The 144179-nt window shown below is 40.8% G+C and overlaps 8 protein-coding genes and 3 long non-coding RNA genes across 14 annotated transcripts in view; 9 read left to right on the top strand and 2 right to left on the bottom strand.

The window, feature by feature from the left end:
- Positions 1-2833: 2833 nt before the first annotated feature.
- pitrm1 (pitrilysin metallopeptidase 1) lies at positions 2834-21197 on the top strand. Its single transcript, XM_077512611.1, has 26 exons — positions 2834-3073; positions 3667-3775; positions 3910-4016; positions 4600-4751; positions 4886-5000; positions 5077-5173; positions 5269-5429; positions 7266-7392; positions 7480-7568; positions 9137-9265; positions 9354-9467; positions 11707-11803; positions 11894-12028; positions 12946-13084; positions 13166-13282; positions 13992-14121; positions 15163-15283; positions 15368-15610; positions 16934-17034; positions 17108-17228; positions 17302-17352; positions 18753-18865; positions 18944-19069; positions 19851-19996; positions 20100-20202; positions 20601-21197. Exons 1-26 carry the CDS (start codon positions 3027-3029, stop codon positions 20692-20694), a joined length of 3084 nt encoding a protein of 1027 aa, XP_077368737.1. The 5' UTR covers positions 2834-3026; the 3' UTR covers positions 20695-21197.
- Positions 21198-22004: 807 nt separating this feature from the next.
- Positions 22005-32202, bottom strand: LOC144013693 (cyclin-Y-like). 2 transcript variants are annotated; one of them, XM_077512839.1, is made up of 10 exons: positions 32017-32202; positions 29966-30040; positions 28254-28288; positions 28058-28155; positions 27719-27754; positions 26468-26525; positions 26268-26390; positions 25105-25271; positions 23174-23336; positions 22005-22285 (listed from the first exon to the last, which is right to left on the bottom strand). In XM_077512839.1, exons 1-10 carry the CDS (start codon positions 32174-32176, stop codon positions 22169-22171), a joined length of 1032 nt encoding a protein of 343 aa, XP_077368965.1. In that variant the 5' UTR covers positions 32177-32202; the 3' UTR covers positions 22005-22168. The 2 variants fall into 2 exon arrangements, with proteins under 2 accessions (XP_077368965.1, XP_077368975.1); XM_077512849.1 differs by lacking the exon at positions 27719-27754.
- Positions 32203-33089: 887 nt separating this feature from the next.
- LOC144005967 (uncharacterized) lies at positions 33090-50521 on the top strand. The gene is made up of 2 exons (XM_077504508.1): positions 33090-33213; positions 39885-50521. The coding sequence occupies exons 1-2, from the start codon at positions 33090-33092 to the stop codon at positions 41366-41368; spliced, it is 1608 nt and encodes a 535-aa protein (XP_077360634.1). The 3' UTR covers positions 41369-50521.
- Positions 50522-58197: 7676 nt separating this feature from the next.
- On the top strand, positions 58198-70865 carry LOC144013637 (uncharacterized). Its single transcript, XM_077512743.1, has 2 exons — positions 58198-58616; positions 69196-70865. The coding sequence occupies exons 1-2, from the start codon at positions 58493-58495 to the stop codon at positions 70833-70835; spliced, it is 1764 nt and encodes a 587-aa protein (XP_077368869.1). The 5' UTR covers positions 58198-58492; the 3' UTR covers positions 70836-70865.
- Positions 59487-62814, top strand: LOC144013744 (uncharacterized). Of its 2 annotated transcripts, XR_013282313.1 has the most exons (4): positions 59487-59537; positions 60998-61053; positions 61202-61285; positions 62117-62814. It is a non-coding gene; the product is annotated as an uncharacterized LOC144013744 (long non-coding RNA). The 2 variants fall into 2 exon arrangements; XR_013282311.1 differs by lacking the exon at positions 59487-59537 and having other exon boundaries at positions 60455-61053.
- Positions 70866-79775: 8910 nt separating the features above from the next.
- LOC144013709 (uncharacterized) lies at positions 79776-108720 on the top strand. The gene is made up of 3 exons (XM_077512874.1): positions 79776-80263; positions 91394-93067; positions 105872-108720. Exons 1-3 carry the CDS (start codon positions 80140-80142, stop codon positions 107347-107349), a joined length of 3276 nt encoding a protein of 1091 aa, XP_077369000.1. The 5' UTR covers positions 79776-80139; the 3' UTR covers positions 107350-108720.
- LOC144013761 (uncharacterized) lies at positions 89457-90631 on the bottom strand. Its single transcript, XR_013282321.1, has 3 exons — positions 90451-90631; positions 89822-90038; positions 89457-89532 (listed from the first exon to the last, which is right to left on the bottom strand). It is a non-coding gene; the product is annotated as an uncharacterized LOC144013761 (long non-coding RNA).
- Positions 108721-112217: 3497 nt separating the features above from the next.
- Positions 112218-113803, top strand: LOC144013773 (uncharacterized). The gene is made up of 3 exons (XR_013282324.1): positions 112218-112628; positions 112998-113084; positions 113163-113803. It is a non-coding gene; the product is annotated as an uncharacterized LOC144013773 (long non-coding RNA).
- Positions 113804-120046: 6243 nt separating this feature from the next.
- Positions 120047-129772, top strand: LOC144013621 (uncharacterized). Of its 2 annotated transcripts, XM_077512717.1 has the most exons (3): positions 120047-120261; positions 120581-120693; positions 126631-129772. In XM_077512717.1, exons 2-3 carry the CDS (start codon positions 120663-120665, stop codon positions 128433-128435), a joined length of 1836 nt encoding a protein of 611 aa, XP_077368843.1. In that variant the 5' UTR covers positions 120047-120261; positions 120581-120662; the 3' UTR covers positions 128436-129772. The 2 variants fall into 2 exon arrangements, with proteins under 2 accessions (XP_077368843.1, XP_077368834.1); XM_077512708.1 differs by having other exon boundaries at positions 120047-120693.
- A 3141-nt stretch (positions 129773-132913) lies between these two features.
- Positions 132914-144179, top strand: part of LOC144013685 (uncharacterized) — a 12506-nt gene continuing 1240 nt past the window's right edge. The window contains exons 1-2 of the mRNA XM_077512826.1: positions 132914-133373; positions 142097-144179. The exon at positions 142097-144179 is cut by the window's right edge and continues 1240 nt beyond it. Of these exons, the coding sequence (XP_077368952.1) occupies positions 133250-133373; positions 142097-143175 (1203 nt within the window). The 5' untranslated portion in view covers positions 132914-133249 and the 3' untranslated portion in view covers positions 143176-144179. The remainder of the gene's footprint in view (positions 133374-142096) is intronic.
- On the top strand, positions 137777-140036 carry LOC144005992 (uncharacterized). The gene is made up of 6 exons (XM_077504596.1): positions 137777-138172; positions 138313-138359; positions 138445-138486; positions 138555-138588; positions 138680-138913; positions 140020-140036. Exons 1-6 carry the CDS (start codon positions 138046-138048, stop codon positions 140034-140036), a joined length of 501 nt encoding a protein of 166 aa, XP_077360722.1. The 5' UTR covers positions 137777-138045.

Consider the following 144179-nt stretch of genomic DNA (forward strand, 5'->3'; position numbering starts at 1 on the left):
AGCAGAAGCAAATCTTTGCAAGAAAATGTATGATAACTTACAAGGCACATATTACTATCCTAGAAAACGGCCCCCGGCATTTATTATAGCAGAATTTTTCAGAAAAAATGCGGTCCAAACCGTTGAACGTACCGGCAAAAGATGCGGTTCGATCTGACTCGGCGGGGAACCTTTTTTTTTTTTTTTTTTTTTCCGGAATTCCGAGTTACCATGGCGACGCAATTCCCAAAAAAATCCGCCAAAAAGTCCCAATGGAGAAGGGGGGAAAAGAGCCACAAATTAAGCACCTTTTTCCAAGCCACGCTGTGTGCACATACATTAACCGACCGATATGATTTTTAGCTCATTTTGTTGCAATTTTTCCCATTTAGCATGCTAATGCTAGCTTAACAAGCCAATGCTAAATTAGCACACTAACACTAAGTTAGCATATTAATGCTAATGCTAACTTGGCATGTTAATGCTTGTGCTAAGTTAGCCTGCTAATGCTAAGCTATCATGCTAATGCTAAGGTTACATTAGCTGCGCATGCTAATGCTAGCTTGCTGACTGATTGAGAGGTAAAGTGCACCTTGCAAGAGTCAGCAGTCACATCCGAAATTTTTCTAGTTTACAATTATTCCTACACCCAACTAAACCATTTTGTATAAAACAACACTGAAAGTTTGGTCAAATTTATCCATAAAGGCGATCAGTCCATTTTTAATCCATAATTGGGTTACTTTTGGACCAACTGTTTTTTTAGAGTGCAGCAGGAGTCAATTTCCGCATCCGATTTTAACTACCATGATATTAAAGAGAATGAGAGGAGCCTCTTCGATTAGCCGTGAGTTGGCTGCGTTCCATCTCACAACCGCGCAAAATGCCTTATTCTATCTGAGCTAGTCAAACAAAACAGCAAAAGAACAAAAACACCAGCCATTCACAGAGTTAGACTGCGATGTGTGTCTAGAGTTAGTGTCTACACCAAAGACATGATCATCTAGTCTGGACGGCGCATGATCACGTCAAAGCTGAAAGGTAAGGAGAGCTGCAATATTACTGGCGCAGCTTCGGCGAGAAGAAACAAGGAATGATATCCAGCCGGCTTGCTGTCATCCAAACGAAATCTAAACTTGCCATTGGCCCGGAAGTACGTGAGAGCATGCTCACTGCGCAAGATAGCTGCGCACCTAAAACGAGCCAATTTATCCTAATATGCTGCAAAACTGGTGTCTGTCATTCTTGCTCATTGGACCATTTTGTGCAAAAACGCCTGCCACAGACATGTTATTAAAACCACCTTTTGGGAAAAGAAAAAATCAGTATGTCTCCTTTAAAAGAAATAAAAATGCCATTTAGACAGACTTGAAAATAGCTTCAAGTAACGTTAAGTGTAATATAATGATGCCATCAGATTGGAGTCGAGAATCCCTGAAAATTGTGACATCTCCAGCCTGAATTCCACTTTTTTTTTCTCTCTCTCGCTCCTATTATTCGAGAGCGCCATGCAGACTTTTGGCTGATAATGACCCAACAGACTGCAGGCAGCAAAGAGGCAAAGTCTCCAGCTTCCTATTCACACCGCCGGGGAAGGAAAAAAAAAACAAAAAAACTCTCCCACTCGCTGTCAGAGAGAACACAAGGAAGACATCCAAAGAGAGAAAGAGCGAGCGAGCAAGCGTGCAGCTTCTTGTCAGCACTCTCACATGTTACTGGAGGATCCGAGAAGACGGGGAACTCGCTTGGAGTGAGTGTGCAGCCACAGCACGTCGGGCTCTAATATCATCTCCGAGGAGAGCAGGCTGGCAATTAGCTTGCTGCTAAATCATTAATAACTACAGTAGGCCTACACGTGTGCACCACGAGGGGGGAATGTAACCAGGGTCGTGGAAAACCAAATAAATAGAGAGGGTGAGGACAGGAATCTTCAGAGAGTGCAGGAGTGAATTGTATCAGTCAGTTCCTCACCTCTCTCCTCGCGAGCCCTGAACTGAGAGCTTTCTCTCCAAGGTGCCGTACATTTTAGAAGGAATACTCCTAATATGGCCTCGTCGTTGTTTTGTGTATATTCACTGATGATATGTAACTGAATTGAGTCCTATGAGTTGTCAAAGGTGTCCTCGTGGGCTCACTCAGTAGTTACTTTACATATACTTCAATGTAATTCTGACACCCTTCATTTCTCAAGCCATTAGTCGCGTATTCGAGTTCCTAGAATGCAATATGATGTAAAATATTTGTTTAAAGTCGTGCAGTATGCACAACCCTCTTTAATTTTAATTATTTAAACTTGTCTCCATACGGTAAACGTGAAGATGTCATGACAAGTCAAGAAATTATTCAGGAGAGAGGACTGCAGAAGGTGGAAAATAAAACGGTTATACAGGGACATCTGCTGGGGAAATGATAAAACTACATTTAAATTTTTTTTCCAGCTACTCTTGCTAAAAAATAATTGTATAATCAATAATAATTTATTAATACCACAATAATAAATTAGACCCCCTCCCCAAAAAAATAAATACATAAATAAAAGGTATTCGCAACATCGCACATTCCAAGATTTAGCACTTACATTTACTGTTTTTCCAAAATTTTCGATCAAAATCAATACGCTTGAAAGGTCTACTCACTCATTCAAACTTCAACACAAAGGAGAAAAAAAAAAAATCCTGCAGACAAATGAGTATTTTTAAACTTATCGATCCATCTAGCAAAAAATGGCGTTCAGTGCGGTTCAGCCAATCACGAGCTGCCGTCCTTTCAATTGACCAATTACAAGCGAGGATGCTGTTGTGTTGCACCGTAGATTTCTATTACTACTGGATGGGTACGATACACGTAAACATTTCAATGCCGGCGTTGTGAGGTCTGCGCTCAGATACCCAGCATGGCTGCTCCGTTTATGAAGTCGCATGACATGAGAGGACGCAGGATACAGTGATGCAACTTGGCGTTATCGTATTATGTCGTAATAAGTGTGTGTACTGGAGCCTAACTTATTGGACGTAGTAGTTTATGAGCTCAAGATAATTTAGTTCGCCATGTTTCGCCAGACGAAGGCGTTGTTCGAGAAACTTCGACATGTCCGGTAAGCTAGCTAGCATTGGTTAGCAACCTAGCTAGCATCATCGTGTAATAATAATGACTCCAATGAACTAATTGTGCAATGACGATGACACTGTTTTAGCTCAGCAGCGTCGTGACCAATGGTTTAAAATAAAGACTGTTGATTTGATACACAAATGAACTGAATATTTGAGCACATTTTGGTACTGCCAGTAATTTGTTATGGAAAGAAATTTTACTTTGTGGGATTTCAGACTGTCCCTGAAGGCAACATTAGACTACGCTATATTCAGTAGAAAAATAAATTTAAGTAAACATTTAAGGAAATTCTAAGTTTTGGGGAAAAGCTGTAATTTAAGATAGTCCCTAAAGCCAACACTAGATTGATTGATGCGTTGTTTGATGGATTTTGAGGACACGAGATGCAATCACTCATTGTGGGCGTAAAAATTCAATTTAAGTCAACACCAGGCTTGATAATAGAAAGGAATAAGTTTCCATTGTAGCCTGGTTTATAATATTTTAGGCGTATTTTAATCAGTGTGCAATAGTCTGCATACTGTTTGTTTGAGAATTAACTAAAATTCATTTTATGAACGTTTCCCCTTAACCTAGTTTAAAGGTCCCACATCTGTCATGGAGACAGAGGAGCACTGCAGCAGCAGTAGAGAAGGCTCTTCAATACACAGCAGGCCAACAAATCCATGGATTTACAGTTAAAGAGGTACAATGGGTCTTTTTTTTTTTTTTGTACAATCACTCAATCATGGAGGACAAAACTGTTATTCCAGACAACTTGATCGATAGACATGACAAATGGCTTAAGTATGAAATGTCATTGTCTTTTTTTCCATGCAGGTCGTGGCCGTCCCTGACTTGTTCCTCACTGCCATCAAGTTGACCCACGATAAAACGGGAGCTCAGTACCTGCACGCGGCCAGGGATGATCCTAACAATCTCTTCAGGTTGCTTAACTCATTCACTCCCTGCCATTTTCACATTTCGCAATCTCGTTCGCTCCCGGCTGTTTTACTGAATTTTGACTGATTTTGCAAGGCCCACAGAATATTATGTTCAATTGCTATAAAAACATGGAACCTACCAAAAGAAAGATTAAAGTCTCTTCTTTCGTCAGGAAAAAAAAAAGTATGTTTCTATCTGTTTCCGTTTTGCAGCAATTAGCATTAGAAGAGAGCTAAATTTCATCAGTTTTCACAAATCTATTTAAAATTCGAAGTAATTTAGCTTTTTTTCTAGATGGCCCTGGTTGATCTCCTTAGCTCTGCTGCCATCTGCTGGCCGTTTGTGTAATAACTACCATTTCTGCAACCGTTCTTTGCAGTTGAGAGGCTGCATCATCATGCTCTAGCATAAAAAACAATAAACAAAAAAAACATATAAATACGTCTTTGGGACACTTAAAACATAAAACAAAATGTATTTACACGTTATTGGGAGCAAATGAGTTAAAAAAAACAAACAAACAAATAAACGTGGATGTGCTGTATTAGCTGTTGCTACGCTCAAACTCCGCTCTGGCCCTTTCAGCGTGCAGTTCCGGACCACCCCCATGGACAGCACGGGGGTCCCTCACATCCTGGAGCACACGGTGCTGTGCGGGTCCCAAAAGTATCCGTGCAGAGATCCTTTCTTCAAAATGCTCAATCGGTCGCTGTCCACGTTCATGAACGCCTTCACAGGTACAAATGGGAACACCGATAATCAATTTTATTGAGGGCGGATTCGTCACTGATCGTTTTCATCATGTAAATTTGAACAAATATGAAAAAATCTCAACTTTAAAGTGACTCAATGTGGTGTTCCTTGCCAACAGCCAGCGACTACACCATGTATCCGTTCTCCACGCAGAACGCAAAAGACTTCCAGAATCTTCTGTCCGTCTACCTGGACGCCGTGTTCTTCCCGTGCTTGCGGGAGCAGGACTTCTGGTGAGTGTTTGGAACTTTCTGGTTGTTGTTTCGTTTTGTATCTTGTCCCGTGGCGTCACAATCGAAAACTTTTCAGGCAGGAGGGCTGGAGGCTGGAGAACGAAGACCCCACCGACGCCAGCTCGCCTCTGGTCTTCAAAGGCGTGGTCTTCAACGAGATGAAAGGAGCCTTTGTGAGTCCGAGTCGTCACCTGAAACCGAAACGACACCAAATCCCGACTCGTGACGACTGTTTTTGTTTTGTTTTTTGTTTTTTGCTTCCTGCCAGTCTGACAACGAGCGCCTGTACGCTCAGCACCTCCAGAACAAACTTTACCCCGACCACACGTATTCGGTGGTGTACGGTGGCGAGCCGCTGGCCATCCCCGACCTCACCTGGGAGCAGCTCAAGCACTTCCACGCCACACACTACCACCCCAGCAATGCCAGGTAACACCCCCCCCCCCCCCACCCACACACACACACACGTCGCTATCGGAGTGCCAAGTTAGTAGTAGGAAGCAGGATGTAAAATTTAACACTTACACTCACTCACTCTTCCACTATTTTCTTGAAAGCAAATGTTGAGGTTGTTGTGTGAACGCGCACGCAGTTTTGACCCTATGCCTGCTTTTTCGGGTTCTGTGGAAAAGGCGGGTAAAAGTCTCATTATGGGTTTAAATTGTATCATTTTTGTAGGCTCTCAGTGTCAAACAAGCACTTTTTTTGTGCATTACAAGGCACAGTCTATTATGGTCAAGACTTAACTCTTTTTACTGCCACGTTATCAAAACGTTATCATTCACGTCATCCTTGAAAACGTTCTATTTCGTCAGATTTCGTCATCTTTCATTGTAATCTGATACACGGGCAGCCCATTGAAGAGATACAATGCTGCCATCTGGTGGCCATAGTTAGTGAGTGTTTTTGATTCCACAGCTCATTGACCAGGCAGCGCTGCACTTAGATGTTGCACTGCCCATTGATTAAAACAAACAAAACAAAACAAAAAATGCTGCCATCTGGTGGCCATAGTTTATGAGTGTTTTTGATTCCACAACTCATTGACCAGGCAGGGCTGCACTTAGATGTTGCACTGCCCATTGATTAAAACAAGCAAACAAAACAAAAAAACGTAGTTGATGTCATTTAACGTTTATGGTGGCCTACATTGTGATTTTATTAATAGTTTTTGGCAGTCAAACAGTTAAAAACTTTTGCAGAAACTGTGTAAAAGAAGATAATGCTGTGTTTTCCGTGTGCAAAAGGCACAATGCCAAGTCACAAATTTTGTGGAAATCTGCCACTCTGACAGGGACTTGAATGGATTATTTTCTTGTCTCTGTTCCAGAGACTGTTTGTTTTTATTTTATTTTTTTTAACCTTTATTTAACCAGGATAGTCCCGTTAAGATAAAAAAAATATATATATTTTTCAAGGGAGTCCTGGGCAAGAGGCAGCAAAACAGTTTACGTTACCGTTATAAATAAAAGTTTCACTTACAATCACATACAAATGATATAAAACAGTTACAAATCAATGAGGCCGTCTCAAGTGCTCTTAATCTGGATCTAAAATTGTTCACTGAAACAAGTTCCGTTAGTTAGACTGTAACGGCTATGCAGCATTTTTCTGCCTTTTATTGTTATAATTGTTTAATTTTTCGTAAACTGCACTGGCGGATTGACTGACAGCATTTTCCACCTTTTTTTTTTTTTTTGTTCCCCCCCCTGGCTGTTATGTATTAACCCATTAAGACCTAAAGCACCTGAAAAAACATGCCTCTAAAACTTAAGGGTGACTTTAGAATCACCTCCCAAAACCTAGTGTTTTATTGGAAATTCAACAATATTAAAAATAATTGATATCTCAGCTCCTGAAGCAGATACATAATTCCAAAATCATTTCAGAGTTTACACCTCTGGTGTTCACATAAACCTCTATAACAGTGCCAGCCAACATTATCGAGAGGGAATTACAATAAATTAACTTAAGAATATATTGAGTTTGCTTATTTTGCTGCATAGAAAAATTTAATTCTTTCATGAGATAATAAAAATGTCATTTCCTTGGGTACATGTTAAATATCGCAACAACATCAATATGGCTATATTCAGCAACTTTATCGCATGATTTTCGAATATCGTGCAGCGCTAGGTGACATCCACCTTGGAAAGGCTTTAAATTGTTGTGTAAAAAAGGGTTCGAAAGGTTTGCAATTTGCCCGCAATCCGCAACGTGGCCCCTGTTGGTGTGTGTAAGCTGTTGTGCATGATTGTTCCTCAGGTTCTTCACCTATGGAGACCTTCCTCTGGAGCAACACCTGAAGCAGATTGACCAGGAGGCGCTGTCCAAGTTTCAACGCATCCATCCCGACACCCGAGTCCCGTCTCAGCCGCACTGGACCAGTCCCGTGAGCGCTCGAAAAAAAAAACAAAAGTCTCGAGGATGCTAAACGTAAATCGCGTGTGGTTTAAAACGTGTTCGTTGCCGTGTTCAGAGGGAAGAGCACGTGACCTGCGGTCCCGACGCGATGGCTCCCGACGCCGCGCGACAGAACACACTGTGTGTCAGTTTCCTGCTGGGAGAGTAAGACAACACGTTCATTTTGAGTCATTAGTGAGTAGGGAAAAAATGGCGAGTTGATTTGCAATCCTAATGTCTCTGGTGGAGTAAATTATATTGTTTTTGTGTAGTATGGGCATTTTATTTACTTTTTAACTCTTTGACTGCCAAAAACGTTTAATAACGGTTAGTAAAATCACGACGTATGCCGCCATAAGCGGTAAATGACGTCAACTTAAGTTAAGTTCACAAATTTGTCACACAAAATCCATTTGAATAGAAAAACATGCTATTTTAAATGCGTATTCTATATGCGATGAAATACGAAGCTTAAAGCTGCTGGACGCAGAAAATTCCATTTTGAATCACTACTGCCACCGAAAAAATGTGGCCGAAAAATGAAACTACACATCCAAATCCAGTACAAAGAGTACCCATTGTGAACAGCTAAGATGTTAATCTACTAATTAGAAGATGTTTCAGTCAGAAATGGTCAAATAAAAATGCTACTGTGAAGATATTTTTAGGGATGTAACGATATCCAAACATCACGATACAATATTGTCACAATATGAAGGTTACGATACGATAATTATCACACTATTGTGGGGAGGTTGGTGTTATAAAAAAACGTTATAATAGTGTAAAAAAACAAACAAAAAAAACAATATTGTGCTTTTGTCCATAACAGCAATGCATATAAACCACCTACAATCTCCGATAACACTTAATATTGAGGCACTTATTTGCTAATGCACGCACACATTGAGTTCCTCAACATATTGACTTGGTTCACAAGCAGATTACGTTCCCTTTCATCTGGATTTTAATAGGAATGGGCGAGTACCGATACCAGGTATGGGTATCGGGCCGATACCAGGTATGGGTATCGGGCCGATACCAGCCTTTTTCTCCAAGTACTCGAGTACTGGTGACGCAGACGAATACAAGCGACCGATGGCAGAGGGGGAAGACGTGAAGTGAGTCCTCCTTGCCTGTAAGTGGCGCTAACTTGCAGCAGTTTTTCACCAAAACTTCTGGAAATACTTCAAAATTGTGAATCTTAAACTAAAAGAGCATTTTTGTGTTTTATTTTGAGCGTTAAGACTATTGAAGAGTGACTGTGCTGTTTTGTTTTTGTCAAAATTAAAGGAAATATATTTGTTCAAAAATATCTTTTAGTGATTTTTTTTTATTTGTCAAAATGTACGACTGGTATCGGCAGTTGGTATCGGTGAGTACTGAGGGTCTGAGTATCGGTATCGGTCTGAAAAAAAGTGGTATCGAACATCCCTAGATTTTAAACATAGAAGGGCCAAAACATGCCTTGTGAAAATTAAACTGCAGTAAAAAAAAAAAATAGCCACCAGAGGGTGCTAGAACAGCACAAATGGAAGTCAAACAGACTTTTTAACAGATATCCTGCTTTTAATATTGTGACATGACGACGACGACGACAATATATTGTGGCAGTTTTAATATCGCGTTATCACCATATTGCCGTTATCGTTACATCCCTAGATATTTTTAGACAAATCGTTCCATAGAGCAACTTTACGATGCGAAACTCAGCCCGACGTTTCCCTCCGCAGTATCACCGACACCTTCGAAGCCTTCACCCTCAGCCTGCTGTCTTCTCTGATGACAGCCGGTCCCAACGCTCCCTTCTACAAAGCTCTCATCGAGCCCAAAATTGGAACGGACTTCTCCTCGGTGGTCGGGTGAGACGCGCAGCAGGAGGAGAAAGTTTGGAGTGGGCGTTTAAACGTCTCGGCGCGGCCAACGCGATGTCGTTTTTGTGTTGCGCAGATACGACGGCAGCACCAAGGAGGCGTCGTTCAGCATCGGCCTGCAGGGGATGGCCGAGGGGGACGCGGAGAAAGTCAAGAACGTCATACATCAAACTATCGACGACATCATCGAGTAAGTCGGAGCGGGGATGTGTCAGGTTTACCTGTTTGACATTTATTAACTCATTCACTTCCAGCCATTTTCACATTTCGCAATCCCGTTCACTCCCGGCTGCTTTACTGGATTTTGACTGATTTTGCAAGGCCCACAGAATATTGTTTTCAATTGCTATAAAAGCATGGAACCTATCAAAAGAAAGATTAAAGTCTCTTCTTTCATCAGGAAAAAAAGTATGTTTCTATCTTTTTCCGTTTTGCAGCAATTAGCATTAGAAGAGAGCTAAGTTTCATCAGTTTTCACAAATCTATTTAAAATAGGAAGTAATTGAGCTTTTTTTCTAGATGGCCCTGGTTGATCTCCTTTGCTCTGCTGCCACCTGCTGGCCGTTTGTGTAATAACTACCATTTCTGCAACCGCTCTTTGCAGTTGAGAGGCTGCATCAAAGCCTTCTGTATGCTCTAGCATAAAAAATGTATAAATACGTCTTTGGGACACTTAAAACATGAGAAAAAAACGTATTTACACGTTATTGGGAGCAAATGAGTTAAACACGACACAAAAAGGAGAGAAACCAAAACATTTGCCAGGAGAGAGGAGAGGAACTGACTGATACAATTCACTCCTGCACTCTCTGAGGATTCCTCCCCTCACCCTCTCTATTTAGTTGGTTTTCACGCCCCGAGTTACATGGGCGTTCCAACACTAAAAATGCAAATGCAAAACATAGTTGAAACACCGTGTACTTGTTTGTCTGTGTGTGCGCATGTGAGTGGAAAATTGCTGAGTACATTTGTGGTCAAGTTTGCAATCATTTCTTAACAGAAAACGGGCGCAACGTATAGGTTAGATGTTCTTGTGCTCATGATCATCTCCTGATAGGGTTAGGCTATGTGAATGTGAGTGTGGAGCAGAGCAAAGCATTCTTCATTGCAAGCAGAAGCAGTTTTTCATTGCAGCAAATGTATGATAACTATATTTACAATGATTCCTACAGTATGGATCTGGGATTATTTTCTCACATTTTTCACCTCAATTTTCAAATGTTCATTTTCTTTCTCTGACTGTGACAATTATACAAATGGATAACCCGCTCATCATATTGTGATGGTTTTCGGTCATATTATTCGGACAACAAGTCACACTTACTCGGGTGCATCAACACGATTGGGGAACGGGGTTTTTTTTGGTGCCAGCCAGAGCGCGACTGCTCTTGGTCTCAGTTTTTGTAAAATAAATGTACCCACAAAAAATATGACTTATAGTGTGATTTTTTTTTTTTTTTTTTTTTCTTGATGCATTTTTTTGACTAGTGCAACTTGTCCAAAAAATATTGTAAACAAATGGACAAATTAAATTTGAAATAAGAATTTCTGGAAACCAACCAAATACAAATTCCATTGTTCAATTGATGTCATGTAGGGAATTGATGGAGGGGAAGGGAAATTGCTTATAATTGGGTTCTGTGCATTGCTCAAGATCGCGGCCTGTGACCGCGACCTGTGACCTCAACACATGCTGCCGCCTCCATCCTTCTCCGTTAAAATTTGCTAATTTTAATGGCACAAATATACAACTTTATCTCTCGCAAATTTGCCGCTTTATAATGTCGCAAATATTTGAGTTTTTTTTTTTTTTTTTTCTTAATTTGTGGGGGTGGTTTTTTTTGGGGGGGGGGATTTGTTTTTTGCAAATTTGCCACTTTGTAATTAAGTATTTTTTTCTCGTAATTTTTTCTTGTTTTTTCTCGGAGTATTAACTACTCTCTTAAAAAAATATATATATATATATATATATATATATATATATATATATACCTCTCCCTAATACACCATCGTATTCACTTGATAGCCATCAGCTGAAAGTTACACGACCAACCCCAATTTCTGATCACGTGATCGGATTTGTACAAAAATTGAGGAATGCTGAAAATTCAGGTTAATATTTTCTACCTAAATAAAAAGGCCAAATTTCATAGGCACACGTGATTTTCTTTATTCGGCCACCAAAAAAATGAGGTGGGGAGGGGGGGTAAATTTAATCCCTGGTCTTGGAGATTGACACATACTGGTGCCAGTTAAGTCTTTTGTTGCAACTGTGATTTGCCAATTTGAGGGCTTTTTTTTTAAATTGAAAGGAGATAGTTTTTTTTTTTTTTTCAATGTTTTCCCTGACCTTTTTTTTCCCGTGCAAAAGACACATGCAGATGTGTTAGTTCTTGACTTTTTGTCAACATATTTCTCCCTCTCGTCAGAACGGGCTTCGAGGACGAGAGGATTGAGGCTCTCCTTCACAAGATCGAGATCCAGATGAAGCACCAGTCCACCAACTTTGGCCTCTCCTTGGCCTCGGTGAGCACATGCTGATCCGCACGTTTTTAGAACCTGGTGAGTTTTTTTTTTTTTGTTTTTTTTTTGTTGAGCCGGAGTCTGCTTGTGTAGTACATCGCGTCATCGTGGAACCACGACGGCGACCCGGTGGAGCTTCTGCAGATCAACGACAACGTCCGCAAGTTCAGAAGAGCCCTGGAGGAGAACCCGCATTTCCTCCAGGACAAAGTCCGGCACTACTTTAAGGTTTGTGTGAGGGGACCTGCAGATTACTGGTAGGGCTGGATCATATAGCATGAAATGAAAAATAATATTTACCAATAACCGGCGCTGATATTGGGCATTTTGACGAATATCAGTGTTGGCCTTTTTTTCAAAATCTGACAGTTGATAAAAGGTAAAGCTAAAAATTTTAATCTCAGGGAACTATTTTTTAAATTTTTCTTTAACCTTCTGAACCTTTAATTATTGTTCGACATTAAAACAAATGTGAAAGTTTAAGATTTCAGGATTTTATTTTTTTGTTTTAATTTTGGAAAAAACAGAGCTATGGTATTTACTTCTTTAAGTTTCTATTTAGCTTTTTAAGATGTACTGATAACCTTGGGAGCTCCCTGACCATTTTTAAAAAAAAAAATTTTTATTTTATTTATTTTAGAAATTTAAAGTGAAGTTGTCAGTTTTTTGTAACTTTTTTTTCCCTTTTTAACATTTAAAATTAAGTATATTATCTAAGATTTTTTTTTTAATCTGCATTTTGAAAAGTCTGGAAAAATTGTTCAATAAGCATTAATGCTTTAAAACATTACAACAAAGTCAAGATTGGCATTTGTATTTGAACGATTGCCCCCTTTTTTTCTTTTTTTTGAATGAAAAATATCTGCTTCAAATTTCGATTATCGGCCTCCTTGACTACTAATAATCGCCATCTGTCATTCAGCCCTGAGGGAAAAAAAAAAAAAAGGTTTATCTCTAATATTAAGTGTGATTTTTCTCCCATCAATTACAATTAAAAAAAAAAAAAACATTAAAAAAAAATGTTTACTGTTTCTGGTATTTATTTTTCGTACTGAGCAATAAATTAACATCAATTAATCATCCAACCCTAATTACATGATCAAATCCGACGCCTTCACCTGACTGGATTTCTTTGCGTCGTCCAGGACAACACGCACAGACTGACCCTCTCCATGAGTCCTGACGACTCCTACCTGGACAAGCAGGCCTCGGCCGAGCAGCGCAAGCTCCAGGAGAAGATCAGCGCGCTATCCGACAGCGACAAGGAGGACATTTATGAGAAAGGTGTGTGTCGTCAAACTTTAAGAGATGCCACAACTTTTCAAGGTTTCGGGTTATGAGCTTTGTTACTACCTTTGTGTTCAGGTCTGCTGCTGCTGGACGCTCAAAGTAAAACACAGGACGCGTCGTGTCTGCCTGCACTCAAAGTGTCCGACATCGCGCCCACCATAGCCGTCACGCCTGTGCACATGACCGACGCAGGTAACATACCACCACATTTGTTGTATTTATTTTTTTGTTCCCCCTCTGACCTTTGTCTCATTGTGTCACTCTGATTTCTAGCAATGAGGTTCTGTTGGCTGAAATGTTTTTCCTTAACTCATTCACTCGCCGCCATTTTCACATTTCGCAATCCCGTTCGCTCCCAGCTGTTTTACTGGATTTTGACGGATTTTGCAAGGCCCACAGAATATTGTGTTCGATTGCTATAAGGGCATGGAACCTATCAAAAGAAAGATTAAAGTCTCTTCTTTCATCAGGAAAAAAAAAAGTATGTTTCTATCTGTTTCCGTTTTGCAGCGATTAGCATTAGAAGAGAGCTAAGTTTCATCAGTTTTCGCAAATCTATTTAAAATTGTAAGTAATTGAGCTTTTTTTCTACATGGCCCTGGTTGATCTCCTTTGCTCTGCTGTCACCTGCTGGCCGTTTGTGTAATAACTACCATTTCTGCAACCATTCTTTGCAGTTGAGAGGCTGTATCAAAGCCTTCTGTATGCGCTAGCATAAAAAAAAAAAAAAAACAAACGTATAAATACGTCTTTGGGACACTTAGAACATTAAAAAAAACATTTATACGTTATTGTGAGTAAATGAGTTAATATGTCTCCTTTAATTAACCTTAAAAATGACACAACTGTGATTTTGGTGCTTTTTTTTCCCTTTTTTTTTCTCTCGTCTTCTGATGCACAGGCGGTGTTGCACTCCAGTTGTGCGAGCAGCCCACCAACGGCTTAGTGTACTTCCGGGCCATGTGCAGCCTCAACACGCTGCCTGAGGACCTGAAGCTTTATGTGCCGCTCTTCTGCAGCGTCATCACCAAGTGAGGCCGCCTCCTCCTCCTTTCTAGTATTTCTTTTGGAAAATAAAATCATTTGATTAAAACAATGTATATTTTTTTAAATTGCCCTGCAATTGGTTGGCAACCAGTCCAGGGTGTACGCCGCCTACTGCTCAAAGCCAGCTGAGATCGGCTCCAGCACCCCCCGTGACCCTTGTGAGGAATATGCGGTCAAGAAAATGGATGGATGGATATTTTTTAAAATTTATTAAGTCTTTATTTATAAGTTTTCTTTGTTTTTTTTGTTTTTTTTGTTTTTTTAATCTTTTTTGAGAAAAGTCTTATGAATAAATTTTTGGGAGCGAGAAGTGTATTTTGACATAATGTAAGGCAATATTAAACACATTTAAAAAAAAATAATAATTGAGCAAATATTGTTGTAAAATTTGTAAAAAATCGTTTCAAGAAAACTATAAAAAAAAAAAAAAGTCATTTTTGAAATCACTTTTTTAAAATTGCTTGTGTTATGCAACAAACTGATTTTTTAGAAAATGTGTTATACTGAAAAATAACACTTGAAAAAAGTTTATTTTAAAATTTAATTTGAAAACAGATATGGAAAGTCTTTATTTATTTGTTTATTTATTTATTTACTTTCAAAAACGCAATGTTCTATTTATGTGTACCTTTTGCTAATCACTAAAAAGAGAAGAAAAAAAATGCCCCTAAAAGTTTCAGAATTTTTAGAATATTTTTTACTTCGCCAATTTTTTATAAGAATTTTTTTTTTTTTACATGTATTTATTTATTTATTTATTTATAAAATTGATTTGGAACAGTTTTAGGAGGGAATGTATTTTACTGAGAAGAAAGCTTTTTTTTTCTTTTTAAGGTTTGCTTTAAAAAAATAAAATAAAATTATTCACATTTTGTCACAATATACTTATTTTTTTCCCTATTTTTTAATGAAAAAAAAATCAATTGTAATGGATTTCTGTGGGGGGAAAAAAATCTGAGATTATATTTTAAGGCCACACATTCAACAAAATTGTTGCTTGTTTGCGTTTACTTGTGTGTTTTCAGGATGGGTTGTGGCTCCCTGGACTACCGTCAGCAGGCCCAGCAGATGGATCTGAGGACTGGCGACATGTCCGTGTCCCCCCAAGTCATCCCCGACTGCACCCACATGGACACGTTGGAGCAGGTAAAGCTTCACTTGGCTACCCGGACCCGAAATCATGCAAAAAAAAAAAAAAAAGTGATGTTGTGCCCTCATTTCCTCTCTCAGGGTGTCCTCCTGTCCTCCTCCTGCTTGGAGAGGAACCTCCCTGACATGTTCCGGCTGTGGGGGGACATCTTCAACAGCCCCCGCTTTGACGACCGGGAGCACTTGCGGGTGCTGGTGATGATGGCGGCGCAGGAGCTGGCCAACGGGATCTCCTACTCCGGCCACGTGTACGCCATGACGCGGGCCGGACACCTGCTGACGCCGGCCGGAGAACTCCTGGAAACCTTCGATGGGATGGACCAGGTAGCGCAATTGGGAGACATTTTCAAGAAATGTCCTTCAATCGTGATTTTTTTTTGTTTTTTTTTGCTTTATATTTCACTGTCGTGATGTTTTGCTGGCGTGTGCTTACGAATGGAAGAAATGTTCTCCATTTGATTGATTGGGTTTTATTAAAGGGGCTGTCTGCCGGATTCACTCAGGAAAATGCACTTTTTAAATACACGATGTACACACTTTAACTTTCTCTCAGTTTACACATCTGTGTTTTTGTTCATCTTTTGCCATTTTGTGTTTGTTTTGTAAACAGCGGGACATTTCTGTGGAAAGACAGTATTTGCAAGTATTATTATTATTTTTTTTTCCACTCACTCACTCACAGAAGCTTACGTGTGTGAATGAGTGAGTGGAAAAAAAAATCTGTAAATTATTTGAGCTGTTTTAAATTTGACAAGGTCGTAGAATTTAATAGTATTTAATTTAATGAATAACGGATTTGTTGGTTCTATATAATGTGAGTGATGTAATTATTGGCTCTTTTTTTTTTTGTAATTTAAAGACAGATTGTGTGTTGATTTTGTGTTTTTTTCCACACAATAAATTAGGTATGACAAAAATAATGTACAATATGATGTATACGATGACTTCTTATTCAGAATATCTTTGGTTTTATATCGATACTAGTGTTGTTCCGATACCGTTTTTTGGACCCCGATACCGATACCCAACTTTGCAGTATCGGCCGATACCGATACCATACCGATACTTAAGGGTTTTTTTCTCCTCAACATGAAAAAGCTGTCATGCTATTGGTTCCGAGCATTCAAGGGCCAATCGGATATCTTAGATGGGCATGCAGTCAACATGTCACATATCAATGAATGTCGTGCACCAGCAAGACACAAGATGCTGCATCCAAAACCCTATATTAGCGTTGGAATTCATGGTATCGGCATGTTACTTGTGAGTAGTCACCGATACAGATACCACTGTTTTAATGCAGTATCGGCACCTTTGCCGATACCAGCATCGGTATCGGAACAACACGAATCGATACCTAAGGTTTTGGATATTTTTCTTTTAATATTTTCTACGTGTGATTTCCAGCACAATTTTGCATCAATTATAACGCCAAGACATTTGATTCCATTTACTCTTTTCAATTTCAATTGAGTCAACAATGATTTTGATTGGATGTCTAATTAGTCTATTCCCAAAGATTATAAACTTTGTCTTATCTAAATTCAATGATAATTTGTATCAAACAACTAAAAAAAATAAAATAAATACATTTAGCTGTTTTTCCACAGTAGTCAGATTTTCTCCATGTGCCGTTGCGATCCTCAGGTGAAGTTCATGAAGAGGATAGCGGAGATGTCGGACCTGACCCCGGTCATGCGCATGCTGCCCAGGATCAAGAAGCACCTCCTCAACCCCAACAACATGAGGTGAGGTGTCGCTCGTTTTCCCACCTTCCCGCTCACGGGGGTGAAACGACTCATTTTTTGGACGTTCCTCCAGGTGCGCCATCAATGCCACGCCTCAGCGGGCGTCCGAGTCGGTGGCCCACCTGGAGAGCTTCGTGAAGGACGTGGCTGGCAACCGGAAGCAGTTCAAAGCCGTGCGGCCAAATGTGGTGGAGGTACGAGAGTGACGTGACGGACGGAGCGCTTGACCTCGCCTCGTGTTGACGCGCTGTCATGTTTCTCCACTAGAGGCCGCTGGATGTCCGCAACGGATCCGGAGCCAGCAGGACTCTTGTGGCTGTAAGTCTTTTGTTTTCATCTTTGCTTAAAATGACTTCATTACATCCTCCCCTGACTTTTTTTTTTTTAGAATTCAGCCCCCAGAAGCCAGTGTTGCTCAGAAACATGAAATCTGGTAGACTTGTATTTTAGAGATCAACCGATATGGCATTTTCACGGCCGATATCGATTATTAGTAGGGACGCTGATAACCGATATTTGGGGCCGATATTCATTGTGTAAAAGGGAAAAAATTGGCATCAAAACCTCAACCTCCAACTCTTAAAATAAGAATATATTTATCGAACAACTTTTAGGGATAATTTACTATTGGAGTTAAAAATAAATAAATAAATAAAATGAGCATCTTTGTTTTAAAAACCTAATGTTTCATCAAAAAAAATTTTTTTTTAATAATTATATGCCTATAGTTACCTTTTGGAAGGGCTTAAAATACCGTGGTGTAATCCCTTTAAAAATGTAAGAAAAGGTTGTTTTCAAACAAGAAAATCTTAAATAGCTCTGTGTTGCTTTCTACAGTAAATAAAGTTTTTAAAAATTTTAAAATATCTGAAGTAAAATATTACAATTTTACTTATCTTTGTTTTAATTTCAAACAAAAACAGAAGGTGTCAGCAGCATCTCTGAAAATTTAAATAATTAGTTAACACTTTTTAAAATTGATCTATTATTGGGCTTAAGATTCTTCAAAATGGCTAATGCCAATATTTGTCAAAATGTTGAATATCAGTGCTGATAATCGGTCTAATGTCTATCATTAGTAGACCCACAAAAAAAAAAAAGTCTCAAGAAAAGCTATGCTTTGAAATGTACATGTCTGCCATTTTGGAAGTTAAGTTTGATGACACACCATAAAACACCAATTGGCAGGACTTTGGACATTCAGCCCGCAAAACCGGTTTCACTTGACTTTATGAATTTTGGTAGAGGAGACGATGAACAAAAAGAAAAAAGAAAAGTCTCAAGAAGCCATGTCTGAAATGACACAGGAAGTCAACCACCTTGGTTTGAAATGACCGTCGTTTTAGACCATTTCCAGAAGTCTGAGCCAGTTCTGCTTCGAAACACAAAATTTGCGAGGCATGTCTATCACGAGTTGCTCAAAACGGCCATTTTGATTTCATTTGGCCATTTTCCCGGAGGGACTTTTGATTCTTGTCAAAATCAAAGCAACTATCCTAAACAGATGGATGATGCAAAATTGCCCAGAATTAGTTTTCAGTTTGAGATCACACCCAGAAGAGAGTCACAAGTTCTCCTTCACGCAATAACTCAACTTCAAACTTCTTCCAAACACATCAAGGGTCCGTGTTTGTCTTTTGCTTGATGTTTTTTCTTAATCACTAAGATCCCGAAATGCAGCTTCTAAATGCTTGACTGGCCTCACTTTCTTTTTCCAGGATCCAAATTTCCAGCCCTGTCACATGAAGACTTTCTTCCAGCTGCCGTTTCCCGTCAACTTTGTCAGCGAGTCCGTCCGCACCGTCCCCTACAGCCACCAAGACTACGCCAGGTTTTCTTTTGCAATTGATTACGCTGCCGCAGTAACAGGAAGATGACTACTGAGCAACTTCGCTTTCTCTGTGGCCAGTCTTTGCGTGCTGGGAAGGATGATGACAGCCAAGTTTCTCCACGGAGAGATCCGAGAGAAGGGCGGGGCCTACGGTGGTGGAGCCAAGATGGGCGGGGGCGGCCTGTTCTCGTTTTACTCTTACAGGTGCCAAGATGTTTCATTGACGTGAATGTTTAGACACGCGATGATTTACATGAATGAGAATCGTTAAAAAAAATTAAATAAAATAAAATAAATAAATAATAAATTGAAAATACCAAAAACATTTGAAGAAAATACACTTGTAAATTGGGATTAAACTGCAATATTTCTTATTAAAAAAAATAAAATAAAAAAGTTAACAGAAATATCACACAAAATAATACAGAAATATTATTTGCAAATTTGTGAATGTTAGAAAAAAAATAATTCAGAAATTTTAGAACAATAGTGGACAAAAGAATAGACAATTAGTATAAAAAGTAGACAAATATTTGAGGACAGGAAAAGTAATACAAAAGTGAAATATTAGACCAAAACCACAACGGTTATATAAAATACGCAAATGTAGAAATATATTTTTTTTTAATGTATTTTTTTTTAAAGATTTTATTTTGGAGGGTGAGTTAAAAGGCCAGGCATAAAAACTTGCAAAATTAAAAAGAAACAAAGATGCATTTTTTTTTTTTTTTTTTTTTTTTAAAGATGCATTTTTTAAATACATTACAATGAAACAAAGTAACAATGCAAAAATATTTGTCCAAAAGAATACAAAAAATACAAATAAAAAAAAAATCTAACGTAAGATTTTAGACAAGAAAAATATTATTAAATAAAATATAAACATATTAGGCAAAATAGACACCAAAGTGTCATTCATTAAATCACAAAGTGTTGAAACGTTTGAATACATTTATTCTCCTCCTTTGCATGTGTGCCAAAAAAGGGATCCAAACTCGGTCCAGACGCTCTCCGCCTTCAGCAAAGGTGTCGACTGGGCCAAGTCGGCCAAGTTCAACCAGCAGGACATCGACGAAGCCAAGCTGTCCGTCTTCTCCGCCGTCGACTCGCCTGTGGCGCCCTCGGGCAAAGGTCACAATCGCACATCTGCCGTTGTGGAAAAACGCAGTAGCGGGGTACGCCCACGTCGAGTACTTGATGTTTTTTTTTTTTTTTTTTTTTTTTTTTGATGCAGGAATGACCTTATTCCTAAGCGGAATCACAGACGAGATGAAGCAGCAGCACCGCGAACGCCTCTTTGCCGTCACCCGGGAAAACCTGCTGGACGTGGCTGAGAGGTTTCAACTTAATACGTTGCACATTCCTTCTCCAACTTGATATTTATCTCTTCCAGCCTCCCAACATAAACAAAACATTTTGTCATGTTTTTTTTTAAACAAGAAAAATAGCACTTTGAGGACATAAATGTAAATAATTGAATCGTTTTTAACATACTATTCTATTTCAATAGACATTGTGCTGTCCCTTCTGTTGTGTGCACATTGGCCACCTGGGGGCAATAGAGTACAAATTGATATGCACCCACAACTCCTCAGTAAGCTGCAGTAAATTAGCAATTTTTCCACAAAGAATAAATAACATTTGCCTTTGAGTATTGCTATTTTGTAGAAGGATTTACCGACAAAAACAATTTCGAAAATAATCCAAAAATGTTTTGCGTTTGTGTTTGGCGCAGGTACCTGAGCGTCGGGAACAAGACGTGCGGCGTCGCCGTCCTGGGCCCGGAGAACGACGGCATCAAGAAAGATCCGTCGTGGGTGGTGAAATAAACCGTATGTGAAAAGATTCTGTACATATTTAGACGACAAGACGAATAAATTATCATGTTGGAATTAGAAGGCCACAGACCATTTTGGTGGCTAAGGTGACATGTTTTTGTCATTTGCATCTGAACTTGGTGTCTCTTCTTTCATGACGAAAAAAATATATATATATTTGTATCTTTCGTTTTGCAGCAAATTAGCATTAGAGTATAGCTAAGTTTAATCATTGTTCACAAATCTGTTTAAAACTGTGGGGAAAAGAGCTTTTTTCAACATGGCCCTGGTTGATCTCTTATACTCTGCTGCCACCTACTGGCCGTTTTTGTAATAACTACCATTGTTTCAACCGTTCTCTTCAGTTCAGGGGCTGCATCAAAGCCTTCTGTATGCTCTAGCACAGTAGTGTCAAACATACGGCCCACGGGCCGGATCAGGCCCGGAAAAGGGTTTAATCCGACCCGCAAGATGATTTTGTAAAGTAAAAAATAAATAAATAAATAATAATTGTAGTGTCAGACTAATTAATCAGCCGGCCACAATCAAAATACATGAAATTTGTAATTCCACAAGCAGTTCTCATGAGCAATAAAACTTGTACGGGGGAATCGTCCTGGATGTCATTATTTTACACACAATTTAAAGTTACGATTTGTTGGATTATTATTATTATTATTATTATTTATTTATTTATTTTAATCATAGATGGACATAAACGTGTTAAGTGTGGCACAAATTCAATTACTGGTAACACAAATAGATATGACAAGTATTAGCGTCCTTATAACGTCATTAACGGCGCCACGTATACCGGTAAAGTGTTTCCGCGTTCCATTTACATTTGTGTTATCTTTTGGAACAACATGACAACAACCGTTGAGCTCCGTAATTTAGGGCTGGTTCACAAATCTGGGTATAAATGACGGTAATTGTTTTTAAGTTATATACCGTTGTTTTACCGATGCGGCCTACCGATGTCTACTTGTCTAAAGATTTTTCTTTGATGCTGCGTGTAATACATTTTTTATTATTATTTTTAACCTTTCTTAAATGGCCAAAAATGGGCTTTTGACACTTAAAAAAAATTAAATATCCACAGTCAGAAACGTCCTAGATAACTCCTAACTCAATCAAGAAATTACAATCACGGTAAATGGTGGAAAAATTGTTGGTGCTTAGAGTGCAGCGAAAGCCGAAGAAAATGTAGTTTTGTACAAATGAATTTGAATAGTGGTTACAAGGTCACATAGGTGAACAGTAACACCTAATTTCTTGGTGGAGGTAATAGAGAAGAAACACTCAAACTGATGACTCTTTTGTGTTTTTATTCAAGTGACAGTGGAAAAGAAGCAAGTATAAAATTGAGCTTTCCTGAATTCCACAAACGGGGGAAATATTTTTTTATACAAAAGGGAATAAATATAAATAAACAAGAGTCGCATCTCACAGGTTACTGGACAGGATGTCCGCCAACATGGCGGTTTTACGAGAGGATGGCGGGAACCCACGCGTCCCCGTCCAGGTGGTCCACGCTAGCCGAGCGCTTCCTGGAGGCTCGCCTCGCGTCCTTGAACACGTCGTCGCTCAGTCTGGAAATAGCCTGAAGACAGAAACTTGCCCTTCCATATATAACCGGATAACAATCGATATACATCAAAATATAAGTGGGCGGTAGCATGCAATAGGAGAGGTTTGAATAGACCACATACACATTAATTTCCAACATCAGTTTTAATGGCAAAAGTTAGCTTCTAGCATTACCGCTAACTCCGATGCTAAAGCAAGCTAAGGAAGACCAATGTTAGATTCAGAATATTATCTCTAATTTTACCTTTAAGATGAATGTTAGCATTTGAAGTTATCTTCCAAATTACCTCTGATGTTAGCGCTAAAAAGGACCAATGTTAGATTTTGAAGATAAACATGTTAGCTACTGAAGTTAGCTTTTGGTTTTAGCATCTAAATTTAGCTTCCAATGTCATCACATGAAGTTATCTAAGCTAGTTTCCAACGTTTCTCAAACCAACGTTTGAGCTAATAAAGACCATTATTTTTTGGAGCTAGCTTTCAATGCTAGCTTCCAACATCAACTCTGGCATTAGCGCTAAGGAAGATGGTTACATTCCCAAATGTTATCTTCAATCTTTGCTTCAAAAATTAGCCTCCAAATTTGGCTTCCAGTTTCAGTTTCGGAAGTAAGCTAACTTTCAGTGTTAGCATTAAAGTCCAATGTTAGCTTAGTTCTAAAGTTAGCAACACCGTTGCATCTAATCTTAGAGCGAAGGAAATTAGCTTATGAATTTTAAACTTTAGCGTTGGTTCCATGTTAGCTTGTCGGCAAACACCATGACAGGCACATGACTAAGACGTTATTAGTATGTTGTTGACATTATTTTGTTACTAATGTGTAATTACTATGTTGTTCACGTTATGTGATTGACAGATTCTGGACATAGATGATAGCTTAAGACTAGTGCGAAGGATGTACCTCCAGCTTTTGGGCCTTGTGGTGGCTGAGGGCCTCCAGCGGGATGCTGAGGTCGTTGGCCTCAGACAGTGAGCGCAGGTCGAAGTAATACTTGACGTAAACGCTCGAGGGCACGTTGATGTTGAACTGCACAAGCTCCAGGAAGTGACGCTCCAGATCGTTCCTGTCAGAAAAGACGGGCATCACAATATAGGGATTTTGTTTTAAGTGAATGTCATGTCATTCACAGAGTGTGATTGGGGAATGAGTGACTTGACTTGACTTGACTTGAATCAGCATCCTCTGCTTTGAGACTCATTCATGTATTCCCTGCTCCCCTACTACCACAAGATGGCGGCAAAGAAATATTTTCTTTTTCTAATAGCATAGTGAGCCATTATTAACTCATTCACTCCCAGCCATTTTCACAGAAGCAATTCTGTTCGCTCCCGGCTGTTTTACTGAATTTTGACTGATTTTGCAAGGCCCACAGAATATTGTGTTCAATTGCTATAAAAGCATGGAACCTACCAAAAGAAAGATTAAAGTCTCTTCTTTCATCAGGAAAAAAAAAAAGTATGATTCTATCTGTTTCAATTTTGCAGCAATTAGCATTAGAAGAGAGCTAAGTTTCATCAGTTTTCACAAATCTATTTAAAATTGTAAGTTATTGATCTTTTTATCGAGATGGCCCTGGTTGATCTCCTTTGCTCTGCTGCCACCTGCTGGCCGTTTGTGTAATAACTATTTCTGCAACCATTCTTTGCAGTTGAGAGGCTGCATCAAAGCCTTCTGTATGCTCTAGCATAAAAAGCAAACCAAAAAAACGTATAAATACGTCTTTGGGACACGTAGAGCTTTAAAAAAACTTATTTATACGTTATTGGGAGAAAATGAGTTAAATATTACTGTTGTTTGAATGACGGAAAATAAGGAGGAAGATCATTTTTGTCATCAGATGGAGGTGAAGTAATATTTTGTTAGCCTGGTGGCATAGATGGCTAATAATTTTATTTATCAGTTCTTGTCATACTTGATTGTCAGAAAACAGTAAGAAATACTTTGCCACCAGATGGCGTTAGAGTAATATTTTGTTACACTATTAGCTAGGGCTGGGTATTGATTCTAATTTCCTCAATCGATTTGATTTCGATTCACAAAGGTTCAGTTCCATATTCGATTCGGTCCGCTTCAATTATGGCACATCAATTCTTCTTAAAGATCAATGGCATGATTAGAAACTCCACAGACAAATTCCAAACTAAATTTTTGCGGACGCAGTCACTGGTTATAATTCAATAATTGTAAATAAAGATTGTAATGGTCTTAAAGTGCAATATGTCAAGTCTTTCATTAATGTAAGAAAATACTTTTAAATTCATAAGTTACAGAAAATAGCCATTAAAATTCTATTTCCTTATGAATTTATGGGGAAATATGGGGAATATTAAAATATCAATTCATGCTTTTAAGAATCGATAACAGGCTCAAAAAGGAAAATGGATTCGATAGATTTTTTTTTCCCCAACCCAGCCCTACTATTAGCCTAGTTGGCTAACAATTTATTTATTCCATCCATCCATTTTCTTAACCGCTTGCTACTCACAAAGGTGGCGGGGGTGCTGGAGCCTATCCCGGCTGGCTTCGGGAGCTGGTTGCCAGCCAATCGCAGAATTTATTTTGTGTTGTATTTTAATGTTGGAAAACAAGCAAAAAAAAATTGAACTACTATTACTACACATAAATGGTGTTGCTGGACATAATTTTTCTGTATCGGCAAAAAGCATCATGTCGCTTTTCTACTAATCGTCATTATTCACTGCTTTTTGTCTAGCGAAGCATCGTGAGATATTGTCCACTCGGTATGCAAGGGACAATCGAGCGTCAAGGGGAGTGGATTCTGAACGCTGTCCCGATGTTTCAAGCCGCCTGACGTTGACGTACGAACGTACATGTCGGTCACGGTCACGTCTTTGAGGATGTGACAGTAGTCCACGTTCCACACGGCCTGGTCGTCCCACACTTTGGACGCCAGCAGGACGGCGCCCAGCACCATTCGTCTCCACGTCGCCGGACTCATGGAGACCTCGGCGTACGTCAGAAGCCTCTCCAGGTACACCTGACACGCAAAAACACGAAACATCATCTGTCGTCATTAGTACCTGTGTTGTGTATAGTGCTTCATGAAACACAAATTTGTTATGAAATGTTATGTTACGGCAAGCTTAGTTACATTGTGTTGCGTTGGCACACGTTAGTTGTGTCATATGTTACAGTACCTTAAATTATGGTGCAATTTCATGATAGTTTCGGGCTGCACGATATTGGAAAAAACAGACATTGCGATCTTTTTCTGGGTCTGCGATATATATTGCGATATTAAAAATGGAAGAATTTTCACCAGATGACTTGAATAGCGGTTTGGGAAGACTGGGCGCCGGTGACTCTTAACTCATTCACTCGCCGCCATTTTCACATTTCGCAATCCTGTTCGCTCCCGGCTGTTTTACTGGATTTGGACTGATTTTGCAAGGCCCACTGAATATTGTGTCCTATTGCTATAAAAGTATGGAACCTATCAAAAGAAAGATTAAAGTGTCTTCTTTCATCAGGAAAAAAAAAGTATGTTTCTATCTGTTTCCGTTTTGCAGCAATTAACATTAGAAGAGAGCTAAGTTTCACCACTTTTCGCAAATCTATTTAAAACTGTAATTGAGCTTTTTTTCTACATGGCCCTGGTTGATCTCCTTTGCTCTGCTGCCACCTGCTGGCCGTTTGTGTAATAACTACCATTTCTGCAACCGTTCTTTGCAGTTGAGGCCTTCTGGATGCTCTAGCATGAAAAAAAACAAAAAAAACGTATAAATACGTCTTTGGGACACTTAGAACATTTTAAAAAAAAAACGTATTTACATTTGTGATATGTTCCCAAATTATATGTGTTGTATGAAATGGAACATTCTGGTCTGTTGACATTTCGAGACATTTTTGTTTTTACATTAGGAAGACAATGAATGGAGAGCCTGAAACTTACTTATTAGTTGTACTTTTGTTATAGTACAACAAATTAAAATGTGGACAATGTCAAGGTGAAAGAGTCGCCTTGCCTCCTCACCAGCATGACAATGGCGCACTCGGACCTGAGCTGCGCAGCGCAGAAGAGCGTACGGACAAAGCGGTAAACCTGCCTCTGCTCCGGGTCCCGACGGTCGATGTCAGCGGGCGCCTGCTGCGATCGCTGCGGGACAAAAGACGAATTGAAGCCGAATGTAAGAAAAAAAAAAAAAAAAAAAAAACAAGAGGTGGAAGTCCCACCGAGAAAGGATGGAGCCTTTCGTCAAAAATGTCCAGAAGCGGCGTTTCGTTGTCGTCCCTGCAATCAATCAAGCAATCAAATCAATCAATCACAACCATCTAAGACAGGGGTGTCAAACTCGTGTTAGCTCAGGGGCCGCACGGAGGAAACTATATTACCAAGTGGGCCGTATCGGTAAAATAACGGTATATAACCTAAAAACAATTGCCGTCATTTTTATACGCAGTTTTTTGGACCAGCCCTAAATTTACGGAACTCAAAAGTAATCATGTTGTTGCGAAATATAACACAAATGCAAATGGAACGTGACATCACTTTGACGGTATACGTTCCGGACGTGTTAAATCGGCCTGTTTTGCATATATATTGTTCCCAGAATGCATTGTGTGACGCTGTTAATGACGTTGTAAGGACGCTAATCCTTGTCATACCTATTTGTGTTACCAGTAATTGAATTTGTGTCGGTCTATGAGTTAAAAAAAAATATATACAATAATAATAATAAAAATAATAATAATAATTAAACAAACCATAACTTTAAGTTGTGTGTAAAATAATGACATCCAGGACGATTTCCCCCGTAAAATTAAGTTAAGTCATCTGAGAACTGCTTGTGAAATTACAAATCTTATATATTTTGATTGTGGCCGGCTGATTAACTCATTTACTCCCAATAATGTATAAATACTTTTTTTTTTTTTTTATGTTCGTAGTGTCCCAAAAACGTATTTATACGTTGTTGTTTTTTATGCTAGAGCATACAGAAGGCTTTGACAGCCTCTCAACTGCAAAGAACTGTTGCAGAAATGGTAGTTATTACACAAACGGCCAGCAGGTGGCAGCAGAGCAAAGGAGATCAACCAGGGCCATGTTGAAAAAAAGCTCAATTACTTACAATTTTAAAGATTTGTGAAAACTGATGAAACTTAGCTCTCTTCTAATGCTAATTGCTGCAAAATGGAGACAGATAGAAACATACTTTTTTTTTTCCTGATGAAAGAAGAGACTTTAATCTTTCATTTGGTAGGTTCCATGCTTTTATAGCAATACAACACAATATTCTGTGGGCCTTGCAAAATCAGTCAAAATTCATTAAAACAGCCGGGAGCGAACAGGACTGCTTCTGTGAAAATGGCGGCGAGTGAATGAGTTAATTAGTTATTAATGAGTTAAACCCATTTGCGGGCCTGAGCCGGCCCCCGGGCCGTATGTTTGACACCCCTGATCTAAGACAACATTGGGCCTCTCACCTGTTTTTTATGTGGTAGTAAATCGCCAATGCTACACTGTGAATTAAGAAATAATAATTTGAACATATTCTCCATTCCAACTTTAAAATATTCAACTAGGGAACTCACATTCTTCATATTCTTACATTTTCACCATTCCATATTTTCCATGAGGAAATAAATTCATGCAAATATTTTATAAACGTACCGCCGCTATTTAAATTCTCATATCTTTTGAATGAATGAATTTGCAGCATTTCAGTGCTGTGGCAGCTCTTCGGCATTCGCTTACAATTTCGACAAAAAAAATTGCACCGAATACTTATTACGCTGGTTTTTATTTATTTGTGATGACTTTACCATTTGATGGTGTATTTGAGGTGAGGCCTGCTGACTGTGTTCTCATCAAGAAAGATGGTGGAGCAGGAGCTGTACTTCCACCTGCTGGTCGGACCGCGCTAACACACACACACACACACACGCAGGCAGGGGGGCTGTCATTAGAGGGCGTGAAGAAAATGATTGGCAGCTACCGGAGAGGATAGCGCTAACTCACGTAGCGGATAAAATGGATCTTCTGTCTTTTTCCCACTACAAAACACACACAAAAAAAAAAGAGTTGATAACGCTGCGCCATTTGAGCTTTGGGGGACTTGATGAGGGCAGCGCCTTGCTCAAGGGCACTTCAATGTGCCGTTTTGCTGAAAAGGATCATAGGACTACACAGAAAAAAAAACTGATGGCTAGGGTTCACCTTTTTAAAATGGGAGGTGAGTACATATTCTCACAGGGCTCCTTTCAGAATTTGCGCTCGATTGTGTTAGCTTATATCGCTTTCGTATCAAGCTAGCTTCCAGCATTATCTTTAATGTTGCAGCTCAGGAAGAACGTTACATTCCGTACGTTATCTTCAATGTTAGGCTCAAAATTACCTCTTAGCTTTGTTTCCAACGGTTCAACGTAGCTTCTGAACTTAGCTTCCATTGTTAGCACTCAAATTTAACTTGTGTTAGCTTCTGATGCTAGCGTCATACATTACATTGAATGTTAACGCTAAAGAGCGCCAACTCTACCGTTTGAACATTAGCTCGAGTCCAATGATAGCTTCAAGATGAACTCTTAGCTATTGTTAGCTTCGAACGTTAGCTTCAATGTTAGCGGGAGGGTTGCCAACTGTCCCGTATTAGCCCCGTATTTTGGGCTAAATTGTTATGTCCTGTACGGGACCTAAAAAGTCGCATAAAAATAGTTCTCAATTCTTACACGAAATGCAGCAAACGGCATCTTTGCCATTTTTGTACCACGACTGCTCCCGTAGGTTGACAAGTGACAAGGAAGTTGCTCGTAGCCAATAAAATGAGTCGCTGGGTGTGACGTTATGTGGAGATCTTGCAAGGTAAGAGAGGCAACTAGAGAGAGAGAGAGAGGCACTTCCTGGTTTCGTCACAGCTTCATGTCGCCTCCACTCTAAACGCCGATCTTAATACGTCGGCTGCGAACGTATCAGCGGGAGCAACACAAGATGTGTTCTCGTACTATTTATGAACAAATACTGCGAGAATTTAGCTTGCTGGCAAGTTTCGCAATCAGCGCTTAACACAGCAAACCGCACTCTACAGGTCCTAGATCAGCTAAAACGGCAATATTTTTTTTTAAGGAAAGAGACAAATTGTGGTTTCTTTGAGGTTAAGTATGAGCTTACATAATGGTGGCCTGCAGTAAGGATTAAAGGGAATGCACAAACTTTGTGTATTTCGAATCTAATCAGAATACGCACTGATTTCACGCATCATGTTCACACCACCGTGACACCGTGCCGTGAACCAGTCCCTCATTTCGGCATGAGATAGTTGGCAACCCGAGTCTTAACATTACATTGAACGTTAACGCTACGGAGCGCCAACTCTACCTTTCGAACATGAGCTCAACTCCAATGTTAGCTTCAAATGAACTCTTAACTGTTAGCTTTGAACGTTAGCTTCAATGTTAGCGGCCAAAACGTTACACGTTATGTTACATTACATTGCGGTTCCTTTGTCGTACGTTATGTGTTATATCTTTGTGTTACGTGATGTTATGTAATGGCCAGTAGTAAACAGTAAGTTTTTTTTTTTTTTTTTTTTAAACTCAACATCGTTGTGCTACATTGAGTTGTGTTGGGTTACATTTCACATGCTGCGGTGCGTTATGTTGACGTATTCTTTTGCGTTATTTGACATGTAAAGTATGCATGAATTTTTTTTTTTTTTTTAAAGTAAACGACCTCACCGTCATTCATGGATTTGCTGAGGAATATCGTGCAGCTTTGAGGATGATCTGCCGGACTCAACATCACGTCCGACTCTGGAGAGACACACGCGACACGATAGCGTTAGAAGATCAAGAATTCAATTAAAATTCAATTACATTGATATATATATATATATATATATATATATATATATATATATATATATATATATATATTCATATTCATATTCTGTTCAGAGTAAAGTCCTCAACGCGTCCGGTTTCATGTCATTCCGTGTGGGCGCTACGCTACGTGTATTTCTCGTAAGTTTCTGCGTATTTTCCTTGCAAATTTATGAGTTGGTTTTTTTTTCATCGAAATATTACCCCCTAAAAACAAATTTTCATGGCCCTAAAACGCAGTTGTATAAATATGTATTTGTATTTGCTTTTCAAGTTATATATTACACAAAATTTTGATATTTACTTTGAATGGTGGGGGGGCAATCGTTGCCCAAAAAATAAATAAAATAAAGGTACTCGTAAAGCTATGAGATTATCATTTCCAATAAATCTGGTGATTAAGAAGAGCTGGATGAGGATGAATCAATACATTTCAAAGAAGACATCACAAAATGAAAGCATGAATTATTGTGCGGTCAGCGAGCCGGATTCTCAAAGTTACGGATTTGCTCGGATGACTGCGTGCTTCCTCCTCCAGTAAGCTTGAAAGAGGAGACGCTGGTGAATAATCCATGAACAAATACAACACCCTGCCGGCCTCCTCGTTAGGTGATTGTGTTACCGCTCGGGCTTGTGTCTTTTTTTTTTTTTTCTTCTTTTTTTGGCTTTTGTTCAAACGCAAATCAAACTTTATTCATATAGCACCTTTCATACATTCAAATGCAACTCAAAGTGCTGAACAAATAAAACATCCATAATACAATAAAAAGAAAAAGCCAAAAGTTTTTCTGATACCGATACTGGTATCGGCAGAGGTACTGATACTGCATTAAAACAGTGGTATCAGTGAGTACTGACAAGTAACATGCCATGTTGATACCATTAATTCCAACGCTAATATAGGATTTTGGATGCAGCATCTTTTCACCGGGATGTGACATATTCACTGAATGACGATCTAAGATATCCTATTGGTCCTTGAATGCTCTGAACCAATGGCAGGACAGCTTTTTCATGTTGAGGGGAAAAAAAAAACTGTATTGGTACGGTATCGGCCGATACCGCAAATTGGGTATCGGTATCGGGAGCCAAAAAAAACGGTATTGGTACAACACTAGTTTTGTGTCTTCCCATCCCTATATTTGTGTATTTTTAAAATGTCACAGATGGTGTAAAGACCCGACATTTTGTCTTCACGGATCCAAAACACGGGAAACGTCCAAAGTAGTCCAAATGAGACAGGACTAAAGATTTAATGAACAATTTAATTATAGTTTCATTTAGCAAGTAGGTACTCCTAATATTTGAGATATTTCTACTCATTTCAGACACAATGTCATTGATTTGAGAAGACCAAGATAAAGTTTGATCAAGGGTAAAACTCCCAACAGTTTGATGGCAGCCCCATTCACAGACAGACATAAGATTCAGTCTTATGGCATGTTTGGTACCAAAAACAACATTTTGTCTGCAAAATATTAGCTTTGACCCAATTGCACCAGTTTGTCTTGAAGCAAGCCATTTACAGCGCCAATATTTTCTGCAGCGACATACCTGGTCGTAATCATCTGCATACATCATTACACCTGCATTTAAAAAAAAAAAAAAAAAAAAGTCATATCATTAACAAAGATGGAATAAATGAGAGGCCCAAGGCAACTACCTTGCGGAATACCAGTTTCAAGTGTAATGATGTTTGACAGTGCGCCATTCAAAAAAATACACATAATTGTTTCACGTTTGCCAAATAACTTTCTATAAGGTTTACTTCTGTATAATTAAACCTAAAAGCTTCGTCATTCGTAAATTGTCTTATTCTTATATTGTATTATAGGCCCCTACTGTTGCTTATTTAGTCTTCATATAGACGACACGAGCTAGATGAGAAGTGCTGCGTTCACTTTTACCGTCCATGTTCTCGATGTCACTGATGTGTTGCAGGTTGTTGTTCCTTTTTAGGAGCGTCTCCTCCTGCCGCAGATTCGCTTCCGGTTCGGCGCGGTCCTCTTCCAGCCTAGAGTGGAGTTTGGGGGTCCCGGGGACGCAGCAGGAGTTCGTGCTGCCCATCCTGGACTCCTCACAGCTGCCCCCCCCTCCCCCCCACCCTTACACATCCGCTGTTCAAGTAGCAGCAACAGCAAAAAAAAAAAAAAAAAGTGCCGACAGGGACTTGCTTTGGGAGGTACCGGAAATGCGATATAATTTTTTCTTGTCAATGTAAAATGATTTCAAACTATATGACCTCTTAATTGGTAGGTTTTAAAGACTAACGTTTTACTTTTGACCTCATTACATTACTAGTGAGTCTTCATTGCTATAATTTACGTTTAGTCTGCAGTATTTTTATTGTGAGGCAGGGGGGGTCATTTAAAACACACACACCGTAGACTTACTGTAAAGCACAACAATGCAGACTCACTATAATGTAATGAGGTCAAAAGTAAAATGTTCATCTTATAGGACTGAAAATTACGTAGTTACTTTTAACTGCCTCCATAATCTATATTTTTTTGTGTTCCATGTTGTATCGTGTTTATTACGAACGCGCACTATCGCGCACGCATATAAAGGTATTTTGTTCTCGTGGGGTTGCCGTAGTTAGCGATCTAATGTGGCGGGATCTTATGCGCATGCGCGTTACCGATCGTACAGCGTCACCGGTAGCGTCTTGACACCGCCCAAAATCCAGTCATGTATTCAGGTCAGTGCTCCTGTCTGACTTCGAAGTTCTTTTGCTCCGGAAAATCATTCTTTTCGAATTGGTGCTGAGCACACAGGACGCTCATCACTGCTTTGAAGGACTACCACATCATTTATTAAGCCTTTGTGGCCAGATAAACTCGTCTCGGTACGCGTTGAAGCTTTGCGACCGAGTTAGCTTAGCTTACCTGAGCTTGCTAGCCGCTAACAACCAGACGTGCTTGGTAACTGCGACACACCGACAACTAAGTGTGACGTTTTGGGCGTTAATTGTGCCAACATGTGTGCAAAAACGACACCGAAGGACAAGGAGGAACTTTTTGGAGTAAAAGAAGAGAGTGAGGAACATCTTCAACTGCTGGGCCACGTTTGCATGCAGCCTCGTGTTGTGCTACGCAGAGCAGGTTTGTACATTTCTTAGCTTGCTTACTTCGTATAGTCGAACTTGTTTCTATCGTGAAAATAATATTCATGTGTTTGTAGTTGAATGGAATCCTACAGAGCCCCAAAAGCTAGTGATGGAGAAACCAAAGCATTCTGAAGTACTGAATCAATCTGAAGTAATTTTGTTGAAGTGGCTCGAAGCATTTGACCGGAGCCAGACTTTTCAGGGTGTCCAAAATATGGTAAATTTGGTAGGTCAAAGAATTTGTTTAAAGGGACCGCAACATGAAAAATAAACTTTTTTTCGGGCCTGCGCTCTGAGGATGATATGAACTGTGGCGTTTTAAGGCAATGAGGATCATTTGCCCTATTTTGTCATTGATTTTGTTCATAAAATGTGTTACTTTATCCCTGTAAATGGTTTCAAGGATACCATGTTGTGGTATGACATATTTGCATAGTGTCTTAGCTACCGTTAGTGCGTCAGGCTACATAGTTGAGAAGATTTCGACCTGTTTTGAAAAAAGCATTGATAATGACTACTAGACAGTACTATTTTCCTTCACTTTTGTTTTGCTCAACGAAGTCCATGTGTATCCTCTGAAAAGGATATGTAGCTTGGGGTAACTGATCGCGTTTTGGACTCAAGTTTACTTGTGGATTGTGTCGCGCACAGGATAAACAAGCTTTACAAAAATTCTTTGAAAATCGGTGAAAGCCGTAGGTGGTATAATGTCTTTGTACCAAGGCTGTCATCCCCGCTGTTGAGATACAAGTTTGTAGTTTATTTATTGTTTCCTTTTCCACATTACAGTTTACATCGATCACATCACATCAGTTGCAACATTGACATCCAAAAGAAGGGCTGACTGGTAGAAGCCGATGACTTATTTGAGACCTGTCCCCATTGATCCATGACTATAACGCATCAGTCATATACATTGTTTAGAGTAGTCATTGATTCATATCGTTATACATCCATCCCATCCTATCCCAGACGCTGTTTGCTCAGTTCATCTTGAATGTCCGTGTGTAGATTGTGGCTAGTCCCAGTCATTTGGAACTGGTGAATCGGTCCCCGTACGCCACCAGCAGGCCCGCCCCGCCAGGCGAGCAGCCAAGGCAAGCGCAATTCTTCTCTTTCGCCAGTAGCGTCTTCGCTGACCTCGGAGCAGCTTTCACACATGTTGTGGTATCCAGAAGAGCAGATTGGATTGCATTCGTCCCATTGCTTTTAGCAATTTTGCCTCGATTCTAGTCAGCTCGCACCACTGTTGCTACTTGTAGTTGTTGTTAGAGGAGCGCGACCAAGGCCAGCTCACCCAGCAGACCACCAACTCCATTTTGTGTATTGGCAGCAGATTGTAGCCACAATACAGCCTTATCATGTAGCCTTGACTGTTACAACAAATGTCAAAACGGAATCCGAGCCAGACAATCTTTAGATTCATACGGGAACAGCAATACATGTTAATGCAGGTGTATAAACATGAGTTAGCCTTGGCAATGTCAGCAAGTAATCATATACAAGTCCAGTTTTGGGTACTTAGTGATGTAAGTTACTGTTGTTGATGTCTCTCATGCTCATGCAATTGACCTTTCGCAAACTCCACCCCAAGATTTCGAACTTGGTCTTTAGTTTCTAAAGACAGTGACTCAAGCTGTTTTTTTTTTTTTTTTTTTTTTAACAGCAATCCTCTTTTCTTTATTGCCGAAAACAATGAGCTCCGTTTTGTTTTCGTTCAGCTGAAGGAAATTCTGGTTCATCCAGTTGTTAATTTGCTCGAGAGAATGACACAATACGTTAATAGAACTGCTGTCATTTGGGGACATTGATAAATACAGTTGTGTGTCATCTGCATAACTGTGGTAGTCAACATCGGCGTTCTGAAGCATTTGACCCAAAGGTAACATATCCAGACTGAACAACAGGGGTCCAAGGACTGACCCTTGAGGAACCCCACATGTCATGGCCTTTCGATCAGATTGAAAATTTCCAATAGTCACAAAGTAACTCCTTTCCTCCAAATAGGACCTGAACCATTTAAGGACTGTTCCATCTAATCCCACCCAAGTTTCCAGTAGGGGGCTCTATCCCAGAGGGCAGACACACGGGGGTGACACGGTCAGACAGAACCACCGGAGATGTCAACTCCACCAGGGCGATATCGTTGTGAAACGTCTTTGGGTTGAACTGGAAGACATGGAAGACATTTTACTGTTAAGGGTTGCTTGCGGATCTTCCCATTCATCCAGGTCATTTCATTCACAGGGAACTGAATCAATCGCAGCTGGACTGCTGTTTGTCTTACAAGACATTTTCCTCTCATTTGAGTGGGCTTGATCAGTTCATGCAACAAGGCTTGATTCCTAACCTAATCTGAAGATGTTATAATGATGGATTAGGAATGGGATCTCACTTGAGTGGATACTTTTAGCAATAAATACCTTAGGATGAGGGATGATGCGGTTGACACCCATGGCTTGGGTGACGCTGATTCAAAGTCTCTCAAATCTGTAGAAGAGCCTGCGCCTCTCTGTCGTCCTATCCATTCGCCTTTCCTCCATTTTAAATATTGCAACCAATGAGGACATCATCATAACTAATAATGTCCATCCATCCATCCATCCATCTTCTACCACGTATCCGGACTTGGGTCGCCAGGGCAGAAGCTTTAACAGTGAAGCCCAGACTTCCCTCTCCCCAGCCACTTCTAGCTCCTCCAGTGGGATTCCTGGGTGTTCCCAGGCCATCCGAGAGACATAATCGTGTCTTCAGTGTGTCCTGGTTCGTCCCCATGGCCTCCCGCTGTTGGGACATGCGCGGAACACCTCTCCAGGGAGGCGTCCGAGCCAGATGCCCGAGCCCCCTCAGCTGTCTCCTCCCAATACGGAGGAGCAGTGGCTTGACTCTTAGGCCCTCCCGGATAGCTGAGCTCCTTTTGGCCGCTCCTGTATTAAAAAAAAAAGAAAAGAAAAACTACATAGCTCAGGTTTATTGGTGCACATCCATCAATCCATTTTTTTAACTGCTTGCTCCTCACAAGGGTCGCGGGGGTGCTGGAGCCTATCTTAGCTGGCTTCGGGCAGTCGGCGGGGTACACCTCGAACTGGTTGCCAGCCTTCGCAGGGCATATTGGTGGACAATGAACCAATAATTATTTACAAAGGGCACACTGCCACAGTTTTGCTGCCCTTGCTCTTTTTAATTGGTTTTCGTCGACATCCAAACCTGTCACATGTGCCACATTGCATCTGTAAAAAGAAAGAGACCAAGGCAAAATTTTTGCCATCTTGTGTGCAGTTATGTCAGTCGTAAAGAATAGGGAATCATCGCCCGTTGTAGATAACATAATCTGTGCCATTAAAATGTATTATAATTATTTATTATAATAACATTTCTGTTGCTATTGGTAAGGAAGTACTATGCACTCGAAATATGATCTAAATATAGATGATGCACATCTCTTAATTTTTTCAGTTGAAATCTTCACTCATTTTGAATGATATTTTTTTTCTGTAAATTTTAGCGCTTGAGCTCAATAGCTTCCAGGTCATGTGATCTATTGACCCCAAATCAGTGCTGCATCATAGTGGCATGTCTGATAGATGATGCACACCTTTTATTTTTTTTCAGTTGAGACCTTCCCTTATATTTAATCGTTTTCTATAAATATCAGTTTAGCTCAATAGCTTCCAGGTCATGTGACCTGTTGACCACAAATGCATGTTGCATCACATTGGCATGTCTGATAGATGATGCTCACCTTTTACTTTTTCATTTTAGACCTCCACTTATTTTTTTATTTTTATTTTTTTCTGTAAATGTTACTAATTTAGCTCAAGAGCTTCCAGGTCATGTGACCTATTGATCCCAAGTCAATGCTGCATCATAGTGGCATGTCTGATAAAAGATGCACACCTTTTATTTTTTCATTTTAGGCCTGCACTTCTTTTTAATTAATTATTTCTGTAAATATTAGCTTTTGAGCTCAATAGCTTCCAGGTCATGTGACATATTGACCCCAAATCAGTGCTGCATCATAGTGGCATGTCTGATAGAAAATACACACCTCTTATTTTTTTCATTTTAGGCCGTATTTTTAACATTGTTTTCCTATAAATATTAGCATTTTTGTTTAATGGCTTCTAGGTTATGTGACCTATTGACCCCAAATTAGTATTGGCTCAAAGTCGCATGTCTGCTCGATGACACACATTTCTTTTTTTCTCTATTTCAACCTTTCCTTCATTTTAAATTAACTTAATATTGTACATATCAATGTTATTGCTCAATATTACCCCACAACAATATTACCCCCTTATTTGGAGCCACTAGGTACAAAAAAAATGGAGGGCAAAGTGAAAGTGGAAGCTTAAGGTATTTTGTTTTTGGCTGAAACAGTACGTCGATCTCTATGTTCGTGGTGTAAATTGTCATTGATTAAATGGTTTGTGTCCGCATATTAGAGATAGACCGATATGCTTTTTTCAGGGCCGATACCGATTCCGATTATCGGTAGTCAAGGAGGCAGATAACCGATATTTGAAGCCGATATTCATTTGCAGTAAAAGTTAAAATGTTGGCACCAAATTTTTGAATAATGCAAACCCTAACCGTTCTTTACAATGGATTCTCACACTACACTTTTCATTTTACATCCTTCTATCTGCAATAAGACGTTGGTGGCGGGGGGAGTTAAATGTGGGGGCCAATGTGACATTACCTTTTATAGCATTTGGGATACTTGTAGTTTTATTCTTTAAATGTTATATTTTTATATTTTGAAGTAATAGGAGGAACCCTGTCATTCAAAATGTGCATCAGCTGTGGCATTACTTATTACTACAGCAAAAATAAATAAAAAAACTCCATGAGAAAAACTATTCATCCCTGAACACCATACAGTTCTTGTAGACCTTATTATGATTATTGTTATTGTTACCATATAGACAGTTTTGAAAAGCTGAGGATCTTAAATCGAGAACAGCAATATCATGCTACTCCTCTCTACAAGAGAACTGTCAAAAGACACTTCATCATGTAGTTTACTGCCACTTAGGATGCCCCAATCAACGCAGAAAAAGGTCAAGTAAAATAACTTGGTTATAATAATAGTAAGAATAACTTGGTTAAACAGACATTGTTGCGGTGGACCGCTGCCAGTTTCTGCTGTTTAATGTGTTTTACACTTATAGACACGTGTGTGTATATGGGCACACTATTCTCTCACTACTGTACTGTACTGTATCACTTAATGGCACAGATGTACTTGTCTAAGTAATAACTGGGCTGCAACATTGCTAATTCACATTAACAAGCACTATCTTAGCTGTCCACATGAATAGTTACTAACACACGAGAAAGTTATACAACACACCAAACATGAGCTCATTATTCAAAGTGTGATGCACGTAACGAAATTACATCACTGAACATTAATTGCAGCCGTGTACGGCCGTAGATGTTACATATTAGTGGCATCCATTGAGAGGATAATGTCCCAACTGACGGCAGACATGACGTGAAAAGAGAGACAAAATGAGCAAATAAGCACACTATACTTTAGTGCACTTCTCTACTAATGCCAAACATACGGAAGAGAACACGTTCGTGTAGTTAAACGGTGTTTGAGACACTTAATTTGTTACGGAGCGGACTTTAACGAGGTGCACAACGAGCTGTCAATCAAATCGACGTCGAAGCTTAAGGCACACAATGGCAAACCAGTGCGACAAATAAACACAATATAAAGTAACTAAACGCTATTTAGTGTCACTGTGGCATCTCACTGCATAATAACCGCTATGCAACAAGTAGTGGACTTGACCCAGAATGCAATGTGTGCGTCACGAGAGGTAAATATAATGACGTTACTCTACTCTTAACATGGAACTAGACAATGTAATAATGACAACTGTTAATATTTGGAACCTTTCTAACAAACATTATTTACTTAATTAAGTGAAAATGTGTGTGATTCCCTCCCCGAGTAGTTCAAGTAGCGAATTAGCTACTGGGTGTTAGCCTACATGCTAAGCTGAACACACCACTGTTAGCTAGCAGGGATTCAATGCAAGGCAATGCAGCTCCATTCATATAGTGCATTTAATACACAACATAATTCAATGTGTTTAGCTTATCATGGTGAAACGATCGGCGGAGTCTCTTCTCTTTTAACTTACCTTCGAAGCATGTGTCTCGCGTTGTGTCCGTGGGTGCGTGTGTGACCGGCTACTGTGATACAGGCATACACTACTGATTGGTTCTGGCTCTTGCACGGCTAACCAATCAAATGCTGCTATGGGCGTTACATTGCTGGAGTTGGACTCCATAACAGACAGAGACGCTCTGGGCTGCATTCGAAGCGAAAAGACGGAGTTTTAAATGGATCGCTCATATCGGCCGTCAGATTAATAAAACAGACCGATACCGATATGTACCAATATGTCAAATATCGGCCCCGATTATCGGCCCGACCGATTATCGGTCTATCTCTACCGCATATACTCGTCTTGCTCAAGCTATCTTAGCTTGCTAGCTGCTAACAAACAGAGTGCACAATTGCTACACATTCCTCAGCAGCTGTGCCCAAGTCAAGGTGCCACTGTAGAAACAATACACGTCAAGTCGCGCTTTAGATTTGACTTAACTGAACCAAATGTGTATTTGTCTTCTTGTGTCTTGCAGATGTTGGTGAAAAATATCTTGGTCCTGAGAAGCAGGAACTGAAGTCTCTTCATGTTAAAAAGGAGAAGGAAGAGCATGCTTACATTAAAGAGGAGGAAGAGCCCCTTCGTGTCAAAGAAGAGGAGGTTGAGGATGATGTCACCAAGTCACCACTGACCTTTGTTGCTTTAAAGAGTGACGATAACGGTGAGCATGAGGAGGACAGAGGGGCGGAGCCCCAAAGCAGCAGCTCAACTCAATACAGGAAGGCAGAAGGTGATGCAGACCAGTGGGGACCACCACAAGCACAAAATGATGACACAAGGTCACAGTCTGCTGACACTGACGACGACGATGATGAATACGCTAAACGTAACCATGCTGACAACAACCGCTGCAAATGTTCTCAGTGTGGGAAAACATTCAGTTCAAAAGGGTATTTGAAAGTTCACTTGAGAAAACACACTGGAGAAAAACCTTTTGCCTGCCCAGATTGTGGCAAAAGCTTCTCTGAGAAGCGACGTTTAAAAATGCACACAAGAACACACACTGGAGAAAAACCTTTTGCCTGCCCAGACTGTGGCAAAAGCTTCTCCAACAAGGGAAATTTAAAAAAACACGTAAGAACACACACTGGAGAAAAACCTTTTGCCTGCCCAGACTGTGGCAAAAGTTTCTCTCGGCAGTCACATTTAACAAGCCACACAAGAACACACAGTGGAGAAAAACCTTTTGCCTGCCTAGACTGCGGCAAAAGTTTCTCTCAGCAGTCACATTTAACAAGCCACACAAGAACACACAGTGGAGAAAAACCTTTTGCCTGCCTAGACTGCGGCAAAAGTTTCTCTCAGAAGTCAGATTTAACAATCCACACAAGAACACACACTGGAGAAAAACCTTTTGCCTGCCCAGACTGTGGCAAAAGTTTCTCTCAGAAGTCAGATTTAACAATCCACACAAGAACACACACTGGAGAAAAACCTTTTGCCTGCCCAGACTGTGGCAAAAGTTTCTCTCAGAAGTCAGATTTAACAATCCACACAAGAACACATACTGGAGAAAAACCTTTTGCCTGCTCAGACTGTGGCAAAAATTTCTCTCACAAGTCAAATTTAACAACCCACACAAGAACACACAGTGGAGAAAAACCTTTTTCTTGCCCAGACTGTGGCCAAAGTTTCTCATATAAGAGAAGTTTAAAAATACACACAATAACACACACTGGAGAAAAACCTTTTGCCTGCCCAGACTGTGGCAAAAGCTTCTCTCTTAAGGGAATTTTAAAAACACACAGAAGAACACACACTGGAGAGAAACCTTTTTCCTGCCCAGACTGTGGCAAAAGATTCTCTTATAAGAGAAATTTAAAAACACACAGAAGAACACACACTGGAGAGAAACCTTTTTCTTGCCCAGACTGTGGAAAAAGCTTCTCTGAAAAGGGAAGTTTAAAAATACACACAAGAACACATACTGGAGAAAAACCTTTTGCCTGCCCAGTGTAACAAGAGTACCAAGACGACCTGTTGAGTGTACGCTCTTGCCTTTTATAAATGATCTTTGATGTATTGCCGCGCTCTGTCATGTGACCGCACGTACCACCAATAAGAGCCGCTTATGGTCAGTAGTGCGGAAGGAGCCAGGCAACGCGTGTGGAAATGTTTATGGATCGAGGTGGGTTTTTTAGAAAGCTCTATCTTGAATATAGTTATGTTGAAACTTAAACGCCTACTTATTGACTTGTAGAGCCGACTGCCAGCACCGGACTGCATTGTTTCACCGTCGCGATTGTTTGAAAAGTTGAACTGGTGAGTCATGTGTTAACATGAGCCATTTCTGTGGTGCTTTGACATGGTTCTCAAACGACTGAATGAAGTGATTAATGGTACTGATTATTCACTGTTAGCTCGTATTTTATGTACAATGTGGCGTTTTACCCAGATTTGATTGTTTGAAATGTAATAATACTGAACAGTATTTTACTAAATGAAGTTGTTCTTTTTGATAATTGAATGTACTTGAATTGTGTAGGTTTTATACATCTTCATTAGAATACATTATTCTAATGAATTAAATTTAATGCTGCTATTGCTAATTTTGCACAACTTTAGCACTTTCATATAGTACGTTAGTTTTGATAAATTGACATGTCTAATAGATTTATATTGTACAATATTGATGATGGATTGGAACTTTTGGATTGATAATGCTGTTAGTGTTATTTATGCAATGTAGTTTCTTATTTGTGTACACAAAGAATATTAAGATGGTCCTGTTTCATACAGGCCAGACTTGAATTGATGGTGAGCTAAGCCCAGGAACAGTCAACGAACATTGAATGCAGCTAAGGAAATGGAGATTCCTGCCAGGAACCCCAGCCACCTGCTCTGTTCGGGCTGGTAGGAGGCTCTCGTAGCCGACCCTGCACATTTTCCATCACTTGCACTCTGATCTGCAACCCCTCCGGATTCATTCTTTCAGTTACTCACATTCACTCATACACCTCGGTTGCTGGACAATCGGATCACTATAGTGCTGGTTGCATGAACTGTGACTACATTTTTGCGCAAGTGAACTGTGACTGTGCGATTGCCAACCAATGAACTTCATATTGCAGAACTTGGGAAATTATCAATCAGATAGTTCAATCCGTGCCTCGATAAAGAGTTGTTCCTTTTCTTTTCCCTTCTTTTCTTTATTTTGAAAATTTATTACTTTCATTGAATGGCCATTCATTTTGTCTCTTGTACATATGTGTATATTTGTCCTGTCCACTAGGGTTGTTGTTGTTCACGTTGTAATTTAATACATGGTGAAATTACCAAACACAAGCTTTAGTCTCTGCCTCCTCTCTTCCCGAGCCGGACCTTAATCTTCTGATACCTAGCCTATTCCTACTTCTGTCCTTTTGTTACGATATGCAGCAAATATTGGCTACATAATTTGGTGAGCTAGCCAGGAGAGAGTTGGCAGAACTGTTGTGGACAGAGAAATATACAACATTAAAATGGATGTGTTTGAGAACCATGGCATAAAAATACCCAATGCAGTTTTGATTGAAGGAGTCACTAAGACAGAAACGGATGAAGAAGTCATAGGATTTTTGACAAAATATGGCTCAATTTTAAAAAGTCAAGTTATTGATGAGCCAGAGTCTGTGTTTAACCGTAAATGGGTTGTTGAGTATAAATCTGGTGCTGCCATAGTTGCACTTCGTGACACTTTGCCATACACATTTGTGAGCGATGATGGAAAACTAACGTATGATATTTTAGAACTGTCAACAGTGTGTGCTACTCAAATAGAGAAGCTAAAAACTGATGCTTATTTATTAGAATTAAAAGACTTGGCTAAGCGTACAGGAAAGGATTTTACAGAAGTCCTTAATGAGGTGATGTCTCTGCTTGGCCACTCTGTTACGCAATTAAGGCCAGCCCCACAAGATTCTGCCTCACTTGCCCAATCTAACCCACTGCCACCATCTGATGTCACCTTAAATTCGCTGGCTGTCTCCACTTCTAATGCTGAGAACTCGAGTCAAGAATCAGACGAGCCGGAACATAAGACTTCACATACACCAAGATTCTCTTTCCCACATAATGCCGCTTCTGATCTTAATCCACAAGAAGTCCAGCGTTATGTGGTAGAGCATATAGTTAAAAATGAGGACAGTGCAATGCTTCATCTTTCCAGCCAGCGACTCAGGGCTTTTTCTGGGAGGTTGCCCCGGCCCCAGAATGAATCAGATTATGAGACATGGCGTTCTACTGTCGATCTGATGTTAAATGATCCATCTTTCTCCGACTTACAACGGTCAAGAAAAATTTTTGAAAGTCTCTTGCCTCCAGCTGCAGACATGGTCAAGCATTTGAAACCAGAAACACGCCCAGCAGTCTATCTTCAAATTTTGGATTCAGCATACAGTACCGTGCAAGATGGCGATGAGCTCTTTGCAAAATTCATGGACACTTTCCAAGATGCAGGAGAAAAGTCATCTTCATATCTCCAGCGGTTGCAGGTTGCCCTCAGTCTAGCCATTAAGAGAGGAGGGGTCCCACACACTGAAACCAACAAACACCTGCTTAACCAGTTTTGCAGAGGGTGTTGGGACAATACATTGATCTCCGAACTCCAACTCAAGCAACGAAAGCATAATCCACCATCTTTTGCTGAATTATTACTGCTGTTGCGTACTGAGGAGGATAGGGAAGCAGCAAAGACCATTCGAATGAAGCAGCATCTCGGTCCATCCAAAACAAAGGCCATGACTCATGCTCAATATGCTTATGCTGGGGGTGAAGACCATCAAGCCATAACACTGGAAAAGTTAACAAAACAGTTAGCAGACATACAGAGACAGTTGGCAGCTTTGACTGCAGCCCAATCCGCTCAGAAGCAGTCATCAGCAAAACCTATCCCTCCTGGTTCCGGTGCCAAACCAAAATCTGCATCACGATCCTTAAGACCCGCACCAGCAGGACCGAAGCCAGGTTTTTGTTATCGATGCGGGGAAGACGGACACATTAAACCAGCGTGTGACAATCCCCCGAATTCTGCTTTGGTGATTTTCAAGAAGAAGCAGCATGCTGACAAACTGCAGAAATGGCACAAATCCAATCCCCCATCAAGCCAGTCTTTAAACTGAGCCCAGTTCCTGTTACGGGGCGCACTGGAACTGCTTCGGACCAGCAATGTCCCAAGAACTCTCCTTCAGTTACCTGTACAGAGTTGACTTCGTCACCACCTCTCAACACTCGATTACCAAAAGGATTAATAGGATCCAAGTGTACAAGTGAAGTTACCATCACGGGCCAAACTTGTTCTTGTCTACTTGACACTGGGTCGCAAGTCACCACTGTTCCTGTTTCATTTTATAACAAGCATTTTTCCTCTCAACCACTGAAACCCCTTTGTGATCTCCTCCAAGTTGAAGGTGCAGCCGGTCAAGCTGTTCCCTACTTGGGGTATATTGAGATGTCAGTAACATTCCCTAGTGACTTTGTGGGTGTTGAAATGGAAGTGGCTACATTGGCACTCGTGATTCCAGATTCACGTCCAGAGCTTCAATCACATGTTTTGATTGGAATGAACACTCTAGAACCTTTGTACGACCAGTATATTGAGAGCAACCCCGGAAGCTTTCAGCCCTTAGCACATGGGTACCGAGCTGTTTTGAAACTGCTCCAATTACGTCACCAACAAGCGCAGTTGGGCACCAATGGAATGGTGAGACTCTCAGGCAAAGCTCCAATTGTCATTCCTGGGGGTCAGACTGTTGTCATTGAAGGCTCAATCAGTACTAGCATTCCACTAGCACGCTCCTGTGCGCTCATTGAACATCCAGCATCTCCATTGGCAGGTGGACTTTGTGTTGTAAATTGTCTGATTACAGTTTCACCGCATGCCTTTCACAAAGTACCAGTTATTATAAAAAATGAATCAGAACACGATGTGTGTATTCCACCCTTGAGCCCGATTGCCAATCTTGTGCTAACACCTCAAATTCTCTCACATGATGCCAGTGTGAAGTCTGACTCCACACTACCCCCTCCCCGTGATCTACAATTTAATTTTGGCGATTCATCCATCCCACAAGAATGGAAAGAACGGATTATGAACAAACTGAATGGAATACCGGAAGTTTTCTCCCATCACGATCTAGACTTTGGCAGAACCAATAAGGTCAAACATAACATCAAGTTGCATGACGAAACCCCATTCAAACACCGTCCACGGCCAATCCATCCACAGGATATTGAGGCAGTGCGACAACACCTGCGGGATCTTCTGAAAACTGGAGTTATCAGGGAATCTGTCTCTCCATTTGCTTCACCCATCGTGGTAGTCCGTAAAAAGAACGGCGATGTTCGTCTATGCATTGACTATCGAAAGCTGAACCTCCAGACCATAAAGGATGCCTACGCCCTTCCCAATCTCGAAGAGTCGTTTTCTGCACTGACTGGTTCCAGGTGGTTCAGTGTATTAGATCTTAAGTCTGGTTATTACCAGATTGAAATGAGTGAAGTTGACAAAGAAAAAACTGCGTTTGTAACACCATTAGGGTTCTGGGAGTTCAATCGCATGCCACAAGGTGTCACCAATGCTCCCTCGACGTTCCAACGCCTCATGGAGCAGTGTATGGGAGACCTTCATCTTAAAGAAGTACTTGTGTTCTTGGACGACCTGATTATCTTTTCCAGGACATTGGAAGAGCATGAGGACCGCTTGCTGCGAGTCCTCACCCGTCTGAAAGAGTTCGGTCTTAAACTGTCCCCGGAGAAATGTATGTTTTTCCAAACATCTGTATGTTACCTGGGTCATGTGGTATCAGAAAAGGGAGTAGAGACCGACCCAGAGAAGATTTCTGCTTTAAAGACCTGGCCAATTCCACGAACCCTGCGAGAATTGAAATCATTCTTAGGATTCGCCGGATACTACCGGAGATTCATCCGGGGATATGCCACTATACTATAGCCAAGCCGCTGAATGACTTGACTAGGGGTTACATACCCACTCGCAAGTCAGGAAAGAAAAAACCCCATACTAAGGATCAGGACCCAAAGCATCTACCCTTTGGAGAGAGATGGTCTCCAAAATGCCAGCATGCCTTTGAGACCTTGATTGACCAGCTGACCACTGCACCTGTCCTGGGTTTTGCTGATCCGAAGAAACCCTACATCTTACATACAGATGCAAGCGCCACAGGACTTGGTGCAGCGCTCTATCAACAACAAGATGGACACCTCAGAGTTATTGCGTATGCCAGTCGTGGGCTTTCCATCAGTGAGTCAAGGTATCCAGCACATAAACTGGAATTTTTGGCATTGAAGTGGAGTATTACCGAGAAATTCCACGACTATCTCTATGGAGCTAATTTTGTTGTGGTTACGGACAATAACCCACTCACATACATTCTTACGTCTGCCAAATTGGATGCTGCTAGTCATCGTTGGCTTGCTGCTCTTTCCACATATACTTTCACACTCCAGTATAGGGCTGGAAAGCAAAACCTTGATGCCGATGCGCTGTCACGCCGTCCACATACATCTGCTTCTCATGCTTCTTCTGATTTGGATCTTGTCAGCCAGTTCACTTGTGATCACAGCGGTGACCCTGAATGTGGAGTTGCGCCAGATGTTGTTGCAGCTATTTGCCAAAACCATCTTATGAAACCCTGCTCGTTGACTCTCTCTGCTGACTCCCATGCTTTCACATTAGTCGAGTCCATGACTATGTCCGCCAAGGCTATTCCCGAAAGCTATATTGATGAAATTCAACATGGATTGCCAGTTGTTCCATCTCTATCTCTTCAAGAACTTATGACGAAACAAAGATCTGATCCATCCATCCAAGCAGTGATTCACCAGTTGGAAACCGGCGAGCGAGTCCCTCCCACAGCAAGACAAGAGCTTCCTGAACTTGCTCTTCTACTTCGGGAGTTAAACCGCCTGAAACTGTTGGATGGTGTTTTGTACAGGAAGAGGCAGGATGGCGAGCAAACCATATTTCAACTTGTTCTCCCTGAAGAGCTGCGATCCTTGGTTCTGAAAAGTCTACATAACGACATGGGACATCTAGGTGTGGAACGTACTTTGGATCTCGCACGTTCCAGATTCTTTTGGCCGCGCATGTCAGCTGACGTTGAGACCAAAATCAGAACCTGTGATCGGTGTGTCAGAAGGAAGTCCCTTCCGGAGAAAGCTGCGCCTTTGGTCAATATTACTACCACCCGGCCGCTTGAATTGATTTGTATGGATTTTTTGTCACTAGAACCGGACCAAAGCAACACCAAAGACATTCTTGTCATTACAGATCACTTCACGAAGTTTGCTCTTGCTCTACCCACGCCAAATCAAAAAGCGCGGACTGTGGCACGTTGCTTATGGGAAAACTTCATAGTCTACTATGGCATTCCTGAACGTCTTCATTCTGATCAAGGACCTGATTTTGAATCTAAGCTTATAAAAGAACTCTGTGAAATTGCCGGCATTGTGAAGACAAGGACTACTCCATACCACCCACGGGGAAACCCTGTGGAGCGGTTCAACAGAACTCTTCTAAGTATGCTTGGAACTTTGGAACCCAAGCAGAAGCTGCGATGGAAAGAATATGTGAAACCCCTCTGTCACGCATACAACTGTACGAAAAGTGATGTTACTGGATTTACACCGTACGAACTAATGTTTGGTCGTTTACCCCGTCTTCCAGTCGACCTTGCCTTTGGTCTTCCAGTTCGAGAGAGTCAGACCAAGTCACATTCACAATATGTCGAGCAGTTACGGTCCAGGCTTGAGCAAAGTTTTCAACTTGCCACCAGGAATGCAGAGAAATCAGCAGAGCGAAACAAGACTCGATTTGACCGACGTATAATTCCATCTTGTCTGGAAGTTGGTGATCGTGTTCTTGTTCGCAACGTCAGGCTGCGTGGAAAACACAAATTAGAAGATAAGTGGGAGCGTGACACGTATATTGTTCTCAGTCGTGCTGGAGATCTCCCAGTGTACACTGTCAGACAGGAGAAACAGGAAGATGCTCCAACTCGGACACTTCACCGTGATCTTCTTCTCCCTTGCGGATTTCTACCTTCTAATTCTTGTCAGACACCTTCTGAGGTCACACCCCCTCGGAGACCAGTGACTCACAGTCAACACAATGCTGTTCCTATTACTGAAGACTTGAGTGATGAGGAAGATTGTGATCTGCCTTTATTTGCGAACCCCTTTCCAGAGACATTTGAAATTAAAAAGACAGTTGCCGAACCACTTTCACCTCCACGCCCCACAAGTCTCTTGACCTCGCCAACACTGAGGGACGCACCAGCGCCTACACTTGCTGAACCTGTGGAGGACCACTTAGCTGATCTTGGAGGATCCTCTGTTGATGTCACAATTCAACCTCCATCTGTGGAAAATAATGAAGAGCGCTTACCTGCAGCAGATGGGTCTGTCGCAATCCAACCTGAAGTCAGGGATCTGGACAAGATGGATGGAGAAGCAGAGAATGGTGGCCAAGCAGAGATGTCCATCAAGTCGGCTGAGAGTGTCCCTCACCAAGTAGATCTACTTGATGACTCTGGGAATTCTGTACCATCGGTGGTTGAGCCTGAGATTGTCCGTCGCTCTTTAAGACAGTCACGGCCACCCACCCGCCTCGCCTATTCTACTTTAGGTAATCCTTTGATCTCGGTTGTTCAGACGCTTTTCCATAGTCTGGCTGACGCCTACAGCGAGGCATTTATTGCCACCCCTGTAGTAAACTCAAAGTCTGATTCTCCTGTTCGCATTGTGTAACATGCACGCGGAGGTGCATGGTCTAAAGGGGGGAGGGTGTAACAAGAGTACCAAGACGACCTGTTGAGTGTACGCTCTTGCCTTTTATAAATGATCTTTGATGTATTGCCGCGCTCTGTCATGTGACCGCACGTACCACCAATAAGAGCCGCTTATGGTCAGTAGTGCGGAAGGAGCCAGGCAACGCGTGTGGAAATGTTTATGGATCGAGGTGGGTTTTTTAGAAAGCTCTATCTTGAATATAGTTATGTTGAAACTTAAACGCCTACTTATTGACTTGTAGAGCCGACTGCCAGCACCGGACTGCATTGTTTCACCGTCGCGATTGTTTGAAAAGTTGAACTGGTGAGTCATGTGTTAACATGAGCCATTTCTGTGGTGCTTTGACATGGTTCTCAAACGACTGAATGAAGTGATTAATGGTACTGATTATTCACTGTTAGCTCGTATTTTATGTACAATGTGGCGTTTTACCCAGATTTGATTGTTTGAAATGTAATAATACTGAACAGTATTTTACTAAATGAAGTTGTTCTTTTTGATAATTGAATGTACTTGAATTGTGTAGGTTTTATACATCTTCATTAGAATACATTATTCTAATGAATTAAATTTAATGCTGCTATTGCTAATTTTGCACAACTTTAGCACTTTCATATAGTACGTTAGTTTTGATAAATTGACATGTCTAATAGATTTATATTGTACAATATTGATGATGGATTGGAACTTTTGGATTGATAATGCTGTTAGTGTTATTTATGCAATGTAGTTTCTTATTTGTGTACACAAAGAATATTAAGATGGTCCTGTTTCATACAGGCCAGACTTGAATTGATGGTGAGCTAAGCCCAGGAACAGTCAACGAACATTGAATGCAGCTAAGGAAATGGAGATTCCTGCCAGGAACCCCAGCCACCTGCTCTGTTCGGGCTGGTAGGAGGCTCTCGTAGCCGACCCTGCACATTTTCCATCACTTGCACTCTGATCTGCAACCCCTCCGGATTCATTCTTTCAGTTACTCACATTCACTCATACACCTCGGTTGCTGGACAATCGGATCACTATAGTGCTGGTTGCATGAACTGTGACTACATTTTTGCGCAAGTGAACTGTGACTGTGCGATTGCCAACCAATGAACTTCATATTGCAGAACTTGGGAAATTATCAATCAGATAGTTCAATCCGTGCCTCGATAAAGAGTTGTTCCTTTTCTTTTCCCTTCTTTTCTTTATTTTGAAAATTTATTACTTTCATTGAATGGCCATTCATTTTGTCTCTTGTACATATGTGTATATTTGTCCTGTCCACTAGGGTTGTTGTTGTTCACGTTGTAATTTAATACATGGTGAAATTACCAAACACAAGCTTTAGTCTCTGCCTCCTCTCTTCCCGAGCCGGACCTTAATCTTCTGATACCTAGCCTATTCCTACTTCTGTCCTTTTGTTACGATATGCAGCAAATATTGGCTACACCAGACTGTGGCAACAGCTTCTCCAAGAAGGGACATTTTAAAATACACAAAAGAACACACACTGGAGAAAAACCTTTTTCCTGCCCAGACTGTGGCAAAAGCTTTTCTCAAAAGGTTAATTTAATAATCCATACAAGAAGACACACTGGAGAAAAACCTTTTGCCTGCCCAGACTGCGGCAAAAGATTCTCTGTGCAGTCAGCTTTAACATGCCACACAAGAAGACACGCTGGGAAGGAACCGTTCAGTTGCAGTATTTGTGCTCAAAGATTCTCTTGTAAAAAGCTTTCTGAGAGACACGAGTGTGCTGGTGACAATACCAGCGATCTTTGAAGCTTAAAAATAAAAATAAAGGGAGTGAGGTTGTGCTATGATGTAAAAGTGTCAATGATTTGGAACAAAATAGAGAGGGAAGAAAAAGGTGATCGACGCTGATTTTGAAAATGATAAAGAGGAATATCAGAAAAAAATGCAAAGAAACATGAAATACAAAATCAAAATGAATTTGCATTATATTGAGGGACATCATGAATCAACTCCTCCCCTTGTAGTCCTTCGCTGATCTCGAACCTTTCTCATGCACATTGAGACCCAACGAGGTGATATCTTGCATGGAGCCCCCCAGAACCCAAAATGTAAAGGGGAAGTCAACCCCAAAATGTTCTTCACAATATGTTCTATGTGCCTCCACTAGTCGAAACACGGCATTCAGATTAATCAATTGCATTTGCCCTGAGTTTTGCTCCAGTTCCACGTGTCAGCGGCTGCGACAATAACCTCAAATCATGTCGGATATCTCTTGCTGTGTACAGTGTTGTGAAAAAGTATTTGCCCTCCTCTCAAATTCTCCCTTTTATTGCGCAGTTTGCCAAGTTGAACATTTATCAAAGATAACCGCTATTATGACTTGAGACGTCGACATGACTCCTTCCGTGTCGGTGACCTTGTTCGAGTGAAAACACAGCCCAGGTCAGATGCTCACTCTAATTTTACAGCTCAACTTGCTCCCCTATTTGAGGGACCACTGCGTGTGTCCGAACGACTCAGTGATGTGAACTACAGACTCGCTTGGGTGGACTCTGGTGCTGATGCTGGTGTTTATCATATTGTGAATATGCAGCCGTTCCATACTTGGGATTCTCTCACTGCCAAGAGACAATTGGTTTCCTCTCCTGCTGAGAGGGGGACCTCTGGGATCTCGGACACGGACTTTTCCGCCCCTCAGGCCCCATTAGGAGATGCTGATGCTGAACTTGAGCCATTTCCCTTTGGTTCAACGGACATTGACTCTGATTGTGAGGCGGACACTGTTCCCCGGGGTCTCCCGCCCGGGTCTGACCCCGACCTGGCTTAAAAAAAAAAATAAAAATCCACTGTACATTTTCATTTTTACAATTGATTATATGTCGATTTTTGTTGTATACGGTGCTTGCCTTTTGTGCGTACCATCCATAATTGTGTTCTATGTATCGATGCTATTTGATATGGTCAGTTGCTTCTTAAGCTGTTTACGGCTGTGGTCAGCCTTTTTCTCACCAGGCAGTGTGGCACCGCGCCACGTGGCGCTTCTTTGGTTTTGTGTAGAAGTAGTTTTTTTTTGTTTGTTTTTTTTTTGTATTGCCCTGAATGGAAATTATAATGCGCGGTGGCGTTGAGTGTGCTCTCTCTTTGTGTTGTTTAGAATAAATGTTGACTTTGTGGACTGAAGTTGCTCTCCCTTTTTGTTTTCCTGGCCCGCTGCGCCGTCCATGGCAAATCAGCCTCCGCGCGTTACAGACGCTGCGGAAACACAATTCTAAATTCCCTGCTGAACTTTTAAACCAAGAAGTCCCTTTACCCAGAACTCAAAGAAACTGGACTTGTTGGTGTAAAAGCAGCAGCTCTTAATTCGTAGTATATGCTATGTAATCTTAAAATCAAACATTGTCTTGAAGGCAACCTGTTTCAGCTGCATGTCCAGTAGGGGTGGGCGATATGGCTTTAAATTTATATCACGATATTTCAAAGAAATTTGCGGTGACGATATTTTTGACGATACAGTGGTACCTCTACTTACGAACGTCCCTTCATACGAAAGTTTCAAGTTTTGAAACTCCTCAACAGGAAAATATTGCCTCTAGTTGTGTGAAGGCTGGAGGCCTTCACACATATGTCATTCAACCTTTATTATTGTTTTTTACTTAAACTTATTCCTCCCACTTTTTCGTCCCGCATCTACTTCCACATTTTTCACCCGATTCACTCCATTCCAGTTTCAAACTATTCCAAAAATTCACGCGACGCATGCTTGTATTTTTATTATTCCTACGATTCACGCCTTACCCACAATTCCCGATTTCATACCCGATTTTTCCCCATTATTCTTAATGGGAGATTCTACATTTCACATTTACTTCCACATTTTTCACCCGATTCACATCATTCCAGCTTCAATATATTCCAGCAATTGGTGCCATGAGCGATTCCAGCTTTTCAGATTCAAAATTCACACCGTACCCACAATTCCCGATTTCGTACCCGATTATTTCCCACATTCTACATTTTCCATTTACTTCCACATTATTCATCCGATTCACATCATTCCAACTTCAATGTATTCCAGCAATTCATGCCGCATTCAGAAATTAAACAACCAAACACAAATTAAACAATCCACATTCATGTGAAGCATGCTAGCCCAAACCACTAACTAACACTGGCTGATGTGACATCACGCACGGGCATACATGTATGCTATACTGCACAACAAACTTTGGACGGACATTATGGGTGATTTAACTCACCGTTTGCATCTACACACTAATAAACGTTCAGCAATACAGCCAGTCGGTATCTATGAGAGTGTAGTGGCTGGAGAATTTTGCGGTCAATGACCGCTAACAGAGTAAGAAATTTGATATGTGGACTAAACTAGCCAACACCGGATTACAAGCAATAAATCTTACCTTCCTACGAAAACGACTTTCATTTTGCCCACTTTGAGGTCTCTGCATGTCAACCAAGGTTCAAGCTGCTCCACACTGTGTTGGTATATTCGTACCCGTCGCCATGGGCGGGCCTTGGGGGTCCGTGCCCACCCTGTCAGTCAGCCGTGCCCGCCCTAGCAAGATGACTCACCAACTATTCGTCCTATCAGTCACGTAAACTTGCGCCTTCTGTTTTAAATAAAGAATTTAATGGAAGCCACCAAATGCCAAACCTCGATCCAGGATGACACAGTTGACATCAATGGGAATCCTGAGTCCACTGGTTACGTTTACAAGTGAGTGTCAAACTTTTATTTGAATTAGTCAAGCCACACAGCACGGATGAATTGTAGCAATACACAGGATGCTGTTAACAGACCCAAGCAGTCACACATTCACAACAACAACTAAGGAGCATAAAATTATTTATCACTAAAGCAGTTGCAGTACAATGTGAGTTGAATTCTCTTTTATTGCCAAGTTTGTTCATGTTGATGACTGTCACTTGTCATGTGTTGTTTTTTTGGGTTGGGTTTTTGTTTTATTTTGGTGAGTGTTGGTTGTCTGGTGTTCCTGTCTTTTTCCCCAGTCTTGTTATGGTTAACCTTGTCCACCTGCTTGTGTCTTCTTCCTGATGTGTATTGCTGATTGGTTACCCCTCCCTGCTGTGTCTCCCAGGTGTGTCCTGTTATTGTCATTAGTGTTGGTATAAGGGAGTGGTGTTTGTCTCACACGGGGGTGGGAGCATTGTTTGAATGTCTGCAGGTTTCTTGTCTGCATGTTGTGTCACAGTGGTGTCTTTTTACCAAGTTTGCCAAGTCTTCTACGCCAAGTTTGCCAAGTCTTCTACGCCAAGTTTGCCAAGTCTTCTACGCCACGTTTGCCAAGTCTTCTACGCCAAGTTTGCCAAGTCTTCTACGCCAAGTTTGCCAAGTCTTCTACGCCACGTTTGCCAAGTCTTCTACGCCAAGTTTGCCACGTCTTCCACGCCAAGTTTGCCACGTCTTCCACGCCAAGTTTGCCACGTCTTCTATGCCAAGTTTGCCAAGTCTTCTACGCCACGTTTGCCAAGTCTTCTACGCCAAGTTTGCCACGTCTTCTACGCCAAGTTTGCCACGTCTTCTACGCCAAGTTTGCCACGTCTTCCACGCCAAGTTTGCCACGTCTTCCACGCCAAGTTTGCCACGTCTTCTACGCCAAGTCAACAAAGTCTGCCATGCCAAGTTTGCCACGTCTTCTATGCCAAGTTTGCCAAGTCTTCTACGCCACGTTTGCCAAGTCTTCTACGCCAAGTTTGCCACGTCTTCTACGCCAAGTTTGCCACGTCTTCCACGCCAAGTTTGCCACGTCTTCCACGCCAAGTTTGCCACGTCTTCTACGCCAAGTCTACAAAGTCTGCCATGCCAAGTCTTCAAGGTCTGCCACGCCAAGTCTTCCAGGTCTGCCACGCCAAGTCTTCCAGGTCTGCCACGCCAAGTCTTCCAAGTCAGCCACGCCAAGTCTTCAAAGTCAGCCACGCGAAGTCTCTGCCTCACGCCACGCCAAGTCTCTGCCTCACGCCACGCCAAGTCTCCGCCATGATCTGTGTCCACGTCCAGCCCAGTCTACTCCCCTTCAGTCTCGTCCAGTCCTTCCCCGTCATAGTCAATAAAGTTCCTTACATCATTCTTCCACTTGCTCTTCCTGCCTGTTTCCTCCGCTTTTGGGTCCACCCATACCCCGCACGTTACATCACTAAGTTCTAATTAAAAAAAACAGTACTATACACATCCTTTTGGATTGATATTCTGCTTAGTTTTTCACTGAACCCATATGTTGTTTCTGTATATCATCGACATCACTCAACCTTATTTCTAAATCACTTTAAAACATCCATTGCTGCATACAAAGTGCTGTGCATGGAATAGAAATTAGTCTTTTAGTAGACACAAGTGAAATAAAATAACACAAAATAAAATTAATTAGAGTAAATATAAGTAGATAAGAATACACGCAAATAAAATATTTTAAAAAAAAGTATAGAAATAAAATAACACAAAATAAAATTAATTAGAGTAAATATAAGTAGATAAGTATACACGCAAATAAAATACTAAAATATATATATATATATATATATATATATATATATATAGAAATAAAATAACACAAAATACAGAAGGCACCATGAAAAAAGTAAAATGATGTGAAGTCTCATGCTGAGTCAAAGATCAAAGAATAGAGATGTCTGGCAAAAATGAAAGGAAATTTTGTCCATATCGTACAGCCCGAATCCAACACGCAAATGAAGGCAACTGCTAGCCAATTCCAGATAGAAGGGGTTGGGTCACAGAGTCATTCATTCGGACATAATTGTTTACAGAAGTGAAGAGTGGATTTGTTTCAAATGAACTTTTGAGTTGAATAAATGCAAAATGAATATTTGAGATATTTCTACTCATTTCAGACACAATGTCATTGATTTGAGAAGACCAAGATAAAGTTTGATCAAGGGTAAAACTCCCAACAGTTTGATGGCAGCCCCATTCACAGACAGACATAAGATTCAGTCTTATGGCATGTCTGGTACCAAAAAAAACATTTTGTCTTCAAAATATTAACTTTGACCCAATTAGAAACTTGCACCAGTTTGTCTTGAAGCAAGCCATTTACAGCGCCAAGATTTTCTGCAGCGAAATACCTGGTCGTAATCATCTGCATACATCATTACACCTGCATTTAAAAAAAAAATATATATATATATGAATGTCATATCATTAACAAAGATGGAATAAATGAGAGGCCCAAGGCAACTACCTTGCGGAATACCAGTTTCAAGTGTAATGATGTTTGACAGTGCGCCATTCAAAAAATACACATAATTGTTTCACGTTTGCCAAATAACTTTCTATAAGGTTTACTTCTGTATAATTAAACCTAAAAGCTTCGTCATTCGTAAATTGTCTTATTCTTATATTGTATTATAGGCCCCGACTGTTGCTTATTTAGTCTTCATATAGACGACACGAGCTAGATGAGAAGTGCTGCGTTCACTTTTACCGTCCATGTTCTCGATGTCACTGATGTGTTGCAGGTTGTTGTTCCTTTTTAGGAGCGTCAGATTCGCTTCCGGTTCGGCGCGGTCCTCTTCCAGCCTAGAGTGGAGTTTGGGGGTCCCGGGGACGCAGCAGGAGTTCGTGCTGCCCATCCTGGACTCCTCACAGCTGCCCCCCCTCCCCCCCACCCTTACACATCCGCTGTTCAAGTAGCAGCAACAGCAAAAAAAAAAAAAAAAAAAAAGTGCCGACAGGGAGCCGGTCGGCCACGGCTTCATTTTGAAGTGTTGAAATAATTATTTAAAAAAAACAAATCCAAGATATGTTTCTTGAGATGATGGGGTTTTAATATATCAAATCGTGTCTGAAATAAAACGCACCGTCGAGTAATTTCCAGGGGAGAAAAATGGTGACATCTGTCGGTGACTTGACACTGATCTACATTTTTTATTTTTTTTTAGTGAGCATTTATACACAAACAAGGCACATTTGTATCATCAACTGACAAATTAATTGACACAGACGGAGCATAAACATTTACATTTAAAATAAAAGAAAGGAAGAAAAAAGAAAAGAAAATTCAACAGAAATTGTACTTGCAAGAGGACTATAATAAATCAAATCATTCTAATAAAGAAACTCAATGAGGGGCTTTACTGTCCATAACCAGTTTCAAAGATGTAAAAAACAATATAAAGTCATTTTTCCAGTGAAGTAGACATTATTTTTTTTTAAATATCTGCATTGGTGAATAAAGAATTTCCCTAAAAGCAACAAAACATTGAAAACAAATTCTAGATTCTTGTCTTCCTGAAATACACCAAACAAAATTGACGCTTCAGTCAGGGGGAAATCAATATTTTTTGATTGATTGTAACCAACTCCTTAAGTGAGTCCAGAAGGAATGAACAACATTGCAATGAAAGAAAACATGGTTCAAATTTTCTACATCCACATCACAGAACACACAATTACTAATATCAAAATCAAACCTCAGTCTTAGAAACTCCCTTGTCGGGTAAATTTCGTTCAAAATTTTGAATTGGACCTCTTTTGCTTTGGGAGGTACCGGAAATGCGATATAATTTTTTCTTGTCAATGTCAAATGATTTCAAACTATATGACCTCTTAATTGGTAGGTTTTAAAGACGAACGTTTTACTTTTGACCTCATTACATTACTAGTGAGTCTTCATTGCTATAATTTACGTTTAGTCTGCAGTATTTTTATTGTGAGGCATGGAGGTCATTTAAAACACACACACCGTAGACTTACTGTAAAGTACAACAATGCAGACTCACTATAATGTAATGAGGTCAAAAGTAAAATGTTCATATTATAGGACTAAAAATTACGTAGTTACTTTTAAATGCCTCCATAATCTATATTTTTTTTGTGTTCCATGTTGTATCGTGTTTATTACGAACGCGCACTATCGCGCACGCATATAAAGGTATTTTGTTCTAGTGGGGTTGCCGTAGTTAGCAATCTAATATGGTGGGATCTTATGCGCATGCGCGTTACCGATCGTACAGCGTCACCGGTAGCGTCTTGACACCGCCCATAATCCAGTCATGTATTCATGTCAGTGCTCCTGTCTGACTTCGAAGTTCGTTTGCTCCGGAAAATCATTCTTTTCGAATTGGTGCTGAGCACACAGGACGCTCATCACTGCTTTGAAGGACTACAACATCATTTATTAAGCCTTTGTGGCCAGATAAACTCGTCTCGGTACGCGTTGAAGCTTTGCGACCGAGTTAGCTTAGCTTACCTGAGCTTGCTAGCCGCTAACAACCAGACGTGCTTGGTAACTGCGACACACCGACAACTAAGTGTGACATTTTGGGCGTTATTGTGCCAACATGTGTGCAAGAACGACACCGAAGGACAAGGAGGAACTTTTTGGAGTAAAAGAAGAGAGTGAGGAACATCTTCAACTGCTGGGCCACGTTTGCATGCAGCCTCGTGTTGTGCTACGCAGAGCAGGTTTGTACATTTCTTAGCTTGCTTACTTCGTATAGTCGAACTTGTTTCTATCGTGAAAATATAATTCATGTGTTTGTAGTTGAATGGAATCCTACACAGCCCCAAAAACTAGTGATGGAGAAACCAAAGCATTCTGAAGCACTGAAGTAATTTTGTGTGAAGTGGCTCGAAGTATTTGACCGGAGCCAGACTTTTCAGGGTGTCCAAAATATGGTAAATTTGGTAGGTCAAAGAATTTGTTTAAAGGGACCGCAACATGAAAAATAAACTTTTTTTTCGGGCCTGCGCTCTGAGGATGATATGAACTGTGGCGTTTTAAGGCAATGAGGATCATTTGCCCTATTTAGGGCCCGAGCAGCGACCGCTGCGAGGTCCCTATTGTTCCTGAAGGAATTCTTATTATTATTATTATTCTTTTTAGGGCCCGAGCAGCGACCGCTGCGAGGTCCCTATTGTTCCTGAAGGAATTCTTATTATTATTCTTCTTCTTTTTATTTGTTATTATTCTTTTCCGCAAACAACCACATTTTTGAGGCACTAAACATGAACGAAAACTCACCAAACTTTACACGCAGATCGGGTCTGGCGAAAAATTTGATATTTTAAAGTCGCCATACATGATAACAGAAAAATGGCTCTGTAGCGCCACCTACATAGGTTTAACGGATCCCTGTCCCGCTACGATTGTCCTATGGCTACGAAAATTGTGTGGCACCTGTAGCACATCCAGATGAACAAAAACCTCTTTGACATGTGTACCCTAAAATAGACAGGAAGTGAGGTATGAGTATTTGAATGTCCAATTTTGGCCCATTTTTGCACATTTACAGGGGTCATACTTTTGCCCGCTTCTCCTACACAGTTAACCCGATTGACTTCAAACTTGGGCTGTACCATCTCAACACCTGGGACAACATCATGGTAAAAAATCTAAAGTTTTTGACATACTATATGACGGTGGCGGGGCATCAAATTTACAGTTTCAAAATTCTTACTTAACGAAGCATTGCCGGTGGTACGTTTAATCGAGAGCTACGAAAATTGGTACACATATATAACAGACTATGATCTACAAAAAAGCCTGTTGGTGCCATATGCTAAACCTAACAGGAAGTCCGCCAGAGGCGAGGCATCAAATTTTGTGTTTCAAAATTCTAACTTAATGAAGCATTCCCGGCTGTACATTTCACCTAGAGTTACCAATATTTGAAGACATATGTAACAGCCCTCAAGGTACAAAAAACTCTTTTTGAACCATATGCTAAACCGAACAGGAAGTCCGCCATTTTGATTTACTTTGGAACGTGTTGCCATTTTTTGGGCCATTTCATAGGGGTCTTATTTTAACGAACTCCTCCTACAGAGTTTATCCGATCATCTCCAAACTTGGTGTGATTCATCTTAAGATGTTGAAGATGAAAAGTTATTGAAAGCTTTTTATTTTGTCGCACGCTGTTGCCGTGGCATGCACAGTTTGCAAAGGAAAAAATTCCTTCTTAATGAAGCATTCCCAGTTGTACGAAGCAGCTAGAGCTACGAAAATTTGGAGACAAATGTAACAGCCCACGATGTACAAAAAAGTCTCTTGGTGCCATGTGCTAAACCCAACAGGAAGTCCCGTAGTGGCCGGGCATCACATTTTGAGCTAAAAAACTCCTCTTTAACGAAGCATTCCCGGTTGTACGTTTCACCTAGCGCTATGATAATTTAGAGGCATACATAAGAGCCCACGATGTACAAAAAAGTCTCTTGGAACCATGTGCTAAACCAAACAGGAAGTCCGCCATTTTGATTTATGATGGGATTTGTAGCCTTTTTTTGTGGCCTTTTTTAGGGGTCATATTTTAACTCCTCCTACAAAATTCATCCGACCGTGTTCAAACTTGGTGTGTTTCATCTTAAGATGTTTAAGATGCAAATTTATCGAAAGTTTTTTATTTTGTCGCACGCTGCTGCTATAGCGATGCATTGGTTGCCAAGTAAAGTGCTGCTTTGTTTTTTTTTATCTATACATGTGTGAAAACTCGTGAAACTTTGCACACACATCAGACTTGTCATTAACATGAATTTTTAGAGATTTCTTGTGCAATTTGCAATAAATCGCACCCTCTATACATTTTTTATGGAGCATTTCCGATTGGATGATTCAAGCGCGAAATAACTAAAGATGACTTGACTTGACCTAGATTTGTGAAAACTCAGAGGCATACCTATTATATTATTATTATTTTTTGTACCTTACAAGATTATCTCTTGTGCCACATTAAACCCCTTTGCAGGCCTGAGCCAAACCACGGTCCATACATTTGATACCACTGCTTTATTTCAATGGTCAAGTACTTCATAACCACACCTACTTATGCTTGTCCTTGCATATATAGTAGACAACAAAGAGCTCTTTCAACAAAAGACATTTCCATCTACAAAGTCATACAAGGTAAGCACTCTATAAATTCTGCAATCACTACACTTCTATTCCTAAATTATCACTTCAAATACCAACAATGGTTAATACAGCTACAAATTTCTTGTATGTTTATGAAGTATGATACTGTATTTATTTCTACTCCTTTGCTTTTCTACAGAACATGAACAAATCACCAAGCAAATTCTCTTTTGATAAAGACCCTCTAATCATCTCCATACGCAAAGATTGCCAACTTTTTTCCGTAAGTATACAATACATAAACTAAACAGGACAACTTTCTCAATCATATACAGTATGCCATACATATATGTATTAAGTTCTCATTTATTAACAGGTTTGTTAAAGGCACCTTTAGTGTGTTTTTCTGTTTGTAATGTTTCTCCACGAGCACGTCTAGCCATTGATATCATGTAGAACACATATGCTAACCTTTTAGAGACAATTGAAGCTTACTTGCACAGTAGCCACTATCTTAACCACTTAATTCACATGTCTACTTGACAACTTATTACATGTAGTGAAATGGTACTTTGTGCGTCTTATGCTTTTTTCTGAACACTGCTTTTCAACTCTTTCCTTAAAACCAATACATGCGGTACTGTTATACTGTATAAATATATATGTCCGTGTGTATATATTTGTATATTCTTTCAAATAAACTCGTTTTGACACACACAGCCATTGAGTAACATGCAACACGACCACAACGTTTTGCACCAACACGTTACACTTACATAACCATTTATGTACCTGTCGTATCCTTACTTTTATTCATCATTTCATCACACAATCCTAAAACATTGCTTTTTGACCCAGAGGATTCAACTATACCATTTTTGCGTGTCTTATTACTTACTAGCTATATTATTTATTAACGGGCAAAAACTATTAATATAAGATCACCGTCAAATATTACGTCTGTAATATCCATATACAGTGCATTACATAATATGCATTTGTATTAAGACACTACCATGCTAAAAATATGCACACGACTGTTCTGTAAACTACACCTAAGACAACCAAACTTCACAGATCTAACATGATTCTTCATTCTTTTTTTGTTCTACAGATGTATCAAATGCTGCCACACAGACAGAAGAAGCCACTGAGGACATGCACGAAGACGATGATCACAATATAACAGGACAGGTTAACCCCCCTGAAGTTTTAGCCCGCAGGTCAAAGCGTCCTAGGACTAATTCATCCATGGAGGTTACATTATCCTAAGACAGACTATGTGCTAACCCAAACTCTTTGACCCCAAGGGATTCATCTGTCCCAGAAAACTTTTACACTAAAGAGTTTATCTGTCCTAGGGCGCTGTTAACCCCAGGTTAAAGTGTTATTTAATCTGTCCTGTTACAACAGCTATACATAAACAGCTGCATTCCTCTCCTGTTCCATCTCTCGCACTTCTTTCATCTCTTTTTCTCCTCTACTTATACCTATGCTTGCTCATGTGCTTTTTTCCCCTTTAGATGATGTCATTGGTTAGCCTGCTTCAAAGCTACATTTTTTCTTGAATAACTGTCACACATTTACTGTTTGCTGGACCCTACAAAACTGTCACAATACTTCACTATGTCATGAATACATATGTGTTGCACAGCGACACCACATTAAGAGTCATCAAAAAGCTTTTTATTTGATCACACACCATCTCTGTGCCATGCAATGTTTTCAAATGAACAGATGCTGGTTTTGAATATCAAACGAGCGACTTTTCATGAAACTTTGCACACACATCAGAAAGTCCACACTTTTGAATTTATTTTGGGAATTGTGCATCATTTTTGGCCTTTTACTGCACCTTTTTACACACAAGGCACGGCAAATGCATTTCTATTTTCCATGGTCCTTATCTATTTAACAGTACCCCAACGTGCAAGTCCCCCGACTTGCATATACCCCAACGTGGCCCGGGTTGCGAGGGCCCTTTATAGCTGCTCGCAGCTCTAGTTATTTGTTATTATTCTTTTCCGCAAACAATCACATTTTTGAGACACTAAACGTGAACGAAAACTCACCAAACTTTACACGCAGATCGGGCCTGGCGAAAAATTTGATATTTTAAAGTCGCCGTACATGATAACAGAAAAATGGCTCTGTAGCGCCACCTACATAGCTTAAACGGATCCCTGTCCCGCTACGATTGTCCTACGGCTATGAAAATTGTGTGGCACCTGTAGCATATCCAGATGAACAAAAACCTCTTTGATCTGTGTACCCTAATATAGACAGGAAGTGAGATATGAGTATTTAAATGTCCAATTTTGGCCAATTTTTGCACATTTACAGGGGTCATACTTTTGCCCGCTTCTCCTACACGGTTAATCCGATTGACTTCAAACTTGGGATGTACCATCTCAAGACCTGGGACAACACCATGGTAAAAAATCTAAAGTTTTTGACATACTATATGACGGTGGCGGGGCATCAAATTTAGTTTCAAAATTCTTACTTAACGAAGCATTGCCGGTGGTACGTTTAACCTAGAGCTATGAAAATTGGTACACATATGTAACAGACTATGATCTACAAAAAAGCCTGTTGGTGCCATATGCTAAACCCAACAGGAAGTCCGCCAGAGGCGAGGCATCAAATTTTGAGTTTCAAAATTCTTACTTAATGAAGCATTCCCGGCTGTACGTTTCACCTAGAGTTACCAAAATTTGAAGACATATGTAACAGCCCTCAAGGTACAAAAAACTCTTTTTGAACCATATGCTAAACCGAACAGGAAGTCCGCCATTTTGATTTACTTTGGAACGTATTGCCATTTCATAGGGGTCTTATTTTAACGAACTCCTCCTACAGAGTTTAACCGATCATCTCCAAACTTGGTGTGATTCATCTTAAGATGTTGAAGATGAAAAGTTATTGAAAGCTTTTTATTTCGTTGCACGCTGTTGCCGTGGCATGCACAGTTTGCAAAGGAAAAAATTCCTTCTTAATGAAGCATTCCCAGTTGTACGAAGCAGCTAGAGCTACGAAAATTTGTAGACATATGTAACAGCCCACAATGTACAAAAAAAGTCTCTTGGTGCCATGTGCTAAACCCAACAGGAAGTCCCGTAGGGGCCGGGCATCACATTTTGAGCTAAAAAACTCCTCTTTAACGAAGCATTCCCGGTTGTACGTTTCACCTGGCGCTATGATAATTTGGAGGCATACATAAGAGCCCACGATGTACAAAAAAGTCTCTTAGAACCATATGCTAAACCAAACAGGAAGTCCGGCATTTTGATTTACGCCTTTTTTAGGGGTCACATTTTAACGAACTCCTACGAAATTTATCCGACTGTCTTCCAACTTGGTGTGTTTCATCTTAAGATGTTTAAGATGCAAAGTTATCGAAAGTTTTTTTTATTTTGTCGCAAGCCGTTGCCATAGCGATGCATTATTTGCCAAGTAAAATGCTGCTTTTTTTTTTTTGTCTAAACGAGCGAAAACTCATGAAACTTTACACACACATCAGACTTGTCATAAACATGAATATTTTAGAGATTTCTTGTGCAATTTGCAATAAATGGCTCAATAGCGCCCTATAGACATTTTTATGAAGCTTTTGGAAATGTATGATTCAGCTAGATTTGTAAAAATTGGGATACCTATCAGCCTAAGACTGACAAAAAAGTTTCTAAAGCCATATGCTAAACCAAACAGGAAGTCTGCCATTTTGATTTACTTTGCTATTTGTAGCCATTTTTTGGGGCCTTTTATTGGCCTCATATTTTCTACAAAACTTATCAGATTGTCTTCATTCTTTGGCGTGTTTCATCTGAAGATATTTAAGATGAAAAGTTATTGAAATTGTTTGTCACGCCTTTGCTCTAGCGATGCATTGTTTGCAAAGAAAAATGCTTTTTTTTTTTGAAAGTCTAAACTTGAGCGAAAACTCAAAACTTTGCACTCAGATCAGACCTCTCAAGAACATGAATATTTTAGAGATTTGTTGTGCAATTTGTAATAAATGGCTCAATAGCGCCCTCTAGACATTTTTTATGAAGTATTTCCGATTATATGATTCAGCTAGATGTGTGAATATTTGGAGGCACACCTATCAGTCTAATACCTACAAAAATTATTCTATAGCCATGTGCCAAACCATTTTGATTTTATTTTGTTAATTGTGCATCATTTTTGGCCTTTCCATGAAACTTTGCAAGCACAAAGCATGGCAAAAACATTCACAATTTAGACGGTTTCCTATGAAACAGTACCCCGACGTGCAAGTACCCCAACGTGGCCCAGGTTGCGAGGGCCCTTTATAGCTGCTCGCAGCTCTAGTTTGTCATTGATTTTGTTCATAAAATGTGTTACTTTATCCCTGTAAATGGTTTCAAGGATACCATGTTGTGGTATGACATCTTTGCATAGTGCCTTAGCTACTGTTAGTGCGTCAGGCTACATAGTCGAGAAGATTTCGACCTGTTTTGAAAAAAGCATTGATAATGACTACTAGACAGTACTATTTTCCTTCACTTTTTTTTAGCTCAATGAAGTGCATGTGTATCCTCAGAAAAGGATATGTAGCTTGGGGTAACTGGCCGCGTTTTGGACTCAAGTTTACTTGTGGATTGTGTCGTGCACAGGATAAACAAGCTTTACAAAAATTCTTTGAAAATCGGTGAAAGCCGTAGGTGGTATAATGTCTTTGTACCAAGGCTGTCATCCCCGCTGTTGAGATACAAGTTTGTAGTTTATTTATTGTTTCCTTTTCCACATTACAGCTTACATCGATCACATCACATCAGTTGCAACATTGACATCCAAAAGAAGGGCTGACTGGTAGAAGCCGATGACTTATTTGAGACCTGTCCCCATTGATCCATGACTATAACGCATCAGTCATATACATTGTTTAGAGTAGTCATTGATTCATATCGTTATACATCCATCCCATCCTATCTCAGACGCTGTTTGCTCAGTTCATCTTGAATGTCCGTGTGTAGATTGTGGCTCGTCCCAGTCATTTGGAACTGGTGAATCGGTCCCCGTACGCCACCAGCAGGCCCGCCCCGCCAGGCGAGCAGCCAAGGCAAGCGCAATTCTTCTCTTTCGCCAGTAGCGTCTTCGCTGACCTCGGAGCAGCTTTCACACATGTTGTGGTATCCAGAAGAGCAGATTGGATTGCATTCGTCCCATTGCTTTTAGCAATTTTGCCTCGATTCTAGTCAGCTAGCACCACTGTTGCTACTTGTAGTTGTTGTTAGAGGAGCGCGACCAAGGCCAGCTCACCCAGCAGACCACCAACTCCATTTTGTGTATTGGCAGCAGATTGTAGCCACAATACAGCCTTATCATGTAGCCTTGACTGTTACAACAAATGTCAAAACGGAATCCGAGCCAGACAATCTTTAGATTCATACGGGAACAGCAATACATGTTATCAATGCAGGTGTATAAACATGAGTTAGCCTTGGCAATGTCAGCAAGTAATCATATACAAGTCCAGTTTTGGGTACTTAGTGATGTAAGTTACTGTTGTTGATGTCTCTCATGCTCATGCAATTGACCTTTCGCAAACTCCACCCCAAGATTTCGAACTTGGTCTTTAGTTTCTAAAGACAGTGACTCAAGCTGTTTTTTTTTTGTTTTTGTTTTTTTTACAGCAATCCTCTTTTCTTTATTGCCGAAAACAATGAGCTCCGTTTTGTTTTCGTTCAGCTGAAGGAAATTTTGGTTCATCCAGTTGTTAATTTGCTCGAGAGAATGACACAATACGTTAATAGAACTGCTGTCATTTGGGGACATTGATAAATACAGTTGTGTGTCATCTGCATAACTGTGGTAGTCAACATCGGCGTTCTGAAGCATTTGACCCAAAGGTAACATATCCAGACTGAACAACAGGGGTCCAAGGACTGACCCTTGAGGAACCCCACATGTCATGGCCTTTCGATCAGATTGAAAATTTCCAATAGTCACAAAGTAACTCCTTTCCTCCAAATAGGACCTGAACCATTTAAGGACTGTTCCATCTAATCCCACCCAAGTTTCCAGTAGGGGGCTCTATCCCAGAGGGCAGACACACGGGGGTGACACGGTCAGACAGAACCACCGGAGATGTCAACTCCACCAGGGCGATATCGTTGTTAAACGTCTTTGGGTTGAACTGGAGGACATGGAAGACGTTTTACTGTTGAGGGTTGCTTGCGGATCTTCCCATTCATCCAGGTCATTTCATTCACAGGGAACGGAATCAATCGCAGCTGGACTGCTGTTTGTCTTACAAGACATTTTCCTCTCATCTGAGTGGGCTTGATCAGTTCATGCAACAAGGCTTGATTCCTAACCTAATCTGAAGATGTTAGAATGATGGATTAGGAATGGGATCTCACTTGAGTGGATACTTTTAGCAATAAATACCTTAGGATGAGGGATGATGCGGTTGACACCCATGGCTTGGGTGACGCTGATTCAAAGTCTCTCAAATCTGTAGAAGAGCCTGCGCCTCTCTGTCGTCCTATCCATTCGCTTTTCCTCCATTTTAAATATTGCAACCAATGAGGACATCTTCATAACTAATAATATCCATCCATCCATCATCCATCCATCCATCCATCCATCCATCCATCCATCCATCTTCTACCACGTATCCGGACTTGGGTCGCCAGGGCAGAAGCTTTAACAGTGAAGCCCAGACTTCCCTCTCCCCAGCCACTTCTAGCTCCTCCGGTGGGATTCCTGGGTGTTCCCAGGCCAGCCGAGAGACATAATCGTGTCTTCAGTGTGTCCTCGTTCGTCCCCATGGCCTCCCGCTGTTGGGACATGCGCGGAACACCTCTCCAGGGAGGCGTCCGAGCCAGACGCCCGAGCCCCCTCAGCTGTCTCCTCCCAATACGGAGGAGCAGTGGCTCGACTCTGAGGCCCTCCCGGATAGCTGAGCTCCTTTTGGCCGCTCCTGTATTAAAAAAAAAAAAGAAAAACTACATAGCTCAGGTTTATTGGTGCACATCCATCAATCCATTTTTTTAACTGCTTGCTCCTCACAAGGGTCGCGGGGGTGCTGGAGCCTATCTTAGCTGGCTTCAGGCAGTCGGCAGGGTACACCTCGAACTGGTTGCCAGCCTTCGCAGGGCATATTGGTGCACAATGAACCAATAATTATTTACAAAGGGCACACTGCCACAGTTTTGCTGCCCTTTCTCTTTTTAATTGGTTTTCGTCGACATCCAAACCTGTCACATGTGCCACATTGCATCTGTAAAAAGAAAGAGACCAAGGCAAAATTTTTGCCATCTTGTGTGCAGTTATGTCAGTAGTAAAGAATAGGGAATCATCGCCCGTTGTAGATAACATAATCTGTGCCATTAAAATGTATTATAATTATGTATTATAATAACATTTCTGTTGCTATTGGTAAGGAAGTACTATGCACTCAAAATATGATCTAAATATAGAAGATGCACACCTTTTATTTTTTCATTTTAGGCCTGCACTTCTTTTTAATTAATTATTTCTGTAAATATTAGCTTTTGAGCTCAATAGCTTCCAGGTCATGTGACATATTGACCCCAAATCAGTGCTGCATCATAGTGGCATGTCTGATAGAAAATACACACCTCTTATTTTTTTCATTTTAGGCCGCCACGTATTTTTAACATTGTTTTCCTATAAATATTAGCATTTTTGTTTAATGGCTTCTAGGTTATGTGACCTATTGACCCCAAATTAGTATTGGCTCAAAGTCGCATGTCTGCTCGATGACACACATTTCTTTTTTTCTCTATTTCAACCTTTCCTTCATTTTAAATTAACTTAATATTGTACATATCAATGTTATTGCTCAATATTACCCCACAACAATATTACCCCCTTATTTGGAGCCGCTAGCTACAAAAAAATGGAGGGCAAAGTGAAAGTGGAAGCTTAAGGTATTTTGTTTTTGGCTGAAACAGTACGTCGATCACTACTTTCGTGGTGTAAATTGTCATTCATTAAATCGTTTGTGTCGGCATATACTCGTCTTGCTCAAGCTATCTTAGCTTGCTAACTGCTAACAAACAGACCGCACAATTGCTACACATTCCTTAGCAGCTGTGCCCAAGTCAAGGTGCCACTGTAGAAACAATACACGTCAAGTCGCGCTTTCGATTTGACTTAACTGAACCAAATGTGTATTTGTCTTCTTGTGTCTTGCAGATGTTGGTGAAAAATATCTTGGTCCTGAGAAGCAGGAACTGAAGTCTCTTCATGTTAAAAAGGAGGAGGAAGAGCATGCTTACATTAAAGAGGAGGAAGAGCCCCTTCGTGTCAAAGAAGAGGAGGTTGAGGATGATGTCACCAAGTCACCACTGACCTTTGTTGCTTTAAAGAGTGACGATAACGGTGAGCATGAGGAGGACAGAGGGGCGGAGCCCCAAAGCAGCAGCTCAACTCAATACATGAAGACAGAAGGTGATGCAGACCAGTGGGGACCACCACAAGCACAAAGTGATGACACAAGGTCACAGTCTGCTGACACTGACGACGACGATGATGAATACGCTAAAGGTGATCATGCTGACAACAACCGCTGCAAATGTTCTCGGTGTGGGAAAACATTTAGTTCAAAATGGAATTTGAAAGTTCACTTGAGAAAACACACTGGAGAAAAACCTTTTGCCTGCCCAGACTGTGGCAAAAGTTTCTCTCAGAAGTCAGATTTAACAATCCACACAAGAACACACACTAGAGAAAAACCTTTCGCCTGCCCAGACTGTGGCAAAAGCTTCTCTGTTAAGGGAAGTTTAAAAATACACACAAGAACACATACTGGAGAAAAACCTTTTGCCTGCTCAGACTGTGGCAAAAGTTTCTCTGTTAAGGGAAGTTTAAAAACACACAGAAGAACACACACTGGAGAGAAACCTTTTTCTTGCCCAGACTGTGGCCAAAGTTTCTCTCACCAGTCACATTTAACAATACACACAAGAACACACAGTGGAGAAAAACCTTTTGCCTGCCCAGACTGTGGCAAAAGATTCTCAGATAAGGGAAGTTTAAAAAAACACACAATAACACACACTGGAGAAAAACCTTTTGCCTGCCCAGACTGTGGCAAAAGCTTCTCTGTTAAGGGAAGTTTAAAAACACACAGAAGAACACACACTGGAGAGAAACCTTTTTCTTGCCCAGACTGTGGAAAAAGCTTCTCTGAAAAGGGAAGTTTAAAAATACACACAAGAACACATACTGGAGAAAAACCTTTTGCCTGCCCAGACTGTGGCAACAGCTTCTCCAAGAAGGGACATTTTAAAATACACAAAAGAACACACACTGGAGAAAAACCTTTTTCCTGCCCAGACTGTGGCAAAAGCTTTTCTCGAAAGGTTAATTTAATAATCCATACAAGAAGACACACTGGAGAAAAACCTTTTTCCTGCTCAGACTGTGGACGAAGCTTTAATAATAAGTTCAGTTTAATAATCCATGCAAGAACACACACTGGAGAGAAACCCTTTTCCTGCTCAGACTGTGGAAAAAGTTTCTCTGATAAGGGAAGTTTAAAAAAACACACAAGAACACACACTGGAGAGAAACCTTTTTCCTGCCCAGACTGTGGCAAAAGATTCTCTTATAAGAGAAGTTTAAAAACACACACAAGAACTCACACTGGAGAGAAACCTTTAGCCTGCCCAGACTGTGGCAAAAGCTTCTCTCAGCAGTCACATTTAACAAGCCACACAAGAAGACACGCTGGGAAGGAACCATTCAGTTGCAGTATTTGTGCTAAAAGATTCTCTTGTCAAAAGCTTGCTGAGAGACACGAGTGTGCTGGTGACAATAGCAGCGATCTTTGAAGCTTAAAAATAAAAATAAAAGGGAGTGAGGCTGTGCTATGATGTAAAAGTGTCAATGATTTGGAATAAAATAGAGAGGGAAGAAAAAGGTGATTGACGCTGATTTTGAAAATGATAAAGAGGAATATCAGAAAAAAATGCAAAGAAACATGAAATACAAAATCAAAATGAATTTGCATTTTGTTGAGGGACATCATGAATCAACTCTTCCCATTGTAGTCCTTCGCTGATCTTGAACCTTTCTCATGCACATTGAGACCCAACGAGGTGATATCTTGCATGGAGCCCCCCAGAACCCAAAATTTATCAGCAACAAAATGTAAAGGGGAAGTCAACCCCAAAATGTTCTTTATATGTTGTGTGTTTGAAGTTTGAAGTTTATTGAAGTTTATTGAACATATGCATATATACACATATAATTATATAAACACATAAACAAATAAAGAAAGTTAAAAGTAAAAAAAAATAAATAAAAAATAAATAAAAGAAACATCCAATAAATATCGATGTATATGTTCAAGGGAGTAGGAAGAAGTTGAAAACTTATCCAGTCCTACCCCTTATTCTTCATATCCTATCACTTATTTATAATAAATTACATTTTAATAAAAGAAAATATAATCCTACTCGTATAAAAAAATAAAATAAATAGAAAAATAAAAATACACAATAGTAACACACATATATACAAATTTCATTACACTCATATTAATACATCAAAGAAAAATAAGTAAATGAATAAATCATTTCTACAATCTTCTTAACTCATATCTGATTTAAATAATAATATTGAACTTTACTTTTAAACATTCTTTTAAATTCAACAAGTGAATTACATCTTTTCAGGTCAGTTCCCAAGTTATTCCACAAATTAACTCCTTTAACGGAGACACACCTTTGCTTAATATTTGTTCTTGTTTTGGGTTTTTTGTATACACTTGTACCCCTTATCTCATAAGGACAGTTTCTAATTTCAAACAACTTTTGAGTACTGTGGCAGAGTAGATTATTGTATACTTTATACATTATTTGTGCTATTTTAAACTCAACCAAGTCATAAAATTTCATTGTATTTAATTTAATAAATAGTGGATGTGTTGATTCTGTATATTTTGATCTATTAATAATCCTTATGGCTCTTTTTTGCAATTTAAAAACAGTGTCGGTATTTGTTTTATATGTGTTTCCCCAAATTTCCACACAATAGGTCAAATATGGTAATAATAATGTATTATATAATGTATATAGTGAATTCATGTTCAGGACCTCCTTGGTTTTATAGAGTATCCCTATGATTTTTGACATTTTCCTTTTAACATTTTCTATGTGTGGTTTTCTCTATGTGTGCCTGCACTCGTCGAAACACGGAAACACATTCAGATTAATCAATTGCATTTGCCCTGAGTTTTGCTCCAGTTCCAAGTGTCAGCGGCTGCGACAATAACCGCAAATCATGTCGGATATCTCTTGCCGTGTACAGTGTTGTGAAAAAGTATTTGCCCTCCTCTCAAATTCTCCCTTTTATTGCGCAGTTTGCCAAGTTGAACATTTATCAAAGATAACCGCTATTATGACTTGAGACGTCGACATGACTCCTTCCGTGTCGGTGACCTTGTTCGAGTGAAAACACAGCCCAGGTCAGATGCTCACTCTAATTTTACAGCTCAACTTGCTCCCCTATTTGAGGGACCACTGTGTGTGTCCGAACGACTCAGTGATGTGAACTACAGACTCGCTTGGGTGGACTCTGGTGTTGATGCTGGTGTTTATCATATTGTGAATATGCAGCCGTTCCATACTTGGGATTCTCTCACTGCCAAGAGACAATTGGTTTCCTCTCCTGCTGAGAGGGGGACCTCTGGGATCTCGGACACGGACTTTTCCGCCCCTCAGGCCCAGTGTTGCCGGTAACGCGTTAGTAACGCGTTACTCAAAAAAGTAGCTTTCTAAAGTAACTAATAGTCTAACGCGTTACTTTATTCTACAAAGTAGTCTGATTAAAGTTACTGTCCAGAGAATCAATGCGTTACTCCACATTTTCATGAAGAAGGCAAACTATCTCACTGTTGTAACAGTCACAAACAACCAGTGTTGCCGGTAACGCGTTACTTAGTAACGCGTTACTCAAAAAAGTTGCTTTCTAAAGTAACTAATAGTCTAACGCGTTACTTTATTCTACAAAGTAGTCTGATTAAAGTTACTGTCCAGAGAATCAATGCGTTACTCCACATTTTCATGAAGAAGGCACACTATCTCACTGTTGTAACAGTCACAAACAACTACTGCAAACTACGAAGATGAGGTAGAAGTCATTGATCACCACACTGAATTCAGCCATGGTCTGGTCATGAATGGTTTGCACATTCAAAACAAAAGTGATGATACTTTTACTACTAGTTTTATTAACCAACAGGCACACAACACAACAAAAAAAGTGTGCATTATGGACCATAAAAGTGGTAAAAAAAAATAATTTATTTCCATCCTCAACTGGTCCGTGAAGCATTATGGGATGAGGTCGTCTCCGCCCTCTCGCCAGGGGGAGTGACGTCAGACAAGTCACGTTTTCAGTAGGGGTGGAACAAAAAAACGATTCGACCGAACCATCGTTCGTCAAGGGGAGCTAAACGACCGTATTGGTTGCGAGTGAGGCTTTATGGTTTTCATAACAATAGCAAGAGTTCTGTGCCGTGCTCTACTTGTTTTGTTTACATTTCACTAGCATCACCATTCAAGCTACTTCCGTGTTTCCGTGCTCGCGACACGGCGCGCTCGCGCGCAACGAGTGACAACATACAAATGGAGACAGTTAGCAGAAGCCGGTGCCGTACATCTCGGTATTTCCCATGGCTATCGAGTCCTCTCGGTGCACTTGTATGTCCCGGGCCGGCGTTGGTACTGAGCGCGAGCCAAAAAGAATAAATCTCCCGTGACGATCCAATGCGAGGATTCAAACGACACAGGTATGTCCCACAGCCAACACACCAGCTAAGCTAAAAGCACACTGCAAGTATCTCATTTCTCAGTTTGTGGCTCCCTGTCAATGTCTACAACTAGCATGAGCAGCAGATAGGAGAACTGAGACGTGTCCGCGATTACGACAGCCCAAAAAACAAAATATAAACAGTAGTGATTCTGTGGTCATCATCGTGTCTCAGATTAAAAAAAACAAAAAAAGATGTCATACATTAACCAAAAATGAAAGTGATGACAAAAGAAAAAACAATTGTTAAATACAAAAATTGTTGATTAAAAAGGGAAATGAACTTTTGGAAATATTTTTGCATATATTAAGTGGTTAAAATGTGTTTGATAGATTTATTGTTCCATAAGGTGGCTTCATATTTCTTTTGGCTGGACGGTAGGTTTATTTCATGTCTTAAATTTATGTTTCTGAAATACTTCACAATGTGCAAATATTCTGTTTAATTGTGTTGGTGTCTGTCTAAAGGTTAAATATTTATATTTAACATTAAATTATCAACCTTTTGTTTTCCTGATCCTTATTTTGAAGAGAAAAAACAAATAAACCAAAAAACAATTATAACTGTCAATAACTACTAATAAATATTTAAACTGATACATGTGTACACACTGGAATAGCGGAACAAACAAACAATAGAGGAATTTAGGGGATTTTCATTTTCAACCTGGATAGATTTTTATTTTTTGTTTTATAAAAAGTATTTACGTTACAAGAAGTCAAGAGAGACTGCCTATTTTGTTTTTCATAAAAAAAAACTTTATTTTCATGTTAAAAATGCACTTTCAATAAAGTATTTGGAACTCCGTTTCTACTGCATTATTTTTATGTTGAGATGGTGTTATCGGCAGCTGCTTAAAGTAACTAAAAAAGTAACTTTTAATCTAACTTAGTTACTTTTAAAATCAAGTAATCAGTAACGCAATTTAGTTACTTTTAAAACCAAGTAATCAGTAAAGTAACTAAGTTACTTTTTCAAGGTAACTGTGGCAACACTGCTCAGGCCCCATTAGGAGATGCTGATGCTGAACTTGAGCCATTTCCCTTTGGTTCAACGGACATTGACTCGGATTGTGAGGCTAAAAAAAAAAAAAAAAAAAAAAAAAAAAAAAAAAATCCACTGTACATTTTCATTTTTACAATTGATTATATGTCGATTTTTGTTGTATACGGTGCTTGCCTTTTGTGCGTACCATCCATAATTGTGTTCTATGTAGAGATGCTATTTGGTATGGTCAGTTGCTTCTTAAGCTCTTTACGACTGTGGTCAGCCTTTTTCTCACCAGGCAGTGTGGCACCGCGCCACGTTGTGCTTCTTTGTTTTTGTGGAGAACTAGTTTTTTTTTTTTTCCCTTTTGGCGAGCAATATATATATTTTTTTTTATGCGCGATGGTGTCGAGCCCGCTCTCTCTTTGTGTTGTTTAGAATAAATGTTGACTTTGTGGACTGAAGTTGCTCTCCCTTTTTGTTTTGCTGGCCCGCTGCGCCGTCCATGGGAAATCAGCCTCCGCGCGTTACAGACGCTGCGGAAACACAATTCTAAATTCCCTGCTGAACTTTTAACCCAAGAAGTCCCTTTACCCAGAACTCAAAGAAACTGGACTTGTTGGTGTAAAAGCAGCAGCTCTTAATTCGTAGGATATGCTATGTAATCTTCAAATCAAACATTGTCTTGAAGGCTACCTGTTTCAGCTGCATGTCCAGTAGGGGTGGGTGATCCATCCATCCATCCATTTTCTTGACCGCTTATTCCTCACAAGGGTCGCGGGGGCTGCTGGCGCCTATCTCAGCTGGCTCTGGGCAGTAGGCGGGGGACACCCTGAACTGGTTGCCAGCCAATCGCAGGGCACACAGAGACGCACAACCATCCACACTCACACGCACACGCACACCTAGGGACAATTCCGAGCGCCCAATTAACCTGCCATGCATGTCTTTGGAATGTGGGAGGAGACCGGAGTACCCGGAGAAGACCCACGCAGGCACGGGGAGAACATGCAAACTCCACCCAGGAAGGTCCGAGCCTGGACTCGAACCGGAGACCTCAGAACTGGGAAGCGGACGTGCTAACCACTCGACTACCGTGCCGCCCTGGGTGGGTGATATGGCTTTAAATTTATATCACGATATTTCAAAGAAATTTGCAGTGACGATATTTGTGACGATACAGTGGTACCTCTACTTACGAACGTCCCTTCATACGAAAGTTTCAAGTTTTGAAACTCCTCAACAGGAAAATATTGCCTCCAGTTGTGTGAAGGCTGGAGGCCTTCACACATATGTCATTCAACCTTTATTATTGTTTTTTACTTAAACTTATTCCTCCCACTTTTTTGTCCCGCATCTACTTCCACATTTTTCACCCGATTCACTCCATTCCAGTTTCAAACTATTCCAAAAATTCACGCGACGCATGCTTGTATTTTTATTATTCCCACGATTCACGCCTTACCCACAATATCCGATTTCATACCCGATTTTTTTCCCCATTATTCTTAATGGGAGATTCTACATTTCACATTTACTTCCACATTTTTCACCCGATTCACATCATTCCAGCTTCAATATATTCCAGCAATTGATGCCATGAGCGATTCCAGCTTTTCCGGTTCAAAATTCACACCTTACCCACAATTCCCGATTTCGTACCCGATTATTTCCCACATTCTACATTTTCCATTTACTTCCACATTATTCATCCGATTCACATTATTCCAACTTCAATACATTCCAGCAATTCATGCCGCATTCAGAAATTAAACAACCAAACACAAATTAAACAATCTACATTCATGTGAAGCATGCTAGCCCCAACCACTAACTAACACTGGCTGATGTGACATCACGCACGGGCATACATGTATGCTATACTGCACAACAAACTTTGGACGGACATTATGGGTGATTTAACTCACCGTTTGCATCTACACACTAATAAACGTTCAGCAATACAGCCAGTCGGTATCTATGAGAGTGTAGTGGCTCGAGAATGTTGCGTTCAATGACCGCTAACAGAGTAAGAAATTTGATATGTGGACGAAACTTTCTACAGGTACACATTTTTTTATCCGTATGTAGTGATTAGAACATAATTCACCCACGGAACGTTGGGACGAAGGGGGAGTTTGTTGGGATGAAAGGATGAAAGGATAAAAGAACAAAATGTTGGTAGGTCTGTGAGCCTCGCGCAGAGTGAGTTGTTGTTGCTGTTAAACGATGAGAAGCTGATGTCAATAAACCGCCGGTCTTTGGCTCCGGACTTCAACACTCTGCCTCCGACTCCCGTCACTGCTCGCTACATTGGTGACCCCGACATCCGCCTCGTTGACGTTTCCGAGGCTGAGAATTTGATCGAATTGAGCGACATGGCGAACTCCGCTGGTCTCAAGTTACCGGAGTTTTGGGAGTCGGCCGCGGCGACGTGGTTTGTACAAGCTGAAGCTCAGTTTGCCATCCGGGGAATTACGGACGATTCCACGCGCTACTACCACTTCGGGGCCGCGCTCGGGAGCTCCACGGCGGCCAGAGCTACGGCGCTAGCGAACACTACCATCTCCGAGCCACGTGCTCTGGCGGAGGAAGCTGACCGCTTTTTCCTGGCCACCCAGCGTCACAACCACGAGGTCTTGGCCTCTGCACGCGCCTTCCCGGTCCCGGCGGCCGCAACGGCACCTCATAAGGTACGCGCTGCCGTGGATGTCCGATCGGCCCCTGGCTTATGCTATTTTCACGCACGTTTTGGTACCAAGGCGAAGAGGTGCCGCGCCCCTTGCTCCTTTGTTGCGTCGGGAAACGGCGACGCCTCCACTCAGTTGCAGCTGTGAGTGGGGGCGCAGAGTGCCGGCTGCTGTTTATCATGGACACCCTCTCCAGACTCAAGTTCCTCTGTGACTCCGGCGCCCGCAGAAGCGTGTTGCCTGCCTCGGCTGAAGATGCTGCCGGGGGCACTCACGGCCCGCACCTGTCAGCGGCCAACGATGCACCGATCCGGACCTACGGCACTAAGACAGAATGTGTCTTTGGTGTGCCCTCCATCCAATACCTCGGACACCTCATCAACGAGGACGGTGCCACCCTGCTCCCGGCAAAAGTGGAAGCTGTTGCCGCTTTTCCTCGACCCCGGACGGCCCAGGGTCTTCGGGAGTTCCTCGGGATGGTGACTTTTTACCACAGGTTCTTCCGCCTCTTCCGCTTCAACCTGGAGGGCCGTGAGTTCACGGTCTTCGTCGATCACATGCCGCTCGCCTTCTCCATGTCGAAGTTGTCCGAGCCGTGGTCCGCGCGGCAACAGCGCCAGTTGTCGTTCATATCTGGATACACCACGGACATCCGACATATCGCTGGCAAGGACGACGTGGTCGCGGATTGTCTGTCCAGGGCAGCCGTCAACACGGTACAGCTGGGCCTCGACTTTTCCCGGATGGCGGCCGATCAGGCTTCCGACCGTGACACCCAGTCGCTTCGGGGCTCCGACACCGGGTTGCAAGTTAAACCGGCTCATGTTGACCTGGCCGGACCCTTGGACGTGCCCCGCGCCCCCGCCGCGGCCGTCCCCCTGGGCTGCGCCTTGTGGACCGTGTGGGGTCCCTTCCAGTTATTCCTGCATCCCCGCCAGTTGGTGCGCAGGACTGTTCTGGTGTTTCTGCTGTGTCCCTCCCGCCCTCGCTCCCTGGGTCCTGTACCCGCAGGGGTCGGGCAGTTTTGCCGCCCCGTCATCCGGAGTTTGATTGTGGGTGAATTCTGGGGGGGCTTGTGTAGTGATTAGAACATAATTCACCCATGGAACGTTGGGACGAAGGGGGAGTTTGTTGGGATGAAAGGATGAAAGGATAAAAGAACAAAATGTTGGTAGGTCTGTGAGCCTCGCGCAGAGTGAGTTGTTGCTGTTAAACGATGAGAAGCTGATGTCAATAAACCGCCGGTCTTTGGCTCCGGACTTCAACACTCTGCCTCCGACTCCCGTCACTGCTCGCTACACGTACAATTTTTTTTACAGATAAAAATATATGCTTTTTTCTACATGTACAAATAATTTTTTACAAGTTACTTTTGCACCATATTTAACTCCATATTTTTATGTCTGCGCGATAGTGCGCATTCGTAAAAACAAGATACGTCATTTTAAAAAAATCTTAAATTCTTGATGCATGAGAAAGTAACCATTTTTAATTCGACAGATTTTAAAGACGAACGTTTTACTTTTGAACCCATTACATTCCTAGTGAGTCTTAATTGTTATAATTTACGTTTAGTCTGCAGTATTTTTATTGTCTTTAGAACATCCATCCATCCATTTTCTTGACCGCTTATTCCTCACAAGGGTCGCGGGGGCTGCTGGCGCCCATCTCAGCTGGCTCTGGGCAGCAGGCAGGGGACACCCTGGACTGGTTGCCAACCAATCGCAGGACACACAGAGACGAACAACCATCCACACTCACACGCACACCTAGGGACAATTCGGAGCGCCCAATTAACCTGCCATGCATGTCTTTGGAATGTGGGAGGAGACCGGAGTACCCGGAGAAGACCCACGCGGGCACGGGGAGAACATGCAAACTCCACCCAGGAAGGTCCGAGCCTGGGCTCGAACCGGAGACCTCAGAACTGGGAAGCGGACGTGCTAACCACTCGACTACCGTGCCGCCTTGTCTTTAGAACAATATGTGGCCAATATCATTGGATAGGTTTGGAGGGTGGGTAAGGCAGGGGGGGTCATTTCAAACACACACACTGCAGACTTACTATAAAGTGCAACAATGCAGACTCACTATAATGAAATGAGGTCAAAAGTAAAATGTTCATCTTATAGGATTAAAAATAACTTAATTACTTTTAAATGCCTCAATAATTAATCTATATGTTTTTTTTTTTCCTCCATGTTGTATCGTGTTATTCCGAACGCGCACTTCCGCGTATGCATATAAAGGTATTTTGTTCTCGTGGGGTTGCCGTAGTTAGCGATCCAAGATGGCGGGAGCTTCTGCGCATGCGCGTTACCGATCGTACGGGGTCACCGATAGCGTCTTGTTTGCTTGCCAGACGCCCTCCGGAAAATCATTCTTTTCGATTTGGTGCTGAGCAACTGAACTGACTGCAGCCTCCACACAGGACGCTCATCACTGCTTTGAAGGACTGCAACATCATTTATTAAGACTTTGTGGCCAGATAAAGTCGTCTCGGTACGCGTTGAAGCTTTGCGGCCTTGTTAGCTTAGTTTAGCTTATCTTAGCTTAGCTTGCCAGCCGCTAACAACCAGACGTGCTTGGTAACTGCGACACACCGACAACTAAGTGTGACATTTTGGGCGTTATTGTGCCAACATGTGTGCAAAAACGACACCGAAGGACAAGGAGGAACTTTTTGGAGTAAAAGAAGAGAGTGAGGAACATCTTCAACTGCTGGGCCACGTTTGCATGCAGCCTCGTGTTGTGCTACGCAGAGCAGGTTTGTACATTTCTTAGCTTGCTTACTTCGTATAGTCGAACTTGTTTCTATCGTGAAAATAATATTCATGTGTTTGTAGTTGAATGGAATCCAACAGAGCCCCAAAAACTAGTGATGGAGAAACCAAAGCATTCTGAAGCACTGAATCAATCTGAAGTAATTTTGCTGAAGTGGCTCGAAGCATTTGACCGGAGCCAGACTTTTCAGGGTGTCCAAAATATGGTAAATTTGGTAGGCCAAATTTGTTTGAAAGGGACCGCAGCATGAAAAATAAACTTTTTTTTTTCGGTATGATATCTTTGCATCGTGCCTTCGCTACTGTTAGTGCGTCAGGCCACTTGGTCGGGAAGATTTCCCAGTGAGAGCTCGCGCATTTGGCGGCAGCGGCAGCTGTAGTGGCATCGGTGACGTCATATCCGCTTATGCCGCGGCACCAGCGACTTCACTTCCGCTTATGCCGCGGCATCGGTGGCTGCCGTTGCCTTTCCTCTTTCCCTCGGGACATGTCGTGGCTCCATTCGACTTGGTGCCGCTGCCATTACTCTTTGTATGCATTTCTAAATGGTTTACGAGGCTTTTTGTGTTTGTTTTGTTTAGTCACTTTACTAAACACTTCACTTCCTCATTTTCGATGTTTTTTTTTAAAATTATTACTATTTATTTAAGTGCTCTGGAAATGAAGTTGAATGAAGGTATTCGCACTCCGTCATTAGCAATCGCTTCCGTGGACCGGTCCATATTTGGAACGGTGCCAGGGAGATGCCACAATGGCGGATATTCCGCCATTGTGACACGGCTCAATATAGAGCTGCATATAATACTGGATAGCCGATAAACTTTATTTTTTTTATATGCTTTATTGAACCAACTGTTGCAATCTTACAGTAAATATCAACAAGACAATCAAACCAAGCCGATAAACCTTTCACACCGGCGCAAGCCGTTGAAGCCACAGAGCTGTCAGTGGCCCAGCGAGATGCCACAATGGCCGATAGGAATAGGACCATATTTGGACGCCAACGTGTTTTTTTTTTTTTTTTATTCAATCTTTATTGTACAAATGTTTCAAACATACACATCTATATGAAAAATAAATATATACATGTGCGATACGTTACGAAAAATGTTCATGCTGTAGAAATATATTAGATGGATAGATAGATCATGGGGTCTCTCTCTCTGGCAATCTCTTTCTCTATTGTGCATAATGTGACCAATGATGTCCTGTTTGAGTATTTGTAATTTTCAGTGTTCAGTAAATTGTTTGAAAACGTATCTCATCCATATCGTACGATATTTGTTTATAAATGTCTTCACTTACGCGTATGCCGCGGCATCACGTACGTCACTTCCTCTTATGCGGCTCGTGGCTGCGGCTCGTTGCCACAATGGCCGACAGGAATAGGACCATATTTGGATGCCACAATGGCGGCTGCGGCTCATCCACCATTTTGGCATCTCGCTGGGCCACTGATCTGTATGTAATACTGGATAGCTGACAGCTCTGTGGCTGAAATGGCTTGCGCCGGCGTAAAATCCAGTATTACATGCAGCTCAGTATATTGAGCTGTGTCACAATGGCAGACTTGCCACCATTGTGGCATCTCCCTGGCACCGTTCCAAATATGGACCGGTCCACGAGTTTTTTTTTTTTTTTTTTGTGTTAGGTGGTTTCTTATTATTGAACACAGAATACAATGCAGTACAGCCAAGATGAGACAAGTAATGCACTCTGTTGAGCGAAGGCAACATGTCGAATGCAACAGCAACATCTTGTGACTTACACAGGAATGACATGCAATGACACATTTATAAACAAATATCGTACGATATGAATGAGATACGTTTTCAAACATTGTATTGAACACTGAACATTACAAACACTCAAGCAGGACATCATTGGTCACATTATGCACACTAGAGAGAGAGGGAAAGAGTGCCTGAGAGAGAACCCATTATCTATCTATCTAATATATTTCTACAGCATTAACATTTTTCGTAACGTAGCGCACATGTATATATTTATTTTTCATATAGATGTGTATGTTTGAAACATTTGTACAATAAAGATTGATTTAAAAAAAAAAAAAAAACACTTTGGCATCCAAATATGGTCCTATTCCTGTCAGGAATAGCCGGACGGGCTGCATAAGCGGAAGTGATGTACGTGATGCCGCGGCATAAGCGGAAGTGACGTCACCGATGCCACAACAGCTGCCGCTGCCGCCAACTGCGCGATCTCTTACTGAGCATTTGACCGGAGCCAGACTTCTCAGGGTGTCCAAAATATGGTAAATTTGGTTGGCCAAATAATTTGTTTAAAGGGACCGCAACATGAAAAATAAACTTTTTTTTTTCAGGCCTGCGCTCTGAGGATTATATGAACAGTCGCGTTTTAAGGCAATGAGGAGCATTTGCCCTATTTTGTCAATGATTTTGTTCACAAAATGTGTTCCTTTATCCCTGTAAATGGTTTCAACCTGTTTTGGAAAAAAGCATTGATAATGACTACTCGACAGTACTATTTTTCTTCACTTTTGTTTAGCTCAATGAAGTGCATGTGTAAACAAGCTTTACAAAAATTCCTTGAAAATCGGTGAAAGCCGTAGGTGGTATAATGTCTTTGTACCAAGGCTGTCATCCCCGCTGTTGAGATACGAGTCTTTAGTTTAGTTTATTTATTGTTTCCTTTTGGACACATTACAGCTTACATCGATCACATCACATCATTTGCAACATTGAAATCCGAAAGAAGGGCTGACGGGTAGAAGCCGATGGCTTATTCAAGACCTTTCCCCATTAATCCATGACTATAACGCATCAGTCATATACATTGTTTAGAATAGTCATTGATTCATATTCTTATACATCCATCCCATATTATCTCAATCACTGTTCGCTCAGTTCGTCTTGAATGTCCATGTGTAGATTGCGGCTAGTCCCAGTCATTTGGAACTGGTGAATCAGTCCCCGGACGCCACCAGCAGGCCCACCCCGCCAGGCGAGCAGCCAAGGCAAGCGCAATTCTTCTCTTTCACCAGTAGGGTCTTTGCTGACCTCGGAGCAGCTTTCACATGTGGCATGTCTGCTCGATCCAGAAGAGCAGATTGGATTGCATTCGACCCATTGCTTTTAGCAATTTTACCTCGATTCTGGTCAGCTTGCACCACTGTTGCTACTTGTAGTTGTTGTTCGATCAGTAAACCACGTCATGCATGTTCATAAAAAAACAGCAACTTTCCAGCGGTTGAAACATTTCTATCAGAGCAGATTCCATTAGATCCAATTCATTTTCAATGACCGTTTGGTAGTTTCACCTATCCACAATGCACCATGCCGCTACCCATAATGCACCTTGAATTTGAGATGCGCACTTCGCTTATTAAGCTGCTGCCAAGCGCTACACCAGGGAGCAAACTAAATGACAATATTACAAGTATTTCTATAACATTATTGTTGTGTTTACCTTCGTCTATCCGTGGCGTACTGACTCCAGTGTCCATCACTGTGGCTTTGAATTGGCCGTCACATAATTTCTCTCGGCAGCTGCTGTACTGATCCATGAGCGTTTTAGTCTTGCTGTAGCTATCTTTGCAACTTATACAGACTTTTTGAGGGTCGTGTGAGCATTTAAGGTGTTTACCTCACCAAGCTTGGCAGTAATAACGTGCATGGTGGCTTGGATGAAGCTGATTCAAAGTCGTGCTGATGTCTTCGTCTCCCAAATCTTTAGAAGAGCCTGCACCTCGCTGTCATCCTATAAATTCGCCCTTTCCTCCATTTTAAAATATTGCAACCAATGAGGACATCATCATAACTAATAAATATTGTAAATACTGTACGAGTGTACGCTTGCAGCAACTGCATGCTCGCAGCTAGGCTAATGGCGGCTGTGCAACACACCTCCAAATTCAAACAACCAATCAGACCAGCCAAACAGGAGTAGTAAAAAAATTAAATTAAATTTAAAAAAGTCTTGTTTTTTTTTTCACTCTGTCCGCCTGGTCAGTGGTCCGCCTCCATCTCCGTGTGTCAAGGTCCGTGTGAAACATGGACGGCAACGGCGCAAACATGGTTCAGGGCAGAGCATCGACTTAAATTTTTCCAGTCGACCTATTTTTAAAGTCAACTTGGTCGACTTTTTCCCAGCCCTCGTTGAAACGAAGATTCTGTTCCAAATCATCCACTTTTTGTTCCAGGGCAACAATGCGTCAATTTTTTTCTTGTCTCTTTCTTCAATTGCCGTATTTCCTGAAGAAGTGGCTCAATGCTCTTCTTCATTTCTTACCTCTGAAAACGCAATTTAATTGGATATGAAGAGCCCAGTCTTCGGTAATGAGATCGTAGACGTACGAGTGCGCGCAGCGTGTATGAGCGTGCAGTTTGTTTTCGGCCACAGGTGGCAGTAGCGATTTGACATTTTAAATCTTCCGTATAGCTGCTTGAATATTTACAGAAAAAAATCATTCAAAATAAGTGGTCTAAAATTAAAAAATAAGAGGTTTCTCATTTATCAATGTAATAAAATTATTAATAATTTTAAAAACCACTCCTGTAGTAAAAAAGAAAAGAAAAACTACATAGCAGGTTTATTGGTGCACATCCATCCATCAATCCATCCATTTTTGTAACAGCTTGCTCCTCACAAGGGTCGCGGGGGTGCTGGAGCCTATCCTTGCTGGCTTCGGGCAGTAGGCGGGGTACACCCCAAACTGTTTGCCACCCTTCGCAAGACATATTGATGTGGTGCAAAATTATCTAAATTTTGTTTAGATTTAAACAAGGCTTGATTTATTCAAAAATCAATCTTGTGCAAAATGTTTAGACAATAACGTACATTAATTTTTTTTATCAGTTTTAAGATAAAATTAACATAGCTTGTTCAAAAAAAGCTACTCATATCTTTTGCATAACATAAATGCCACATAACTTGTGCAAAAAAATTCCAGCCTTTTGCTCAACATAAATGCCATACATAGCTCATACAAAAAAAAAAAAAACTACTGATGGCTTTTGCATAACCTAAATGCCACAAAGCTTGTGCAAAAAAGCTACTCATAGCCGTTTGTTCAACTTAAGTGCCACATATATAGCTTGAGTAAAAAAACTACTCATATTATTGCTCAACTTAAATGTCACATACATATCTTGTGCAAAAGAAAAACTACTCATAGCTTTTGCATAACTTAATTCCCACAAGTCAGTAGTTCTAACAATTGTAACCAGGTATTGTTAAACCACACATCCAGTATTCTGCAAATATACAACTCAACTCACAATAACATTTGTATATAACAGAACTTCAAGATCAACAGCGTAAAAATAATCAGCACCGCCTTTTATTGTAATAAACTCAAATTCCTTACAAGCAAAATTTGCCTGTCAACTGACTCTGGCAAAAGACAAGCTCTGGTGCATGTCACACTGTTTCCCCCGGTACTAAATACAGCTCAAGTTTGTTGTTTGATGGCGTGCGTGTACTTATCTTTGCTAGCGTTAGCCACGCCGCACTCTCGAAGACGTGAGCATTCCTCCCATTCTTTCGGATTGCACACGCTTTTACTTTGCTCTACGTCGCTCTTGTAAAAGCCCAACATGAGTCCCTTTTCTGGGGTCTTCTGGAGCAGACAACGTGCGCGAGTAGGCAGCGTACCGTTTGGCCAAAGTAGCTCCCGGTGATGTGGAAGCGTCACTTTTCCTTCGCTGCCGGTTGGCGTGGGTTGGCTTCGCCGCCTGGGAGTCCGTGTAAAGGCCTCAGGATACTTCTGCGTCAGGCTCACGCGGAGACGTTACGGCTCCGCTCCGCTCTTGCTTTTGCTTTCAAACTTGTGCGCGATACACCTCCAGATTAATGAATTAATTTGTTCGTTAATTTCTGTGCGTGGTGATGTGGAGTGCCTGTATGGCTGTTGCGGGTTCCTGTGCGCCTACCGATGATGTCACATACCGCAGCGTCGCTATAGTAAGTTGACGTCATCAGCAAGCGCGCCAACCACCAAACGAAGGACCACAAAACAACGAGAGAAAAAAGAAGCGAGCCGCTCAAGGTTAGATGATGTGTATTTATTTATAAGCAGCTCGATTTCCCGATTTAGCTCATTTTCACATCGTGGCACTTTCAATGGACGAATTAATCGAAGGAATTTGCTTTATCGCCCAGCCCTACAATGATCCAATAATTATTTGCAAAGGGCACACTGCCACAGTTTTGCTGCCCTTGCTCTTTTTAATTGGTTTTCGTCTACATCCAAACCTGTCACATGTGCCACATTGCATCTGTAAAAAGAAAGAGACCAAGGCAAAAAATTTTGCCATTTTGTGTGCAGTTATGTCAGTAGTAAAGAACAGGGAATCATTGCCCGTTGTAGATAACATAATCTGTGCCATTAAAATGTTATATAATTATTTATTGTAATAAATAACTTTTCTGTTACTATTGGTAAAGAAGTACTATGCACACAAAATATGATCTAAATATAGATGATGCACACCTCTTAATTTTTCAGTTAAAATCTTCACTCATTTTGAATGATTTTTTTTCTGTAAATTTTAGTGCTTGAGCTCAATAGCTTCCAGGTCATCTGACCTATTGACCCCAAATCAGTGCTGCATCATAGTGGCATGTCTGATAGATGATGCACACCTTTTATTTTTTCACTTCCGCTTATTTTTAATTATTTTTTTTCTATAAATATCAATTTAGCTCAATAGCTTCCATGTCATGTGACCTGTTGACCACAAATGCATGCTGTATCATAGTGGCATGTCTGATAATGATGCTCACCTTTTACTTTTTCATTTTAGACCTCCACTTATATTTTTTAATATTTTTTTTTTTTGTAAATATTAGCTTTTGAGCTCAACAGCTTCCAGGTTATGTGACCTATTGACCCCAAATCAATGTTTCATCATAGTGGCATGTCTGATAGATGATGCACACCTTTTTTTTTTTTATTTTAGACCTCCACTTATTTTTTATATATTTTTTCTTTAAATATTAGTAGTTTAGCTCAATAGCTTCCAGGTCATGTGACATATTGACCCCAAATCAATGCTGCATCATCGTGGCATGTCTGATAGAAGATGCACACCTTTTATTTTTTTCATTTTAGGCCTGCACTTATTTTTAATTAATTATTTCTGTAAATATTAGCTTTTAAGCTCAATAGCTTCCATGTCATGTGACCTGTTGACCACAAATGCATGCTGCATCATAGTGGCATGTCTGATAGATGATACACACCTCTTATTTTTTCAGTTTAGACCTCTACTTATTTTTCTATTTTTTTCTTTAAATATTAGCAGTTTAGCTCAATAGCTTCCAGGTCATGTGATCTATTGACCCCAAATGAGTATAGGTCTCTTGCACATCGTAATGCATCATGGGAGTTTTTTCTTCGGGCGCCATATTGGGTGTCCGCCGGTTCACAAGGTACACTCGCGAGTTACACGGTAGAGCTTATCAACCTGATGTCATTTTCGCAGTATTTTCACGATTTACCGGAAGATCAAAAACAACGATACAGGCAGAAGGTGTCTCTGTGTGGCGGGATTGATCCTCATTACGTCCTGACCAAGGGTGATTTTTTTTTTTTTTTGACGGAGAAAGCATGCTGGCCAAATGTGACATCTCTGGACATCTTTCACTACCTCGTGTTGACAACATGCTCCATAACATGCCAACAAATCCCTGGAGGCTTACAATTATTTTGTAAGCGGGTGGATACAGAGTGTAAACTTTAACATCGCATCAGAAGATACTGTTGCTGTTGCACGTAAGTAAACCACATGGTGTTGGTAATTCTGCACACAAAAATGTTGATTTGTTCTCAGGCTTCCTGTTATCATTGTGTTTACATGCACAGCTAGGTTTACCTGATGTGGTTTTTCTAATAATTTTATAACAGGCAAATATGGCAGAGCGTATAAGAATAAAAAGTAACTATGCACAGCCTCCCCGTGGCTTAAATTTAATGCTACCCTTTCACTAGTTACATGTTACTTAATCAACTTATTCTAAATGGTTAAGGTTAACCACTCTCAGAGGACGTATTTTTAGTTTCAGTTTCCAGTACAATAAAACGTGTTCATGGTAACTACTGAGCATACTGACAGCTTTTCTTATGATCTCACGGTTAAGGAGGCTGTCACAACACCCAATTTCTGTCTGGTGCCGGATGGCAACAATTCCCATCACTTGTCACGACAACACCAATATTATTACCAGGTATGTATGGCTTTACTTTTTGTAGTTTATTTAATGCTATGTTTCATATTTTCATTACAATGTTTGTAATATTTTCAGATTCAGGCACAGATGAGTTTAACTGGACGGTACTTCTGCGGCTTTGTGGTGTGGACAAAGTGTGATTGAGCGAGTCCACCCAGATCGCTCGTTTTGGCCAGCTGGAAAAGCCAGTTTGTTTGTTTTTTCCAAAATCCCCTCCTTACCTGAACTGCTCGGGAGAGCATTTACTAGATCAGCAGTGGACTTCCAGTGTTCCTGCTCAGCCGCTGTCACCTACCACTTGCTCATGTACTTCAAAGATGCGGAATAAAGTAGTTTTTTGTGCTGCAGCAGATTGTAAAATCAAATGATATCACTTGAAGTGTGCCAATCTAGACTGCCAAAAGGACAGTGGTTTTGTGACAAGTGTGAAACAAGGATTATTGGGAAAACTGTAACAGTACTGGTACTTGTCTTACATTAAACAAATTTAAAAGAGAGCAACTTTTTCCTCTGTACATAGCATAATGAAAGTCATTGCGTACCCCATCAACATTACATCATACCGTCATACTCTTAAAATAATGGCCTAATATTTTGACACAAATTATCAACCCTCGTGAGGATAAGCAGTAAGGAATGAATATATATGTAAATATCTCAGGATGGTAGGCACCTGTGCTAAAATAAACTATATTAATTAACAGTTCAATTTTATCCGTGAAAATACATCTAATAATTATTCACTTCATTTTTTGTGTTTTTAGAAATAATAGATTTATGCCATTATTTTAAGAGGGACAATCTTGCACATTGAGTCAAATCCTGTCATTTGTATTATGTATAGCTTTGTAAACAAACCCAACAATAGAATTTGTATAATAATAATAATAATAATAATAATAATAATAATATAATAATAATAATAATAATAATAATTTATTAGCTCCAAACAGTCGCATGTTGTCCTCCTCCAATGCTTTGATGCTCGCCTTCGTTTCCATAATGTCATTGGCAATCAAGTCGGTTTGGCATGAGATCCCTAAAGAAATAAAAATTAAAAAAAAAAAATCACAAAAAAAATATGGTACCAGTAATAGGTTTAATATAGTACTGTTCCTGTAACTAGCCTTTTTTTTTTGTCAGTGTAAAAGAAATTTACACATTTGGTTGCATTTTTTAATGTATGAACATTGCTACAGGCAAATACTTATTTCCATAACCACTTCCAAATGTCTCTAAAATATAAGGTGCGTGTACACACACAAACATAAACACATACATTCACTCATGCATACAATATATCATGTAATGAATTCTGAGTGGCATACCAGAGTCAATGATGTCAGCAGTACTTGAGGGTACAGGTTACTGGAGCCATCTGGCTGCATAACTGCAACAAACTCTCTGCCACTTCGAGTCGTCTTTTCTTTGCTTGTCTCTCCTGTGCACGTTCATATCTGAGACATAGATGTTGTAACTTGGGACCCAACTTTAATGTTGGAGCCCAGTCGGGATGATTGGACAGAAAAACGGGCGCAGGGCGACCTGTTAAAATAAACAAATATATAAACAAATAAAATATGGAAAGACTGGTTATTTTGCCGTAGTAGGGTGGCCGTGAATACGTTCTTTAGCATGATGTGTAGGCTACCGGGGGTCTGTTTTCTTGCATCACCCCCTTCTGTCTCTTTTTTTCCAAGTTTACATTTTGCCACCAAAAAACATGTTATCGGCATTAAGAGCCCAAGACTAATCAATCCAATTTCAGCAGTAAACACTTTGCACTGGCACTACTTGGGTGAAAATGTTCGATGTTAGCTTTCGGCTAACGTCCGCTAGCCAGCTTGTACTACCGAACTTGCTTGCTCATGAATCCAAAACATAAGCAACTTGCCCATATATGGGCGGTCGAAACGTTATTAATCCTCATGCATTAAATAAAGGTAAACAAGCTTACCGCTCACAAAGTGATCGCTGCACACACGAGCCCAAAGTAACGACTTCCCTCCGGAGTCCGCACTCCTCTGTCTCCAGGCCCTGGTTCCTAATTATTTTCGGAATTCGGAAGAAAGGCCGACCATTTTCCCCCTGGGCTTTGTTCGAACAGCCAACGATGCAGCAACAATGTACCATTTTAAACGCAGACAACAAACATGATAGATACGTGTTAGACCGAGTCACTACGTAAATGGAGGTCACCCAGCATGGCGACTACGACAAATCCGAGGCGGAAGTGACGACATGTGCAAGCGACCTATAGATTACGTCACGTGACCTATTGACCCCAAATCAATGTTGCATCATTGTGGCATGTCTGATAGATGATACACACCTCTTATTTTTTCAGTTTAGACCTCTACTTATTTTTCTATTTTTTTCTTTAAATATTAGCAGTTTAGCTCAATAGCTTCCAGGTCATGTGATCTATTGACCCCAAATGAGTATTGGCTCAAAGTGGCATGTCTGCTCGATGACACACCTTTTTTCCTCTATTTCAACCTTTCCTTGGTTTTAAATTAACTTAATATTGTACATATCAATGTTATTGCTCAATATTACCCCACAACAATATTACCCCCTCATTTGGAGCCGCTAGCTACAAAAAAATGGAGGGCAAAGTGGAAACTTATGGTATTTTGTTTTTTGGTTGAAACAGTACGTCGATCGCTACTTTCGTGGTGTAAATTGTCATTCATTAAATCGTTTGTGTCGGCATATACTCGTCTTGCTCAAGCTATCTTAGCTTGCGAGCTGCTAACAAACAGACTGCACAATTGCTCCACATTCCTCAGCAGCTGTGCCCAAGTCAAGGTGCCACTGTAGAAACAATACACGTCAAGTCGCGCTTTAGATTTGACTTAACTGAACCAAATGTGTATTTGTCTTCTTGTGTCTTGCAGATGATGGTGAAAAATATCTTGGTCCTGAGAAGCAGGAACTGAAGTCTCCTCATGTTAAAGAGGAGGAGGAAGAGCATGCTTACATTAAAGAGGAGGAAGAGCCCCTTCGTGTCAAAGAAGAGGAGGTTGAGGATGATGTCACCAAGTCACCACTGACCTTTGTTGCTTTAAAGAGTGACGATAACGGTGAGCATGAGGAGGACAGAGGGGCGGAGCCTCCAAGCAGCAGCTCAACTCAACACATGAAGACAGAAGGTGATGCAGACCAGTGGGGACCACCACAAGCACAAAGTGATGACACAAGGTCACAGTCTGCTGACACTGACGACGACGATGAATACGCTAAAGGTGATCATGCTGACAACAACCGCTGCAAATGTTCTCAGTGTGGGAAAACATTTAGTTCAAAAAGGGATTTGAAAGTTCACTTGAGAGAACACACTGGAGAAAAACCTTTTGCCTGCCCAGACTGTGGCCAAAGTTTCTCTCGGCAGTCACATTTAACAAGGCACGCAAGAACACACACTGGAGAAAAACCTTTTGCCTGCTCAGACTGTGGCAAAAGCTTCTCTGTTAAGGGAAGTTTAAAAATACACGCAAGAACACACACTGGAGAAAAACCTTTTGCCTGCCCAGACTGTGGCAAAAGCTTCTCCAACAAGGGAAATTTAAAAAAACACACAAGAACACACACTGGAGAAAAACCTTTCCCCTGCCCAGACTGTGGCAAAAGATTCTCTGATCAGGGAAGTTTAAAAAGACACACAAGAACACACACTGGAGAAAAACCTTTCGCCTGCCCAGACTGTGGCAAAAGATTCTCTGATAAGGGAATTTTAAAAACACACACAAGAACACACACTGGAGAAAAACCTTTTGCCTGCCCAGACTGTGGCCAAAGTTTCTCTCAGCAGTCACATTTAACATGCCACACAAGAACACACACTGGAGAAAAACCTTTTGCCTGCCCACACTGTGGCAAAAGATTCTCTGATAAGGGAAGATTAAAAACACACACAAGAACACACACTGGAGAAAAACCTTTCGCCTGCCCAGACTGTGGCAAAAGATTCTCTGAGAAGAGAAGTTTAAAAACACACACAAGAACACACACTGGAGAAAAACCTTTTGCCTGCCCAGACTGTGGCCAAAGTTTCTCTCAGCAGTCACATTTAACATGCCACACAAGAACACACACTGGAGAAAAACCTTTTGCCTGCCCACACTGTGGCAAAAGATTCTCTGATAAGGGAAGTTTAAAAACACACACAAGAACACACACTGGAGAAAAACCTTTCGCCTGCCCAGACTGTGGCAAAGGCTTCTCTCACAAGAGGAATTTAACAATCCACACAAGAAGACACACTAGAGAGAAACCTTTTTCCTACCCAGACTGTTGCAAAAGCTTCTCCAACAAGAGAAAATTTAAAAAACACACAAGAACACACACTGGAGAGAAACCTTTTGCCTGCCCACACTGTGGCAAAAGATTCTCTGATAAGGGAAGTTTAAAAACACACACAAGAACACACACTGGAGAGAAACCTTTCGCCTGCCCAGACTGTGGCAAAAGCTTCTCCAACAAGAGAAATTTTAAAAAACACACAAGAACACACACTGGAGAGAAACCTTTTGCCTGCCCACACTGTGGCAAAAGATTCTCTGATAAGGGAAGTTTAAAAACACACACAAGAACACACACTGGAGAGAAACCTTTCGCCTGCCCAGACTGTGACAAAAGCTTCTCTCATCAGTCAGCTTTAACACACCACACAAGAAGACACGCTGGGAAGGAACCGTTCAGTTGCAGTATTTGTGCTCAAAGATTCTCTTGTAAAAATCTTGCTGAGAGACACGAGTGTGCTGGTGACAATAGCAGCGATCTTTGAAGCTTAAAAATAAAAATAAAGGGAGTGAGGCTGTGCTATGATGTAAAAGTGTCAATGATTTGGAATAAAATAGAGGGAAGAAAAAGGTGATCGACGCTGATTTTGAAAAGGATAAAGAGGAATATCAGACAAAAATGCAAAGAAACATGAAATACAAAATCAAAATGAATTTGCATTATATTGAGGGACATCATGAATCAACTCCTCCCGTTGTAGTCCTTCGCTGATCTCGAACCTTTCTCATGCACTTTGAGACCCAACGAGGTGATATCTTGCATGGAGCCCCCAGAACTCAAAATTTAACAGCAACAAAATTTAAAGGGGAAGTCAACCCCAAAATGATCTTTATATGTTGTATGTGCCTCCACTCGTCGAAACACGGCATTCAGATTAATCAATTTTGCTCCAGTTCCAAGTGTCAGCGGCTGCGACAATAACCTCAAATCATGTCCGATATCTCTTGCCGTGTTGTGAAAAAGTATTTGCCCTCCTCTCAAATTCTCCCTTTTATTGCGCAGTTTGCCAAGTTGAACATTTATCAAAGATAACCGCTATTATGACTTGAGACGTCGACATGACTCCTTCCGTGTCGGTGACCTTGTTCGAGTGAAAACACAGCCCAGGTCAGATGCTCACTCTAATTTTACAGCTCAACTTGCTCCCCTATTTGAGGGACCACTGTGTGTGTCCGAACGACTTGTCGCTTGGGTGGACTCTGGTGCTGATGCTGGTGTTTATCATATTGTGAATATGCAGCCGTTCCATACTTGGGATTCTCTCACTGCCAAGTGACAATTGGTTTCCTCTCCTGCTGAGAGGGGGACCTCTGGGATCCCGGACACGGGCTTTTCCGCCCCTCAGGCCCCATTAGGAGATGCTGATGCTGAACTTGAGCCATTTCGCTTTGGTTCAACGGACATTGACTCTGATTGTGAGGCTAAAAAAAAATAAAAATAAAAAAAAATAAAAATCCACTGTACATGTTTATTTTTACAATTGATTATATGTCGATTTTTGTTGTATACGGTGCTTGCCTTTTGTGCGTACCATCCATAATTGTGTTCTATGTAGAGATGCTATTTGGTATGATCAGTTGCTTCTTAAGCTGTTTACGGCTGTGGTCAGCCTTTTTCTCACCAGGCAGTGTGGCACCGCGCCACGTGGCGCTTCTTTGGTTTTGTGTAGAAGTAGTTTTTTTTTTTTTTTTTTTGTATTGCCCTGAATGGAAATTATCATGCGCGGTGCCGTCGAGCCCGCTCTCTCTTTGTGTTGTTTAGAATAAATGTTGACTTTGTGGACTGAAGTTGCTCTGCCTTTTTGTTTTGCTGGCCCGCTGCGCCGTCCATGGCAAATCAGCCTCCGCGCGTTACAGACGCTGCGGAAACACAATTCTAAATTCCCTGCTGAACTTTTAAACCAAGAAGTCCCTTTACCCAGAACTCAAAGAAACTGGACTTGTTGGTGTAAAAGCAGCAGCTCTTAATTAGTAGGATATGCTATGTAATCTTCAAATCAAACATTGTCTTGAAGGCTACCTGTTTCAGTTGCATGTCCAGTAGGGGTGGGTGATATGGCTTTAAATTTATATCACGATATTTCAAAGAAATTTGCGATGACGATATTTATGACGATACAGTGGTACCTCTACTTACGAACGTCCCTTCATACGAAAGTTTCAAGTTTTGAAACTCCTCAACAGGAAAATATTGCCTCTAGTTGTGTGAAGGCTGGAGGCCTTCACACATATGTCATTCAACCTTTATTATTGTTTTTTACTTAAACTTATTCCTCCCACTTTTTTGTCCCGTATCTACTTCCACATTTTTCACCCGATTCACTCCATTCCAGTTTCAAACTATTCCAAAAATTCACGCGACGCATGCTTGTATTTTTATTATTCCTACGATTCACGCCTTACCCACAATTCCCGATTTCATACCCGATTTTTCCCCATTATTCTTAATGGGAGATTCTACATTTCACATTTACTTCCACATTTTTCACCCGATTCACATCATTCCAGCTTCAATATATTCCAGCAATTGGTGCCATGAGCGATTCCAGCTTTTCAGGTTCAAAATTCACGCCTTACCCACAATTCCCGATTTCATACCCGATTATTTCCCACAGTCTACATTTTCCATTGACTTCCACATTATTCATCCGATTCACATCATTCCAGCTTCAATACATTCCAGCAATTCATGCCACATTCAGAAATTAAACAACCAAACACAAATTAAACAATCCACATTCATGTGAAGAATGCTAGCCCAAACCACTAACTAACACTGGCTGATGTGACATCACGCACGGGCATACATGTATGCTATACTGCACAACAAACTTTGGATGGACATTATGCAATTAGCAATACAGCCAGTCGGTATCTATGAGAGTGTAGTGGCTGGAGAATTTTGCGGTCAATGACCGCTAACAGAGTAAGAAATTTGATATGTGGACTAAACTAGCCAACACCGGATTACAAGCAATAAATCTTACCTTCCTACGAAAACGCCTTTCATTTTGCCCACTTTGAGGTCTCTGCATGTCAACCAAGGTTTAAGCTGCTCCACACTGTGTTGGTATATTGAAGCATGTTGACATTTTCACGCCTGCGATGTCTTCTTCTTCCAAAATGACCATACACTGGTGTTGCTACTCTGTTTGTTTGAGACCTCGTGCATACTAATGAGAACTGGAAATGCCATTTCTGGGGAAATGGAGTGTGAAGGCTGGACAGCTGAATGAATACCTGTGGAATGATTTGGAATAATGTTGAATGATGATGAATGATATTGAAAGATATTGAATGGTGTTGAATGATACTGAATGACATGGAATGAGCTTAACATGCTGAAGTTGGAATGGTTTAAATTCATCCAGAAATCTAGAAGCAGTTGAAGGTAGACAAACACCAAAAAATAAAAATAAATCAGCAAGAAACAAGAAAACAAGGAAGAAATCAAGTAAGAAATGGAGGAAGTAGCAAGTAATCGGGTAAGCAATGGAGCTAATGTTAGCTTAGCATGCTAATGCTAATGTTAGCATAAGCATTCTAAGCTAACATTAGCATTCGCATGCTAAGCTAACATTAGCATTAGCATGCTAAGCTAACATTATCATTAGCATGCTAACTTAGCATTAGCATCTTAAGCTAACATTAGCATTAGCATGCTAACTTAGCATTTGCATGCTAGTTTAGCATTAGCATGCTAACATTAGCATGCCAAGCTAACATTAGCATGCTAACATAGCATTAGCATACAAAGCTAACATTAGCATTACTGTGCTAGCTTAGCATTAGCATGCTAAGCTAACATTAGCATTACCATGCTACACTAACATTAGCATTAGCATGCTAGTTTAGCATGCTCACTTAGCATTAGCATGCCAAGGTAACATTAGCATTAACATGCTCAGCTAACATTAGCATTAGCATGCCTAGCTAACATTAACATTAGCATGTTAAGCTAACATTAGCATTCACATGCTAAGCTAACATTAGCATTATCATGCTAACTTAGTATTAGCATGCTGAGCTAACATTAGCATGCTAAGCTAGCAATAGCATTAGCATGTTCAGCTAGCGTTAGCATTAGCTAGCATTAGAATGCTAACTTAGCACTAGCATGCTCACTTCCTGTTGATTTCAGGCCACTTCCTGTTTAAATCAGGTCACTTCCTGTTGAAATTGGGTCACTTCCTGTTGATATAAGGTCACTTCCTGTTAAAATCAAGTCACTTCCTGTTAAAATACAGGTCACTTCCTATTGAAATCGGGTCACTTCCTGTTAAAATCAGGTCACTTCCTGTTGATTTTAGGGCACTTCCTGTTGAAATTAAGTCACTTCCTGTTGAGATGAGGTCACTTCCTGTTGATATTGGTCACTTCCTGTTCAGGTCGGGGAATAGGTCGCTTGCACGTGTCGTCACTTCCGCCTCGGATTTCTCGTAGTCGCCATGCTGGGTGGCCTCCATTTACGTAGCGATTCGGTCTAACACGTATCTATCACGTTTGTTGTCTGCGTTTAAAATGGTACATTGTTGCTGCATCGTTGGCTGTTCGAACAAAGCCAAGGGGGAAAATGGTCGGCCTTTCTTCCGAATTCCGAAAATAATTAGGAACCAGGGCCTGGAGACAGAGGAGTGCGGACTCCGGAGGGAAGTCGTTACTTTGGGCTCGTGTGTGCAGCGATCACTTTGTGAGCGGTAAGCTTGTTTACCTTTATTTAATGTAATGCATGAGGATTAATAACGTTTCGACCGCGCATATATGGGCAAGTTGCTTATGTTTTGGATTCATGAGCAAGCAAGTTCGGTAGTACAAGCTGGCTAGCGGACGTTAGCCGAAAGCTAACATCGAACATTTTCACCCAAGTAGTGCCAGTGCAAAGTGTTTACTGCTGAAATTGGATTGATTAGTCTTGGGCTCTTAATGCCGATAACATGTTTTTTGGTGGCAAAATGTAAACTTGGAAAAAAAGAGAGGGGGTGATGCAAGTAAACAGACCCCCGGTAGCCTACACATCATGCTAAAGAACTTATTCGGTAGCCTACACATCATGCTAAAGAACTTATTCACGGCCACCCTACTGCGGCAAAATAACCAGTCTTTCCATATTTTATTTGTTTATATATTTGTTTATTTTAACAGGTCGCCCTGCGCCCGTTTTTCTGTCCAATCATCCCGACTGGGCTCCAACATTAAAGTTGGGTCCCAAGTTACAACATCTATGTCTCAGATATGAACGTGCACAGGAGAGACAAGCAAAGAAAAGACGACTCGAAGTGGCAGAGAGTTTGTTGCAGTTATGCAGCCAGATGGCTCCAGTAACCTGTACCCTCAAGTACTGCTGACATCATTGACTCTGGTATGCCACTCAGAATTCATTACATGATATATTGTATGATGAGTGAATGTATGTGTTTGTTTGTGTGTGTACATGCACCTTATATTTTAGAGACATTTGGAAGTGTTTATAGAAATAAGTATTTGCCTGTAGCAATGTTCATACATTAAAAAATGTTAAACCTATATTATAACCTATATTATTATATAAATATTAAACCTATTACTGGTACCGTATTTTTTTGTGATCTTTTTTTTTTTTTTTTTTTATTTCTTTCGGGATCTCATGCCACACCGACTTGATTGCCAATGACATGATGGAAACGAAGGCGAGCATCAAAGCATTGGAGGAGGACAACATGCGACTGTTTGTTTGGCGCTAATAAAGGCAGCGATTATACAAATTCTATTGTTGGGTTTGTTTACAAAGCTATACATAATACAAATGACAGGATTTGACTCAATGTGCAATATGGTCCCTCTTAAAGTAATGGCATAAATCTCTATTATTTCTAAAAGCACAAAAAATGAAGTGAATAATGATTAGATGTAGTAATTTCAGGGATAAATTGAACTGTTAATTAATGTAGTTTATTTTAGCACAGGTGCCTACCATCCTGAGATGACGGTATGATGTAATGTTGATGGGGTACGCAATGACTTTCATTATGCTATGTACAGAGGAAAAAGTTGCTCTCTTTTAAATTTGTTTAATGTAAGACAAGTACCAGTACTGTGTTACAGTTTTCCCAATAATCCTTGTTTCACACTTGTCACAAAACCACTGTCCTTTTGGCAGTCTAGATTGGCACACTTCAAGTGATATCATTTGATTTTTCAATCTGCTGCAGCACAAAAAACTACTTTATTCCGCATCTTTGAAGTACATGAGCAAGTGGTAGGTGACAGCGGCTGAGCAGGAACACTGGAAGTCTACTGCTGATCTAGTAAATGCTCTCCCGAGCAGTTCAGGTAAGGAGGGGATTTTGGAAAAAAAAAAAACACTGGCTTTTCCAGCTGGCCAAAACGAGCGATCTGGGTGGACTCGCTCAATCACACTTTGTCCACACCACAAAGTCGCAGAAGTCCGTCCAGTTAAACTCATCTGTGCCTGAATCTGAAAATATTACAAACATTGTAATGAAAATATGAAACATAGAATTAAATAAGAAACTACAAAAAGTAAAGCCATACATACCTGGTAATAATATTGGTGTTGTTGTGACAAGTGATGGGAATTGTTGCCATCCGGCACCAGACAGAAATTGGGTGTTGTGACAGCCTCCTTAACCGTGAGATCATAAGAAAAGCTGTCAGTATGCTCAGTAGTTACCATGAACACGTTTTATTGTACTGGAAACTGAAACTAAAAATACGTCCTCTGAGAGTGGTTAACCTTAAAGGTACACTCAGTATTATACAGTGGCATCTAGTGGTGAAATAAAAAGTCATTCATTAAAAAAAAACAAATGTTTGTGTTAGTAGTAAGTAAAAAGGTATGTTGTATCGCATAAACATACGTTTTTAAAATATAACGGTAAGTATATAAATCACTAATTATTTTCCATGACCGCGCCTCGCCTGCTAGTGTCCGCCATGTTTCGCCGCCATCTTTCTGCTACGGGTGCCGTCACAGACAAATTTCAGCGCTCCATTTCTTAACGCGTTTTTGGAACGCCTTTGCAGACGCACTTCCAATTCATTTTCAATGACCGTTTGGTAGTTTCACCTATCCACAATGCACCATGCCGCTACCCATAATGCACCTTGAATTTGAGATGCGCACTTCGCTTATTAAGCTGCTGCCAAGCGCTACACCAGGGAGCAAACTAAATGACAATATTACAAGTATTTCTGTAACATTATTGTTGTGTTTACCTTCGTCTATCCGTGGCGTACTGACTCCAGTGTCCATCACTGTGGCTTTGAATTGGCCGTCACATAATTTCTCTCGGCAGCTGCTGTACTGATCCATGAGCGTTTTATAGTCTTGCTGTAGCTATCTTTGCAACTTATACAGACTTTTTTAGGGTCGTGTGAGCATTTAAGGTGTTTACCTCACCAAGCTTGGCAGTAATCACGTGCATGGTGGCTTGGATGAAGCTGATTCAAAGTCGTGCTGATGTCTTCGTCTCCCAAATCTTTAGAAGAGCCTGCACCTCGCTGTCATCCTATCCATTCGCTTTTCCTCCATTTTAAAATATTGCAACCAATGAGGACATCATCATAACTAATAAATATTGTAAATACTGTACGAGTGTACGCTTGCAGCAACTGCATGCTCGCAGCTAGGCTAATGGCGGCTGTGCAACACACCTCCAAATTCAAACAACCAATCAGACCAGCCAAACAGGAGTAGTAAAAAAATTAAATTAAATTTAAAAAAGTCTTGTTTTTTTTTTTCACTCTGTCCGCCTGGTCAGTGGTCCGCCTCCATCTCCGTGTGTCAAGGTCCGTGTGAAACATGGACGGCAACGGCACAAACATGGTTCAGGGCAGAGCATCGACTTAAATTTTTCCAGTCGACCTATTTTTAAAGTCAACTTGGTCGACTTTTTCCCAGCCCTCGTTGAAACGAAGATTCTGTTCCAAATCATCCACTTTTTGTTCCAGGGCAACAATGCGTCAATTTTTTTCTTGTCTCTTTCTTCAATTGCCGTATTTCCTGAAGAAGTGGCTCAATGCTCTTCTTCATTTCTTACCTCTGAAAACGCAATTTAATTGGATATGAAGAGCCCAGTCTTCGGTAATGAGATCGTAGACGTACGAGTGCGCGCAGCGTGTATGAGCGTGCAGTTTGTTTTCGGCCACAGGTGGCAGTAGCGATTTGACATTTTAAATCTTCCGTATAGCTGCTTGAATATTTACAGAAAAAAATCATTCAAAATAAGTGGTCTAAAATTAAAAAATAAGAGGTTTCTCATTTATCAATGTAATAAAATTATTAATAATTTTAAAAACCACTCCTGTAGTAAAAAAGAAAAGAAAAACTACATAGCAGGTTTATTGGTGCACATCCATCCATCAATCCATCCATTTTTGTAACAGCTTGCTCCTCACAAGGGTCGCGGGGGTGCTGGAGCCTATCCTTGCTGGCTTCGGGCAGTAGGCGGGGTACACCCCAAACTGTTTGCCACCCTTCGCAAGGCATATTGATGTGGTGCAAAATGATCTAAATTTTATTTAGATTTAAACAAGGCTTGATTTATTCAAAAATCAATCTTGTGCAAAATGTTTAGACAATAACGTACATTAATTTTTTTTTTATCAGTTTTAAGATAAAATTAACATAGCTTGTTCAAAAAAGCTACTCATATCTTTTGCATAACATAAATGCCACATAACTTGTGCAAAAAAATTACAGCCTTTTGCTCAACATAAATGCCATACATAGCTCATACAAAAAAAAAAAAACTACTGATGGCTTTTGCATAACCTAAATGCCACAAAGCTTGTGCAAAAAAGCTACTCATAGCCGTTTGTTCAACTTAAGTGCCACATATATAGCTTGAGTAAAAAAACTACTCATATTATTGCTCAACTTAAATGTCACAGACTAGGGGTGTCACGATTCGCCAACTCCACGATTCGATTTAAATTTCGATTTTGGGGTCACGATTCGATTTTTTTTTTTCGATTTTTTTTTTTTTTTTTTTTTTTTTTTTTTTTTTTTTTTTTTGCGCTCCCCCACTTTATAACACAGAGGCATATGCTTCTGTAGGCTAAGGCTAGTCTATGATCATTGGTTCTATTCATTGTACAGTAAATCTTATTTCAAAAGATCGGCTACATATAGGTGATGCAATTTCCATATTATTTTTGTGTAAATTTACGTAATATATGATAATTGACATTAGGCAGGAATGATCAAATTCAAATAATTTATTTACAATATAAAGTTAACCGTCTTGTTGTTACTGAAGTGTAAAATAAAAAATAAAAAAACAAAAACAAAAAGTCACAGTGGGTGCCTGCCATCTATTGACTGTTTTTGGTTACAACAGTGTGCTGTGTGTTCCTCTTAAAATAATGTGCAACAACAACAAAAAATATATTGTATCCAAAGTCATGGAACAAATACAGCCTGAACAAACTATATCCCAACATTTACAGGTGCTGGGCATACTGTAGCGTGGTTCAAGTACACTAATTAAATGTTTGAATCCAGCGTTTTCCACCGCCGAATAAGGTCTGCTGCTATAAATAGACCTATGGCGTTAGTTATAGCTTTCGCGCGAGCTGAAGTGTGTGGAAGTTTCACTGTAAATGAGGATGAAATAGTTGGTTGGACCGTTGTTTTCCCACTTCTAGTTGAATTTGATAAATCTAAATCTTTGTGATGCCTGCGTAAATGTCCCGTCATTTTTGTCGTGTTTCCCGTGGCCGGGTACAGTACGCGCACATAGCATATCTTGCAAACGTGAACGTTGTCGACATAACTCACCGGGAACGCAAAATGTTTCCAAACTGGTGACGAGAGAAGCGGGAGCGGCTTGAAGCACCATTGCTGTGTCTCTGTCCGCGCTTGCCATGACTGCAGGAGAAGTCAGCGAACAAGTGCCGTTAGCTAGTAGCTGAATGGCTGCGTCTCATTTGCTTTCCTGGGAGGTGGCGGCGGCGGCGGGGGGGGGGGCATTGAATCGTGTGTCCTCTCTTCTATTTCGATGCTCGAAATCATGACGTAATTTCGATCGATTTCGAGAAAAAAACGAAATCGTGACACCCTTATCACATACATATCTTGTGCAAAAGAAAAACTACTCATAGCTTTTGCATAACTTAATTCCCACAAGTCAGTAGTTCTAACAATTGTAACCAGGTATTGTTAAACCACACATCCAGTATTCTGCAAATATACAACTCAACTCACAATAACATTTGTATATAACAGAGCTTCAAGAGCAACAGCGTAAAAATAATCAGCATTGCCTTTTATTGTAATAAACTCAAATTCCTTACAAGCAAAATTTGCCTGTCAACTGACTCTGGCAAAAGACAAGCTCTGGTGCATGTCACACTGTTTCCCCCGGTACTAAATACAGCTCAAGTTTGTTGTTTCATGGCGTGCGTGTACTTATCTTTGCTAGCGTTAGCCACGCCGCACTCTCGAAGACGTGAGCATTCCTCCCATTCTTTCGGATGCATTTGGCGCAAGTGCTGGAAGAGGTTAGTTGTGCTGCCTGCGATTTTTCGTTTTCATAGCTGTTCGGCAAACCTTGCACACGCTTTTACTTTGCTCTACGTCGCTCTTGTAAAAGCCCAACATGAGTCCCTTTTCTGGGGTCTTCTGGAGCAGACAACGTGCGCGAGTAGGCAGCGTACCGTTTGGCCAAAGTAGCTCCCGGTGATGTGGAAGCGTCACTTTCCTTCGCTGCCGGTTGGCGTGTGTTGGCTTCGCCGCCTGCGAGTCCGTGTAAAGGCCTCAGGATACTTCTGCGTCAGGCTCACGCAGAGACGTTACGGCTCCGCTCCGCTCCTGCGTTTGCTTTCAAACTTGTGCGCGATACACCTCAGATTAATGAATTCATTTGTTCGTTAATTTCTGTGCGTGGTGATGTGGAGTGCCTGTATGGCTGTTGCGGGTTCCTGTGCGCCTACCGATGATGTCACATCCCCCAGCTTCGCTATAGTAAGCTGACGTCATCAGCAAGCGCGCCAGCCACCAAACGAAGGACCACAAAACAACGAGAGAAAACAGAAGCGAGCCGCTCAAGGTTAGATGATGTGTATTTATTTATAAGCAGCTCGATTTCCCGATTTAGCTCATTTTCACATCGTGGTATTTTCAATGGACGAATTAATCGAAGGAATTTGCTTTATCGCCCAGCCCTACAATGATCCAATAATTATTTGCAAAGGGCACACTGCCACAGTTTTGCTGTCCTTGCTCTTTTTAATTGGTTTTCGTCTAAATCCAAACCTGTCACATGTGCCACATTGCATCTGTAAAAAGAAAGAGACCAAGGCAAAAAAATTTGCCATTTTGTGTGCAGTTATGTCAGGAGTAAAGAACAGGGAATAATCGCCCGTTGTAGATAACATAATCTGTGCCATTAAAATGTTATATAATTATTGATTATAAGAACATTTATGTTACTATTGGTCAGGAAGTACTATGCACACAAAATATGATCTAAATATAGATGATGCACACCTCTTAATTTTTCAGTTAAAATCTTCACTCATTTTGAATGATTTTTTTCCTGTAAATTTTAGTGCTTGAGCTCAATAGCTTCCAGGTCATGTGACCTATTGACCCCAAATCAGTGCTGCATCATAGTGGCATGTCTGATAGATGATGCACACCTTTTATTTTTTCACTTCCACTTATTTTTAATTATTTTTTTTTCTATAAATATCAATTTAGCTCAATAGCTTCCAGGTTATGTGACCTATTGACCCCAAATCAATGTTGCATCATAGTGGCATGTCTGATAGATGATGCACACCTTTTACTTTTTGATTTTAGACCTCCACTTATTTTTTATATATTTTTTCTTTAAATATTAGTAGTTTAGCTCAATAGCTTCCAGGTCATGTGACATATTGACCCCAAATCAATGCTGCATCATAGTGGCATGTCTGATAGAAGATGCACACCTTTTATTTTTTTCATGTTAGGCCTGCACTTATTTTTAATTAATTATTTCTGTAAATATTATCTTTTTAGCTCAATAGCTTCCATGTCATGTGACCTGTTGACCACAAATGCATGCTGCATCATTGTGGCATGTCTGATAGATGATACACACCTCTTATTTTTTCAGTTTAGACCTCTACTTATTTTTCTATTTTTTTCTTTAAATATTAGCAGTTTAGCTCAATAGCTTCCAGGTCATGTGATCTATTGACCCCAAATGAGTATTGGCTCAAAGTGGCATGTCTGCTACACACCTTTTTTCCTCTATTTCAACCTTTCCTTGGTTTTAAATTAACTTAATATTGTACATATCAATGTTATTGCTCAATATTACCCCACAACAATATTACCCCCTCGTTTGGAGCTGCGAGCTACAAAAAAATGGAGGGCAAAGGGAAAGTGGAAGCTTAAGGTATTTTGTTTTTGGCTGAAACAGTACATCGATCTCTATGTTCGTGGTGTAAATTGTCATTGATTAAATGGTTTGTGTCCGCATATACTCGTCTTGCTCAAGCTATCTTAGCTTGCTAGCTGCCAACAAACAGAGTGCACAATTGCTACACATTCATCAGCAGCTGTGCCCAAGTCAAGGTGCCACTGTAGAAACAATACACGTCAAGTCGCGCTTTAGATTTGACTTAACTGAACCAAATGTGTATTTGTCTTCTTGTGTCTTGCAGATGTTGGTGAAAAATATCTTGGTCCTGAGAAGCAGGAACTGAAGTCTCTTCATGTTAAAAAGGAGGAGGAAGAGCATGCTTACATTAAAGAGGAGGAAGAGCCCCTTCGTGTCAAAGAAGAGGAGGTTGAGGATGATGTCACCAAGTCACCACTGACCTTTGTTGCTTTAAAGAGTGACGACAACGGTGAGCATGAGGAGGACAGAGGGGCGGAGCCCCAAAGCAGCAGCTCAACTCAATACATGAAGACAGAAGGTGATGCAGACCAGTGGGGACCACCACAAGCACAAAGTGATGACACAAGGTCACAGTCTGCTGACACTGACGACGACGACGATGATGAATGCTCTAAATGTAACCATGCTGACAACAACCGCTGCAAATGTTCTCAGTGTGGGAAAACATTTAGTTCAAAAGGGTATTTGAAAGTTCACTTGAGAAAACACACTGGAGAAAAACCTTTTGCCTGCCTAGACTGTGGCAAAAGTTTCTCTCGGAAGTCACATTTAACAAGCCACACAAAAACACACAGTGGAGAAAAACCTTTTTCCTGCTCAGACTGTGGCAAAAGATTCTCTGATAAGGGAAGTTTAAAAACACACACAAGAACACACACTGGAGAAAAACCTTTTTCCTGCTCAGACTGTGGCAAAAGCTTCTCTCAGCAGTCACATTTAACAAGCCACACAAGAACTCACACTGGAGAGAAACCTTTTTCCTGCCCAGACTGTGGCAAAAGATTCTCTGATAAGGGAAGTTTAAAAACACACACAAGAACACACGCTGGAGAAAAACCTTTTTCCTGCTCAGACTGTGGCAAAAGTTTCTCTCAGAAGTCATATTTAACAAGCCACACAAGAACACACAGTGGAGAGAAACCTTTTTCCTGCTCAGACTGTGGCAAAAGTTTCTCTCAGAAGTCATATTTAACAAGCCACACAAGAACACACACTGGAGAAAAACCTTTTACCTGCCCAGACTGTGGCCAAAATTTCTCTCTGCAGTCACATATAACAAACCACACAAGAACACACACTGGAGAAAAACCTTTCGCCTGCCCAGACTGTGGTAAAAGATTCTCTGATAAGGGAAGTTTAAGAAAACACACAAGAACACACACTGGAGAAAAACCTTTCGCCTGCCCAGACTGTGGCAAAAGCTTCTCTCGGCAGTCACATTTAAAAAGCCACGCAAGAACACACACTGGAGAGAAACCTTTTGCCTGCCCAGACTGTGGCAAAAAATTCTCTCATAAGTCTACTTTAATAGACCATACGAGAACACACACTGGAGAAAAACCTTTCGCCTGCCCAGACTGTGGCAAAAGATTCTCTGATAAGAGAAGTTTAAAAACACACACAAGAAGACACACTGGAGAAAAACCTTTCGCCTGCCCAGACTGTGGCAAAAGATTCTCTGATAAGGGAAGTTTAAAAAGGCACACAAGAACACACACTGGCGAAAAATCTTTCGCCTGCCTGGACTGTGGCAAAAGATTCTCTGATAAAGGAAGTTTAAAAAGTCACACAAGAACACACAGTGGAGAAAAACCTTTTTCCTGCTCAGAATGTGGACAAAGCTTTAATCATAAGTTAAGTTTAATAATGCATACAAGAACACACACTGGAGAAAAACCTTTTTCTTGCCCTGACTGTGGCAAAAGTTTCTCTCTTAAGTCAACTTTAACAATCCACGCAAGAACACACACTGGAGAGAAACCTTTTGCCTGCCCAGACTGTGGCAAAAGCTTTTCTCAGCAGTCAGCTTTAACAAGCCACACAAGAAGACACGCTGGGAAGGAACCGTTCAGTTGCAGTATTTGTGCTCAAAGATTCTCTTGTAAAAAGCTTGCTGAGAGACACGAGTGTGCTGGTGACAATAGCAGCGATCTTTGAAGCTTAAATATAAAAATAAAGGGAGTGAGGCTGTGCTATGATGTAAAAGTGTAAATGATTTGGAATAAAATAGAGCGGGAAGAAAAAAGTGATCGACGCTGATTTTGATAATGATAAAGAGGAATATCAGAAACAAATGCAAAGAGACATGAAATACAAAATCAAAATGAATTTTCATTATTTTGAGGGACATCATGAATCAACTCCCATTGTAGTCCTTCGCTGATCTCGAACCTTTCTCATGCACATTGAGACCCAACGAGGTGATATTTTGCATGGAGCCCCCCAGAACCCAAAATTTAACAGCAACAAAATTTAAAAGGGAAGTCAACCCCAAAATGTTCTTTATATGTTGTGTGTGCCTCCACTCGTCGAAACACGGCATTCAGATTAATCAATTTTGCTCCAGTTCCAAGTGTCAGCGGCTGCGACAATAACCTCAAATCATGTTGGATATCTCTTGCCGTGTACAGTGTTGTGAAAAAGTATTTGCCCTCCTCTCAAATTCTCCCTTTTATTGCGCAGTTTGCCAAGTTGAACATTTATCAAAGATAACCGCTATTATGACTTGAGACGTCGACATGACTCCTTCCGTGTCGGTGACCTTGTTCGAGTGAAAACACAGCCCAGGTCAGATGCTCACTCTAATTTTACAGCTCAACTTGCTCCCCTATTTGAGGGACCACTGTGTGTGTCCGAACGACTCAGTGATGTGAACTACAGACTCGCTTGGGTGGACTCTGGTGCTGATGCTGGTGTTTATCATATTGTGAATATGCAGCCGTTCCATACTTGGGATTCTCTCACTGCCAAGAGACAATTGGTTTCCTCTCCTGCTGAGAGGGGGACCTCTGGGATCTCGGACACGGACTTTTCCGCCCCTCAGGCCCCATTAGGAGATGCTGATGCTGAACTTGAGCCATTTCCCTTTGGTTCAACGGACATTGACTCTGATTGTGAGGCGGACACTGTTCCCCGGGGTCTCCCGCCCGGGTCTGACCCTGACCTGGCTTTAAAAAAAAAAAAAAAATCCACTGTACATTTTCATTTTTACAATTGATTATATGTCGATTTTTGTTGTATACGGTGCTTGCCTTTTGTGCGTACCATCCATAATTGTGTTCTATGTATAGATGCTATTTGGTATGGTCAGTTGCTTCTTAAGCTGTTTACGGCTGTGATCAGCCTTTTTCTCACCAGGCAGTGTGGCACCGCGCCACTTCTTTGGTTTTGTGTAGAAGTAGTTTTTTTTTTCCCTTTTGGCGAGGAATAGTTTGTTTTTTTTTGTATTGCCCTGAACGGAAATTATAATGCGCGGTGGCGTCGAGCCCGCTCTCTCTTTGTGTTGTTTGTTTAGAATAAATGTTGACTTTGTGGACTGAAGTTGCTCTCCCTTTTTGTTTTGCTGGCCCGCTGCGCCGTCCATGGCAAATCAGCCTCCGCGCGTTACAGACGCTGCGGAAACACAATTCTAAATTCCCTGCTGAACTTTTAAACCAAGAAGTCCCTTTACCCAGAACTCAAAGAAACTGGACTTGTTGGTGTAAAAGCAGCAGCTCTTAATTCGTAGGATATGCTATGTAACCTTAAAATCAAACATTGTCTTGAAGGCTACCCGTTTCACCTGCATGTCCAGTAGGGGTGGGTGATATGGCTTTAAATTTATATCACGATATTTCAAAGAAATTTGCGGTGACGATACTTTTTGACAATACAGTGGTAACGTCCCTTCATACGAAAGTTTCAAGTTTTGAAACTCCTCAACAGGAAAATATTGCCTCTAGTTGTGTGAAGGCTGGAGGCCTTCACACATATGTCGTTCAACCTTTATTATTGTTTTTTACTTAAACTTATTCCTCCCACTTTTTTGTCCCGCATCTACTTCCACATTTTTCACCCGATTCACTCCATTCCAGTTTCAAACTATTCCAAAAATTCACGCGACGCATGCTTGTATTTTTATTATTCCTACGATTCACGCCTTACCCGCAATTCCCGATTTCGTACCCGATTTTTTCCCCATGTATTCTTAATGGGAGATTCAAAATTTCACATTTACTTCCACATTTTTCACCCGATTCACATCATTCCAGCTTCAATATATTCCAGCAATTGGTGCCATGAGCGATTCCAGCTTTTCAGGTTCAAAATTCACGCCTTACCCACAATTCCCAATTTCTTACCCGATTATTTCCCACATTCTACATTTTCCATTTACTTCCACATTATTCATCCGATTCACATCATTCCAGCTTCAATACATTCCAGCAATTCATGCCACATTCAGAAATTAAACAACCAAATACAAATTAAACAATCCACATTCATGTGAAGAATGCTAGCCCAAACCACTAACTAACACTGGCTGATGTGACATCACGCACGGGCATACATGTATGCTATACTGCACAACAAACTTTGGACGGACATTATGGGTGATTTAACTCACCGTTTGCATCTACACACTAATAAACGTTCAGCAATTCAGCGAGTCGGTATCTATGAGAGTGTAGTGGCTCGAGAATGTTGCGTTCAATGACTGCTAACAGAGTAAGAAATTTGATATGTGGACTAAACTTTTTACAGGTCCACATTTTTTTATACGTACAATTTTTTTTACAGGTACAAATCATGATTCTCCCAAACTGCAAAATTTTTTCTCCACTCCGTTCCCCCCCAACCCTATCCCCCACAACTTTACATCTCCAACTGCCTTCCTTTGTATTCTTAAGCACCCTTTCAAGGTGTTAAACACTTTGTCCCCCGCAACTGTACATCAACTGCCTTCCTTTGTAATCATAAGTACCCTTTCAACGAGTTCAGCACCTACGAGCCCCTCCCCTACCCTCCCCCTTACACATGGTAGTATATTTTGAGTGAGAGCACAGCACACAATCTCAGACTTCATTCAGACGTCACAATGGCATACGCAAAAAGGCTAACCCTTGAGCAAGCTTTAGCAATGCTGCAGAGTATGTCGGACTGCGAATCTGATGGTGGAAATGTTGGTGACATCGCATTTCAGAATAAAGATGATGGCACCGATTCTTCAAGTGATGAGAGCGATTCAGCTGAGAATGTGAGTATTTGTGCACCAGTAAATCCTCCACCCCAGAGGCGCACCAGGAGACAAGTAGCCAAATATGTGATCGAGCAGGAGAGTTCAAACACTGAGGCCTCATCAGATGAAGAGGAATACACAGTGCATGTCAACCCTTCTCGGAGCAAAAAATGAAAAGTTGATGATGCTGGTACAATGCCTGGATTCACAGAGAAGGGGAAAGATGGCACTGTTTGGTTGCACCGGAAAGTTGGAGACTTCACTACCCCTGAAAACCCACAAACTGCCTTCAATGGTTCTGGAGGGCCACCAGAGTCAGCAAGACGTAAAATCACAAGTCGCCTTCAAAGTTTCCTCTGTTTGGTGGATCCAAGCATGTTGCTGACCATCAGAGAATGCACAGTCCACGAGGGCCGCAGAAAAAACCCCAGCTGGCAGTTGAGCATCTCCGAGCTGATGGCGTTCCTCGCACCGAAAACAAAAACCAAATACTGTCATTGATTACAACCATCTCAAATGTGGTGTTGACATCATGGATCAGAAACTTCGAAATTACTCTGTGCGTGCAGGAACAAGAAGATGGCCCATGGCTGTGTTTTACAACCTGCTTGACATGGCTGCCACAAATGCACATGTTTTGTACACAGCATGTAAAGAATCAAAAGAAAGTCGCCGATTGTTCATGCTGGAGCTTTCAGAGGAGCTCAAAAACAGGCACATGCAGCAAAAGACACAGGAGGAAGAGCGCAAACAACTACTTCGTGAGATGAGAGTTTCTCAGCACAAAAAGACTCAGTGCCAGGTGGGCATACTCTGCAATAAAAACAAAAGTACTCAACGTTGTGTACACTGCCGCAAATTTACCTGTGGCAAATGCAGGAAAGCTTCACCTTGGGAATGTGGAAACTGCTAGATGGGACAATTGTATGCTACATTTCTCCAATTTATATGTAGCGCTTTGTTCGTATGTAGTCAGACTGCACATCTTCATGTGAAATAAAAACATTTTCAAAGTTATACCTTCTCTTTCTGTGTTGTTTTTTTCAAAACTGAAATTGAACTGTTTGGGTGGTAATTTCATTCTTCTGTTCTAGGAATATGTGATATTTCCAGGGTAGATTTTTATTATTGGTGTGTAGACTGCAATCAAATTCCCATTCACAAAAGATTTTCAATAGAAATATTTCAGATGCAACTACGCTCTTCATAAAATGACAGGCTATTGTAATAAAAATAATTTTTTTTACGGCAAATTCAAAATGTTTCTTGGCTCAAAAGACAAAACAGGATGTTGGTGAGTACCTACTGGCCCCTCCCTCCACCCTCAAACACAATCGTTTGCAAAACAATTTGCAATGCTCTGGGGTCAAAGAGCTAACACAATCGTTTGCAAAATGCAAAACAGTTTGCAGCTCAATGGAGACAATGGAGATTATTCGCTCTGTAAGGGGGGGGGGGGGGGGGGGGGGATCATGCAGCGAAAAAGGAAAATTCCGGGAGTGCCAGTGTTTTAAAGATACAAATATATGCTTTTTTCTACATGTACAAAAAATTTTTTACAAGTTACTTTTGCACCATATTTAGCTCCATATTTTTATGCCTGCGCGATAGTGCGCATTCGTAAAAACATTATACGTCATTTAAAAAAAAATCTTAAATTCTTGATGCATGAGAAAGTAACCATTTTTAATTCGACAGGTTTCAAAGACGAACGTTTTACTTTTGAACCCATTACATTCCTAGTGAGTCTTCATTGTGATAATTTACGTTTAGTCTGCAGTATTTTTATTGTCTTTAGAACAATAGGTCGCTTGCACATCGTAATGCATCATGGGAATTTTTTCTTCGGGCGCCATATTGGGTGTCCGCCGGTTCACAAGGTACACTCGCGAGTTACACGGTAGAGCTTATCAACCTGATGTAATTTTCGCAGTATTTTCACGATTTACCGGAAGATCAAAAACAACGATACAGGCAGAAGGTGTCTCTGTGTGGCGGGATTGATCCTAATTACGTCCTGACCAAGGGTGATTTTTTTTTTGATGGAGAAAGCTTGCTGGCCAAATGTGACATCTCTGGACATCTTTCCCTACCTCGTGTTGACAACATGCTCCATAACACGCCAACAAATCCCTGGAGGCTTACAATTATTTTGTAAGCGGGTGGATACAGAGTGTAAACTTTAACATCGCATCAGAAGAAACTGTTGCTGTTGCACGTAAGTAAACCACATGGTGTTGGTAATTCTGCACACAAAAATGTTGATTTGTTCTCAGGCTTCCTGTTATCATTGTGTTTACATGCACAGCTAGGTTTACCTGATGTGGTTTTTCTAACAATTTTATAACAGGCAAATATGGCAGAGCGTATAAGAATAAAAAGTAACTATGCACAGCCTCCCCGTGGCTTAATTAAATTTAATGCTACCCTTTCACTAGTTACATGTTACTCAATCAACTTATTCTAAATGGTTAAGGTTAACCACTCTCAGAGGACGTATTTTTAGTTTCAGTTTCCAGTACAATAAAACGTGTTCATGGTAACTACTGAGCATACTGACAGCTTTTCTTATGATCTCACGGTTAAGGAGGCTGTCACAACACCCAATTTCTGTCTGGTGTCAGATGGCAACAATTCCCATCACTTGTCACGACAACACCAATATTATTACCAGGTATGTATGGCTTTACTTTTTGTAGTTTATTTAATTCTATGTTTCATATTTTCATTACAATGTTTGTAATATTTTCAGATTCAGGCACAGATGAGTTTAACTGGACGGACTTCTGCGACTTTGTGGTGTGGACAAAGTGTGATTGAGCGAGTCCACCCAGATCGCTCGTTTTGGCCAGTTGGAAAAGCCAGAGTTTTTTTTTCCCAAAATCCCCTCCTTACCTGAACTGCTCGGGAGAGCATTTACTAGATCAGCAGTGGACTTCCAGTGTTCCTGCTCAGCCGCTGTCACCTACCACTTGCTCATGTACTTCAAAGATGCGGAATAAAGTAGTTTTTTGTGCTGCAGCAGATTGTAAAATCAAATGATATCACTTGAAGTGTGCCAATCTAGACTGCCAAAAGGACAGTAGTTTTGTGACAAGTGTGAAACAAGGATTATTGGGAAAACTGTAACACAGTACTGGTACTTGTCTTACATTAAACAAATTTAAAAGAGAGCAACTTTTTCCTCTGTACATAGTATAATGAAAGTCATTGCGTACCCCATCAACATTACATCATACCGTCATCTCAGGATGGTAGGCACCTGTGCTAAAATAAACTACATTAATTAACAGTTCAATTTTATCCCTGAAATTACTACATCTAATCATTATTCACTTCATTTTTTTGTGCTTTTAGAAATAATAAAGATTTATGCCATTACTTTAAGAGGGACCATATTGCACATTGAGTCAAATCCTGTCATTTGTCTTATGTATAGCTTTGTAAACAAACCCAACAATAGAATTTGTATAATCGCTGCCTTTATTAGCTCCAAACAAACAGTCGCATGTTGTCCTCCTCCAATGCTTTGATGCTCGCCTTCGTTTCCATCATGTCATTGGCAATCAAGTCGGTGTGGCATGAGATCCCTAAAGAAATAATAATAAAAAAAGATCACAAAAAAATACGGTACCAGTAATAGGTTTAATATAGTACAGTAGTATAGTTTTTTTGTCAGTGTAAAAGAAATGTACACATTTTGTTGCATTTTTTAAAGGAACACTTTACTTATTGATCCATTTTTAGCAGCAAAAAGTTGCTACTTTTTCAATAATTAATTTGGTGACGTGATTATTTTTTTATGTACATTTAATAACTTTTAAACCATTGTTAAAATGAATCGAACGCCGGCATGTTTGTTACACGTGACTAAATAACCCGGATGTTTACGTCACTAGTGTGTAAACGCTACACTATGGAAGCACTATGCAACGCAGCCGTGCATCTAGCGTCAAACCCGGAAGGATTAAACCTTATCGCTTTGAGCCAACACGACAAAATAACACTACCGAAGGAAAGTCTGCCTTGGATGTGAAAGTTGTGGCGCCAGATGGTCTTTTCGGGCACAAAATAAACTTTGACGAACGAGTGAATCAGGCGGGGGGTGAGTGGTGCTCGTGCGGGAGCTGCAGGAATGGACAATCCGCTAATGAATGTGTGCTGTCTGGAAATGAAAGAACTCGAGGATCGGTTCCTTGCGGACAATCTCAACTGCATCCTGGAACATCAGACATTCAACATGGCAATACTAAATAGACATTCTCAGGATATCTTTGGTTGCGATGAAAGATGTGAAGAAGAAAAGTCTTGGAGGAGCAAATATCCAACAGGTAAAGTGACACACAGTACGAGCAATGCAAAACGTGTGGAACTGACAAACTATTTCAGGAAAAAGAAAAAATAGTAAAATTAAATGTATCGTCGTTACAGCACCCAACTTCCCCTAGCTGTTTTTTTTTTCTTTTTTGCGTAGCGTCCCACTGCGGTCAGGCCAGCCGCCACTCGAAAAGACGAAGTCAAGCCAGCCGCCCCAACGATTGTTAATACTGTGCATTACGGTAACGTGCCGACGTGCCCCTGCGTTGGCCACCTTCAAATGAATTATGAAATAAAACAGTCCGTGCAGTATAATAACCAATGCCCCCCCACCCCCGAAACATGCCTACCTTTCGCTTTAAATTTGCTTCGCTTCTCCGAGATCTTTCAGTGGCCGTAGTAAGACCTCGATTTGTGCCGGCTGTTGTGAGAGTGAAGGCTCCGTGTTGCTAGCAGTTGCGGCTCCTCCATCGGCTTGATTATTTCCCACGTCTGGTTCTTTAAAGATACTCGGTACTGCGTTGGGCTTTAGTATTAGGCGTGTGGCGTACCCCATCTCAAATTGTAACATATATTCGAAGTCCTCATGCCTGAAATGTTCGCTGTGCGCACGCCTGCTTGTCCTTCGGGAGGTTGACAGCACTTAGACAAACCATTGTCTACTCAAGTAGCTTTTTTTTTTTTTTTTTTTTTTTTTTTTTGGGGGGGGGGGGGGGGTCTCGCGGGTTTTTCCTTGCCGACGCCTTGCAAAATTTTGCAATACAGTAAGGCATAACTGACGTTTGTGTCTTCCTCGTTGTTATGTCTGCGTGAACTACTGTTCCCCAAGCGAGTATACACACTAGTGACGTCACCACTTCGGGGCGTTGCAACACGGAAGTACTTCTATGTTGAAAAAAGTTAAATAAATCAATATAGGAGTGTATTCTTCAGCTCTTATGCATGTTTCGTAGCTATACTAACTATTTACTGCCAATCAAGCCATACATGTAAAATTAAAGGAGCCTTCCTTTAATGTATGAACATTGCTACAGGCAAATACTTATTTCTATAAACACTTCCAAATGTCTCTAAAATATAAGGTGCATGTACACACACAAACAAACACATACATTCACTCATGCATACAATATATCATGTAATGAATTCTGAGTGGCATACCAGAGTCAATGATGTCAGCAGGACTTGAGGGTACAGGTTACTGGAGCCATCTGGCTGCATAACTGCAACAATCTCTGCCACTTCAAGTCGCCTTTTCTTTGCTTGTCTCTCCTGTGCACGTTCATATCTTGGCACCGACTGGGCTGAGACATAGATGTTGTAACTTGGGACCCAACTTTAATGTTGGAGCTCAGTCGGGATGATTGGACAGAAAAACGGGCTCAGGGCGACCTGTTAAAATAAACAAATATATAAACAAATAAAATATGGAAAGACTGGTTATTTTGCCGCAGTAGGGTGGCCGTGAATAAGTTCTTTAGCATGATGTGTAGGCTACCGAATAAGTTCTTTAGCATGATGTGTAGGCTACCGGGGGTCTGTTTACTTGCATCACCCCCTTCTGTCTCTTTTTTCCAAGTTTACATTTTGCCACCAAAAAACATGTTATCGGCATTAAAAGCCCAAGACTAATCAATCCAATTTCAGCAGTAAACACTTTGCACTGGCACTACTTGGGTGAAAATGTTCGATGTTAGCTTTCGGCTAACGTCCGCTAGCCAGCTTGTACTACCGAACTTGCTTGCTCATGAATCCAAAACATAAGCAACTTGCCCATATATGGGCGGTCGAAACGTTATTAATCCTCATGCATTAAATAAAGGTAAACAAGCTTACCGCTCACAAAGTGATGGCTGCACACACGAGCCCAAAGTAACGACTTCCCTCCGGAGTCCGCACTCCTCTGTCTCCAGGCCCTGGTTCCTAATTATTTTCGGAATTCGGCAGAAAGGCCGACCATTTCCCCCCTGGGCTTTGTTCGAACAGCCAACGATGCAGCAACAATGTACCATTTTAAACGCAGACAACAAACGTGATAGATACGTGTTAGACCGAATCGCTACGTAAATGGAGGCCACCCAGCATGGCGACTACGAGAAATCCGAGGCGGAAGTGACGACACGTGCAAGCGACCTATACGTGGCCAATAGGTCGCTTGCACATCGTAATGCATCATGGGAGTTTTTCCTTCGGGCGCCATATTGGGTGTCCGCCGGTTCACAAGGTACACTCGCGAGTTACACGGTAGATCAACCTGATGTAATTTTCGCAGTATTTTCACGATTTACCGGAAGATCAAAAACAACGATACAGGCAGAAGGTGTCTCTGTGTGGTGGGATTGATCCTAATTACGTCCTGACCAAGGGTGATTTTTTTTTTGACGGAGAAAGCTTGCTGGCCAAATGTGACATCTCTGGACATCTTTCCCTACCTCGTGTTGACAACATGCTCCATAACACGCCAACAAATCCCTGGAGGCTTACAAATATTTTGTAAGCGGGTGGATACAGAGTGTAAACTTTAACATCGCATCAGAAGAAACTGTTGCTGTTGCACGTAAGTAAACCACATGGTGTTGGTAATTCTGCACACAAAAATGTTGATTTGTTCTCAGGCTTCCTGTTATCATTGTGTTTACATGCACAGCTAGGTTTACCTGATGTGGTTTTTCTAATAATTTTATAACAGGCAAATATGGCAGAGCGTATAAGAATAAAAAGTAACTGCACAGCCTCCCCATGGCTTAATTAAATTTAATGCTACCCTTTCACTAGTTACATGTTAATTAATCAACTTATTCTAAATGGTTAAGGTTAACCACTCTCAGAGAACGTATTTTTAGTTTCCAGTACAATAAAACGTGTTCATGGTAACTACTGAGCATACTGACAGCTTTTCTTATGATCTCACGGTTAAGGAGGCTGTCACAACACCCAATTTCTGTCTGGTGCCAGATGGCAACAATTCCCATCACTTGTCACGACAACACCAATAGTATTACCAGGTATGTATGGCTTTACTTTTTGTAGTTTCTTATTTAATTCTATGTTTCATATTTTCATTACAATGTTTGTAATATTTTCAGATTCAGGCACAGATGAGTTTAACTGGATGGACTTCTGCGACTTTGTGGTGTGGACAAAGTGTGATTGAGCGAGTCCACCCAGATCGCTCGTTTTGGCCAGCTGGAAAAGCCAGAGTTTTTTTTTTCCCCAAAGTCCCCTCCTTACCTGAACTGCTCGGGAGAGCATTTACTAGATCAGCAGTGGACTTCCAGTGTTCCTGCTCAGCCGCTGTCACCTACCACTTGCTCATGTACTTCAAAGATGCGGAATAAAGTAGTTTTTTGTGCTGCAGCAGATTGTAAAATCAAATGATATCACTTGAAGTGTGCCAATCTAGACTGCCAAAAGGACAGTGGTTTTGTGACAAGTGTGAAACAAGGATTATTGGGAAAACTGTAACACAGTACTGGTACTTGTCTTACATTAAACAAATTTAAAAGAGAGCAACTTTTTCCTCTGCACATAGCATAATGAAAGTCATTGCGTACCCCATCAACATTACATCATACCGTCATCAGGATGGTAGGCACCTGTGCTAAAATAAATACATTAATTAACAGTTCAATTTTATCCCTGAAATTACTACATCTAATCATTATTCACTTCATTTTTTGTGCTTTTAGAAATAATAGAGATTTATGCCATTACTTTAAGAGGGACCATATTGCACATTGAGTCAAATCCTGTCATTTGTCTTATGTATAGCTTTGTAAACAAACCCAACAATAGAATTTGTATAATCGCTGCCTTTATTAGCGCCAAACAAACAGTCGCATGTTGTCCTCCTCCAATGCTTTGATGCTCGCCTTCGTTTCCATCATGTCATTGGCAATCAAGTCGGTGTGGCATGAGATCTCTAAAGAAAAAAATAAAGAAAAAATCACAAAAAAATACGGTACCAGTAATAGGTTTAATATAGTAAAGTAGTATAGTTTTTTTGTCAGTGTAAAAGAAATGTACACATTTTGTTGCATTTTTTAATGTATGAACATTGCTACAGGCAAATACTTATTTCTATAAACACTTCCAAATGTCTCTAAAATATAAGGTGCGTGTACACACACACACACACAAAAACACATACATTCACTCATGCATACAATATATCATGTAATGAATTCTGAGTGGCATACCAGAGTCAATGATGTCAGCAGTACTTGAGGGTACAGGTTACTGGAGCCATCTGGCTGCATAACTGCAACAATCTCTGCCACTTCGAGTCGTCTTTTCTTTGCTTGTCTCTCCTGTGCACGTTCATATCTTGGCACCGACTGGGCTGAGACATAGATGTTGTAACTTGGGACCCAACTTTAATGTTGGAGCCCAGTCGGGATGATTGGACAGAAAAACGGGCGCAGGGCGACCTGTTAAAATAAACAAATAAAATATGGAAAGACTGGTTATTTTACCGCAGTAGGGTGGGCGTGAATAAGTTCTTTAGCATGATGTGTAGGCTACCGGGGGTCTGTTTTGTGGCATCACCCCCGGGGGTCTGTTTTCTTGCATCAGCCCCTTCTGTCTCTTTTTTTTCCAAGTTTACATTTTGCCACCAAAAAAACATGTTATCGGCATTAAAAGCCCAAGACTAATCAATCCAATTTCAGCAGTAAACACTTTGCACTGGCACTACTTGGGTGAAAATGTTCGATGTTAGCTTTCGGCTAACGTCCGCTAGCCAGCTTGTACTACCGAACTTGCTTGCTCATGAATCCAAAACATAAGCAACTTGCCCATATATGGGCGGTCGAAACGTTATTAATCCTCATGCATTAAATAAAGGTAAACAAGCTTACCGCTCACAAAGATCGCTGCACACACGAGCCCAAAGTAACGACTTCCCTCCGGAGTCCGCACTCCTCTGTCTCCAGGCCCTGGTTCCTAATTATTTTCGGAATTCGGAAAAAAGACCGACCATTTTCCCCCTTGGCTTTGTTCGAACAGCCAACGATACAGCAACAATGTACCATTTTAAACAAGGAAAACAAACGTGATAGATACGTGTTAGACCGAATCGCTACGTAAATGGAGGCCACCCAGCATGGCGACTACGAGAAATCCGAGGCGGAAGTGACGACATGTGCAAGCGACCTATATCATTGGATAGGTTTGGAGGGTGGGTGAGGCAGGGGGGGTCATTTAAAACACACACACTGCAGACTTACTATAAAGTACAACATGCAGACTCACTATAATGTAATGAGGTCAAAAGTGAAATGTTCATCTTATAGGACTAAAAATTACGTAGTTACTTTTAAATGCCTCCATAATCTATATTTTTTTTGTTCCATGTTGTATCGTGTTTATTACGAACGCGCACTATCGCGCACGCATATAAAGGTATTTTGTTCTCGTGGGGTTGCCGTAGTTAGCGATTTAAGATGGCGGGATCTTTTGCGCATGCGCGTCACCGATCGTGCAGGGTCACCGATAGCGTCTTGACACCGCCCAAAATCCAGTCATGTATTCAGGTCAGTGCTCCTGTCTGACTTCTAAGTTCTTTTGCTCCGGAAAATCTTTCTTTTCGAATTGGTGCTGAGCACACAGGACGCTCATCACTGCTTTGAAGGACTGCAACATCATTTATTAAGCCTTTGTGGCCAGATAAACTCGTCTCGGTACGCCTTGAAACTTTGCCCCTTCGTTAGCTTGGTTTAGCTTAGCTTAGCTTAGCTTACCTTAGCTTAGCTTAGCTTGCTAGCCGCTAACAACCAGACGTGCTTGGTAACTGCGACACACCGACAACTAAGTGTGACATTTTGGGCGTTATTGTGCCAACATGTGCGCAAGAACGACACCGAAGGACAAGGAGGAACTTTTTGGAGTAAAAGAAGAGAGTGAGGAACATCTTCAACTGCTGGGCCACGTTTGCATGCAGCCTCGTGTTGTGCTACGCAGAGCAGGTTTGTACATTTCTTAGCTTGCTTACTTCGTATAGTCGAACTTGTTTCTATCGTGAAAATAATATTCATGTGTTTGTAGTTGAATGGAATCCTACACAGCCCCAAAAACTAGTGATGGAGAAACCAAAGCATTCTGAAGCACTGAATCAATCTGAAGTAATTTTGTTGAAGTGGCTCGAAGCATTTGACCGGAGCCAGACTTTTCAGGGTGTCCAAAATATGGTAAATTTGGTAGGCCAAATAATTTGTTTGAAGGGACCGCAACATGAAAAATAAACTTTTTTTTCAGGCCTGCGCTCTGAGGATGATATGAACTGTGGCGTTTTAAGGCAATGAGGAGCATTTGCCCTATTTTGTCAATTATTTTGTTCACAAAATGTGTTCCTTTATCCCTGTAAATGGTTTCAAGGATACCATGTTGTGGTATGATATCTTTGCATAGTGCCTAAGCTACTGTTAGTGCGTCAGGCTACTTAGTCGGGAAGATTTCCCAGTTAGAGCTAGCGCATTTGGCGGCATCGGTGACGTTATATCCGCTTATGCCGCGGCATCGGTGGCTGCCGTTGCCTTTTCTCTTTCCCTCGGGACATGTCGCAACTCCATTCGACTTGGTGCCGCTGCCATTGCTCATTGTATGCATTTACAAATGGTTTACGAGGCTTTTTGTGTGTGTTTGTTTTGTTTAGTCACTTTACTAAACACTTCACTTCCTCATTTTCTATGTTTTTTTTTTTTAATTATTATTATTTATTTAAGTGCTCTGGAAATGAAGTTGTTCATAAAACATAAAGAGACTTCCCAGTAAACAATCAAGAAAGCAAATGACATATTTGCCTCATTGGCCACATTCACTCAAAAGGAATAATGACTTAACAGAAAAGCACGTCTTCTGACCAAGCTCCTTCCTTGTTGTCCACCTGTGCGTCAATAAACAGTGCCCCTTAGCAACGGATGATGAAACAAAAGGTCCGTTCTCCTTTCCAATAAGGTTTCAATTCAAATGAGATTACCTGAATATTAGAACCTATTTAATAGGGGTGTGAATTGCCTAGTACCTGACGATTCGATTCGTATCACGATTCACAGGTCACGATTCGATTCGATACCGATTAATCCCGATACGAATTTATAAGTCGATTGTTGCGATTTTTTTTTTCATTCAAATTTAGCAAATACTAATCAGTAAGCTTGTAGAGTGTAAGATTTATATGAAAATGTATTATTTATTTATCTGAAATTTCAGTCTTATAGAGGTTGTAATCTGTTTCATGTTTGAACAGCATTAAAATAAAATATTAAGGCTTAATGTTCCGTTCATATAACATTCTTCCATGCTCAAGGTGTGAATCCTAACCCAAAGTCAGACGTTTTGTTGAATATTTTTCCATTAAAAATGGAAATTTAAAAATCGATTCACACACACACACAAAAAAAAGGCAATGATGATAAGACGTTGAATCGGTAAGACTACCGAATGAACAATTCTGAGCTCTTAAAAAAACAAAACGATTTTTTTTTTATTGAATCGATTCGAGAATCGCGCGATGTAGTATCGCGATATATCGCCGAATCGATTTTTTTTTTGACACCCCTATTGTTTAGAATAGTCATTGATTCATATTCTTATACATCCATCCCATATTATCTCAGACACTGCTCCCTCAGTTCATCTTGAATGTCCGTGTGTAGATTGTGGCTAGTCCCAGTCATTTGGAACTGGTGAATCGGTCCCCGGACACCACCAGCAGGCCCACCCCGCCAGGCGAGCAGCCAAGGCAAGCGCAATTCTTCTCTTTCACCAGTAGCGTCTTCGCTGACCTCGGAGCAGCTTTCACATATGTTGTGGTATCCAGAAGAGCAGATTGGATTGCATTCGGCCCATTGCTTTTAGCAATTTTGCCTCGATTCTAGTCAGCTCGCACCACTGTTGCTACTTGTAGTTGTTGTTAGACCACCAACTCCATTTTGCGTATTGGGAGCAGATTGTAGCCACAATACAGCCTTATCATGTAGCCTTGACTGTTACAACAAATGTCCAAACGGAATCAGAGCCAGACAATCTTTAGATTCATACGGGAACAGCAATACATGTTATCAACGCAGGTGTTTAAACATGAGTTAGCCTTGGCAATGTCAGCAAGTAATCATATATAGCTCTAGTTTTGGGTAATTAGTGATGTAAGTAACTGTTGTTGATGTCTCTCATGCTCATGCAATTCCTCCACTGTTTTCACGATTCGTGTTTTTTGTTAACCAGAGTTATCTTTAGTTTGAATAAAAATTCAGCAGTCTTTTGTCCACGTACTCTCAAAAAGTCAATTTTTTCTCATTTGTTGCGCCTTTTTGGCGATGTCAGCATTTCGTTTGGTGAGATTTTCATTTATGTCGACATGTGTAGCACGAAGAGTGTGATGATCTCTCACCCCAGGTTTACACCGGTTGCGTGTGCGGTGCGTCTTGACTGCGTGCTCCGGACGCGTCAATTTTTTGGCCAATCCACACCGGCTCCGCACAGCTGCGGTCCGGCAGCTCCGTCGCCGACCACTTCCCGCCGTGTCTCGCGTGACCACGCGCGATCATGTGGCATTACAAGCAACGACAAACACACAGAAAGTCTGTGCTCAACAGAGAAGCAGAAAGAGAGGTGGACTTTTATTATTTTGTGGCTTTCTATCTCCAATATAAACCTCTCCTCGTCCATGTTCGCTGATGTCTAAACCGTGAATGAGCACCTCGCACGTTAACTCCAAGCCTGTCTACGCCCACATCACGTTTTGCTAGCATGCTTGCGAAATAGGAGCTGGCGAGTGTTTTATCTTGAAAGGTAACCGGAAATTTATTTTGAAACTGCGTCGGTCTTCCTGTCCCGCTCGATGTGTTTTGTGCTAGCTTGTCATTTGTCGGAGGCCTACCGCTGCGGCGTCCGGCAAAAATAGAAAATAGGTCTATCCTTGCGGAAGGGCTGCGGCACGCCGCAGCTGAGACGCAGTCGACACGCAACGCACCCGCAAGCGGTGTAAACTGCACCATTTGAATGAATGGAATCTAATTGCTTGCGTCGCCGGAACGCACCGCAACCGCATCCGGTGTAAACCCGGGGTCAGAAGAAGTCTTTTTCTTTCTATCAACAAACCTGATCAATCCATCAATTTTTTTTGACCGCTTGCTCCTCACAAGTGTCGCAGGGGTGCTGGAGCCTATCCTAGCTGGCTTCGGGCAGTAGGCGGGGTACACCCCAAACTGGTTGCCAGCCAATCACAGGGCATCTTGGTGCACAATGATCTCGGGCTGGGCGATATGGCCAAAAAATAAAATCTTTTTTTTTTTTCCCCCCGTCATTCTGGATGATTAAGATTTTACTTGATTTTAATCAAAAACAAAAAACATTTAAACAAGGTTTGATTTATTTAAAAATTAATCTTGTGCAAAATGTTTAGACAATAACGTACATGAAATTTTTTTTTTATCAGTTTTAAGATAAATTTAACATAGCTTGTTCAAAAAAAGCTACTCATATCTTTTGTTCAACTTAACTCTTTGACCGCCATAAACGTTTAAAGACGTTCAGTATAAACCTAGAATTGGCCGCCATAGACGTTAATTGACATCTACTATGTTTTTTTATGGAAACGGGTGGAGGAAAGCCTTGGGCAGCTGTGCTCCAAGTATCAAGCCGATCGGGTTACTATAATGAGTATTACGGTATACGGTACGGTACTGGTACCGGTACCTCGTGAAACACTAAATCATATACAACTCCAGTTTTGGGTAATTAGTGATGTAAGTTAATGTTGTTGATGTCTCTCATGCTCATGCAATTCCTCCACTGTTTTCACGATTCGTGTTTTTTGTTGACCAGAGTTATCTTTAGTTTGAATAAAAATTTAGCAGTCGTTTGTCCACGTACTTTCAAAAAGTCAAATTTTTCTCATTTGTTGCGCCTTTTTGGCGATGTCAGCATTTCGTTTGGTGAGATTTTCGTTGATGTAGACGTGTTTACCACGAAGCTTGTGACGTTCTCTCAGAAGAGCAATCTTTTTCTTTCTGTCAACAAACCTGATCCATGCATCCATCCATCTTCTACCACTTATCCGGACTTGGGTCGCCAGGGCAGCAGCTTTAACAGTGAATCCCAGACTTCCCAGCCACTTCTAGCTCCTCCGGTGGGATTCCTGGGTGTTCCCAGGCCAGCCGAGAGACATAATTGTGTCTTATGTGTGTCCTGGTTCGACCCATAGCCTCCCGCTGTTGGGACATGCGCGGAACACCTCTCCATGGAGGCGTCCAATAGGCGTCCGAGCCAGATGCCCGAGCCCCCTCAACTGTCTCCTCCCAATACGGAGGAGCAGTGGCTCGACTCTGAGGCCCTCCCAGATAGCTGAGCTCCTTTTGGCCGCACCTGTATTAAAAAAAGAAAAATAAATTAGGTTTATTGGTGCACATCAATCCATCCATTTTTTTAAACTGCTTGCTCCTCACAAGGGTCGGGGGGTGCTGGAGACTATCCTAGCTGGCTTCGGGCAGTAGGCGGAGTACACCCCGAACTGGTTGCCAGCCTTCACAGGGCATATTGGTGCACAATGAACCGATAATTATTTGCAGAGGGCACACTGCCACAGTTTTGCTGCCCGTGCTCTTTTTAATTGGTTTTCGTCGACATCCAAACCTGTCACATGTGCCACATTGCATCTGTAAAAAGAAAGAGACCAAGGCAAAATTTTTGCCATCTTGTGTGCAGTTATGTCAGTAGTAAAGAATAGGGAATCATCGCCCGTTGTAGATAACATAATCTGTGCCATTAAAATGTATTATAATTATTTATTATAATAACATTTCTGTTGCTATTGGTAAGGAAGTACTATGCACTCAAAATATGATCTAAATATAGATGATGCACATCTCTTACTTTTTCAGTTGAAATCTTCACTCATTTTGAATGAAATTTTTTTTCTGTAAATTTTAGCGCTTGAGCTCAATAGCTTCCAGGTCATGTGACCTATTGACCCCAAATCAGTGCTGAATCATAGTGGCATGTCTGATAGATGATGCACACCTTTTATTTTTTCATTTTAGACCTCCACTTATTTTTTTAAAATATTTTTTTCTGTAAATGTTACTAATTTAGCTCAAGAGCTTCCAGGTCATGTGACCTATTGATCCCAAATCAATGCTGCATCATAGTGGCATGTCTGATAAAAGATGCACACCTCTTTTATTTTTTCATTTTAGGCCTGCACTTCTTTTTAATTAATTATTTCTGTAAATATTAGCTTTTGAGCTCAATAGCTTCCAGTTCATGTGACATATTGACCCCAAATCAGTGCTGCATCATAGTGGCATGTCTGATAGAAAATACACACCTCTTATTTTTTTCATTTTAGGCTGCCACGTATTTTTAACATTGTTTTCCTATAAATATTAGCATTTTTGTTTAATGGCTTCTAGGTCATGTGACCTATTGACCCCAAATTAGTATTGGCTCAAAGTCGCATGTCTGCTCGATGACACACATTTCTTTTTTTCTCTATTTCAACCTTTCCTTCATTTTAAATTAACTTAATGTACATATCAATTTTATTGCTCAATATTACCCCACAACAATATTACCCCCTCGTTTGGAGCCGCGAGCTACAAAAAAATGGAGGGCAAAGTGAAAGTGGAAGCTTAAGGTATTTTGTTTTTGGCTGAAACAGTACGTCGATCACTACTTTCGTGGTGTAAATTGTCATTGATTAAATGGTTTGTGTCCGCATATACTCGTCTTGCTCAAGCTATCTTAGCTTGCTAGCTGCTAACAAACAGAGTGCACAATTGCTACACATTCCTCACCAGCTGTGCCCAAGTCAAGGTGCCACTGTAGAAACAATACACGTCAAGTCGCGCTTTAGATTTGACTTAACTGAACCAAATGTGTATTTGTCTTCTTGTGTCTTGCAGATGTTGGTGAAAAATATCTTGGTCCTGAGAAGCAGGAACTGAAGTCTCTTCATGTTAAAAAGGAGGAGGAAGAGCATGCTTACATTAAAGAGGAAGAGCCCCTTCGTGTCAAAGAAGAGGAGGTTGAGGATGATGTCACCAAGTCACCACTGACCTTTGTTGCTTTAAAGAGTGACGATAACGGTGAGCATGAGGAGGACAGAGGGGCGGAGCCTCCAAGCAGCAGCTCAACTCAACACATGAAGACAGAAGGTGATGCAGACCAGTGGGGACCACCACAAGCACAAAGTGATGACACAAGGTCACAGTCTGCTGACACTGACAACAACGATGATGAATACGCTAAACGTAACCATGCTGACAACAACCGCTGCAAATGTTCTCAGTGTGGGAAAACATTCAGTTCAAAAGGGTATTTGAAAGTTCACTTGAGAAAACACACTGGAGAAAAACCTTTTGCCTGCCCAGACTGTGGCAAAAGTTTCTCTCAGCAGTCACATTTAACAAGCCACACAAGAACACACAGTGGAGAAAAACCCTTTGCCTGCCCAGACTGTGGCAAAAGCTTCTCTCAGAAGTCACATTTAACAAGCCACACAAGAACACACACTGGAGAAAAACCTTTTGCCTGCCCAGACTGTGGCCAAAGTTTCTCTCAGCAGTCACATTTAACAAGCCACACAAGAACACACACTAGAGAAAAACCTTTTGCCTGCCCAGACTGTGGCCAAAGTTTCTCTCAGCAGTCACATTTAACAAGCCACACAAGAACACACACTAGAGAAAAACCTTTTTCCTGCTCAGACTGTGGCAAAAGTTTCTCTCGGCAGTTACATTTAACAATACACACAAAAACACACAGTGGAGAAAAACCTTTTTCCTGCTCAGACTGTGGCAAAAGTTTCTCTCTGCAGTCACATTTAACAAGCCACACAAGAATACACACTGGAGAAAAACCTTTTTCCTGCTCAGACTGTGGACGAAGCTTTAATCATAAGTTAAGTTTAATAATCCATACAAGAACACACACTGGAGAGAAACCTTTTTGCTGCCCAGACTGTGGCAAAAGCTTCTCTCAGCAGTCACATTTAAAAAGCCACACAAGAATACACACTGGAGAAAAACCTTTTTCCTGCTCAGACTGTGGACGAAGCTTTAATCATAAGTTAAGTTTAATAATCCATACAAGAACACACACTGGAGAAGAACCTTTTTCCTGCCCAGACTGTGGAAAAAGCTTCTTTGATAAGAGAAGTTTAAAAACACACACAAGAACTCACACTGGAGAGAAACCTTTTTCCTGCCCAGACTGTGGCAAAAGATTCTCTTATAAGAGAAGTTTAAAAACACACACAAGAACTCACACTGGAGAGAATCCTTTTTCCTGCCCAGACTGTGGCAAAAGATTATCTGATAAGGGAAGTTTAAAAAGACACACAAGAACACACACTGAAGAAAAACCTTTCGCCTGCCCAGACTGTGGCAAAAGATTCTCTGATAAGGGAAATTTAAAAACACACGCAAGAACACACACTGGAGAGAAACCTTTCGCCTGCCCAGACTGTGGCAAAAGATTCTCTGATAAGAGAAATTTAAAAACACACACAAGAACACACACTGGAGAAAAACCTTTCGCCTGCCCAGACTGTGGCAAAAGCTTCTCTCGGCAGTCACATTTAACAAGACACACAAGAAGACACGCTGGGAAGGAACCGTTCAGTTGCAGTATTTGTGCTCAAAGATTCTCTTGTAAAAAGCTTGCTGAGAGACACGAGTGTGCTGGTGACAATAGCAGCGATCTTTGAAGCTTAAAAATAAAAATAAAGGGGGTGAGGCTGTGCTATGATGTAAAAGTGTAAATGATTTGGAATAAAATAGAGCGGGAAGAAAAAAGTGATCGACGCTGATTTTGATAATGATAAAGAGGAATATCAGAAACAAATGCAAAGAGACATGAAATACAAAATCAAAATGAATTTTCATTATTTTGAGGGACATCATGAATCAACTCCTCCCATTGTAGTCCTTCGCTGATCTCGAACCTTTCTCATGCACATTGAGACCCAACGAGGTGATATTTTGCATGGAGCCCCCCAGAACCCAAAATTTAACAGCAACAAAATTTAAAAGGGAAGTCAACCCCAAAATGTTCTTTATATGTTGTGTGTGCCTCCACTCGTCGAAACACGGCATTCAGATTAATCAATTTTGCTCCAGTTCCAAGTGTCAGCGGCTGCGACAATAACCTCAAATCATGTCGGATATCTCTTGCCGTGTACAGTGTTGTGAAAAAGTATTTGCCCTCCTCTCAAATTCTCCCTTTTATTGCGCAGTTTGCCAAGTTGAACATTTATCAAAGATAACCGCTATTATGACTTGAGACGTCGACATGACTCCTTCCGTGTCGGTGACCTTGTTCGAGTGAAAACACAGCCCAGGTCAGATGCTCACTCTAATTTTACAGCTCAACTTGCTCCCCTATTTGAGGGACCACTGTGTGTGTCCGAACGACTCAGTGATGTGAACTACAGACTCGCTTGGGTGGACTCTGGTGCTGATGCTGGTGTTTATCATATTGTGAATATGCAGCCGTTCCATACTTGGGATTCTCTCACTGCCAAGAGACAATTGGTTTCCTCTCCTGCTGAGAGGGGGACCTCTGGGATCTCGGACACGGACTTTTCCGCCCCTCAGGCCCCATTAGGAGATGCTGATGCTGAACTTGAGCCATTTCCCTTTGGTTCAACGGACATTGACTCGGATTGTGAGGCTAAAAAAAAAAAATAAAAAATCCACTGTACATTTTCATTTTTACAATTGATTGATTATATGTCGATTTTTGTTGTATACGGTGTTTGCCTTTTGTGCGTACCATCCATAATTGTGTTCTATGTATCGATGCTATTTGGTATGGTCAGTTGCTTCTTAAGCTGTTTACGGCTGTGGTCAGCCTTTTTCTCACCAGGCAGTGTGGCACCGCGCCACTTCTTTGGTTTTGTGTAGAAGTAGTTTTTTTTTCCCTTTTGGCGAGGAATAGTTTGGTTTTTTTTGTATTGCCCTGAACGGAAATTATAATGCGCGGTGGCGTCGAGCCCACTCTCTCTTTGTGTTGTTTGTTTAGAATAAATGTTGACTTTGTGGACTGAAGTTGCTCTGCCTTTTTGTTTTGCTGGCCCGCTGCGCCGTCCATGGCAAATCAGCCTCCGCGCGTTACAGACGCTGCGGAAACACAATTCTAAATTCCCTGCTGAACTTTTAACCCAAGAAGTCCCTTTACCCAGAACTCAAATAAACTGGACTTGTTGGTGGAAAAGCAGCAGCTCTAAATTAGTAGGATATGCTATGTAATCTTCAAATCAAACATTTTCTTGAAGGCTACCTGTTTCAGCTGCATGTCCAGTAGGGGTGGGTGATATGGCTTTAAATTTATATCACGATATTTCAAAGAAATTTGCGGTGACGATATTTATGATGATACAGTGGTACCTCTACTTACGAACGTCCCTTCATACGAAAGTTTCAAGTTTTGAAACTCCTCAACGGGAAAATATTGCCTCTAGTTGTGTGAAGGCTGGAGGCCTTCACACATGTCATTCAACCCTTATTATTGTTTTTTACTTAAACTTATTCCTCCCACTTTTTTGTTCCGCATCTACTTCCACATTTTTCACCCGATTCACTCCATTCCAGTTTCAAACAATTCGAAAAATTCACGCGACGCATGCTTGTATTTTTATTATTCCTACGATTCACGCCTTGCCCACAATTCCCGATTTCGTACCCGATTATTTCCCACATTCTTCATTTTCCATTTACTTCCACATTATTCATCCGATTCACGTCATTCCAACTTCAATACATTCCAGCAATTCATGCCGCATTCAGAAATTAAACAACCAAACACAAATTAAACAATCCACATTCATGTGAAGCATGCTAGCCCAAACCACTAACTAACACTGGCTGATGTGACATCACGCACGGGCATACATGTATGCTATACTGCACAACAAACTTTGGACGGACATTATGGGTGATTTAACTCACCGTTTGCATCTACACACTAATAAACGTTCAGCAATACAGCCAGTCGGTATCTATGAGAGTGTAGTGGCTCGAGAATTTTGCGTTCAGTGACCGCTAACAGAGTAAGAAATTTGATATGTGGACTAAACTAGCCAACACCGGATTACAAGCAATAAATCTTACCTTCCTACGAAAACGGCTTTCATTTTGCCCACTTTGAGATCTCTGCATGTCAACCAAGGTTTAAGCTGCTCGACACTGTATTGGTATATTCGGACCCGTCGCCATGGGCGGGCCTTGGGGGTCCGTGCCCACCCTGTCAGTCAGCCGTGCCCGCCCTAGCAAGATGACTCACCAACTATTCGTCCTATCAGTCACGTAAACTTGCGCCTTCTGTTTTAAATAAAGCATTTAATGGAAGCCACCAAATGCCAAACCTCGATCCAGGATGACACAGTTGACATCAATGGGAATCCTGAGTCCACTGGTTACGTTTACAAGTGTGTGTCAAACTTTTATTTGAATTAGTCAAGCCACACAGCACGGATGAATTGTAGCAATACACAGGATGCTGTTAACAGACCCAAGCAGTCACACATACACAACAACAACTAAGGAGCATAAAATTATTTATCACTAAAGCAGTTGCAGTACAATGTGAGTTGAATTCCCTTTTTTTATTGCCAAGTTTGTTCATGTTGATGACTGTCACTAAGTTCTAATTAAAAAAACAGCACTATACACATCCTTTTGGATTGATATTCTGCTTAGTTTTTCACTGAACCCATATGTTGTTTCTGTATATCATCGACATAACGCAACCTTATTTCTAAATCACTTTAAAACATCCATTGCTGCATACAAAGTGCTGTGCATGGAATAGAAATTAGTCTTTTAGTAGACACAAGTGAAATAAAATCACACAAAATAAAATTAATTAGAGTAAGTATAAGTAGATAAGTATACACGCAAAGAAAATACTAAAAAAAATATATATATATAGAAATAAAATAACACAAAATACAAAAGGCACCATAAAAAAAGTAAAATGATGTGAAGTCTCATGCTGAGTCAAAGATCAAAGATGTCTGGCAAAAATGAAAGGAAATTTTGTCCATATCGTACAGCCCTAATCCAACACGCAAACGAAGGCAACTGCTAGCCAATTCCAGATAGAAGGGGTTGGGTCACAGAGTCATTCATTCGGACATAGTTGTTTACAAAAGTGAAGAGTGGATTTTTTTTCAAATGAACTTTTGAGTTGAATAAATGCAAAATGAACTACACATTTTTTTTCCCAGTTTGTCTTTAAGATTTCAGAACGAACTGCCGCTTTTAAGTGACAGAAAATATTTCTGAACACTTTTGCAGTTGTCATAATGCCGCTGTTCAACCTGATGAACATTAGATTTAGGTTGATAAAGTGTGCCCCCCAAAAAACTGGTAATGCCCCCCCCCCCCCCCCCCCCCTACAATTTCTTTCTGGTGACGGGTCTGGGTACTCCTAATATTTGAGATATTTCTGCTCATTTCAGACACAATGTCATTGATTTGAGAAGACCAAGATAAAGTTTGATCAAGGGTAAAACTCCCAACAGTTTGATGGCAGCCCCATTCACAGACAGACACAAGATTCAGTCTTATGGCATGTTTGGTACCCCCCAAAAAAACAACATTTTGTCTTCAAAATATTAACTTTGACCCAATTAGAAACTTGCACCAGTTTTTTCTTGAAGCAAGCCATTTACAGCGCCAATATTTTCTGCAGCGAAATACCTGGTCGTAATCATCTGCATACATCATTACACCTGCATTTAAAAAAAATAAATAAAAAATGTCATATCATTAACAAAGATGGAATAAATGAGAGGCCCAAGGCAACTACCTTGCGGAATACCAGTTTCAAGTGTAATGATGTTTGACAGTGCGCCATTCAAAAAAATACACATAATTGTTTCACGTTTGTAAAGTACAACAATGCAGACTCACTATAATGTAATGAGGTCAAAAGTAAAATGTTCATCTTATATGACTAAAAATTACTTAGTTACTTTTAAATGCATCAATAATTAATCTATATGTTTTTTTTTCTCGATTTTGTATCGTATTATTACAAACGCGCATTATCGCGCCGCATATAAAGGTATTTTGTTCTCGTGGGGTTGCCGTAGTTAGCGATTTAAGATGGCGGGATCTTTTGCGCATGCGCGTCACCGATCGTGCAGGGTCACCTATAGCGTCTTGACACAGCCCATAATCCAGTCATGTATTCAGGTCAGTGGTCCTGCCTTACTTCGAAGTTCGTTTGCTTGCCAGACGCCCTCCGGGAAATCATTCTTTTCGATTTGGTGCTGAGCAGCTGAACTGACTGCAGCCTCCACACAGGACGCTCATCACTGCTTTGAAGGACTGCAACATCATTTCTTAAGCCTTTGTGGCCAGATAAAATCGTCTCGGTGCGCCTTGAAACTTTGCCCCCTCGTTAGCTTAGTTTAGCTAAACTTAGCTTGCTAGCCGCTAACAACCAGACGTGCTTGGTAACTGCGACACACCGACAACTCAGTGTGACATTTTGGGCGTTAATTGTGCCAACATGTGTGCAAGAACGACACCGAAGGACAAGGAGGAACTTTTTGGAGTAAAAGAAGAGAGTGAGGAACATCTTCAACTGCTGGGCCACGTTTGCATGCAGCCTCGTGTTGTGCTACGCAGAGCAGGTTTGTACATTTCTTAGCTTGCTTACTTCGTATAGTCGAACTTGTTTCTATCGTGAAATTAATATTCATGTGTTTGTAGTTGAATGGAATCCAAATGGAATTGTTGAATGTGTATTAACAGAATGAATGCCATGTTACAAGATGGTATGAGATAGTCGGGTTGTCACACAGCACTGGTAGGAAATTCCTTTGGTATAGTGTCAACTTCATTCACGTTTAAACATCCCCCAGCACTGTTTGATACATTTAGGAGCTGAAGCCAGCATAGCACACAACACACACACCCATTTATGGTAACACAGTCTGCACACACAGTACACAGCACGCACACTCATTTGTTATAACACATATACTTAAATCGGAGTAGGGAATTAAGGTTAGGCCTGTCACCATAAGATGACATGAAATGTATTTTCAAGTTTTGTTCAAATTTTGTATTCATATTAATCATCATTGGTGTTTTATGGACAATATGTTATGTAATGCTTTGAAGGAGTTTTTATTCTTAAATAAGAGGTAGAGTTTATTCTTAAAACATAGGAGCTACGACAGCATAAAAACTAGACATTGTCTATAAATGTGTTTTGCAGAATAAGCAAAACTGGCATTGATGAGAGAAGTCACAAGGTAACAGGGGAAGTCTGGGGATTTGCAAGTTTCATGAGGTCCACAAAACAGGCCTTTTTAGGAACTGAAAACGATTGTAAGCACTCGATGTCTTCTAACTCAGCAGTCTGTCAAAACCAGCACAAACTGGCTGGGACACACTCACCCTCATTTAGTCATGCTACGTTCAGCCTCCGAGGTTATAAATTAGCAGAGACACATGAATCTCATTGCAAAAAACAAAAGAGCAAAGCACCATCGACAGAGACGTGTTTATTGCCATTTTTGCCCCGTTGGCCATTTCATAGGGGTCTTATTCTAACGAACTCCTCCTACAGAGTTTATCCGATCATCTTCAAACTTGGTGTGATTCATCTTAAGATGTTGAAGATGAAAAGTTATTGAAAGTTTTTTATTTCGCCGCACGCTGTTGTCGTGGCATGCACTTGTTTGCAAAGGGAAAAAAAATCTTCTTAATGAAGAATTCCCAGCTGTACGAAGCAGCGAGAGCTACGAAAATTTGTAGACATATGTAACAGCCCACGATGTACAAAAAAAGTCTCTTGCTGCTTTGTGCTAAACCCAACAGGAAGTCCCTCAGGGGCCGAGCATCACATTTTGAGCTAAAAAATTCCTCTTTAACGAAGCATTCCCGGTTGTACGTTTCACCTAGAGCTATGATAATTTGGAGGCATACATAAGAGCCCACGATGTACAAAAAAAGTCTCTTGCAACCATATCCTAAACCAAACAGGAAGTCCGCCACTTTGATTTACGTTGAGATTTGTAGCCATTTTTTGTGGCTTTTTTTAGGGGTCATATTTTAACGAACTGCTCCTACAAAATTTATCTGACCGTCTTCAAACTTGGTGTGTTTCATCTTAAGATGTTTATGTTGCAAAGTTATCGAAAGTTTTTTATTTTGTCGCACGCCGTTGCCATAGCAATGCATTGTTTGCCAAGTAAAGTGCTTCTATTTTTTTGGTCTATACATGTGCGAAAACTCGTGAAACTTTGCACACACGTCAGGCTTGTCATGCACATGAATATTTTAGAGATTTCTTGTGCAATTTGCAATAAATGGCTCAATAGCGCCCTCTAGACATTTTTAGGAAGCTTTTGGAAATGTAGGATTCAGCTAGATTTGTAAAAATTGGGATACCTATCAGCCTAAGAGTTACAAAAAGTTACTAAAGCCATATGCTAAACCAAACAGGAAATCTGTCATTTTGATTTACTTTGGTATTTGTAGCCATTTTTGGGGGCCTTTTATAGGGGTCATATTTTCAACAGAACTTCAGATCGTCTTCATTCTTTGGCGTGTTTCATCTGAAGATATTTAAGATGAAAAGTTATTGGGTTTTTTTATTTTGTCACACACCTTTGCTGTAGCCATGTATTGTTTGTGAAGAAAAAGGCTTTTTTGAGAGTCTAAATATGGGCGAAAACTCACATAACTTTTCACACACACCAGACCTGTCTGGAACATGAATATTTTATTTAGAGATTTGTTGTGAGATTTGTAATAAATGGCTCAATAGCGCCCTCTAGACATTTTTATGAAGTCTTTCCGATTATATGATTCAGCTAGATGTGTGAATATTGGCAGGCATGCCTAATATATACAAAAAGTATTCTATATAGCCATGTGCCAATCCATTTTGATTTTATTTTGTTAATTGTGCATCAGTTTTGGCCCCCACATCAAACTTTGCAAACACAAAGCATGTCAAAAACATTTACAATTTAGAGAGTTTCCTATTTCACAGTACCCCGACGTGCAAATACCCCAACATGGCCCGGGTTGCGAGGGCCCTTTATAGCTGCTCGCAGCTCTAGTATTTGTTTTGAAATTATTTTGTGAATCATTATCTCTTGTCTGTAATCAAAATATATTTCATATTAAATGATTTTGCTTCGCTATTGGTTTGAATATTAATCAAGTAATAAATCAAGAAAGACAAAATGTGGTTTAGAGTTTTTATGTGTGTTGTCACGTTAATCATTGATTTCTTATATCCCACTTTCACTTTTCTGCTAATGCAATAACTCCATCTTCCTGTGTGCCGCTGTTTGTAGGTTGCCATCTTGTGGTGTTTTGTGGCATAGCGAATGGCTGCGCACTTGGATTCAGATGTGAAGAATTCATCTTGGGTTCTGGCTGAATTACTGGCTTAAGTGTGGTCTTTCTTGTACTATTCCCTTCATGAAGAAAGGTTGAAATTTCTCCATCTGAGTTGCTGTCTTGGTCATACACTTTCAGTCGTGCCTTTGCCGCATTCATTTTCTTTACAGTTTCTAAGCGTTCAAGCTCTCTCCGCTTTTGCTCTAACAGTCTTTGGTTTTCAGCATTCTCTGCTTCTTGTTTTGCAAGCCTTTCTTTATTCTGCAATTCAAGATCTTCAAGTTTCTTTCTTTCAAATTCCATCTCTTCCGTCACCTTGAGAGTGGCTTCGGTTGCAGCAAGTTCTGCTGCTGCTTCTTGTCTTTTGACAGACAACTTGCTTGAGTAGCTTGAATGTACACTACTTGAGTGCTTGGATCTTTGGGAGCATGTTGGAATGAACACTGAGCCAAAATCACTCCAGTGCATTGATCTCCTTTCCATGCTTCCATTCTCATCATCTTCTGTGAGATTTGCTTGTGCTTGCTGTATGATCTTACAAGAAAGAGCATCGCCGGTGTCCACTCTGTGACGTGTGTCGCTGTCAGGAATTTCACAGCTACGTAGCTCGTCATAGGCTTTTCTCACTTCATCAGAGGTAAATTTTACCCGATCAATGTAATTGTGCAATCTTGTGCTAACAGGAACATCAAGTTCTGTTTTAGCTTCTTTAACAGCAATTTTCCATTTGTCATAACGAACCTTGAAGCGAGCTTGAAGCTTGCTTATTCTTTCTTCATGCAGTGCTTGTCCTTTCTCCGTGAGCTTTCTTATTCTTGTACTTTTTCTCAAACTCTCTGCAACAGCAGCATGTTTTGTGCTTATTTGAGGTGATCTTATATCTGAAGCTTCTTCAGGGCATTCTTCTTGTTTCAACTCTGCAGGTTCAGTGTCACAGTCTTGTTGGTCAGCCATGTCACTGTCTTGTCGATGCTTTATAATTAACTTTTGACTTAAATGTATTCAGGTTAATAGTGTGGCTTTAACTCGGGTTATGTGGCAAACTAAAATCTTATTAACTTAAATTATCTATTTTCTTATAGATAGGCAACTAAATGTGTATTGCAAACACCTTATATATTATCTTGTATAATATATTATAATAAATCTTCAGTTACACAACAAAAATGTTTTTTTTTTGTTTTGTTTTTAATGTCCTTCAAAATAATAAGACTTGCTCTTTCAATACCTTACTACCTAGTGTAGTTTTTAAAATGGTCAAAATGCTTGAAAATAACTTGAATTAAGCTTAATGACTGTCACTTTGTATCAAACAAACTATTTCCAAACTTAACTTGTACTTCAACCACAGCAGTTAGCCCCTTTTATGCACTTATAGAGTCCCTTCAAAGTTAGCAAAGTTAATCCACTTCTTCACATTTAGCTTGTTCTAAACGTGTTACTTGGTAGTAGATTAACTCTTTGACCGCCATAAACTTTTAAAAACGTTCAGTATAATCCTAGGATTGGCCGCCATAGACGTTAATTGACGTCTACTATGTTTTTTTATGGAAACGGGTGGAGGAAAGCCTTGGGCAGCTGTGCTCCAAGTATCAAGCCGATCGGGTTACTATAATGGGTTTTCCTGGCCACTAGATGGCTGTGATGAGTCTTTTGGGCAAGATCGGGTAGGAGACAACAGTAGAAGAAGAGAGGCTGAGCTAGAGTGTTGAGGGCGAGAGAATGGCGAACTTGGCTAAGGGAGTCAAAAAAGGCTACAGATGGCAAGCAGCTCACGCTTGATCCTTATTTTCAAAGCTCAAAAGCATCGACCAGTGCTCAAGAGCACAGTGATGACGGGGTTAAGTCATAGTTGAAGCGGTGACGCGGCCGTTTCGACCACGTCCTAAGACCCCACCGGCTAGCGATGCTCATAACGTCCTAAGGCCCCACCGGCTAGCGATGCTAACACCGGAGAAAAGTGGTGCACAACCGAGCACGTCTGCACAGATGACGTTTCATCGGACGATGACGACTACTATGGGTCCGATGCAAGACAGTCTTGGACAGTCTTCCAAAGAACGTGAAGGTAAGCGCTAACATGCTAAGAGATTGCTAGTAAGATTACTTTCCTAACTTTCTCGGGCGATCTGCTAGCAGCGTGTGTAAATGTGCTGATATACACTAAAACATCTATTACCTATACAAACGTGAAAGTATATTTTATAGATCGTGCTCACAGCAACGTCCGACCGCTGGTTCTACGACAAAGAAAGGTAAAAAAAAAAAACGTTTTCAATACACCGCAACAATAAAAGGAAAGTCTTTCGATAGTATTGTAATTGTATATGTTTCTTTCAGCTCCTACCCAAAGTGACCCTTCTCACAGTGAGCAGAACGAAGGTAAAAAGAAAAGATTCTCCACAGCACTAATAAAATATTTGATGGTAAACGTCTTCTATAATTTACAGAATGTGCATCAACCAATACATCCAAGAAAAAAAGGTAAACATGCGCACACACACACACACACACACCCACACATTGCATCACAGTGCTCTAAAATAATATATGATATTGAAATGTATATTTGCAGATCCCAAAGATTCTGGCTGGCTTGAAGTTGATGAATTCGGCTGGCAGCCAACCATCTTCCCCTTTGCTGCAAAACCAGGACCAAGGGATGCTGCAGCAGACCTGAATTCCCACCTGCCAGCTGACATCCTGGAGCTCTTCATCACGGATGAACTTCTCCAGCACATCGTTCATCATACCAACCTCTACGCAAATCAGTCCATGCAGAAGCAGACTGACAAAAACTGTTGCGCACGTGTAAATAGTTTGCAAAGAGTTTTCCAAATTGTTTGTTCGGATTGCTACTGTTGCATGTAAATAAATTGTTATTTTGCAATCAAAAAACATTTTTTATTGTTGGGGTAGTGTTTTATAGAAGTTTAGGTGTTTGTAGAATTACTAATGCAAAAAAAAAAGTGCCAAATTCACTAGAGTGCATGAAATAACATCGTTTCACAAAAAGCTTGATTTCTCCGTATTTTGGAAGAAAATAGAGTATTTGGGTGAAACGAAGCTGTTTTCTATTGTTGATTACTGAAGATCCAAATAAGGTAGAAACAAACTTTTTTTTTTTAGATGAAAGATGAGACTTCAATCTTTCCTTTGGTAGTATCCGCGTTTCCATAGTCCTAACACAACATTTTCTGTGGAGCTTGAAAGATCGGTAAAATTCTGTAAATCAGCTGGCAGTATAGGGGTTACCTTTTCCGAAAATGGCTGCCAGTCAAAGAGTTAAATGCCACATATATAGCTTGAGTAAAAAAAACTACTCATATTATTGCTCAACTTAAATGTCACATACATATCTTGTGCAAAAGAAAAACTACTCATAGCTTTTGCATAACTTAATTCCCACAAGTCAGTAGTTCTAACAATTGTAACCAGGTATTGTTAAACCACACATCCAGTATTCTGCAAATATACAACTCAACTCACAATAACATTTGTACATAACAGAACTTCAAGATCAACAGCGTAAAAATAATCAGCACCGCCTTTTATTGTAATAAACTCAAATTCCTTACAAGCAAAATTTGCCTGTCAACTGACTCTGGCAAAAGACAAGCTCTGTTGCATGTCACACTGTTTCCCCCGGTACTAAATACAGCTCAAGTTTGTTGTTTGATGGCGTGCGTGTACTTATCTTTGCTAGCGTTAGCCACGCCGCACTCTCGAAGACGTGAGCATTCCTCCCATTCATTCGGATGCATTTGGCGCAAGTGCTGGAAGAGGTTAGTTGTGCTGCCTGCGATTTTTCGTTTTCATAGCTGTTCGGCAAACCTTACACACGCTTTTACTTTGCTCTACGTTGCTCTTGTAAAAGCCCAACATGAGTCCCTTTTCTGGGGTCTTCTGGAGCAGACAACGTGCGCGAGTAGGCAGCGTACCGTTTGGCCAAAGTAGCTCCCGGTGATGTGGAAGCGTCACTTTCCTTCGCTGCCGGTTGGCGTGTGTTGGCTTCGCCGCCTGGGAGTCCGTGTAAAGGCCTCAGGATACTTCTGCGTCAGGCTCACGCGGAGACGTTACGTCTCCGCTCCGCTCCTGCGTTTGCTTTCAAACTTGTGCGCGATACACCTCAGATTAATGAATTCATTTGTTCGTTAATTTCTGTGCGTGGTTGTGTGAGCGATAAGAAAAAGGGGGGGGGGGGGGGGGGGGACAACAGGCGGTGATGTGGAGTGCCTGTATGGCTGTTGCGGGTTCCTGTGCGCCTACCGATGATGTCACATACCACAGCGTCGCTATAGTAAGCTGACGTCATCAGCAAGCGCGCCAGCCACCAAACGAAGGACCACAAAACAACGAGAGAAAAAAGAAGCGAGCCGCTCAAGGTTAGATGATGTGTATTTATTTATAAGCAGCTCGATTTCCCGATTTAGCTCATTTTCACATCGTGGTACTTTCAATGGACAAATTAATCGAAGGAATTTGCTTTATCGCCCAGCCCTACAATGATCCAATAATTATTTGCAAAGGGCACACTGCCACAGTTTTGCTGCCCTTGCTCTTTTTAATTGGTTTTCGTCTACATCCAAACCTGTCACATGTGCCACATTGCATCTGTAAAAAGAAAGAGACCAAGGCAAAAAATTTTGCCATTTTGTGTGCAGTTATGTCAGTCATAAAGAACAGGGAATCATCACCCGTTGTAGATAAGATAATCTGTGCCATTAAAATGTTTTATAATTATTTATTCTAATAAATAACTTCTGTTACTATTGGTAAAGAAGTAATATGCACACAAAATATGATCTAAATATAGATGATGCACACCTCTTAATTTTTCAGTTAAAATCTTCACTCATTTTGAATGGTTTTTTTTCCTGTAAATTTTAGTGCTTGAGCTCAATAGCTTCCAGGTCATGTGACCTATTGACCCCAAATCAGTGCTGCATCATAGTGGCATGTCTGATAGATGATGCACACCTTTTATTTTTTCACTTCCACTTATTTTTAATTATTTTTTTTCTAAAGATATCAATTTAGCTCAATAGCTTCCAGGTTATGTGACCTATTGACCCCAAATCAATGTTGCATCATAGTGGCATGTCTGATAGATGATGCACACCTTTTACTTTTTGATTTTAGACCTCCACTTATTTTTTTATATATTTTTTCTTTAAATATTAGTAGTTTAGCTCAATAGCTTCCAGGTCATGTGACATATTGACCCCAAATCAATGCTGCATCATAGTGGCATGTCTGACAGAAGATGCACACCTTTTATTTTTTCATTTTAGACCTGCACTTATCTTTAATTATTTTTGTAAATATTAGCTTTTGAGCTCAATAGATTACGTCATGTGACCTATTGACCCCAAATCAATGTTGCATCATTGTGGCATGTCTGATAGATCATACACACCTCTTATTTTTTCAGTTTAGACCTCCACTTATTTTTCTATTTTTTTCTTTAAATATTAGCAGTTTAGCTCAATCGCTTCCAGGTCATGTGATCTATTGACCCCAAATGAGTATTGGCTCAAAGTGGCATGTCTGCTCGATGACACACCTTTTTTCCTCTATTTCAACCTTTCCTTGGTTTTAAATTAACTTAATATTGTACATATCAATGTTATTGCTCAATATTACCCCACAACAATATTACCCCCTCGTTTGGAGCTGCGAGCTACAAAAAAGTGGAGGGCAAAGTGAAAGTGGAAGCTTAAGGTATTTTGTTTTTGGCTGAAACAGTACGTCGATCTCTATGTTCGTGGTGTAAATTGTCATTGATTAAATGGTTTGTGTCCGCATATACTCGTCTTGCTCAAGCTATCTTAGCTTGCTAGCTGCTAACAAACAGAGTGCACAATTGCTACACATTCCTCACCAGCTGTGCCCAAGTCAAGGTGCCACTGTAGAAACAATACACGTCAAGTCGCGCTTTAGATTTGACTTAACTGAACCAAATGTGTATTTGTCTTCTTGTGTCTTGCAGATGTTGGTGAAAAATATCTTGGTCCTGAGAAGCAGGAACTGAAGTCTCTTCATGTTAAAAAGGAGGAGGAAGAGCATGCTTACATTAAAGAGGAGGAAGAGCCCCTTTGTGTCAAAGAAGAGGAGGTTGAGGATGATGTCACCAAGTCACCACTGACCTTTGTTGCTATAAAGAGTGACGATAACGGTGAGCATGAGGAGGACAGAGGGGCGGAGCCCCAAAGCAGCAGCTCAACTCAATACATGAAGACAGAAGGTGATGCAGACCAGTGGGGACCACCACAAGCACAAAGTGATGACACAAGGTCACAGTCTGCTGACACTGACGACGACGACGATGATGAATACGCTAAACGTAATCAGGCTGACAACAACCGCTGCAAATGTTCTCAGTGTGGGAAAACATTTAGTTCAAAAGGGTATTTGAAAGTTCACTTGAGAAAACACACTGGAGAAAAACCTTTTGCCTGCCTAGACTGTGGCAAAGGTTTCTCTCAGCAGTCAAATTTCACAAGACACACAAGAACACACACTGGAGAAAAACCTTTTTCCTGCTCAGACTGTGGCAAAAGCTTCTCTCAGCAGTCACATTTAACAAGCCACACAAGAACTCACACTGGAGAGAAACCTTTTTCCTGCCCAGACTGTGGCAAAAGATTGTCTGATAAGGGAAGTTTAAAAACACACACAAGAACACACACTAAACCTTTTTCCTGCTCAGACTGTGGCAAAAGTTTCTCTCAGAAGTCATATTTAACAAGCCACACAAGAACACACAGTGGAGAGAAACCTTTTTCCTGCCCAGACTGTGGCAAAAGGTTTTCTCATAAGGTTAATTTAATAATCCATACAAGAAGACACACTGGAGAAAAACCTTTTGCCTGCCCAGACTGTGGCCAAAATTTCTCTCAGAAGTCACATTTAACAAACCACACAAGAACACACACTGGAGAAAAACCTTTCGCCTGCCCAGACTGTGGCAAAAGATTCTCTGATAAGGGAAGTTTAAGAAAACACACAAGAACACACACTGGAGAAAAACCTTTCGCCTGCCCAGACTGTGACAAAAGATATTTTTGACGATACAGTGGTAACGTCCCTTCATACGAAAGTTTCAAGTTTTGAAACTCCTCAACAGGAAAATATTGCCTCTAGTTGTGTGAAGGCTGGAGGCCTTCACACATATGTCATTCAACCTTTATTATTGTTTTTTACTTAAACTTATTCCTCCCACTTTTTTGTCCCGCATCTACTTCCACATTTTTCACCCGATTCACTCCATTCCAGTTTCAAACTATTCCAAAAATTCACGCGACGCATGCTTGTATTTTTATTATTCCTACGATTCACGCCTTAACCGCAATTCCCGATTTCGTACCCGATTTTTCCCCATGTATTAATGGGAGATTCAAAATTTCACATTTACTTCCACATTTTTCACCCGATTCACATCATTCCAGCTTCAATATATTCCAGCAATTGGTGCCATGAGCGATTCCAGCTTTTCAGGTTCAAAATTCACACCTTACCCACAATTCACGATTTCGTACCCGATTATTTCCCACATTCTACATTTTCCGTTTACTTCCACATTATTCATCCGATTCACATCATTCCAACTTCAATACATTCCAGCAATTCATGCCGCATTCAGAAATTAAACAACCAAACACAAATTAAACAATCCACATTCATGTGACGCATGCTAGCCCAAACCACTAACTAACACTGGCTGATGTGACATCACGCACGGGCATACATGTATGCTATACTGCACAACAAACTTTGGACGGACATTATGGGTGATTTAACTCACCGTTTGCATCTACACACTAATAAACGTTCAGCAATTCAGCGAGTCGGTATCTATGAGAGTGTAGTGGCTCGAGAATGTTGCGTTCAATGACTGCTAACAGAGTAAGAAATTTGATATGTGGACTAAACTTTTTACAGGTCCACATTTTTTTATACGTACAATTTTTTTTACAGGTACAAATCATGATTCTCCCAAACTGCAAAATTTTTTCTCCACTCCGTTCCCCCCCAACCCTATCCCCCACAACTTTACATCTCCAACTGCCTTC

This window comes from Festucalex cinctus, chromosome 1, assembly GCF_051991245.1.
Source record: "Festucalex cinctus isolate MCC-2025b chromosome 1, RoL_Fcin_1.0, whole genome shotgun sequence".
NCBI lineage: Eukaryota > Metazoa > Chordata > Actinopteri > Syngnathiformes > Syngnathidae > Festucalex > Festucalex cinctus.

Bases quoted from the DNA above. Each gene is read 5' to 3' on its own strand.
- LOC144005967 (XM_077504508.1), top strand. From the start codon at position 33,090: ATGTGTGCAAAAACGACACCGAAGGACAAGGAGGAACTTTTTGGAGTA. The intron at 33,214-39,884 runs GTTTGTACATTT...TGTGTCTTGCAG, and splicing joins TGTTGTGCTACGCAGAGCAG to ATGTTGGTGAAAAATATCTT.
- LOC144013709 (XM_077512874.1), top strand. From the start codon at position 80,140: ATGTGTGCAAAAACGACACCGAAGGACAAGGAGGAACTTTTTGGAGTA. The intron at 80,264-91,393 runs GTTTGTACATTT...TGTGTCTTGCAG, and splicing joins TGTTGTGCTACGCAGAGCAG to ATGATGGTGAAAAATATCTT. The intron at 93,068-105,871 runs GTTTAAAAACAC...TTAGTTCAAAAG, and splicing joins AAGATTCTCTGATAAGGGAA to GGTATTTGAAAGTTCACTTG.
- pitrm1 (XM_077512611.1), top strand. From the start codon at position 3,027: ATGTTTCGCCAGACGAAGGCGTTGTTCGAGAAACTTCGACATGTCCG. The intron at 12,029-12,945 runs GTTTGTGTGAGG...TGCGTCGTCCAG, and splicing joins AAGTCCGGCACTACTTTAAG to GACAACACGCACAGACTGAC. The intron at 15,284-15,367 runs GTAAAGCTTCAC...TTCCTCTCTCAG, and splicing joins ACATGGACACGTTGGAGCAG to GGTGTCCTCCTGTCCTCCTC.
- LOC144013621 (XM_077512708.1), top strand. From the start codon at position 120,570: ATGTGCGCAAGAACGACACCGAAGGACAAGGAGGAACTTTTTGGAGTA. The intron at 120,694-126,630 runs GTTTGTACATTT...TGTGTCTTGCAG, and splicing joins TGTTGTGCTACGCAGAGCAG to ATGTTGGTGAAAAATATCTT.
- LOC144013693 (XM_077512839.1), bottom strand. From the start codon at position 32,176: ATGGGCAGCACGAACTCCTGCTGCGTCCCCGGGACCCCCAAACTCCAC. The intron at 28,156-28,253 runs GTGAGTTAGCGC...TGTGTGTGTTAG, and splicing joins AGATCCATTTTATCCGCTAC to CGCGGTCCGACCAGCAGGTG. The intron at 26,526-27,718 runs GTGAGAGGCCCA...GATTGATTGCAG, and splicing joins TACTACCACATAAAAAACAG to GGACGACAACGAAACGCCGC.
- LOC144005992 (XM_077504596.1), top strand. From the start codon at position 138,046: ATGCTAACACCGGAGAAAAGTGGTGCACAACCGAGCACGTCTGCACAG. The intron at 138,173-138,312 runs GTAAGCGCTAAC...TATATTTTATAG, and splicing joins GTCTTCCAAAGAACGTGAAG to ATCGTGCTCACAGCAACGTC. The intron at 138,589-138,679 runs GTAAACATGCGC...GTATATTTGCAG, and splicing joins AATACATCCAAGAAAAAAAG to ATCCCAAAGATTCTGGCTGG.
- LOC144013637 (XM_077512743.1), top strand. From the start codon at position 58,493: ATGTGTGCAAGAACGACACCGAAGGACAAGGAGGAACTTTTTGGAGTA. The intron at 58,617-69,195 runs GTTTGTACATTT...TGTGTCTTGCAG, and splicing joins TGTTGTGCTACGCAGAGCAG to ATGTTGGTGAAAAATATCTT.